Below are 143,741 nucleotides of genomic sequence, written 5' to 3'. Positions count from 1 at the left end.
AGGTGCAAAAATCCACTGAAGAAAAGAAATCCTAAAAAAGCAGAGCTGGCCACATGGAAAAAGATGTACAACAATTCAGCGAAAAGAGGAGCTCCTTAAAAACTAGAATTGGACAAATGGAAAAGGAGGTACAAAATCTCACTGGAGAAAATAATTCCTTAAAAATTAGAATTGAGCAAATAGAAGTTAATGACTTTATGAGACATCAAAAAACAATAGAACAAATTTAAAGAATGAAAAAATAGAAGAAAATGTGAATTATCTTGTTAGAAAAACATCTGACTTGGAAATTAGGTCCAGGAGAAAAGTTGACTTTTAAGTAGAAAACTCAAGAGAAGCACAAAAAGGTAAACAGGAAAGACAAAGGACTCAATAAAGTTAAATTATTTACATTCCTACATGGGAAGATGATACTTGTAACTTCTAAGAACATTATCATTATTAGGGCAGATAGAAGGAGTATACATAAAGAACATGGGTGTGAGTTGAATGTGATAGGATGGCACCCAAAAAATAAAATTAACAAGTGAGAAAATGCACTGGGAGAAGGGGGAAAAAAGAGGTAGAATGGGGTAAATTATCTTATGTAGAAGGGCCATGACAGAGCTTTTACAGTGGAGGGGAAGATGGGGAAAGTAAGGGGAAATGCTTGAACCTTGCTCTCATGGGAATCAGCTCAAAGAGGGAATAACAGACATTCTCAGTTGGGTATAAAAATATATCTTATCCTATAGGAAAATAGAAAGGGAATGAGATAAATGGAATGGGACTGATAGAAAGTGGGTTGGGGGAGGAAGTAGTCAGAAATAAAAGACTTTTGAGAATGGACCATGTCAAAGAAGACAGAGATAGTAGGATTAACAGTGGGAAAATAAGATGGAGAGAAATACACAGTAATCATAGCTGTGGAAAAAAAAACCTTTATAACAAGTTTCTCTTATGAAGGCCTCATTTCTCAAATATATAGAGAACTGAGTCAAAAGAATACAAATCATTTTCCAATTGCTAAATGAATACAGGATGTGAACAGGCAGTTTTCAGACAAAGTAATCAAAGCTATCTATAGTCATATGAAAAAATGCTCTAAATAATTATTGATTAGATAAATGCAAATTAAAACAACTCCAAGGAACCACACCTCACCTATCAGATTGGCTAATATGTCAGAAAAGGAAAATGACAAGTGTTAGAGGGGACATGGGAAAATTGAGACACTAACACATTGTTGGTGGAGTTGTGACCTGATCCAACCATTCTGGAAAACAATTTAAACTATGACCAAAAAACTATCTGTGTATACTCTGACACAGCAATACCACTACTAGGTCTGTATCCCAAAGAGATCAAAGAAAAAGGAAAAGGATGTATTTGTACAAAAATGTTTATAGCAGCTCTTTTAGTGGTGGCCAAAAATTGGAAATTGAGAGGATGCCCATCAATTGGGGAATGGCTGAACAAGTTGTGGTATATGATTGTGATGGAATACTTTATTGCTATAAGAAATGATGAGCTAGATGTTCTCAGATAAACCAAGGAAGATTTATAGGAACTGATGAAATGTGAAGTGAGCAGAAGAAGAATGAGAACATTGTACACAGTGACAGCAATATTGGATGATGGTCAGCTGAATGACTTAGCTATTTTCAGCAATGCAATGATTGAAGACAATTCTGAAGGATTTGTGATGAACAGTGCTATCTACCTCCAGAGAAAGAACTGATGGAGTCTGAATACAGATTGAAGCATAGTTTTAAAACTTTATTTCCCTTGGTTTTTTTTTTTGGCGGGGGGGGGGCAGGGGGCAGCCTGTACTTGCTTTCATGACATGACTAATATGGAAATACATTTTGTATGTCTGCATATGTATAACCCATATCAAATTGCTTGCCTTCTTAATGAGGAGGAAGGGAGTGAGAGAATTTGGTACTCAAAATTTAAAAAAATGAATGTCAAAATTGCTTTCACAGGTCATTGGTAAAAAATAAAATATTAAATTTTAATTTAATCTGGATCAGGTTGTCAAGGAAGATATCAATGATGATCTGAAATTTTTATAAATAACTCTCAATGAATATTTTCCTGGTATTTCCAATAAATTACATTGTGTTTGCAACCAGTTTGACAAGTTTTTTACATACTTTCTGATGAATTAGTGAAGAATGAAAAAAGAATTGAACTGATATATTAAAAGATTTTTGACTAAAGACATCATTCAAAAATGACAGCCTTATAAATGATTGGGTAAAAAATTTAATAATAATTTCATTCTCTTAGCAAGAGAGCTTGCAAAATTCTCCTACTATTTTCCACTACATTTTTTGGGAAGCCTTTTTATTTTATTTGTATTTTAGATCAAAATATAGAAATAAACTTGATGCAGAAGCAGATTCAACTGTCTGATATTGAGTCAAATACTGCAAACCTTTATTCAGATAAAAAGTACAATACTGAAATGACCTTTATGATTATTATATCATGTTAAACATTTCTAAGATGTTACTTATTTCATTAAAATGTTATTTATAGTCAACAAAATTTATAAAATAAATCACTATGAATTCTCATAAATAATAGTAAGCAGATAAATTTTTACTAGATTACTTCTTTTAGTCCTTAGAGAATGTTGGGGCAGCTAGTTGGCTCAGTGGATAGAGCCTTTGTATGAGGAGGATGTGAGTTCAAATCCAACCTCGGGCATTTGCCCTTACTAGCTGTGTGACCCTTGGCAAGCCACTTAACCTGATTGCCTCACCAAAAAAAAAAAATCCTTACAGAATTTTCCACATAAAATATCCATAATTGTTTTAGAATATTATATTTAGTTTTCATAATTATGGGTAGAATAATTTTTTGTATTTTATAATTATATATTGTAAATTTTAATTTGAATCTTTCAGGGGCAAAAGTTAATTATTGTAGTGATTGTAAGCATCAAGTCATCTAAAAGAATATTGTTACTAGTACATTAAACTACCCTGGAGGTTTACAACACATTTTTTGTCATCACTGAATGGAGTTTGCAGAGTGAAAATATTGAGAATGACTGATCTAGAATTATTAGGGACCTCAGAGAGTATCTAGTTCAGAGGTGTCAAACATGCCACCACAGCGCTCTCGAGTACAGCCTGAAACACATTAAAAAGTAGTTGGGAAATATTTAATAAAATCAGTTAAAAAAAACCAACATTGTTGTTTGGTTGTGTCTGATTCTTGTGACCCCATCAACCCTAAAGTCCATAGGATTTTTCTGGCAAAGATACTGGAGTGATTTGCCATTCCCTTCTCCAGTGCAAAAACTACAATAGAACCTAGATAATGTAAATCTGTGGTTTTCTAAGTCCATATGACACCATTGGTATCTTCATATACCATTTAGTGGCCCCATTTCTGTTTGAGTTTGACACCAGTCCAACTTCTTCATTTGACAAATGTGGAAACCGAGACCCCAGGCAGTGAAATGACTTACTTCAAATCCTAAGATCATAGCCTGACAACTGGGAGGACCTTCAGAAGAAATTTAGTCCAATTCCCCTAATTCTTCAGATGAAGAAACATAGGTCCAGAGGCTTGGTGACAGAGCCAGTAAGTGTTAGAAGCAGAATTTGAACCCAGGGCCTCTCACCCCAGATACAGTGCACTTTTCATTATACTGCACTGCCTGTCCAAGAACACCAGAAGAAAATCATAGCTTATGTCCCAACATTTATTGAATAAGATGAAGATATTGAGAAATTTTATGATAACCCTCTCAGGATTCTTTAAGCTAAGGTAACATGTACTTTGATTTCTACAGTGACTTCATTGAGATGTTGGGCACAGGGGAAGCTGGTAAAAAATATGTTAGAAAAGATGGTTGAGGTGTGAGAAGCAGAGGAGCTTGTGGATGACTCAGAAGTCTTGTTCCTATAGACAATGACTATTTTCTTCCAGGAGGGCAGTGAAAGGTGCTGAATTAATGTTCTAGGTAGAGAGAAAACATGAAAAGTAAAATGACTATGCTGAAATAGGAAGTGGCTGGTGACTGAAGTGGGAGTAATAAATGTTCAGTTAGAAGAAAGGTCAGAGTCAGAAGCAACATCTGATTAGAAGAATCAAGATGGAAGGACTGATCCATGCAGATTACACAGAGGAGTGATAGAAACTGCGTCACATGTTACAATAGATTGCAAATATTCAGCATCTACAAATGCATTGTTATAGAATGAATGGTTCCCTGCAATGAGCCAGCTATAACTGAATCCATAAAAAGGATAAAACATCATTTGTGATGCTATTTGAGAGGCTTAGGGACCCCCCAAAGGCAGGAATACTGGACAGGGTCATCTGGAATGAATTCATGGACTCAAGCAATCTTTAGGTCAAGTTGGCAAATGTGTATTATTACACTACCACAGCAGGCAGAGCTCCTTAAGGAACTTACAACCTAACGGGAATGATGCTAAAACTTATAAAGGAAAAGTGGTGGATTATCTGGTAGATACGCTAATTAGGTGATAACTTGCAATGTTGGTCACTAGTGTCATTCACTACTGGAAAGCAGGGGAAGGGATTTCTCAGGGCTGTATTTTTGGTCTGTTATGTCTTAGCAAGATAGCTTTAAGAGTTGATGTCTATAGGTTGGTCTCTGGATTGAATATGATAACTTTGGCAATCAATACATGATAATTCTGTAGTTACAAGACAGTCTTGTTTTTGCAAGAGAATTTCTCCAGAGGTCAGCTTGTCCTTGTGATGGGGAAAGATAGTTTATCTTACTGGGGCCCACTCATGAGTATTGCTAGGCATAGCGTTCTTAGGCTGGGGAGAAAACTGTCAGGGATGGTGTTTTGAGGCTAGGAAGAAATGTGATGCTGAAAACTGGGGTCCAAGCACCCCACCATTGAGATGGATATCACCAAACAGATAGTCATAACTTCCAAACTGAATAATGTGGTGATTAAAAAGGTTTGAGAGAATTTCTGGGTGATTTAATGATTTTATTAATAAGGCCAGCATATTTATTAATAAAAGGATGGTCATTTAGCCATATCTCTTAACCAAAGGCAAAGATGGCAGCTGGCTTTACAATTTATATGCCCTTGAAGAGTAATTGTTTAATGAGGGATCGAGAGTGATATCAAGTTCCCCAGGCACAGGGAAACTATTTCTTTACCCAGACCACCCCCAGCCTTACCCAATCTATTTAAAGAGTTTATGTCCCACCCGAGCCTGAGCAGAACACAATGGGCTACTCTACTTGGGTGGGGTCTTGAACAAAACAGTCTAATCTTGTTATTAGCAAAGTCCTTCAAGAGACTGCACCTTTAAAATTAAGGACTTTAGAAAAAGGAGGAAATTCTGGGTCTCCCCAAATCATTAGTTATTAATAATTATTTCTCTCAAAAGGATGAAAAGCTTTTGAAAGCTTTCAAGAATACAAAGACCTAGCAGAAGAAGAAATTAAAACCAGGTGGGGACAAAAGTAATTCCATATCAGGAAGTCAATCAGTCAACAGCATTTTTAAAAGGATTTACTCTGTGCCAGGCACTGTGCTATATGCTGACACTGCAAATACAAGCAAAAATAAAGATAATGCTGTATTGGGGATCCTTGAAGAGTTTGGCCTTTGTTTCCTTTGATTAATTCATTGTCTTTGATTGAGTCTTACTAGGTTCTAAGCCCCAGGCCCAACCCCTATCTCTTAGGTGCTAAGCCTATGTGGGTGCGAATTGGTAGCTAAGGTGGGACTCCAGGTGGTGCCAATGAAGGGAGGTGCTAACTCCAGAGTCAATAGTAAGAGCTTAAGTTCTTGTCACTCAGATGATATTTGATGATGGCCAAAGAGTGCACAAAAAGGGAAGGCAGAGCTATTTGCTTAAGGCTCTCACTCCTAGAGGCTTGGGACTCTGGGCAGCCGTTCTAAGGGCCTTCTGGCTGAACTCAGACGCTGATGTTTTTCTGGGCAACTATGAATTGTATTTGGTCTGTTGATGTTTGTAATTTGTTTGTATTTGCTCTGAAATTCAGGGTGATGGCTTTTTGCCCTGAACTAAGTGAGTGCTATTTGTATGCTGGATTAAAGTGAGATTGTTAACCCCTTAATGTTGCTTTCCTGAATAAAGCAGATGAAAAGAACATGGGCTTGCAGAATTCTGTGAGCTGGTTGTTGTTGGTTTTACACCCCCATGGCAGCTGCTAGCCAGATTGCTGAAACAAATGCCTGCCCTCAAAAAGCTTAGATTCTATTGGGAGAAGCCAACACACAAAATGGAGCTGACGTGCACGCGCGCTTGTGTGAGTGTGTGTGTGTGTGTGTGTGTGTGTGTGTGTGTGTGTGCAGGATGGGAAGGTATCAGCAAAGTAGGGTGATGCCCAAGCAAATCTAGGAAAGGAATGGATGGCTAGATGTCTGAGTAGGAGAGGGAGTGGGGCCATGTGAGCTGTCTTCTTGTATTTGAAATCCATCATGTGGAAGAAGAAGTAGTCTTGTCTTGCTTGTTCTAAGTTTATGGAAGTCAGTAACACAGGGAGGTTTCAGAGAGGAAAGTTTCAGCTTGGTAAAAGGGCAAACTTTCTAACAATTAGAGATGAATGAACTACCTTGGGATACAGTGGTTTCTCTCTCTCTCTCTTTTTTTCTTTCTCTTTCACTAAAGGTCTTCAAGTAAAATTTCCACCCTTGTTCTCCTCAAAATTGAAGTACTCTTTGTCCTTGGCCCCTTCCTCCTGCCAGAACATCCACTTTAAGGAAAATGCTTGAGCCTGGCATGTCTCCTTCCTCTCTAGCCTCCACTTCTGACTCCCCAGATTTTCCCTACCATGTTCTCACCCAGATACTTTCTCCACACCTCTCCCAAGTTGTAGCTCCTTTGTGTGTTGTCTTCCCCCAACAGAATGGAAGCTCCCTGAGGGCAGTGACTATCTTTCTGCTTGTATTTGTATTCCCAGAACTTAGCGCAGTGACTGGCACACAGGAACTGCTTAATAAATGCTTCTTGGCTTGAATCTGGAAGATTCATAGAGAGGACCATTAGTAAGGTGTACATTGGATGGGATGTTGTCTTCTGTGATTTTGTGCTTTGGAGAAAGCTTCCACAATTTAATAGAGAGATCTTTGAACTTGGCAGCAGGAGATCTGTGGGCTGCTGCTGGAACATAGGATGGAAGAAGTGTTGGTTCATTGAGGTGAAGGTGGAGAGGGAGCTAAGGGCAGCTCCCAACCAGGAGATCAGGAATCAGAGCAGTGGGCTCTGTTCAAGCACTAGTGAAGCAGGAAACTGCAGTGCCCCCTCCCCTTTCCCTGGGCTTCTGATCCTGATAAAAATTTGTTATAGATGTAATTGTAGATCTCAAGTTGTTGGGAAGCTGAGAGACCATCTATTCCAATCCTCTCATTTTACACATGAGGGAGAACCTCATTTCCCTCATCAGGGAGAACCAGGGAGATGATATAGGTAGTTAGTGGTAGAACTGGGATTCAAACCCAGTTTGTTTGGGTCTAAACCCAGCCCTCTTCCCATGATGCCATGCCATCCTTGGAGTTGAGAGTTTACCAAAATTCAAGGTGGACATATTCAATACATTCAACTAGAACACATCAAGACTTCTTGCTCCCTTAGAGATAGTGTCATATAGCAGATAGAGTAATGTCTCTGGAGTCAAAGGTTCTGGATTCAAATCCCACCTCTGAGGCTACTACTACTGTGACCTTGGACAATTCACTTCAATTTCCTGGGACCTGGGTTCCTAAACTGTGAATTGAGAGTGTTGGAGAGTATGTCTATGATCTATTCTCATGTCTGTGATCTTATGATCCTTGAAGGCTTTCTTCTCCCACCACTCAACAATTAACTTAAGCTACATTCTCTTGAACTGAAGAGATCTCAGGCATAGACACCCTGCTGGACTTCCTCACTTGTCTCCTCCCCTAGCCTGACTTCCACAGGCAGAGGGAGCCTGAGGTATAAGGGGAGAAGCCAGGTAAGCATTTGTGATGTCTGGGTTTGGGGCCAGCAATTCCAGTCAACACGCAAGTAGGAATAGTTTCAATACCCTATATGTGAACAGGAGGCAAGTGGTGGCATACCTGAGAGCTCTGAGAGAGTTTTGGGAAACGACACCATAGCAAAAAGTTCACCTGGTCAGATTTCCATCTGTCGCCTCCCCAACTGCATATTACACCTCCCCCTCCTACTGACAGTCCACATTCAGGTTTTTCCCTGAAAGGACCAGTCCTCATGAAAATTCCCTTTTGAGTCAAAGAAGGGAATGGAGCTGGGAATTTCCTGATACTCATTCTGCACCAAGCTAGAGAAGGGTTCCAATATGCTGTAGGTTACAACCAAGGATGAGACTCAGGGGTTGCTGTCCAAGGTGCCCAATAAGAGACACTGAGGGACAGAGGGGCCCAAGCTTCTGAGGAAGGACAGAACTAGGTTCTACTTCCATTTTCCCCCAGGTTTCCTGTATAAGTTTAGGCTAGGTGCTTCCCCTCAGCTTCTTCATTTGTCTTTATCTGTATTTCCTATAAACCTGTGTAGGTTTAGATTTCCTTTAAAATTCATATCTGTGTTGTTTTTCTGGGTAGAGTATAAGTTTCTTAGGGCAGGGACTATTTTAATTTTATCATTGTGCACCCGTCTCAACAATCCAGCTAGCAGCTTCTGTGGGGGTGTAAGATCCACCCACAGCCAGCACCCAGAAAGCTGCCAACAGCACAGGTTCTTTTGATTTGCTTAACTAAGGAAAGCAAGGTGAAGGGGTTGACAAGCTCACTTTAATTCAGCATACAAATATCAGTCACTTAGTTCAGGGGAGAAGGCCAGCACCCTGAACTTCAGAGCAACATACAAACAAATTATAAACATCAACAGACAGACCCAATACAGATTCATAGTTACCAACATCTAGGTTCAGCCTGGGAGCTCAGAACAAGGGCTGGCACAGAGTCACACATGCCACCACTGCTGTGGGTAAGAGAGCTCCAAGGAACAGGGAGCCAACCCCTGGTTTTTATATCTTTATCAGCATCAGGGATGAGTCACACATGCAACTCACATGACCTAGAATCTTCACAAAGAGGCGGACTTAAACCCACGTGGTCTAAAAGCCTCTGCTCTCCCAGACCTGTAAACTAGGCTCTCCCTGGAGTTAGCCCCACCTTGGGCCCCACCTTAGTTACCACTCCACACCCACTAAGGTTTTACACCTAATAGGGGTTTGGGCCTGGGGCTTAGCACCTAGTAAGGCTCAATGAATTACTCAAAGGGAACAAAAGCCAAACTATTCAAGGGCACTTGCTGAACTAAGTGCTAAGGGGCCCATTTTTGCTTACCAACACAGCACCCAAAGGCCATCACTGGGCCAAGGCACCAGAGACACCCTTAGGCTGTGTGTTTGGGGGAGAAGAGTGGGAGGGAGAGCCATTTGGGGAGGGGGCTGTCTATAAAATTTGATTAAAATGTACCACAAAATTCACAGGTCCATGTAAAGTATACTGATTTATTGATAAGGATTTAGAATAAATAACTTACAACAATCACCTTTTCATAAGAAGTCTTGTAACTTAAAACTTTGAACCATACTGAGCTGCAATGGCTGTCTACATCTGGATGACTGTTGTAACCCAGGTTACCAAGAGACTTACAGTTCCGTGCCTAGTCGGGCCCTTATCCCCACTCGGAAGGATTATCTGTCTCCCTGAAGCCAGGTCTTCCCCCTCTCATCCATGCAGCTGCTAAATTAACTGCTAAACCTGAAAGCTTCTGTGGTTCTCCATGGAGATCCCTCTGTTAGGCATTTGAAATCCCTCATGGTTTGATTCTAACCTGTCTTTCTAGGCTAATTAGACCTGACTCTTTCCTCATAGAGCAAATGCTTCAGCCACACTTGCTGTCCTCCACACAACTTTTCTGTGAGTGAAGACATCACCCCATGATGTCATTGGCCCTCTTGGGAAGGGAAGAACAATGTTTCTCTATACATACAGGCTGCCCTGTGTACCTGTAGTGTTCTTCCTCCTTCCCTCTGCCTTCAAGCAGAGATGTGTTGCAGCCAGCTCTACCTGGCTAGAAGAACTGATTGTTCAGGTTTCAGGGTGACCACTGATACCTTGGAGTTACACAAGAGGGCTTGGTTTATGACTTTGCTGATTGTCCAGCCTTAAGAAAATATTAACAATGCAAGTTAAACATAAGACTGTGTAGTCGCATTCCTCTCTCCCAGAGAGCTGGGCTGTTAAACATTTGCTAGCATCTGCCCTGCACTGCTCCATAAACAGTGTTTGAGCTTAGCAGGAGAGCCTGGAATTTGGAGGCTGCTATGGCTGCTGCTCCTCCTCCTTTTCTTCACACAGCTAGGAAGTGTCTGAGGTCAGATTTGAACTCATGAAGATGAGTCTTCCTGGCTTTAGGCCCCATACTCTGTCCACTGCGCCACCTAGATATCTCTACCACCACCACCACCACCATTACCACCACCACCACCACCACCACCACCACCACCACCACCACCACCACCACCACCACCACCACCACCATTACCATTACCATTAATGCTGCTACTACTACAACTATTACTACTACTAGCTGGCATTTATATAGTGCTTTAAGGCTTAAAAAGTGTTCTATGTCCACCATTTGACTCTTACACTATTCCTTCCTTCTTTAAAGCCTCAGTTCAAGTGGCCACCTCCATTGAGATTTTCCTGATCCCTTCACTTCAGTTGTCAGCTCCACTCCAAATCACCATGTATTTGTCTACTGTATTTACTCATCTGTAAACAGGTTGTGTCTGCCTAGTGAAATGTAAGTTTCTTGAGAACAAGGATTAACTCCGTTTTGTATGATCAGTGTCTCCTGCGCCTAACACAGGACTCGACAAACAGCAGGCTCAGTACATGCTTATTGATTAGGCAATGATACCATACAGATAGATTTGATCCCTGTCTTGATGGAGGTTATAGGTTGGAGCATGTACACAAATCACTGGAATGCTGGGAAAGGTTTTGATGAGAGGGAGGGTGAGACACAAAGAGCTCCACAAAGCTTCAGTGGGAGAGACTTAGAGCATGGCATATCAGGAATCAGCATCTGGGCTGAACCTGGAGGGAAAGGAAGGTTTTGGATGAGGGTGAGATGAAGAAGGAGGGCTTTCCAGCCTCAGTAGACAGACAATACAAATACACAGAGACCAGAGACAGCAGAAAAGCTTTGGGGGATAGTTCATCCTCCTTCCTGGGTGGAACATAATTGTATAAAACCAGATATGCACAGAAAATGCAACAGTACCAATATACAATTTCAAATAAAGTAAGAAATGAAATAATTCCATCAAAGAAACCATCCAAAAGGCAGCAAACATTAGGAGAGGCAATGTGACATAGTAAATAACTGCCCTTGGAACTAAGAAGATATGGGCTGCATGAACCTGGGCAAGTCAAAGGCTCTCAGTGGAGAGAACTCTCTGAAGTCTATATGTTGCAGAGGACAGGCAGACTTGCATTGATAGAGGGAATTTCCTTATCTTGGAGCTAGGTGATGTCAGAGTTCACAGAGAGCTGAGCCTGGAGTAGAGAAGACCTGAGTTCTGGCTGGATGACCCTGAGTAAGCTGCTTAACCTCTATTTGCCTCAGTTTCCTCAACTATAAAATGGGGATAATAACGGCACCTCCCTCACAGAGCTGTGAGGATCAAATGAGATAATGTTTGTAAAGTCTTTCAAATCTTAAAGTGCACATAAGTGCTAATTGTTGTTGATGGTGAGGTTGCTGGTGACGCCTCCATTGTGTACTTTGTCCCATCCCATGGCAGTTGGGTATGGAAGGAAAAGAAACATTCAGAGAAGAATGACATTGGAGTCATTCCTGCTCTTACCCACTTCCTCTTGATATCAGAGAAAATATAAGAGATGCCATTGGCTCAGTCATTTTCCTCAGCCACACAGGACGTTAAGGCAATCAGGCACTCCAGAGTGTCCTAGAATAGGGCTTGGTTGCAGAGCCAAGGCAGCCTCATGGAGGATGACTGACATGATTCAAGATAGCTTTCATGCCTCCCCCCATTAATTTCCATGCTTCACAAAACGTTTAGCACAAAATGATTACTTACTAAATGTTTGTTTCACTTTTTCAATTGAATCTTCCTCATTCTCTTGTCACTGCCCTCTCTGATTTCTCCTTTCCTGGAATGCCTGTGGCTTACCTATGCTCCTCATCCCCAAATTAATGAATAAAGATCTAAACTGTCCCCTGAAGTTGTCTGAGATTTTCTGTGGGTGTTGATCTTATTCCTTCCTCCCACTCTCCATTCCCTCATTCTACCCTCCTGAATGCTGTGTCTGCAAAAGCTGCAGGAAGAAGTGAAACTGGATGATTCAGGAGGTTAGAGGATCCTCAATTTACTTCTCCACAAGGCAATGTTTGTCTTTACCAGAAGTTTAGAATTCCTGTTTCTTAAAAGAGTCTTGGGGACTTTTCCCTGTCTCCCTCTCTTGACTCTCTCTTTTTATTTGATCTTTCCATAGACCATCTATGATTTGTAAGCTCATCACCAGGCCAATGAGGACAGGATTAAAGGGCTCCACCTCAGTGTGGATCACTGAACTTCAAAGTTGAGCAGACATATGCATGGATAAAATAACTTTAGCCATTGTTAAAGAGAGAGCCAGCCCTGATCCTGACTACTGACCCATACCCAAGGATGTGTTCCATGATTTTGTTCACAGACTTTCCCCAATCCTGCCCCAGAATGAGTCCTACTAACCATGGCCACAGGCTGAGCCTTAACCCTAGACACAGACTAACCTAATTTCCTTTTCTGGAACAGTTTTACCAGTGGTCAGAGGATGCTGTATGAATAGATTACCTTGAGTTAAGAAAAGCATTGGACAAAGTCTCCTATGGGGAGTTGTGGGCTAGATGTACAGTTAGGTGCATTCAGAATTGCTTACATGATTAGACTTAAAGAGTAGCCATTGATGGTTCCATGCCAGCTCAGGAGGAGTTGGAGTGCCCAAGGATCTGTGCTGTTTAACATATCTGTCAATGACTTGGATAAGAGCATATATGCTATGCTTTTCAACTTTGCAGATCACACAAAGCTGAGATGAATAGCCAAGGCACTGAATGATGGTCAGGATCCAAGAAGATACTGGGATGAATGGAAAAATATGATATTTAATTGAGATAAATATAAACTCTAATGTTTGTTGTTGTTGAATCATTTTAGTCATGCCTAACTCTTCATAACCCTCTTTTGGGATTTTCTTGGCAAAGATACTGAAGTAAACTGCCATTTCCTTCTCCAGTTCATTTTATAGATGAAGAAACTGAGGCAAAGGGGGTTAAGTGACTTGCCTAGGGTCACACAGATAGTGTCTGAAGCCAGATTTGAACTCAAGAAGATGAGTCTTCCTGACTGTGCCACCTAGCTGCCCTATCCAGGTCACATAGCAAGTATCGGAGGTCAGATTTGAATTCAGGTCTTCCTGTGCTCTATCTACTGCACCACCTAGCTGCCTACAACATGTCCACAGATGTCTGTGGCCCATTGGGTTGGGTGTTCTCAGCTTCTGAGAGAGAATTCATTCAGACATAGTACAGCCTAACCTGAGGTCTTTGGTTCCATTCTGTCTGGTCAGCATTGAGGACATTTGAGGATGGGATCCAAGCAAGGATCCTGGATCTGAGGTGGTGGCCAGAGCACAACTGAGCTCCCTCTGAGAGTCCTTTATGAGTGCCACTCACTCATGTGTCTGAAACTGTAATGGAAAATAGAATTCAGATCTCATGGCTTTCAAAATTCATTTCCTATTTACTGGCTTCCCTTGGGTCTCATTTGAGCTGGATTGATTGTGGCCACTTTGCTTTTAGTCTCTCTACTTTTTAGCCATATCCTTCATCCAGATGACAAACTGACATCTGTAAAACACTACTTGGACTGCATCACTCCCCTACTCAAAAAACTTTGGTGGCTCCGATTTGGAGGCTTTGATTACCTCTAAGATGAAATTTTAAACTCTCTAGCCTGGCACTTAAGGGCCATTACTACCTACCCTCACCCCTCTTTATTCACTTCTATTTCAGCCAGATGGGCCAACTTCCTGTTCTGTAGTCATGGCATTCCATCCTCTGACCCCATGCCTCCCTACTCACCTCTGCCTCAGAAACCCTGGGTCACTTTCTGGCTGCGATGTCCTGCTCTCATCCAGGTGCTGGTCTTCTCTTCCTCTTGAAATGACTCTGTATTATTTTGAATGGACTTAGTCTAGGCTCAGGTTGCACCCCTCCTCTGGAATGTAGGTTCCTTGAGGATGGGAATCAGCTTATCTTTGTCTATGTCTCACTCCAGCACCCAGGACAGTGCCCTGGATATAGCAGATAGCTCAAGAAATATTCATGGAAGTACTTTGGTTCACCAATTCAATCCCATTCAAGGACATATTTCAGATATTCCTGACATTTATCTATCCCTTCCTTGACAAGTTTGTAGTCTTGACTCATTTGGTTCAAGGGTCTTCCCAGAAACACCAGTGGAAAATTATGGCTCTTCCCAGAAACACCAGAGGAAAGTTATGGCTCTTCCCAGTGAGTTGATCTGTGTGGGGGAAGGGAGAAGAAGATGGGCAATAGCTATCACCAGAAGCACTAAGGAGGACACCAGCCTCTTTATCACTCTATCCTGCTAAACAGGCAGGAGATAAGGATAGGAGCAGACATGGGCTTTGGCTGATGGTGGGTTTCTCTCTTATCCTGTAGCTGGAGGATTGGATAGGAAGTAGAGCAGATGAGAGAGACTTTTGAATGGCAGAGTACATGTTGGGGGAATCCAGGTGTCTGAATGGCCTCTTCCGGGGGATTGTTTGTATCCCCAGGGAAGGTCTTGTGCTTTGAGCTGTGGTCTTAGGCACCCAGCAGACCAAAGAAGATTGTTTCAACAGTAGTGATGACTGCATGTTTGAGGGGCACCCTTTCCTATCCTCTCAGGCTTGCCTTTTTCAGAGATACTAAGACCTTGCTTACAATTAGAGGTGATGAGACTCTTGGAAATGGGACAACCCTTCACAGTGATCCTCACCCAGTGAGGTATGTGTGGAGATGGGCTGCAAGAGACCTGCTAGATTAGGGGGATTCCCCTCTCTGGGTTTCCCCTTGTTTCTCTTCCCCAGGCAGCCAGACATCAGCTAGCATGTGAAACCGGGATGGTTAGCTTAAGTTTCCAGTGTCTTTGTTTCTCCCCACCAGCAGCTTGAGCTCCCAACCTTAAAACCCTACTTTCTTTTTCCTCACTTGATTGTCAGAGGAATTGATTGGGACTGACCAAGCATATATAGTTGGCATATATAGATACCCAGACACACACTTGACATGCTCACTGATTTCCCACTTACTGGCTTAGAGACCGTGTGGGAGTTTCCTGGTAATAATCAGGGTATCAGAACAGAGTGAAGGTGTCCTCTGTAGATTCGTTAGAAGCCTGAGGAGGATGGATCAGGTTGAGCACACCCAGAAATAAGAAAAGAACAAGCCAAGCCCTTTTCTGAGGTTAAATGATATCTCACAGGCCCTTGAAAGTAAACATCTCACCATTCCTTTCTCCACCCTTCATTCACTCACTCCTATCTCTCTAAACTTTTAAAATTCACTAGTTTTCGTTCAGTAATTTATTAGCTCCAATTGATTCCAATAAGCATTTATTAAGTGTCCACTTAATAGGCTAGGAATACAAAGAGAAAATGAAAAAGAAGTTCCCACCTTCATGGAGCTACATCACAATGGGGATCTCACTTTTAATTAGCTAAATATACATACGATCATTTGAGTAGAGAGACCTAGCACTAATACTAAGGGTATCTGGGAAGGCTTCTTGTAGGAGATGTCTTATGAGTCGAGACCCCTTCCTAACCACTGGTGGTATGGTTAGCCCAGCACCTGGGCTAGGATGTGCGCTCCTGCTTCTCTTACCTGCCCTCACTCGTGATTCAGGCTGGCCTGTTCAGCTAAAAAGAGAAGCAAAAACATCTAGGTCAGGCTCCAGGGAAGCAGAGAGATCTGCACTTGTCCTGTGACCAGAGGGCCTTGTGACTTCCAGTTACAAAAGCAGGGTTGAGGAAGTTCCCTTATGACCAAATCTGTCTTCCCTTTTCCCCTCCTCCACCCTCATCAACTGTTGCATTGGGGAAAGGCAAGAGACATTGAGTTCAGGGTTCAGTTACCTGTGAGTCTGGGGGCTGCACTATACTTTATTGTCTAGCCTCACACAAAGCATCCAACACACAGGCCCTAATGCTAGTTCTGGGCTCTTTGTGAATCCTTCCAACTCCCAGACCGCAGCTCTGACCCTGACGCTGGTGGGGATGCCAGGAGGGGGATGGGGCTCAAAGAGCCTGCGCTGAGCTAAGAACGACATCAGCAATCTCTCCTCCTGGGTTTAGTGTGCATCTCTGCCCAGGTGTTTGAACCCGGGGCAGGAGGCCAGGTGAGAGGCACATGTTCAGTGTGGAGATTGGGAATCTCTGAGTGGAATCCAATTTAGGGCTTTCTTTTCTTTCTTTGTTTGTTTTCTTGAGGCTGGGCCAGTCCAGCATGGATTCAGGGATATTGATCAGACAGGAGCCAGCAATTAAGAGAAAGGTAGATTCCGGGACTCTGGAGCAATAACAAAAGTGAGAGTCCTTCACCCTGATATACCCAATAGAGCCTACAAAGCATTTTCATAAATGTTATAGTTGATCTTCACGACACCCCAGAGAGTGTCAGAGGGCAAGGATGCTGGCAAGCCACCTGCCCTGCATCACATAAATCTTAAAGGTAGCATTAGATGAGGTCCCAGGTCTCTCGTTTCCTGCCCACTGCTGGGAGTTATTACATGAGTAATATGGAGATAATAGTATGGGCAGAATATAATATGGTAGTGAAGTGGCGCAGTAGATAGAGTGCCGGACCTAGAGTCAGGAAGTTCAATCTGCCCTCAGACACTTACTAACTGTGTGACCCTGGACAAGTCACTTAACCCTCTTTATCATAGTTTCCTCATCTGTATAATGAGCTGGAGAAGGAAATGGCAAATCACTCCAGTATCCTTGCCAAGAAAACAAAGAGTCAGACACGTCTGAGAAACAACTGAACAACCACAGTATGGAGATGGCACCCAGAATCCTTTGGAAATGTGAATGACTCAGAAGTCTAAGAAATCCGTGTGATCTTGGGATATGCAAGGGTTGTCATGAACAAGGGGCAATAATTTCATAATTTATTTTGATTCTTCATTTTAATATTCAGATCGATGACCTCTTCTTAAATTAGAAGACCAAAACCTATATGAGACCACAAAAGAAAAAAATGGGGACAATGGACCCAAACAACAGAATCAGATCCCATTGCCCCAAGAGTCCTCCCAGCAAAGCTTCCCTCTGACCAGAATTCCATTTCCACTGAAGCAAGCATTGTCTGCCAAGGGAGGGCCCAAGGCCAAAACCATTCCTGAACTGTCCTCCCCCACAACAGGGCCTCAGCTGGAAAGAGGGCAGTGCTGGAAGAAGCCAGGAACACCCATTATTTGGATTGGTTTGTGGCGAGGAAGTAAAGAGGCTGAAGGACACTCTGTACTTGTATATCACAACCCAGTCAGGCATGGGAAAAGAGCCCAACTTGCCCGAGGCCTGTGCTTTTCTCTGACGCTTTTGATAGAAACCCTGGGACTTGGCAGAGGAGCTGATCTCAGGGCCAGGGGAAAGGTCCATCACATATGTCCCAAGGCCAAGCCTGGCCCCATTCCGTGATTGAGACACTCAGTTTAAAGGCCCACCCCACATTTTGGCATTGTTTCTGCCTCTGAATTGGTCAAAACAAATCTCCTAATCCAAGGGGGACACACCCCAAAAGCAAACTCACCAGCACCCCATGTGAGCGTAAGGACAGTGGGGTTTGCCCTGGACCAGTACTCAGATGAGCACATTTCCGAGTGTAAGACCAGAGAACAGTGTGGAAGCAGCTGGTCAAAGGTCTGTCACAGCCTACACTGAGAGTGAAATTCCCCCTTTTAACATGAAGAAAATTCAGGAGCAGGTTCTCTTTGCCCTCAACATCACTGAGAACAAGGATTTGTAAAGAATCATCTGAGGTCCCTCTGAAGAGGCCCGTCTCCACAGAGGAGAGTGGCCCATTCTCGCTGAGGCTGCTCCTCCTGGGAAGAGGAGACACAAGTGGTCACTTGGGGCAGGCGGGCAGCTGAGGGGCCTCCCTCCTTACATCCCTCCTGCCTTCGGTCCCCCATGAGAAAGGACACAAAGGCTTGACTCTGGCTCCACACAGTCCCTTCCCTTGCTCTTGGACCTTTGGACCACTGTGTTCAGTTCTGGGTCTCACGGTTCAGGAAGGACATTGATAAGCTAAAAGGTGACCAGAAGGGAGCAGCCAGAGGGCGAAGGGGCCTCAAGGTCATGATGCCCTAGATGGGGAGGTGGAAGCAACTGGGGAGGTTTAGTTAAGTCTTGGCCTTTATGGAGAACAGAAGTAGGAATAATGGGTAGAAGTGGCCAATTGGGCCAGAGGTCAGGAAAACAAATAAACAAACAAACAACTATCTCAGGATGTCCCAAAGTGGAAGATGCTGCTCTGGGAGGGTCTGGGTTTCCCCTCACTGGGGAAGTTGTATGACCTTGGGCAGCCATTTACCCTGCTGGGGCCTCAGTTTCCTAGCCCGTAAAAGGAGGGGGTTGGTGCCCTTGGTAGGTCTGTTGCAGTGTGGATTCTTGTGGGGGCTAGGCTGGACTAGGTGGCTTCTGGGGGCCTTTCTGACTGAAATTTTGTCACTCTGTCAGCCCTGTCCCCCTCTTTTGTTGTTCAGTCATTTTTTAGCGCTGCCTGACTTTTTGTGACCATCCCCATTTGGGGTTTTCTTGACAAAAATCCTGGAGCAGTTTGCCATTTTCTTCTCCAGCCCATTTTACAAACATGGAAATAGAGGCAAACAGGGTTCAATGACTTGCCCAAGGTCACACAGCTAGTAAGTGTCTGAGGCTGGATTTGAACTCATCTTCCTGACTCCATGCCAGTCATTCTATGAGTTCTTGTTGCCCTATCTCACTCTAACATCCCAAATTTTGGCTCAACAAGATGCTGTCCAAGGAATCCCCAGTAAAGGGCAGGGGCTTCCATTGTGGAGCTCTCTTGATGGGATTTGGATATGCCAAATCCTAGAGCATCCTATTAATGGATCATTACTGACCCTTCTTTCTTCTTTTGCTTTGACCTACCTGGTACAATAGGAAAGAACCCTGTTTCTAAAGTCATAGAGACTGGTCATAAATCCTACTCCTGGGCTTGTGATCTACGTGACCTTGGGCAAATCACTGACTTTCCCTCTGCCTCGGTTTCCTCATCTGTAAAATGAGAGGATTGAATTCAATGGCCTCTGGTGCTTCACGTCTCCTCTCTGTCTACGGAGGCTGAGTTGCATCCTTCCTACTTCAGTGATGGATGCCCAATGATAACCTTTGCAATGAACCTCTCTTCCTTTGACCCTGCTCCCCCATGCCACAGCCCCTTGATGCTTCATTTTGGATCGTGAGTCTTCCCTTCTATGAATTGACACTTCAAAATAATAAAACTTGGGCTTCAAGCATTAATGGCTGACCCAAAAGTACATAAAACATGAAATAAAGCTCAGAGTAAATTATGTTTGCTCACAAGTGACCTGAATGCCTTTTTAGATATGCATTTGTCACCCCATAAATATTTGGAGTTTTGAAAAGTAATTGATGGAGTGACACAGTGAATGGAACAGTGAGACGCTCTCTTCAAAGGTCCAGGAAAGTCGTCTTTAGTTAACTAGGAAATGACAAATTAGAGAATGAATTTTACATTTCAAAGGTATTAGTGTTTGTTTTAAAGATCATGGGCTTTATTACTAGAGTCCCAGCTTCTAGGAATAAGAAAGTGATACTGGTCTGCTCCGGTCAAAGCATATCTGCATGATTGGGTTCAGTTGTGGCCACCATAGTATAGGTAGGACATGGAGGAACTGGAGCGTATCCGGTGTGAGCAGAGAGGTGAAGGGCATTGAGCCCATGCCTTTAACAATGACTGGAAGGAACAGGAGATGGCTGGCCTAGAGAAGAGAAAACTCAGTGGGGATGTGAGAAGTGTCTTCTGGCGCTTGAAGCAGGTTTAGAATTGCTGTGTGACAAGGGTGGGTATTGCAAAGGGGCAGATGTAGGGTCGATGGCAAGGAAAGCTGTCCCCAAACAGAAGGGACTGCCTTGGGAAGACGTGGGATACCTGTCTTTGGAGGTCTCCCAGCAAAGACTGGAAGCTGGGACCATTTACAGAGTATATCATAACAGGAGATTTATTTTTTCCGGTATGGGTTGGATTAGATGGCCACTGAGCTCCCTTCCAAATTCTGAAATGCCTTGATTTGTGCAACTGAAATGCTGCAAAGGGGCTTATTTAGGGTTAAAGGTGCTTCTTCTGGAAGAGAATTTTAACTTAATTCATTGGACACCGAGAGTAAAGCCAGCTGCTTCCCAAGATTTTGCATTTCTTGAGTGCACATTTTGTAAATTATTAGGTAAAGTGTTAGCTCCTAGGAAACAGTATTTTGTTTTTCTCCTATGTAGTGGGCACTCAAATACCTGTTAAAATAAATCTCACATTAAGCCTTCTCTTCTTCCATTTTGTGAACTGTGGGGAATCAGTGTGGATGCACTAATGGGTGGTGTCAGGTGGACTTTCTCAGACTTCCTGGGTGGTGGTTCTGAGCCAGAGAAGTGAGAAGTACCCCAAGGGGAGGCTGGGTCCTCTATGCTGTACAAGCCCCTGACCCAAGGGCTAGCTAGCCACTGGTAACTAAGGTGAGAACCCTGCCTTCTTGGAGTTTATAATCTACAGCAATGACAAAAAGAGGCAGAGAAAAAAGTGCATAAAGGAAATATATTGAGTTGAAGGATGGATCAGTTTCCAATGGAAGGTTACTAGTATCTAATGCTAGCTTGCCTTGAGGGAAAGAACATTTATCTTAGAGGATTAGGACTTGCCAGTGTGGATAGAGTGCCCACCCTGGGCACTCAGGAAGACCTGCGTTCAAATCCAGCCTCAGACAATTCCTAGCCATGTGACCCTAGGCAAGTCACTGTTTGCTTCAGTTTCTTCATCTGTAAAATGAGCTGGAGAAGGAAATAGCAAACCACTCCAATATCTTTGCCAAGAAAATCTCAAATGGGGCCACAAAGAGGCAAACACAGCTAATTGACAAAACAAGAAACAACAAGAAAAGAAACAAAGTGAAGGGATCGAATAACCCCTGTGGGGCAGGGACCATTTCATTGTTGCTGTGCCCCAGCACCTGGCACAGTGCCTGCTGCCCTCTAGGAGGCATTTAATGAAGAATGTGTCCATTGACTGGTTGGTCTGAAGAGATGGAAGAGAATATAGACGTGTCAAAGGCTGGAGAATAGAAAAGTGTCTCCCAGAGAAGAAAGAAGGACTCTTGAATCCATGGTTGTTGTCCTTCTTTCTCAAAGAGGACCAAAATGACATCACTATGCTAGAGTCAAGTTTCAGTGTGTCTGACTGTGCTCATCAGGCCAATACAAGCTTGGAATGCTTTACCACATGTCAGGCACAAATAGTCAGTGTGAACATTTGGGGTGGACTCTCTAAATTTGCACCTCCTGCATCTCCTTTGATCTGTTTCAATTCTGCTTTGCTCATACAAAATTCTTGAGAGACCTTGAGAGTGTCTTTGTGTTGCTTCTTCTGACTACCATGTGAATGCTTATCCTGTGTGAGTTCTCCATCAAACAGTCTTTTTGACATGCATACATTTTGCATTCAAACAATTGCCAGCCCATCAAAATTGTGCTCTCTGAAGCAGAGTTTGAATGCTTGGCAGTTTAGTTATAGTAAGGACCTCAGTGTCTGGTACTTTTTCCTGCCAGGTGATCTTCAGAATCTTCCTAAAATAATTCAAATGGAAGCCATTCAGTTTCCTGGCATGGCGCTCGTAGACTGTCCAGTTTTCACAGGCACACAACAATGAGGTTGGTGCAACGGCTCTGCAGACCTTCAGTTTGGTAGTCAGTCTAATACTTCTTTCCCATACTTTCTTTTGGAGCTTCCCAAACACTGAGCTAGCTCTAGCAATGCATGTGTCAACCCCATTATCAGTGTGTACATCACTGAAAGTATACTACCAAGGTAAGTGAACTCATCCACAGCATTCAAAGCTTCTCCATTTGCTGTAACTGATGGTTCCATGTATAGATGGTGTGGTGGTGGCTGATGGAGCACCTGTGTTTTCTTGGTGTTAATTGTTGGGCCAAAATTAGCACAAGCAGCAGAGAATTGACCCGTACTTCATTTCATCTCAGCTTTAGAGCCTGCACTGAGTGCACAATCATCTGCAAACAGAAAATCATGCACCAACCCTCCCTCCACTTTGGTCTTGGCTTGTGGCCTTTTAAAGTTGAAGACTTTACCATCAGCTAACCTTGATGCCATGTTCATCCTCATTGAAAGCATTTGATAACATGGCTGAAAATATGCTGAAAAGCATGGGAGCAAGCCCACAGCCTTGTTTCACTCTCTTGGTGACTCAGAAAGCACAAGGGCATTGCCCATCCTCTAGAACCTGGGCAAGCACTCTGTCATATAATTGACATTCAATGCTGATGAACTTCTCTGGGCAACCAAATTTTGACATAATTTTCCATAAGCCCTTATGACTAACAGTATCAAAAACCTTGGTCAGATCTACAGATGTTGTATACAGACTTCTGTTCTGTTCCTGGCATTTCCCCTGGAGTTGTCGGGGAGCAAACACCATATTGACTATTCCTCAGCCTTTCTGAAGCCACACTGCCTCTCAGGTAGATGACCATCTTCCAAGTGAAGGATCAGTCTATTTAGGAGCACTGGGGCAAAAATCTTGCCAGCAATGACTAACAGAGAGACCTCCCCTGTGATTGTCACAGGACAATCTATTTCCTTTACCTTTATAGAGATGGACAATGGAGGCATCCTTGAACTCCTGGGGGATAGCCTCTTGCCATATAGCCTGGAAAATTTCAGTCAGCTTTTGTAAGAGCAACAGACCCCCTACCTCGTAAATCTCAGCTTGAATAGAATCAGCACCAGGTGCTTTGCCTCACAAAAGGAGCCTAATGGCATTCAGAACATCTTCTTCAGTTGGAGCTTCAGCTAGGAATGGACTGACTTCAACCTGGGGTAATGTCAATGGCTTCAGCATTGACTGATGATGTTCTGTTGAGAACATTATGGAAGTGTTTGGCCCATCTCTCTAGGATCATGTCCTTATCACTAATGAATGTGGCTCCATCAGCACTGAGTAGTTGAGATGCATCATAGGTCTCTGGCACATAAACAGCCTTCGGGCATCATAAAAGTGCTTTGGATTGTTACTATCAGCATAAAACTGAATTTCATCTGCCTTCTAAGTAAGCCTAGAATCCTGCACCTCTCTAAGCTTTGCTTGTCCTTTGCCTTTTTTTTTTTTTTTTGCTTTTCCTTTACTTATAATGGAATTTCATGCCACCTTCTTAGAGATGGATAAACTATCCTGCTGGTAAACCCTGTGGAGCTCTCATTTTTCACTTTACAGCTTCTGAATTTCCCATCATTTTCATCAAACCAGTCTTGGTGTTTAGGAGTGTTCTGACTGAGATGAGCAAATGCAGTGCTATACACAAAATGTCTGGAAGCTGCCCACTCCTTTTCTGCTCCACTGTTGCCAACTGTGTGTTGGCTCAACTTTCTCTCCCAGTTAACAACAAAGTGTTCCCACTCAGAGAAGAGTTCTATTCTGTTGACATTAATTCTTCTGGTAGTCATTTTGCCTTGAGGATGCCACTTTTGTTGAATGTGAATATTTAGCTTGGAGAAGATAAGTCTGTGATGGGTGAGCTCTCTGTGCCACACATTGCCTTTGTCACTCTCACATCCTGTCTGTTTCTTCTCTTTACAGTCACATCATTTATTAAATGTCAATATTTGCTTCAAGGGTGCATCCATGAAGTTTTACTGCATTTAGGTGAATGGAAGACAGTGTTGGTGATGAGAAGGTCATGAGATGCACAAGTCTTCAGTAGGAAGTGACCATTGCTGTTGCTGTTTCCAACTCTATTCCTCCCAACGACTCCCTGCCAAGTCTGGTAGTCTGAGCCTACTCTAGCATTAAAGTCACCAAGAATTATAAACTTGTCCTCTCTTGGCACATTGATGATAAGGCTCTCCAGGTCTTCATAACATTATTTTGACCTCATCCAGGTTTGTCATGGTGGGAGCATAGGCACTGATGATGGTGGCATGATATTTTCCTGCAAGTGGCAATCTAATTGTCATGAGCCTGTCGTTCACAACTTTTGGCAGGCATACAAGCTTGTTGACTAGATAAGTTTTAATTGAAAAACCTATACCAGCTTCCCAGTGCTCCCCTTCACTGCAGCCACTCCAGAAAAACATGTATTCAGCTCCAACTTCGGTAAACTGGCCTTCATTTACCAGTCTTGTTTCACTCAGGGCTGCTATTTAGATGTGATACCTGCTGAGTTCTCTCATGACAAGAGCTGTTCATCTTTCAGGTCTACTGGATTTTGTGTTGTCTATAAGTATGCACACCTTCCATGTGATGATGGTGAGTAGAATTGTCTTTGCAGACATTTTTTTTTTTTGCGTATGTGTGTTTCAATTCCTTGCCTGCTGTGGTAATCAGGCCAGGGCTGGGAAAGCAGACAACTTTTAGGACACCTTTCTAGTCCCTTCCTCACACCAGGAGGTGAGCAGTGTGATCCTTAAAAGGCTGCTTAGACACCCAGGGGGCTGCCGAATCCCACTGCTGCTTCCAATGAGAAATGACTTTATGGCCTGAGCCACCTGTGTGCAGGGTTGTGACTACAGCTCCCAGTGTATCCACACCTGCTGCTTCATCACTTGCCTGTTGCCACAGGACTTTGAAATAGGTATAATGGTAAAATGGTATGGGTTATGCCTTTTGATTCGTATGTATATTGGATTTAAGTGAGGCAGAGTTTGTGTTGGTAAGCAAAATGGGCTTTGTTTTCTTTGACTAACTCAGTGTATTTTATTAAGGCTTACTAGGTGCTAAGCCCCAGGCCCAAAGCCCTATTAGGTGTGGAACCTATGTGGGTGTGGATTGGTGACTGGGGTGGTGCCCAAGGTGGGGCTGGCTAAGAGGAGGTGTTAACTCCAGAGCCATGCCCTATTAGGTGTTAACCTAATCTATGTGGATGTAAACCTCCCAGGGTCCTAAGGGGAGGGGCTAACTCAAGAACCAATCACCAGAGCCTAAGCTCTGGTCATTCAGATGACGCTTGATGACTCAAAAACTCTATAAGAGGAGAGAAGACAGCTTGAAGATTGATTTTTGTTGGAGCCAGAGACAGATACAGCCAAAGCTGAAGATAAAGCCGAAGCAGGAGCTGCCGGTAGCAGAGCTGACCGAGGAGTGCTGAGCAAGGACTTGAGGCTAGTGGGTAATCTTCTTACCAGAGAGGGGAAGTATGAATATGATTTGGTTTAATGCCATCATGTTTTTCTGTGGCCTCCTGGTTACTCTTGTAAGGTGGACTAATTGGGCCTGGAAGCTTTTGATTGAAATATCAAAATGGGGACACTGGTTCGTGGGTCTGTTACTTTGGAGCTTGAATAAATGCTTTAATTCTTCTGCCTTCTACTTAGAGAATTCCTTATATCCTGTGGTCCTGAACCGTTCAGACATATATATGATTCTCTTTGAAATCATAAATTCTGCCTTCATAATACAGAGTTGCAGGAAGTCATCAGCCTCACTCTGTCCTCCAGAGTCATCACAGTCCAGTGGCAGAACAGAATCAAGATGATTGATGATGATTCATGGCTCTAAGTGCTCCATAGTCTCTGCTTCAGCTGCCTTCATGGCTGTTGGAACAAATTGTTCTTATCTGCCCATTCCACCAGGGCAAGTCTTCACATGCTTAGGGTAGACATCCTCCTAACTCACCAATGGTTTTAAGACTCCTCAGTTACCCTCAACCTGGTTTAGCCTGTCTGCCGAAATGGTTTACTGAGGTGTGGCCACTGTTCATGCTACAGCTTCTTGGAGCCACAGGTGAGAGTTGGGTGAAACAGGTGGACACCAAAGGTGGAAAGATGGAAAGCAGTCCTGAAAAGGGCTTGGCAGCCATCACACCAGAGGTACTAGTTTTCCCTGGACACACCCATGAACCCATGAAACTCATACCAATGGAGCCTTACAGATTTGAAGGGCAAGATATCTACTGACCCTTTGATAAAAGCCTGCATTTTGGCCTAAAAGTGTAGTCAAGTGGCCCCACTCACAACCCAATATGCTGACCTTGAGAAAAGAAGATACCAAAGAAGCACAGGGCAGAAAGAACCTTGTCCCAGCTTTAGAGAACTAGCTCCCAACTCCCCACAATTCCTAGCAAAATAAGTGACAAGAAATTCTTTTCTGAAGGACAGAGCCCCTACTTTGTACAGAGCCCCACTAATGCAAGGCCCCATGTAAGGCAAAAGCTGTCATAGTTTGTCTTGAAAGGAAGATCTCAGAGACGGTCTCCAAGAAATGCTGCTCAATGGTGTCGCTGCAGAATCCAGCAGCCCTTATGAGTCACTCACAGTGGTAATGCCTAAGAAAAATGGAAAGATATAGATAAGTGTTGGTTACTGAACTTTGAACAAAAGACCAGGACACCATGCCACAGGTATAAGACACCCTGGATTGTCTGCTAGGTAGCCAGTGATTATCAGTCTGGGGCTTGCCTAGTGGATATTATCAATCAGTAAATGAACATTTATTAAACACTTACTATGTACCAGACATTTGAAGGAGACAAGGAAAAGTCTGCTTTCATAGTCCAGGGACTTAGATGGCGGACCTCTTGTCTTTGTACACCTCCTCCTTGTTATTGTTGTTCAGTCCTGTCTGACTTCTTCATGACCCAATTTGGGGTTTTCTTGCCAGAGATACTGGGGTGGTTTGCCATATCCTTCTCCAGCTCATTTTACAGATGATGAAATTGAGGCTAACAGGGTGAAGTGACTTGCCCAGGGTCACACAGCTAGTGGGTGTCTGAGGCTGAATTTGAACTCGGGTCTTCCTGACTCCACGTCTGGCGCTCTAGTCACTTCACCACCTCCTGCCCTTATGCACATCCTCTCCGCCCCCCCCCCCCCAAAGAAGTGGGCACGTTTTAAAGTTTCTGATCATTACCAGCTTATTTCTGCTTTGCAAATTCATTCTTACTGAGTGCGAGTGCACCATTTGTCGGTTGTGGCCTAGACCAGGGCTGAGAAGTGCTTTTCATTTCTGGGAACTCTTTGTCTTGGCCCGCCTACTCATTTGCACAGCGTTTACTTTCATTTTCAGTGCCTTCAGTGACTTTGTCTTGAGAACAAAACAGGATGCAATTTTTTCTTTTAAACTGGAGACGGCCAGAAGGAGACACATAGAGATGGTGAACAGAGGCAGCTTGATGGTAGGAATGTGGGTCTGGGGGCAGCTGGACAGGGAGAGGGCAGCTGATCAGGACCTGTCTGCCCTCCGTCCCCCTATCCCGCCCCCTCCCCATCCCTCCCTCCCCCGCCCCACCCACTAAAGGAGAGTGGGGAGGGACAGTGTAGCCTCGACTCCAGAAGTCCAGAAGGGAGGATTCAAAGGAAGATTCGAGCCAGCTGCGGAGCCTCTCCCGGTTTTCCTCCCTAATTCCCCTTCCGACTGTCTCCCCAGCTTCCTCCTCCTCCCCTCACCCAGTCTTTCCCCTCCATTCCGCTCTTCCTCATTCCCTGGCACCCCGTGCCCCCTTCCCTCATTTCTCCCCATCCCCCAGTCCCCTCCCACCCTCTCCATGCCCCTAGACTGGACACAAAAGGATCCGAAGTCTAGGGTCCTTCCCCTTGAATTCAGTGATGGTCGGAGGGGGAGAAGAGTGGTGGGAATTGAAACCTCGCTAAGGAGAGCTATATACTGTGTGGTAGGGAGAGAATAGGAAGAGAATCGGGAATGGGAATAGGAAGAGATCTCCGAGACTGGGGAGGCCAGCCGCTTCCTGCAATTGTTGCTCAGTCATTTCCGACTCTCCATGACACCATTTGGGGGTTTCTAGGCAGAGATACTGGAGGGGTTTGCCATTCCTTCTCCAGATCATTTTATAGGTGAGGAAACTGAGGCAAACAGGGTGAAGTGACTTGCCTTGGGTCACAGAGCTAGTAAGTATGTGAGGCTGGATTTGAACTCAGGTCTTCCTTACTCTGGGCCTGGTGCTCTATGCACTGAACCACTTAGCATTTTACAGATGAGGAAACTGAGACCCAGAAAAGCCAAGTAAATTGAGGCCACTCAGGCAGTAAAAGCAGAAGAGGCAGAATGTGATTCCAAGGGGTGGTTGTCTCTTCCAACCCCCAGCCATCTCCCTGCTGCATTATGGCTCCTTCCCCTTTTCTCTCCCCCTTTGCTTTTTAGTTTGTTCTAAGGACTGGGTCACTAGGTACAGAAACAGAGAGGGATGGATGTGGAAGTGAAGATAAACTAACAAACTGGACATGGGATTGGGACTGGACTTGAGAGTTCATGGGTGCTGGGCGCTCTCCCAGAAGAGGGAAATCCCTCTACTGATATGTCTGCACCTTCTCTACAGTCTAGAACCTTAGACAGCTGCCAAGGGCACTGAGGGGTTGGGAGATTTGTCCAGAGTCACACTGTCAGGAAGCCTGTTTATCTGGCACCCAATGCCCTCCAGAGAAGCAGCACAGTGGGCAGAGAGCCAGGCTCAAACTCAGGAAGACTGCGGGTCAAGTCTTGGGATACATTGCCCCACATTGTGTGTGTGTGTGTGTGTGTGTGCGTGTGTGTATGTATATACATATATATTGATAGATTATAGATATAAGTATATATGTATGTATTGTATATATAGAAAGAGAGGAGACACAGAGACATAGAGAGGAGACAGAGAGAGAGAGAGAGAGATAAGAATATAATACGAAATGAAGATGATATAAAAATAAACAAAGTCAATAATATTTATTCTGTATTTGAACATATGAAAATTAGATATTGGATTAAACAGACCCTTGGGCCCCAGAGGCAGCTTGTCTGTGTTCTCTGCTTCACAAGCTGGGTTCTGGCCCCCTGGCCCCTGGGTCAGCGCCTTTTCTTTTTCTCAGCCATTTGGATTAGGCCATGTTGGGGGCCTGAGCCCTGTCCAATTTTGGAGGCCTCTGAGTCACATCAGAAAAATGTGTATTCTTGTAAGAGAAAGGTCAATGAGAAATGGAGTAATAAAGCTAGATATGTGTATGTGTCCTGCAGAAAATTGTTCACTTGAAAATATTTGTAAATTATGAAATATAGTTTTCTTTTTTCCCACTGTTTTTGTAATGAGTGTTTAGAGGCTAATTTGGAGGTGGACCCTTTTCCTTCTTGTAGTGCTTCCAAGAAGCTGACCCCAGGCTCTGAGCTCTGGTCTGATGAAGGCTGTACAGTAGGCAGAGTCACTTCACCTCTCTGACCTCAATGTCCCCATCTTTAAAACAGGAGAGGTGCATTAGGGGACCTCAGAGGTTTCTTGTAATTCTAGAACTAGGATGCTACCATCCCAGGAGGAAAGCCCTCTGTGGTTTCTGCTCTCTTTGGATTGTGGAGGAAGAGGGGCTGACTCTGATTCAGGCCCCAGCTTGTCTGACCTGACTCTGCTGGGCTTGGTCCCTGCAGCTTCCCCTCCGCACTGCCATGTACTTGTCAGCTAGATGGAACCAAAGGTAGCAGGTGATGCTTCTGGGCCTTGATTGACAGCACTGAGGTTCTCAGAAATGGAACCAGGGCAGCAGGAAGAACAGTAGTTTGGCAGGCAGAGGCCCCAGATGGAGAAGTCTGTCTCTGTTACTTCTTTTCTTCAGGACCTTGGACAGGTCATCTTGCCTCCCCTCTCCCACTTAGAGTGTGAGCCCTCTGAGAGCAGGGACCATCTTTGCCTTTCTTTCTGTCCCCAGGCCTCATCCCAATGCCTACCTGGCACTTTTGTTGTTGTTCAGTCATTTTCAGGCGTGTCCAACCCTCTGTTATCCCATTTGGGTTTTCTCGGCAAAGAGACTAGAGTGGTTTGCCATTTCCTTCTCCAGCTCATGTTGTAGATGAGGAAACTGAGACAATCAGGGTTAAGTGACTTGCCCAGGGTCACACAATTAGGAAGTATGTGAGAGCATCTTAGAACTCAGGTATTCTTGACTCCAGGCCTGGCCCTCTATTTCCTGGGCCACCTAGCTGCCTGCCTGACACACAGCAGGTGCTTAATATATGCTTGTTGGCTTTTCCTTACCTCTCTGAGAATGAGCTTTCTTATCCTCAAAATGAAGGGAGCAGATTAGAAATTAAAGGGTCGTAAGTCTTTTAGAGGTGGGGCAGGCATGGACTCCTTTGGTAGTTTGATGAGGTCTATCACTGCTTGCAAAAGCAAGTTTTTAAATGCATAGAATAAAAGAAGGAAACAAGCATTTATTAACTCCCTAGTATGTGTCAAGCACTGTGCCTTTTGACCGTTTACCTCAACCACTTGTTATCAGTTTTAGGTGGAGTGCATTTGATAAGCAGCTACTGGAGTCAGTAATTCTCTCCCAATAATTCCCTTCCAGAGCCCTCCAGCAAGACTTTTCCCTCCCTTGTACCCTCTCCATGGCCTCTCAAACTCTGATCAGGCTTGTGGGAGACAATCCTACAGCATCTCTTGGACAGGGGCAGAGTGGATGGAGTCGGGAAGAACTGAGTTTGAACCCTGTTGCCCACATTTACTAGGTTAACCTTCCAGCCTTGGTTTCCCTACCTGTAAAATGGGTACAGTAATAGCACCTACTTCACAGAGCTGTTGGGTCTGTCACGTTCTCTGGAAACCTTTAAAGTGCTACGTTAAGTGTGATTTAGTCATGATTAATTATCTGCATCCATGCCCCTCTCCCCTACACCTTCACCTCTTGGCCCCCAGCCTTCTCAGGTTTGAGCTTTTTAAAGTCACAGACTGGTCAGACTCCTCCTAGAGATTAAATCCCAGGATCCCAGGTCTAGAGCTGGAAGGAATCCTTGAGGCCTTCAAGTCCAGTCTCCTCGTTTTACAGATGACTTGTGCAGGGCAGCACAGTAAGTAAGTGCCTGAGGCAGGATTCTAACTCAAATCATCTGGCTCCCAGTCCTGGGCTTTCTCCAGCACACTGTGCTGTCTCTCAACCCCCTCACTTTATAGATGAGGGAACTGAGGCCCCAAGAGGGTAAGTGGCCTAGCCCAAGGTCATCTAGACAGTGAGTGATAAAGTCACAATTAGAACTCAGTTTTCCTGACAACTGGGACCACGCTCTCTCCCTTGCCCTCATTTGCCTCCTCCTTTCCTTTCCCAAGATGGTCAGCATTATTATGACTCGGCTCATCCCTTACAAGGAGGCGCTGGAGTGTATGGTGGGAGAGTATGAGGTGGATGGGCAGTGCTGCCCCATCTGCCATGCAGGTAAGTCAGAAAGTTTCTTTCTTTAGGACAAATCACTCTTTTCCTCTGGAAAATGTCTGCCTGTTCCAGGCTCTCTTCCTTTCTTCATGTATTCATTTGAATTCCAGAACCATAGAATTTCAGAGCTTAAAGGGATCACGGAGGGCACCTCAGAGCTTAGAGGGACCACAGAGGGCATCTCACAGATTAGAAGGACCACAGAGGGCACCTCAGAGCTTAGAGGGGCCACGGAGGGTATCTCAGAGCTTAGAGGGACCATAAATGGCATCTCAGAGCTTAAAGTGATCATGGAGGGCATCTCAGAGCTCAGAGGAACCATGGAGGGCATCTGGGCATCTCAGAGCTTAGAGGGACCATGGAGATATCTCAGAGCTTAGAGGGACCATTGGGGCATCACAGAGCTTAAAGGGACCACGGAGGCATCTCAGAGCTTAGAGTGATTGTGGAGGGCATGTCAGAGCTTAGAGGGACCATGGAGGCATCTCAGATCTTAGAGTGATTGTGGAGGGCATGTCAGAGCTTAGAGGGACCATGGAGTCTGTCTCAGAGCTTAGTGGAATGATGGAGAGGCATGTAGCCTGATCTTTTCCCCAACATAAGAATCCCTTCTTGAATGCTTTAGGGAATGGGAGGTTTACTACCTTATAAGGCAGCTATTCTTATTGATAGACTGAATGAATTTATTCAGACAGCAGGCTTTTATGGAATGCCTCTTTCATGCAGAGTCTAGAGTTAAGTTGTGGTTTAAGGCTATGAAGGGTTTTAGGCAGGACTGTCTGGCCTGGAAGGAGGACACCTGGGTGGTCATTGAGGTAAAAGAAGGAAAAGGGAGAATAGGGCACATCTCTCATTTCCTGTGCCTTCTCCATGGAATTCAGCAAATGCTGGTGCTGGAGAGACTTGTAACCTTTGTCTAGATCCTTGATTCTATTGAACTGGTCATAATTCCCTGTTCCTGGTTCTTGAACCCTGCATGCCATGCCCTCATCTCTGCATTTATCTGCATTAAGAGGGGGCCCTTATGTTTGGAATCCCCTCCTTACCTCAGCCCTGTGGGACTACTGAATGCCTCCAACAGACAGCTCAGATATCGCCTCTCCAGAAGATCTTCTCTGATTCTCTCTTTTTAAAAATAGTATTTATTTTTAACATTAATTTTTAAAACTTTGCTCAGCCCCTCCCCCACCCATTGAGAAGGGACACAATATGATATCAATTATACATGTGAAGCCACACGAAAGATATTTCGGTATTAGTCATGTTGTAGAAAAAGCAAGAAAAATAAAATGAAAAAATTATTCTTCATTTTGCACTCAGAATTCATCTGATTTTCTCTGTCTCTGTCTCTTCACCTTCCCTCTCTCTTTTGATCTCTCCTTGTCTCTGTCTTTATCTCCTCCCCCCTCTCCCCACCCCAGATCACTCTTTGTATTTAGTATGAATTTGTATTTATTCATCTTTTTGCATTTTACATCCCCCTGCTAGAATGTAATCTCCTCAGAGGCAGTGACCGTTTCTGGTTTTTTTTTTTTTTTTTTTTATCTTTTTATCCCCAAGCCAATCTGGTGCCCCGAAGATTTGTTGTAGTTCACTGTCTGACTCTTCATGTACCCATCTGGGACATATGGCAAAGGCACTTGAGGGCTTTGCCATTTTCTTTTCCAAATCATTTTAACAGATGAACAAACCGAGACAAATATGGTTAAGTAACTTGTCCAGGGTCACACAGCTAATAAGTGTCTGAGGCCAGATTAGAACTCAGGTCCTCCTGATTACAGGCTGGGCACTCTATCCACTGTGCCATCTAGCTGATCAGATTAAGCCTTGCTGATGGGGAATGCTTAAAAAGTTTCTGTTTTATTTCATTGTCTGCTGAGACCTTAGGAATGTTATTCTGGATAAACTCTAAAGCAAACAAACTTTAATTTGTCTCTTGTACCTCCACCTTCTCTCTCCATCAACCCACCCTCTTCCACCTTGTGTTTTCCCTGTTCCCCATGGCAGTGACCATGGAAGCCAGCCTAGATGGAGCCTCAGATTCCAGACCTGACTTGACCTAAATTTACTGCATGTCAGAGTGGGGTGGAATATTAAGGACCAGCTTGACTCCTGGATCTCCCCATCACTGCCTGTGTGACCTTGGGTTGGTCACTTAGTTTCCATATCTATAAAAGCAAAGCATAGGACTGGGTGACTTCTAACCATCTGTGTTCTGAAGTTGTCCTCCTAGCTCTGAATCCTATGTTCTGGTGTCCTTCCTAGATCTGACATTCTAGGTTCTAAAGACTCTCCCAGCTCTGACATTAAGGCTCATAACTGCTCTGACTGTCTATGTTATAAGATCCTTCCTACCTCCAACATTCTCTATTCTAAGAACCCTGCCACCTCTAACATTCTGTTTTCTAAGACTGTCCTTCCAACTCTGAATCCTATTCTGAGGTCCCTCCTATCTCTGACATTCTGTGTCCTAAAGTTCTTTTTGTTTCTGACATTCTAAGTGCTTGTCCTGAGGTCCCTTTCAGTTGGACATTCTGGGTTCTAAGGTTCTGTTGGGTATGGATGTGTGCCATCATAATTTTTATAGGAAACCACCCAAAGTTTCATGGTGGCCTTGGTAACCTCCTGGGTCAGATCCAGGGTATCATACGGCAGTGTCAGGGTGGTACTGGGTGGAGAGTGGGGCTGGAGGGGAGTGGCTTCTGCAGGGAGGTGTCTGTGCCTTGTTCTTGATGCTGACTCTTTGATACCATTAGGTTACAGGGTTCATGAAACATGTACTATAATGACAGGCACCACCTGTGTGCCATGTGATCCTGGGACCTACACAGCGCACCAGAGTGGCCTAAAGGAGTGTCTCCAATGTAAAGTTTGTGACCCTGGTAAGAAGCTCTTCAGGGGCCTTGGGGTCACCCAGGACCCTGTCTCTAACCCAAAGCCTGCCCTCTCCTGGGCTCTGACCTGAGTCCTCTAGTTCCCTGGGAAGGGGGAGCTGGGGTCAGAGAAAGTCATCAGTCTTGGACCTACCCAGACAAGATGGGGTGGGGGGGAGTCAACAACCCAGAGAGCAGGAGCTGGACCAGGTTAGGAGGAGAAGTAGTGAGAATGCTATGCTGGCAGGTGGGTGACCTGGGCTCCATTCCAGGGTTGTCTTTGTGTGACCTTGGACGAGTCGTGTCCATTCTTTGGAACTCAGTTTGTCTATCTATATCATGAGGGGCTTGGCTAGTTCCCAAGGTTCTAGGACATGGGAAACACAGGACTGTTTATTCACACTCTCACACAACGCTAGGATAGACTATCCATGCTGGAAGGGACCTCAGAAGAGGGAACTTAAAATGTGGAGGATTCTGAAGGAGATTATAAGCGGCAGAGCTGGTCCTCAGGAACTTGTGAAAGAGGCTGAGTTAGTCTCTAGGGCCCTACCAGCTCCTTAAATGTGCCCATCTACACCTTCCTGACCGCTAGCCATTGGAATAGGATGGTTGTCTCATGACCTGGTGTTTCCTCCTGACTGCCCCAAACCACTCCCTGTAACCTCCAGCTAGGCTTGTCCTCCCCAGCCATGCTCCAGCATTTCCAATTACTTCTCTATCCTTCTGCCCTCTTCTGATGATTCCCCTGCCCTCGGTTGCCTGCCAGGGAGGAGTTATGCTAAGCAATTAATTCACACTAGATTGTGGATGACTGCTGATGTTGCCCTTTCCCAGGGTTTTAAAATAGTAGGTTCTTATTCACTTAAAGGAATGAATTTCAAAAGGTGAATTTTCACCCACGGTGACAGGAGGATGCTTTCAAGAACAAAGCTCATCCCCTCCCCACAATCCTACCTCACTTCACACCTGAAGCCCAGTTGGATCAGGGCTATATCAGTCTGGAGAAGGGGCTGTGTATCCCTGTTAGTGGGGGTATGGTGGGGGGAGGTGAGGGGGGGTAGCTGAATTCTGGGGTTGGAGTTGACCCTGCTGCTGACCTCATCTACTCTGACTTTACTATTCTGGAACTTGGACTTTCCTATTTGAATAGGCTGTTTTGCATAACTGGGAAATCTGCTTAAGCATGTCAGATCTCTTAACAATGTAAAGTACTGGGGACTCTCCATGTCCTTCCTGATCCCCCCATTTCACTGTTTCTTCTCCCCCAGGGACTGTCCACCTGCCCCCTCAGGGCCTCTCTCCTCCCTAGCCCCTATGGAAGGGATCACAACATTATAGATCCAGAATTGGAAAGGACCATAGAGGTCACCTCATTGAGGACCCTCATTTTGCTGAAGAAAGTGACCCCAGAGAAGTTGTATCTGTGCAAAGTCACAAGGCAACAAATAACAGAGTCTGGATTTGAACTCAGATCCCCTGACTGCAAGTTAAGAACTTGCTCACAGCTTTTCATCTTTCCCTCCTCCAGTCTCACACACAGATCTTTTTAGAGTTTGAAAAGGTTTTTAGCTCCAATAGTGACACCAGGTGATGCACCAAAAAGAGTCCTAGATGAGAAGTAAGAGACCTGGGTTCAAGCCCCAGCTCTGCCATTTACTGTCTGTATGGTGTTGGGCAAGCCAGTCAAGAAATATTCATTAAGCCAGTACCATGTATGAGACATTGGGCTAAGTACTAGGGATACCAGGAAAGGCTTTTGAGAAGCTCTCAGTCTAATGGGGGAGAAGCCATAAAACAATCTGTAGAAACATGATGTAGGCAGGACAAAGTGGAGATAATGTCAGAGGGAAGGCACCAACATGAAGGGAAATCAGGGAAAGGTAACTAACCTTTCTGGACTGGCATTTGCTTATCTTTAAAATGAGAGGGTTACATGGAATAACAATCAGGTTCCTTCCAGCTCTAAACCTATTCTCCATGCATTTGGCTAAGAGATTTGGGCTCCGGTAGCCCAGTGGTGCAGTGGATAGAGTGTTGGGTCTGGAGTCAGGAAGATCTGAGTTCAAGTGTGACCTCAGACACTTCTGACTTTGTGACCTTGGGCATGGCTTACCCACAGTCTGCCTCAGTTTCCTCAACTGTAACATGGGGACAATAACAGCATCTACCTCTCAGGGTTGTTGTAAAGATCAGATGAGATAATGTTTGTAAAGCACTCAGCACAGGGCCTGGCACATGGTGGGGAGGCACCAAATCAATGCTTGTTCCCTTCCACCTTCTCCTTTCTTCTTGCCACCTCTCATTGACTCTGCATGACCTTAGGAAAATCCTTTTCCCAACCTGATCCTCAGTGACTGTATCTGTACAATGGGTACAGGTAACAACCCTTGCCCTCCTAGAGGGATTATCAGACTGGCCTGAGACTGTGATGAACCCAGGGCTAAGGTAAAACCTGGTGGTTTGGCATAGCCAGGCAAACACGTGGGCTGTGAGCATCCAACTCAGAAATTTGAGTCTGTAGAGGTAGAGTGAACCTCCAGCTCTTAGAAGGGTAGCTGGCCTCAATTTCCTCAGCCTGCAAATCTCTGTGGCTAGCCACAGCAGTTCCTTCCTTTTTCTGCCTCATAATACTCAATTTAATTGCACCTCTATTCTTCCAGAATGGCTCCTCCTGAACCCCTTGTGTTACCTCTGGAAGTCTTTAGGGGTTCAGATTTTGGAGAGGAAATCAGACTCCCACTGTGGTCCTCAGCCAGTTTGGGGCTGGGGTGGGGGTGGAGATACCCAGGACTGTCTTCAGTCTCAGCTACATCTCCCAGGAAGCCACCTGTCTCTGTCGGGGTTCCCCTCTTGCCTGGGGCAGGTCCTCAGGGGAAAAGCCTGCATTAATGTCCCTTATCATGATAGTGGAGGTACCAGAAACACTTTCTCTGCTCCCTCCCACCTGCCACTTCGGCTTTGTTAGACCAGTGATAGCAGCTTCCCGAACCCTTGAGGATGGCCTTGGGGAACGATTCACTGTTCCTACTTCTAGGTTCAGAACTCAGATCTGTGCAACTCAGAGACAGGCCTGGCTGGGGAGTGTCTCTCCCAAGCCCAGCTCTCCACACCATGCCTTTCCTACTCTTATTCCCCAGCACACAGAGTCAGCCAGGGAACCCTTGACTCTACTTCCCCAGGAAGGTCTGATTCATAGGATCATGGGATTTATAAGCTGAGAGGGTACTTGGAAGCCATCTTACCTTGGTCTTTTTCTGCTTCTGTGACTGTGGGAAATTTACTTTTCTGGGCTTCAATATCCTCAACTATAAAAGAAAGACATTGGACTTATTGGTATCCAAAGCTCTTTCTAGTCCTGCATCCTGTGATCTAGGTCAACTGCTTCCTTCTGCAGAGGAAATTAAGGCCAAGTCAGTCAGTCATCAACAAGCATTATTAAGGATCTGCTGTATGCCAGGCTCTAGACTGAGTGCTGAGAAGGAAGGAAGGATGGGTGGAAGGAAGGATGGGTGAAAGGAAGGAAGGAGAGAGGAACAGAAGGATAGAAGGAAAGAAAAAAAGAGGAGGGGATAAATAATTATTTATTAAGGGCCTGCTATGTGCCAGACACTGTACTACATGCCAGGGGTATGCAGAAAGGCGAAAGACATTATGTCTTCACTAAGGAAAAGTGATGTATGAGGCTGTGCAGGTAGAATGTTGGCTCCTTGAGGGCAGGAATGGTTCCATCTTTGTCCTTGTAGCCCATCCTCAGCATAGGGCTTTGTACTTTCTTCTTTTTCTTTTTAGAGGGTGATGGTGGGGTCTCCAGGCCTGTGATTTTACTTGCCTAGGGAAAAATATTCCTTCCATCAAGGCATGTGGGGACCTTGAATGCATCTCATAGTCTTGGAGGGGCCTATGGAGACCTGTCCAGCATCCCTCAGTCACAAAGGATCTGGGGCAGCATTTGAGCCCACAGCTGGGTGGTCTACCTTAGGGTGCTCCCCCACTGGACCTTTCTCAGCAGAGGCTAGGTGACTTTTGGTTGGGAGTGGTATGGAAGGGATTCTTGTTTACAAATTGGTCAAACCAGACAGCCTCCGGGATTTTTCTGCTGCCTTCCAGGATCTTCTGGTCTAGGTGGGGATTAAAGATGTACTTATGGTCCTGTGGAATGGGCTGTCATCAGAGCCATGGATTTCCCTCCCCAGTCCTCCTGGACTCCTCATTCTCTCTTACCATCCATATCCAATCCAGGGACAAGGCTCGTCTAATTCACCTTTTGCAGCATCTCCTGAATATGCACCTTCTCTCCTCTGACCCCGCATCCTTCTGCTACAGACCCTCTTCACCTCACACTTGGGTTATTCCAGTGCATGCTCCATCCTCACCTCCACTTCGTGGCTTCCCTGACTTCCTCCAAATTAGCTGAAATCCCCCTCCTCCAGGAAGCCAATCTCCTTAACCCTTAAGTCTAGTGTCTTTCCTCTCTTGATCATCTCCAGTTTATCCTGTATGGATCTCATTTGTACACACGTGTTTGCATGGCATTCCCATTAGACTCTGAGCTCCTTGGGAGCACGGACTGTTTTTTCCCTTTCTTTGTAACATGTGCCCAGAACATAGTAGGTCCTGAATAAATGTTGATTGACTGACCGACCTAATGTCTCCTTCTTCTCTTTGTTCTTTTAGAATTTGGCTTAGTAACAAGAAGGGAATGCTCATCTACATCCAACACTGTGTGTGACTGCTCTCCAGGCTACTTCTGCACTAACATGAAAAGTGATGACTGTGAGCTGTGTATGCGTCACCGAGTCTGCACCGCTGGCCAATACATGAAGTCTGGAGGTGAGCCTGACCCATCTCCATCCACCCAGGGACCCAGAACTACTGTTGCTTTAGGATGCTGGCCTGGAAACCTGAGACATTCCCAGCCCTCCCTCAGCTCTGCCTGCCTCCCTGGAGGCAGGTGTGGTACCGTGGGAAGATGGTTGGATCTGCTGTGAGAAGGCTTGGATCCGAAACTCAGCTTTGCCCTCACTGTCCATGTGATCCTGAGGAAGCATTACCTCTCTAGCCCTCAGTTTCCTTATCTATAAAATGAGGGGGTTAGGCAATATGACCTCTGAGGTCTCTTCCAGATGGAAATTTATGAGTACACGATCATGAAGTCTGGTTTCCGGTCCCCTGTCTTATCTACATGGACCTCAGACAGCCTGGGGGCAAATCTATAATTAGGGAGAGCTGGGAAAAGTCAACCAAGGCCTCCTCTTCCTCCAGGGTGCTTTGCTGACAAAGTGACTGAACCTTTGTTTTATCTTTTTAAATGAAATATTTTTTAATTGACAAAACCCTATTTTCTCTCCTTCTCACCTTTCCTCTTTGACTGGAACAGAAAAAGAAACCTTCCTAGCAAATTTTATGTGTAGTCAAACAAAGCACATTCATGTATTGGCCATTTTGAAATAGAATACATGTCTCCATTGGCGCCTTGAGCCCTTCACCTCTCCATCAGGAGCTGGGTAGCATGTTTAGATATGAGTCCTCTAGAATTGTAGTTCGTTATTGCATTCATTTGAGTTCTGGAGTCTTTCTAAGTTGTTTGTCTTTACAATGCTAGTGTTACTATATAAACTGTACCCCTGGTTCTGCTCACTTCACCCTACCTCAGTTCATACAAGTTTTCCCATGTTTCACTGAAATCATCCAGTTCATTACTTCTTATGGCACAATAGTATTCCCTCACATTCACATTCCATTATTTGTTCAGCTAGTAGTGGCATCAGTGGGGGTTAAAAGGGATTCAGGGCTTAATAGCTTTTGAGATGTATTTCCAAATTACTTTTCTAGACTGTCTAGACCAATCCACAGCTCCACCGACAGTACATATTTGGCATGTTCCTTTGTTGTCAGTTTTCTTCATCTGACAAGTATGAGATGGAACCTGAGAAGTGCTTTAATTTCTATTTCTCTAGTTATTAGAGATCTAGAGTATTGATAGCTTAGATTTGTTCCTTTGAGAATGGCTTATTCCTATCCTTTCACCATTTATCATTTGGAGAATGACTCTTATTCTTACACATCTGGATCAGTTCTGTGTATATCTTGGAAATGAGACTTTTATCAGAGAAACTTGCTGCAAAGATTTCCCATCTCCTCTACCCCAGTTACTGGCTTCCCTTCTAATTTTAGCTGCATTGGTTTTGTTTGTCTAAAATCTTTTAAATTTTATATATTTGAAATTGTCCAGTTTGTCTTCTGTGATCCTCCCTCTCCATTTTTGATCATCAACTCCTCCCCCATCCACACATCTGATTGGTAATTTTTTCATTGTTCCTCTTCTGATTTATGATGTATCCCTGGGTTCTTGCAGGTGATCCCCAAATAGTTCAAATTCTGGCAAATGCTATTGAGTTGGAAGTATGATTAATATTATTTCAAATAACTAAAATAATAAGTAAACAGACACTTATATAGCACCTACTATGTGCCAGACACTGTGCTAAGTGCTTTACAAAGGTCATTTCATTTGATCCTTACAATGACCCTAGGAGACAGGGGCTATCATTTCCCCCCTTTTGGTTTCCTGGAGAAGTTCATCAGTATTATATGCCAGTTTCATGATGGCATGTTTGCCTGGATTCTGTATGGTGGACAGTGCTCTTGTGCTTTCCCAGTCACCAGTGGAGTGAAGCAGGGCCTTGTGCTTACTCCCACACTTTTTAGTATGATGTTCTCAGCAACATTGTCAGAAAACTTCAACAAGGATGAAAAAGACATCGACTTCAGCTCTGGCACTGATAGTAAATTGTTTAACTTGAAAAGGCTAAGAGCCAAGACTAAAGTGGAGGAAGAGTTAGTGCCTGATTTTTTGTTTGCAGATGATTGTGCACTCAGTGCAGCCTCTGAAGCTGAGATGCAACAAAGTATGGATCTGTTCTCTGCTGCTTTTGCTAGTTTTGGCCCAACAATTAACAACAAGCAAACACAGGTTCTCCACCAGCCAGCACCACACCATTCATTTGTGAATAGCAAATGGAGAAGTTTTGATGCTGTGGATAAGTTCACTTACCTTGGCAACATACTTTCTAGGGATGTACACATTGATAATGAGGTTGACGCATGCATTGCCAGAGCTAGCTCAGTGTTTGGGAGGCTCTGAAGGAAAGTATGGGAGAGAAGAGGTATTAGACTGACTACCAAATTGAAGGTCTCCAGAGGCATGGTGTTGACCTCAATGCTGTATGCCTGTGAAGGCTGGACAGTATACCAGCGCCAGGCCAGGAAACTGAATATCTTCCATTTGAATTATGTTAGGAAGATTCTGAAGATCACCTGGCAAGATAAAATACCAGGCACTGAGGTCCTCTCTTGAGCTAAACATTTCAAGCATTTAAACTCTATTTCAGAGAACCCAACTCTCCAATGGGCTGGCTATGTTGTTCAAATGCCAAACATAAGTTTGCCTAAAAGACTATTTTACAGATAACTCACACAGGGCAAGAGCTGACATGGAGGTCAGAAGAAATGATACAAGGATACTCTCAAGGTCCCTCTGAAGAACTTTGGAATTGATTGTGTGACATGGCAGACACTGATAATGGACCACAAAGCATGGCGTGCTGCCATCAAAAGCACTGAGCTCCATGAACAAAGTCTTCCTGACTTCAGTCCCAGCACTCTATCTGCTGAGCCACCTAGCTGCTACACCTCATCCTCAATCTCCAGCTTCTTTGTAGAAGTGGGGGGCTATGGAGATGGAACACTACCCATAATGTTACCCTTTTTTGATATGTGGATTAGTTTGCTGAATGGCTTTTTTTCTTTCTTTTTCAACATTCTACATTATAAGAGATGGCTCTCTGGTAAGGAGAGACTCCTCTCCATGAGGAGTCAATCTGAAGAGCTCTCCCAAGAGCTGATTGTTAAATTTTCAGTGTGAGCATTGGCACTTCAGAAGCGGGGAAACAGTAAAAATCAGGGCTTAATTTATTGTTTTGTTAATTGCTTAGTTTTAAGGAAGTGACTGGGAAAATTTTAGTAATATTGGTTAATCATTAAAAAAACATAAAAATGTACGCCGTTTTCCTCCGTACCCCCCCACCCCAAAAGAGTTGGCTGTTAAACATTTACTAGTGAGGGGAAAGAATCATTGGGTAATGTAGGTGATGCTAGACATATATACATATATATATATATGTATATGTGTGTGTATATGAATGTATATGTATATATTCATACATACATATATACATATACACATACATACACACATATTTTATACATACATTATATATATATATATGTATATATACATATACACATACATACACATATTTCTTCCCACAGGCCTGGGAGTATTTCATAGAGTTGTTCATAATATTCTTTGCTCTGACACAGAGCTTCCAGGGAAGGGATCAGCCAGTCCAGGGACACTGTTATACAGCCATGTTGTTCTGATCCTATTTCTATGCTCAGCACCAAATGTCCCATGTCTCCTTCTCTTTCAGGCACACAGAGAAGCAACACCATCTGTGAAAAGTGCCAGGCAGGGACATTTTCCCCCAATGGGACCCTTGGCCATTGTCTGCCATGGACCAAGTAAGTATATTATGCTCTCATGGGGACTTGGTGGTTCATTCTTTTTGCTTGTTCATTAATAGTGTTTTAAATAAAAATTCTGATCTTAAGAAACACCAAATAAAACAAGTGTTTCTGGTGGGGGTGGAGCCAAGATGGTGGATTAAAAACAGTGACTTTCTCAAGTTCTCCCCCAAACCACTCCAAATACCTATAAAAATGACTCTAAATAAATTCTAGAGCAGGAAAACCCACAAAATGACTGAGTGAAACAAATTTCCAGTCCAAGACAACTTGGAAGGTGGACAGGAACAGTCTGTTGCACCAGTCTGAGAGAGGAGCGCAGTCTAGCTCAAAACATGCCAGCATAGACTAGGCCCCAGCAAACCGGGAGCAGGCCTCAGGACACTGAATCACTGGGAGCTGTGGTGGTTTCCAGACTTTTCAATCCACAAATTCCAAAGACAGCTTAGAAGGCCAGTAGGAAAGGTCTGTCTATCTTAGGTGAGAGAGGAGTGTGGTCCAGCCCCAGCCCCAGAGTAGTGGCTTGGTGGCATCGGCAGTGGCAGCATTTGCTTCCAGAGCTCAGCCCACAACTGGTGGGGGAATCAAGTAGCTGATCAGGGAGGGGATTTCAGGGATCTCTTGGCTGGCACTGAGGCAGGATTCTCTTGCTTTGCCCATGCTTGGATTTGGGTCACAGTCCTGGGGAGTGGTCCTGGGGTGAGAAGGACTTCTGGCTGGGTAGGACTCATGGCGGCAGTGGAGAGACAATCCTCCTCACACTACCAAGACAGAAAAGAGTGGTTGTGGTCACTCACAGACCAGAGTACAGACCAGAAGAGGAGTAAACACTTTTCCTTTGATCACACCACATTGGAAGAATTGAAAACTTATAGGTCCCTAGAAGTATCTCTGAAAACAGCTGAAAACAAATCCACCAAAGCTTGGGACAGTTCCCCATCCACACTGAAAGCAGAGTTAAAAAGTCAAGTAATTGGCTGGGAAAATGAACAAACAATGGGGAAAAAATGCCCTCAGATTGTAGGATCTTACTTTGGTGACAAAGAAGATCAAAACATACAACTAGTAGAAGATAACAAAGTCAAAGCTCCTATATCGAAAGCCTCCAAGAAAAATATGAATTGGTTGCCAGCCATGGAAGAGCTCAAAAAGGAGTTTGAAAATCAAGTAAGAGGAGTAGAAGAAAAACTGTGAAGAGAAATGAGAGTGATGCAATAAAATCATGAAAAACAAGTCAACAGCTTGCTAAAGGAGACCCCAAAAAAATAACCCCTTAAAAATAGACTAAACCAAATGGCAAAAGAGGTCCAAAAAGCCAGTGAGGAGAAGAATACCTTAAAAAGCAGAATTAGCCAACTGGAAAAGGAGATCCAAAAGTTCACTGAAGAAAATAATCCCTTAAAAATTAGAATGGAGCAAATGGAAGCTAATGACTTTATGAGAAATCAAGAAATTATAAAATAGAACCAAAAGAATGAAAAAAATAAGAAGACGATGTGAAATATCTCACTGGAAAAATCCCTGACTTGGAAAATAGATCCAGGAGAGATAATTTAAAAATTATTGGACTACCTGAAATCCATGATCAAAAAAAGAGCCTAGACATCATCTTTCAAGAAATTATGAAGGAAAACTGCCCTGATATTTTAGAACTAAAGGATAAAATAGAAGTTGAAAGAATCCACTGATCATCTCCTGAAAGAGATCCCAAGAAGAAAACTCCTAGGAATATTATAGCCAAATTCCAGAGTTCCCAGGTCAAGGAGAATATATTGCAAGGAGACAGAAATAAACAATTCCAGTATTGTGGAAACATAATTAGGTAACACACAATTTAGCGGCTTCTACATTAAGGGATCAGAGGGTTTGGAATATGATATTCCAGAGGTCAAAGGAGCTAGGGTCAAAACCAAGAATCCCCTACCCAGCAAAACTGAGTATAATTCTTCTATGGAAAAGATAGACATTCAATGAAATAGATGACTTTCAAGCATTGTCTTTGAAAAGACCAGAGCTGAATAGAAAATTTGACTATCATATACAAGACTCAAGAGAAGCATGAAAAGGTAATCAGGAAAGAGAAATCATGTGGGCCTTTAAAGTTGAACTGTTTACATTCATATGTGGAAAGATGATATTTGTAACTCATGAGATCTTTCTCAGTATTAGGGTACTTGAAGAGAATATGTGTATACACACACACACACACACACACACACACACACACATATATATATATATATATAGACCGATGTATATATACACACACACATATACACATACATATATATGTGTGTGTATGTATGTATATGCATAGACAGAGGGCACAGGATGAGTTGAATATGAAAGGATGATATAAAATTAAGGTGAGAGAGGAATGTACTGGGAGAAGGAGAATGGGAGAGGTAGAATGTGCTAAATTATCTCACATAAAAGAGGCCAGAAACAGCTTTTACAGTGGAGGAGAAGAGGTGGGAGGTGAGAGGGAATGAGTGAACCTAACTCTCTTTAGATTTCACTTAAGAAGGGAATAAGATACATACTCAAATGGGTATGGAAATCTATCTTACCCTACAGGAAAGTAGGGGGGAAGGGGATAAGAGGGGGGATGATAGAAGGGAGGGCAGATTGGGAGGAAGGGAGAGAATTTGGAACTCAAAGTTTTAAAAATGAATGTTAAAAATTGCTTTTACATGCAACTGGGAAATAAGATATACAGGCAATGGGGTATAGAAATGTATCTTGCCCTACAGGAAAATAGAAGGGAAGGGGATAAGAGAAGGGGGGAGCAGTGATAGAAGGAAGGGCTGATTAAGAGAAGGGAAAATCAGAATGCATATTGTAATGGGGTGGGGGAGGGGAGAGATGGGGAGAAAATTTGGAACTCAAAATCTTGTGGAAGTGAATATTGAAAACAAAAAAAATCAATAAAATGAAAGTCTTTAAAAAACCTCAAGTGTTTCCATATACAAAGCAGAACAGAAAAAAAAAAAAAAGAAAAGAAAAATGTCCATGAGGGTTCAGGTAAATGTTTAACAACTGGATCTCTGAAAAATAAATATATACAGAGCATACTTTTCAGCTTATTCTGCATTACCAACATTTTCTCTGTCATTTCTTAAGTCTAGACACTCAACAAAATAACAAATCATCTTACCCTCATTTGCAGTATTTGCCATTTTCTGAGGCATGAGTGCTCACCCTGAAAATTTAACAATTGGCTTATGGATCGAGCTGATTCCAGCACACCTCTGAATGTACATCAAACTATGACACTCTGTTCTATACAGTGCACATTTTCTTTTAGGCATAAAAGAAATTCAACATGTAGCTTTTGAAGCTGCTCTGCTTGTCTGTACCTCCTTCTGGTTTTCCTTCTCTTGGACAGCTCCCATGGGTATGATTTTCCCTTTAAACTGACCTATAATCTGCCTTTCTGTGTTTTCTCTCCATCACCCCAGGTTCTACTGTCTGGGGCCAAGCTGAGTGACTTTACTTCTCCTTAACATTGCTTCCAATACTTGAGACAATCTTTGGGCCTCTCCAAGCCATCCTTCCATAGCTCCTCACAGGTATATAGTTTGGAGCCCTGGTTGTCCCAGAACCCTGGAAAGAGCTTTGGAGTCAAGAGACTCTGGGTTCAGATGTCATGGGGGCTACCCCCCTCTCCTTGGGCCGGGGAGGTAATATTTAAAAGTGCCGTCCCACGCTGATGCTACATAAATGCTGGCTGCTGTTATCAGTCACTTGAACTCTCTGTGCCTGATTTTCCTCATCTATAAATGAGAGGTCCCCTGAATCCCTTCCAGCCCAGAATCTATGAGCCTCTAGCTCCCTCTTGTGGGAGCTCTCCAGCTAACTGAGGAGCTTCCTAAAATGGAGTCCTGAACACAATCCAGATGTGGCTGGCCAGGACAGTGTCCATGGGGCAGACTTTACAGTAGTTCCTTTATTCTAAACCCACCAATGTAGTCTAAGGCTGAATCACCATGGCTGGTTTTCCGATTGCACTGCTGACTTACAAGGAGTGTTCAGAGCATTCACACTCCAGGACCTTTTCCTGGATTGTAACCTAGTCCCATCTCGTTCCCAGGATGGTGGTACGGTAGAGCAGAAAGAAGGCTCTAGAGTCAAAGGACCTGGGTTCATTCAAATCTTGCCTCGGATGTTTGCTTCCTTTATGACCATGGATAAATCACTTTGATCCTTTGGACCTCAGTTTTCTCATCTTAATAATTAGAGGATTCAAGTGGGTGTCTTCTGATGTCTCTTTCAATAATAATAATAATAATAATGATAAATGGGCAGCTGAGTGACATAGTGGCTAGAGTGCTGGGCCTGGAGTCAGGAAGACTCATCTTCCCGAGTTCAAATCTGGCCTCAGCTGCTTACTAGCTGTATGACCCTGGGTAGGTTACTTCATCCTGTTTGCCTCAGTTTCCTCATCTTTAAAATGAGCTAGGGAAGGACATATAAACCTCTTCATTATCTTTTCCAAGAAAAGCCCAAATAAGGTCACAAAGAGTTGGACACGGCTGAATTAACTAAATAACAATAACAATTAATAAATTAATAATTAAACAAAATAATAATTATTGAAAGGGACATAGCGAGGGAGAGGTACTAGACTAGAATTATATTTATCTACTTCCTTAGGTGTTACTAAGTTTGGAGGACATGATTAGGATCAAACTAACTTCTGATCACTTTGTGATTTTCAGAGGGAAGGAGAACCCCACTACTAATGATATTAATGTAGTCTTAGAGACCTCAAGTGGAGAGAGAGAGAGAGGGAGAGGGAGAGAGAGACAGAAAGGGAGAGAGAGAGAGAGAAACCACTTCCTGGAGCTAAGGCCCACATGTGTTGTGGGCTGTCTTGTGGCTCAAAGGAGGAAGACTAGCCATCTCTAGCCTTTTTTTCCCACCTGCCCTTTTCCAAGGAAGATTTTAATTCCCGCCAGAGCAGCAGCAGGAAGTTGGGGCCAGAGGCCACCTTGTTCTTCTCAGTGAAAGGAGGTACTAGGCTAGAATTATAACGATCTGCTCCCTTAAACATTGTTAGTCTAGGGGACGTGACCAGGTTTAATCTAATTTGGGATTGCTTTGTCTGTTTTAGGAGGAAGAAGGGAAACCCCAAGTTCTCTATCTGAAGCTTGGCCCCCTTCCCACCTCAAACCAATTCCACAATGAACACACATCACTAAAAGCAAACATATCCACTCATGTAAATTATAGCAAAAGGGAGATCAGAGAAGATATACTTGGGAGAATATATACGAGATAATACAAAGTGAAGGAGCTTTCCCATCGGAAGAGAGAGAACTCAGCTCATCCAAGAGAGCATTCTAGATCTCTCCCAAAGGGAAACGCTCTCTTTCCCCAAGTCTCTAGTGTAGCAAGCTGGAGTGAGGACATGATGGAGGCTCCTGGCTCTTTCCTTCAGCAGCCTGAACTGGGGTTGGCTTCTTCCATTTTCCCTCTTTAATCTGGAAGCCAGAGGCAAAGTGATGCTTGAAGAGTCCTCCCAAAAGACTTGAAGCTAGAGGAGTCCTGGAAAGGATTGGTCAAGGCTGGAGTCCTCCCACCAACTCTGCCAGCCAACTCCTTCAGGGCAGGGCATTCCTCTCCACCAGTAAGGAGAGGGTCTCATACCCTGGGCATTGGGACAGGAGCTACAATAACAGCAGCAATAAAAGCTAGCATTTACACAGCACTTCCTGGGTGTCATCTCCTTTGATCCTCAGAACAACGCTAGGAAGTGGGTGCTATGATTAGTCTCATTTTACAGGTGAGGGAACTGAGGCAAACAAGGGTTAAGTGACTTGCTCAAGGTCACACAGCCAGGAAATGTCTAAACTAAGATGTGAACTCCATGTTCCGGACTCTAGGCTCAGCACGCTGCCCACTGGTGTCCACTGGACCACCTGTCTATCTCTGGCTCTGTGATCTTTTTGAGATGATTTTTTTTAGCATAAGTGTAAGACATTGATTCCATTCAGTCCTATTAATTCCAATCTTCCTTTTAGCTTATGCAATGGAGGATACAGGGCTTTCCTTGGAGTCAGGAAGCCTAGAGTTCTGTCTCTTGGACATAGTGAGCTTTGTCTCTTAGGGAGATCACACTCTCTCAGGGCCTGAGCCAACAGCCTAAGGCTCTCAATTCCTGATAATCTCTGCATCAAGGGAGGGCATTTCTCCACCAGGGACACACTGATGAAATTGCAGTTCTGGGCCCCTCAAAAACAAAACAAAATGAAACAGGCTTGTCTCATGGTTCTAATTTGTCCAAAATCTGTTTGTATCCTGCCTCTGGGGACACTAGCTTTCTAACCAGTCCAACATGTATGCCCTCCCTCCTAGCTTTTTGTGTTGTCTACAAATTGTAGTGGTGTGTACTTCTGCTTTACCTACTTCTCTCCCTCTAGTTGGGATAGTCTCCCTCTCTTTCTGTCAGCTTCTTTGGCTGCTGGGTTGCATGGCCGACTGCAACTGGGGAAGGAGTTGGATCACTTGGTTTTGCTGGGCTCATAGGAATGAGTTCATGTTCAATGACACATGTCCTTGTCTGTCTTCCTAGTTGTACTGCCCAGGGTTTGTTTGAAAAAAAGCCAGGCACCGACACCACAGATGCATTGTGTTCACCAGAGAGGAAGACTCAACTCACATCTATTGTTATTCCCATCATTGTGGTCATTATCTTAATTTTCATCACATTCATCATTTGGGTGGTATTTGTTAAAAGGAAAAAGAACCGAGAAAGAGGTAAGCAGAGACATAAAGAGAGTGGAGCCCTGGGAACTTTGCCCCAGGATATCAAATTTAGAGGGAGGGCTCTGACCAAAATTGGAGTTCTTTAGGGTTGTAGAAACAACAGCTCTAAGTACCTAAATCATACATTCATTCAATGAATCCAGGGAAATGCCATCTGGAAGGCAGGGGAGTGCTTTGCCTTGGCTCTGTCCTTCCTCCTTAGTGTCCACATCTTACCCACTAAACCGAGGGTGGGCTTGTCCCAGGTTCAGCTTGTGGTACTTGCCCCCAAGCACAAAAATTCCTAGTTATATTTCTGTTGCTAATCAATAACCTGTCTAATGGAGACAAAGCCAATTTAAATGAGATTTCTTATCACCACAACTTTGTGGAGTGAACTTGGAAAACATTTCTCCCTCCAAAAAGAGGTATTGATTCTAAGAGGAGACAGATATATAATAGATAATCTAAAGACGGGCAGATAGATGGATAGATAGATAGATAGATAGATAGATAGGTAGATGGTTGGCTGGGTAGAAAGATGGATAGATGGAAAGACTGAAAGATGCTGGATAGAAAGCAAGACAGATGGAAGAATGTGACCTAGAAATACTACCAAGGTGATAAGGGGAAATGAAAAAGAACCTCTATGTCCTAAAATATTCACAGCAGATCTTTTTGTGGTGGCAAAGAACTGGAAATTGAGGGGATGCCCATCAATTGGGGAATGGCCAAGTAAGTTGTGGTACATGATTGTGATGGAATTCTACCATGCTGTAAGAAAGGATGACCTGGTTGATTTTAGAAAAACATGGAAAGACTTGCATGAAATAATGAAAAGTAAAGTGAGTAGAACCAGAAGAAGGCTGTATATAGTACCAACAATATTGTTGGAAGAATAACTGTGAAGTACCTAGTTATTCTGAGTATTATAGATACTCAAATCAACTATAAAGAGCCTAGGAAGGAAGCTGCTATCCACCTCCAGAGAAAGAACTGATGAATACAAGTATGCATAGTATAGCTTTACATATATATATTACATATATAAATATGCGCCAAATGGTGTCCTTCTCTAGTGTAGGGTGGAGAAGAAAGAGGGAGACAGTTTCAAACTTAAAGTGTAAACAAAATAAATAAATGAAAATTAAATAAAAGAGAGATGGAAGGAAGGATGGATGGAGAGATGACAGAGAAAATGATGGTTGGAATGATGATTGAAAGGAGGGATGGGTGAATGGATAGCTAGGTGGATGGAAGGATAGATGATAGATGGAAAAGAGTTGGATAGACAGACAGATGGATAGGTGAATAGACAGGTTATAGATAAAGCATTTATTAAGCACTTACTAAACGCCAGGAACTGTGCACTTAAATCTATGCTACATGTACCAAGTCAAATCAAGTAGCATTTATGAAGCACCTAGTTAGTATGTGCCAGGCACTGTGCTAATCACATATATACACTGAAAGCAAGTCAATTCAGCTACTGAATTTATCTCAGGAACCATTTATCAGTCACCCACTATGTGCAGAGCATTGTGCTCCAGAAGCAAAGTGAATGCAGAATTCAGTCCTAAACAATATATATTAATTAAGCTCCTTCTCTGTACAGATGCTCTACAACAGTAAAACAATTGCCATTTTCAAAGAGCATACTGGCTGGTGGGGGTGGTGGACTTCATCATGGCCATAGAGAAGCAGATTGTATGTCCAAGACACATACAAGATGCTGTTTGTGCAGAAGGGAGGAAGGAGAACATGTCAGAATGGGAGTTCAAAGGGAAGGGCTCTCTCCCTTTGGTCTTGGTCTCTTGAACACCTAGCATGGTTCTTGGTATATAGTATGTGCTTAATAAATGTTTTTACATTGATTAATGCAGGCTTTACCCTCGTGGACCTAAAGAAACTTGAAAAGTTCCTTGTAGATATCAAAAAATCTTTAATTTGGTGATTTCAAGTTTAGAAACAGGGGTATGTATCCTTGACTGATGTGGGACTTTCAGATATGTCATACAAATAAGTTATGTAACACACTGGCCCTCTGCCGAGGCTGAGTTTAGATGTAACAGAGCCATGGGAACCCTGTCCTGGGGAGTTGTGCCTGAGTATTTAGGACCAGGGAGAGGGGGCATGGACTGGGGCAGAGGTGCTGTGGCCAGATCCATAGGACAGGGATCAGCAAATGATTGGTGAATAAACTGAGGGTCTTCCTGGCATGACCATCAGAGCCCTACTCAGGGTGGGGTGAGAGGTACAAGTGATGGTAAATCCCAGAAGTGAGCACATTATATGAGGGTCAGTGGCTGTGGGACCTCAGACAAGTAACTTCCTTTTCTAAAATTCATGGAATCTCAGTGTGGCTGTGGGCTCAAAGATTTAGGCCAGAAACAGCTGAGAGGCCTTTCAGTTAGATCTCTTCATTTTCCAGAGAGGGAACTTGAGGCCATGAGCCATTAGGTAGCACCTAGGTGGAACAGTGGAGAGAATGCCAGGCCTGGAGTCAGGAAGACCTGAGTTCAAATCCAGCCTCAGACATTTACTAGTTGTGTGACCCTGGACAAGTCACTTAACCCTGTTTGCCTCAGTTTCCTCATCTCTAAGATAAACTGAAAAAGGTAATGGCAAACCACTTGAGTATCTTTGCCGAGAAAACCTCAAATAGGGTCACAAAGAGTCAGACACAACTGAAAATAACTGAATGACAACAAAATATGTCAGGGAACATACTGAATTCAGGGATATGAAAACCCTTAGTCCTTGACCTCAAGGATCTCAGGTTCGAATGAGGAAGACAATGGGCAGACCACCATATATATACAAGATATTTATCAGGAAATGAGAGGTGCTCTAAGGGGAAGGCATTTGTATTAAGGGGGACTAGGAAAGACCTCTTTCAGAAGTTGGAATTTGAGCTGTCTTAAATGAAGGCAGGACAATGGGGGTGGGGTGAAGGGGAGTAGGAGAGCAGTGGCTAGGGAAAAGACACTCCTCATATCCTTGTTGGAATATAAGACCCTTGAGAGGAGAGATTGTTTTATTCTTTGTACTTGTGACCCTAGAACCTGGCATAGTACCTGGTACATAGTAGGCATTTAATATGTGCATGTTGATTGATTGGCTGCCCAAAGTCACTAGGCAGTGTCAGAGGCTTTATACGAACCCAGATCTTTTTGACTCTGAGTTCAGGGCTCTGTCCACTGCACCCCATCTTGATGTTTCTCTAATTCCATGTATCCTTTCATTATATGTGTGAAAAATGTATCCATCCTGCTCTCTGACACTCATCTTCTTTGCATTTCAGCTTATGACATGAAAGGAAGGGTGAGTAGCTTTTGCCAGACTTATGGATTGATCATTTTGGTTGAATGATCTAACATCTTTCTGCTAATGTTAGTGCCTGGAGGCCCCTAGCTCTTCTAGCTGAGAATATCACTTCCATACACCTTTGGTCTATGACAGGCCTGCACAACCTGTGGCCTCCTGAAGGATTTTGGGCAGCCTGCAAAAAATGTAAAAATGTTTTCCTCTACGTTTTACTGAGCCACAGGTTATACAGTTCTGTTCTATGACAACGAGCCTTGAATGTATCCACTTGGCCAACAATTTCTAAATCCATCTTTCCGATAAAGAGAAGACACATTTTCATAAAAAACAACAGGCATTCCAGACACCCCATTTTACTAAGGATGTTGATAAGAGAGGAAGGTAGCCCAAATGGGCCTTGAATTCTTACTGTATGAGTACTGAATGAAAGATGTGTGTGTGTGTGTGTGTGTGTGTGTGTGTGTGTGTGTGTGTGTGTTTGTGTGTGTTTAATCCGGAGCAGGGAGGGAGCCAAGCAGACACACCATAGGTGACTTCAGGTTGTTCCTTAGAAGATTTTCTTGCTTCAGAGGTTAGAACCAGCACCAATGGGTGGGAGTCACAAAGAGGATCATCTATTATTAGGCTGAAAGTCAGGAAAAGTTTCCTAAGCATCTGAGCTGTCATCAGGTAGAAGCTGCTATCTCATGAAGGAGCCAGTTCTTTCTGCATGTCTTCAAATGGAGGCTAGAGAACTGAGTTCTGGGGAGCTGAGAGAAAAGATTCTGGTGCAGGTTTAGCTGGGGTCATTGGCCCTTAAGGCCCCTTCCTGCTCTAAATCAATGATTGTATGACAGGTAAAAGCCATGGGAAGTCCTGGAAGTGAGGGGCTGTGTGTAAGGTTGTGGTTTGATCTTGGACAGATCACATTTTCTGGGTTTCAAAATTTTCCTGGGATATGTAAGGACGAGGTCAGTGATTACACAGTTATCCCTTTCCCATCAGGGGGTTTAGAGATATGGTGCCCCAGTGATCTGGAAAATCTGTGTAAAATTTTTGGCCCTCCCTTCATACCATAGAAGCAGTCTGAATTATTATTGTATTAAAATATAAAATATGCTGATATTAAATAGTATCATGCATATATTTTATGCATATCTGAGTTTCTAAACATTTCCTGTGTTGTTTGCTGAGCTTCTGTGTAGCCTTTGGCTTCTGCAAAACTCCCCAAAAATTCCCATTTAATTTCTTATGCCAACCTGCAATAAATTGAAACCACAGTGGAGAAACTTGAGATGGGGAAGGGCACACACACACACAAACAGAGAAATTTGCCTGAAAAAATTTGGAACAGCTTCAAACTAGCTAATTTTTCTTCTTCATCTATATTTTCCTGTGTTTCAGGCTGAAGCATTACATCCTGAAAAGAGACACGATTCCCTTGAGACAGATGGGTCAGGCACCAACTTGCCTGTGCAGGAGACTAGACAACAAGAAGAATCAGCTCCACTAAGAGAAAGAATGTCCAAGAGTCAGGACAGTGGAGAACCTTGATTTTGCTCTTGGGGGTACAGTGAAACACCAAGGCCAAGTCATACTCTCTATCATTGGGACAAAGATCATCCCCAGAAGTGGTGGCCATCTCCTGCTTACACCTCCTTCTAGCTTTGCAGGCAGAAGCATTCCAGGAGGCAAGCGATATCTAAGGCAGGCCAAAGGTTTCACCACCAACATCCAGTTCTGATGTCCTGTCCCAGAACGGAGTATGGCAGGCAAGGCAGCAGAGTCCCAGTTCTGAGAGGTAAGATGAGCTATGAGTACGTGTCTGGAATGAACAGACTCTGCTTTCCAAGGACGAACATGAAGAAGGTGGCTGGCCACCGGTGGTTTACATAAAACTTTTTTGTATTCATTATGGATATATTTATTTTTTGTTACTATTGTTTAATTGTTCAGTCATGTCCTATTCTTTGTGACTGCATTTGGGGATTTCTTGGCAAAGATACTGGAGAAAGGGGGAAAATACACAACAAATAATTATAGCTTAGAATGTCAATGGGATGAATTTACTTATAAAACGGAAATGGATAGCAAATTAAAAATTTGAATTCAACAATATGTTGCTTTCAGGAAACATTATAAAAATGAGAGATATACACAAACATAAAATAAAGGATGCCTATCAGATTGGCTAACACGACAGAAAAGAAAAATGATGGATTTTGAAAAAGATGTGGGAAAATTGGAACACTATTGCATTGTAAGTGGAATTATGAACTAATGTAACCATTCTGGAGACCAATTTGGAACTATGGCCAAATGGCAACCAAAATGTGCTTACCCTTAAATCTAGCAATGCCACTACTAGGTCTGTGTTCCAAAGAGATCATAAAAAAAGGAAAAGGACTCCAATGTACAAAAATATTTATGGCACCACTTTTTGTGGTGGCAAAGAAATGGAAATTGAGGGGATGCACATCAATTGGGGAACTGCTAAAGAAGTTGTGGCATAATGGAATGCTATTGTGCTATAAGAAATGATGAATAGGCAGATTTCAGAAAATCCTGGAAAGACTTATATGAACTGATGCTGAGTGAAGTGAGCAGAACCAGAAGAACATTGTCACAGTAAGAGCAACATTGTGGGATGATCAACTATGATTGACTTAGCTCTTCTGAGCAATGTAAGGATTTAAGACAAGTCTAAAAGACTCATGATGGAAACTGCTATCCACATACAGAGGAAGGTCTGATGGAGTCTGAATGCAAATCAAAGCACACTATTTTCACTTTATTTTTTGTGTCTTTTTCCCTTTTTGTCCTGTTTCTTTTTTCACAGCATGACCAGTATGAAAATGTATTTTATACGATTGCACACATATAATGTATATCAAATTGCTTACCATCTTATGAAGGGAAGAGGGGTAGGAGAGTGGGAGAAAATTTGGAACTCAAAATTTAGTTTAAAAAAATGAACTTTAAAATATGAAAATATAAAATAACATTTAAAAGAAAAAAGAGAAAAATCATATTAACCAATGTTTTATCTTTTTTTTTTTATAAAACCAACTCCTACTTTTATTCATTGATCCAGCCCTAGCCCTGGGGTGGCAGTGGTGTCTGTGGTGGCAGTGACTGCTTTTGGGCTTCTCAGCTCACAGACAGTGGGGAAATCAAGCAGCTGATCAGAGGGGAATTGCAGGGATCTCTTTGCTGGTGCTGAGGCAGGATTCTCTTGCTTTACCCATGCTTGTATCTGGGTCACAGTCCTAGGTGGTGGTCCTAGGGTGAGGAGGAGCACTAGCATGGTGGAGCTTATGGCAGTGGTGGAGACGAAATCCTCCTCACAGTTCTAGGGTGGAAAAGAGTGCTTGTAGTCACTCACAGATCAGAGCACAGGCCAGGAAAGGAATAAGCATCTCTCCTTTGATCATACCACCTTGGAAGAACTGAAAATTTACAGGTCCCTAGAAGTATCTCTGAAAATAGCTGCACAAAACCACTGAAACTTGGGACAGTACAACCTCCACACTGGAGGCAGAGTCCTACCTTAATGAAGAGTTTAAAAAATGAAGTAATTGGCTGAGAAAATGATCAAACAGTGTATTGGGGGTGGGGGAAGAAACTCACACTATAGAATCTTGCTTTGGTGACAAAGAAGATCAAAACAGACAAGAGAAGAAGACAACAAAGTCAAAGCTCCTACATCCAAAGCCTCCAAGAAAAGTATGAATTGGTTGCATGGAAGAGCTCAAAAAGGAGTTTTAAAATCAAGTAAGAGAAGTAGAGGAAAAACTGGGCAGATAAATGAGAGTGATACAAGAAAATCATCAAAAACAAATCAACAGCTTGCTCAAGAAGACCCAAAAAATACTGAAGAAAATAGTACCCTGAAAAAATAGACTAACCCAAATGGCAGAAGAGTTCAAAAAAGCCAATGAAAAAGAATACCTTACAAAGCAGGATGGGGCGGGGTGGGGTGGAGTCAAGATGGCACTGTGAAAGGAGGAAACTACTGGAGCTCTCTCACAAATTCTGTCAGATATGTCAAAAAAAAGTGAATCTGAGCATATTTGAGAGAGTTAGAAGCCACGAGTAGACTGAGAGGGGCAGGAGCGCTTGGCACGTGGAACAGCACCAGACCACACCAACTGGGAACAACAGAGGAACCCAGCAAGTGTGTCAATCTGGGAGAGTGTTGGGCAAGCTAAACTTGGGAACAGGAGCAGGCCCACGGTGGAAGTACTGGCTACAGCAGTGATTGAGTCCCAGGCCTTTCAGCCCAGGACAGAAGTCTGTCAGAGCTATTGGAGACACCAGCGTAGAGCCTATGGCTGTAGGACCAGCTACCCCGGCGGCCTCCAGTCCACAGCCTAAAGGTTTGAAATTTGCTTTCTTGAACTTCTGGAAGCCATGATGGCCAGGTAAATATTCTCTTCTTCCCCTCCTTACCCAGAGAATACTCCCTTGGGAGAAACAGAGGAACCAGAAGTGGGGCTTCAGTAGCCTTTCAGCAAGAGAAGTTGGGGAAAGGGCCCCTTTTGCGGTGGCAGAAGGAGATTAATGCAGGAAGAAAGATGTACCAGCAGGCCCCACCTCAGCAGAACAATGAGAGTTAATGAGCCCCAGGGGGGTGGAGCTAGCAAATGTGAACACCAGGACTCCAGATGTATCTTTGCACAGCCAGGGGAAGTAGCAGCCACCAGCAAAGACTAACAGCTGAGACCACCAATGCTGTAGAGCAATCTGGGGGAAGAGGAGACTTCCAACAGCCAGACCTCCCCACCTCCACACCTCATGAAACCAGAGGCCACAGTACACAAAGCCAGTGAGCAGGCCAACAGCCGTCAACACAAGAAGCTTGGGACAGAGCCCCCTGAGCCCCAGAAGCAGAGATCTACTTTAGAAGCCAGGAGGAAAAAAAACACTGTGAAAAAGCACACTAAAAAGCCAAAGACAATTGATTCCTATTATGGATACAGGGAAGATCAAAATACCAATTCAGAAGAGGACAGCATGGACACTATACCCACATCTCAAACCTTAGAACAGAATGCAAACTGGCCTCCAGCCCAAAAAGCATTCCTGAAAGAACTCAAGGAGGACTTTAAAAAACAAATTAGAGAGGTAAAAGAAAAAATGGAAAAAAAAAATCACTGGTGAAAACAAATCTTTAAAAAGTAAAATTGGTAAAATGATTAAGGAGATTCAGAATATAAATGGAGAAAATGTCTCATTGGAAATAAAATTAACCAGACAGAATAGGAGATAGAGAAGCTAAACAAAGAAAACAATACATCAAAAATTGATTTGGGCAAGTAGAAGGTATTGACTCTATGAGACATGAAGAATCAGTCAAACAAAATCTAAAGACTGAAAAAATGAAAGACAATGTGAAATATTTGATTGGAAAAACAACTGACCTGAAAAATGGATCCAGGAGAGACAATCTAAGGATTATTGGTCTCCCAGAAAAAAAAGAGCCTGGACAGAATCTTCCAAGAGATCATCAAAGATATCTGCCCTGAGGTCCTAGAACCAGAGGGTAAAATAGTCATAGAAAGAACCCACCAATCACCCCTTGAAAGAGATCCCAAATTGAAAACTCCAAGAAATATTATAGTCAAATTTGAGAATTATCAGGTCAAGGAGAAAATACTGCAGGCAGCCAGAAAGAAACAATTAAAATATTGCAGAACTACAGTCAGGATCACACAGGATCTTTCAGCTTCTACATTAAATGACAGGAGACATTGAAATATGATATCCTGAAAGGCAAAGGAACTTTAACTACAACCAAAGATCAACTACTCAGCAAAACTGAGCATAATTTTTCAGGCAAGGAGACAGATATTCAATGAAATAAGGGAATTTCAGATCTTCCTGATGAAAAGGCCAGGGCACAATGGAAAATTAGATCTTCAAATACAAAACTCAAATGAGACATAAAAAGGTAAACAGGCAAAAAAACCCTTGTGAATCAATAAGGCAAATTATTTACATCCTTATATAGGATTATATTGTTTTATATATAATGTCAATCTTGAGAATAGTACAGTTATATGACAATTGAAAGGGATATACATAGACTGTGGGTGTCAGTATAAAATAATTGATGTAATGATAAAAACATAATTAATAGATGTAAAGGGTTGGTTCTGGGAGAAGAGGTAAGGAGGTAGTAGAAAAGAATAAGTTACATCACATGAAGAGGCACAAAAACATATAATACTAGAAGGAGAGAATGGAGGGAGAAGAGCAGCATTTGAGCTTTACTCTCATCAGATTTAGTTCAAGAAGGGAATAACACACTCTAATTAGTATAGAAATCAAACTTGTCCTACAGGAAATCGGAGGGGAAAGGGGAAAGAAGAGGGAGGGAGTGGTTAGAAAGGAGGGAAGAACTAGCAAGAGGCAAACAGTAGGGTAAGGGAGGAGAATCAAGGGGGTGGGTAAACTGAGGAAGGTGGTGGTCAAAAGCAAATTTCTTTTGAGGAGTGGAAGGTAGAAGGGAGAAATAAAAGCATCAACGGGGGGAAATAGGATGGAAAAAAAGACACAGAGAGTAATCATAACTCTGAATGTGAATGAGATGAATTCTCCCATAAAATGGAAGCAGATAGGAGAATGGATTAAAAACCATAATCCTACAATAAGTTGTTTATGAGAAACACATTTGAAACAGGAAGATATACACAGGGTAAAGGTAAAAGGCTGGAGTAGAATATATTGTGCTTCAGCTAAAGTAATAAAGCAGGGGTAGCAATCCTAATGCCAGACAAAGCAGAAGCAAAGATAGATCTAATTAAAAGAGGTAAAGAAGGACACTATATCTTGCTAAAAGGCACCAAAGACAATGAAGCAATATCATTATTTAACATAGACACACCAAGTGGTAGAACATGCACATTCTTACAGGAGAAGTGAAAGGAGTTACAGGAAGAAATAGACAGCAAAACTATACTAGTGGGGGACCTCAACCTCCCCCTCTCTGAACCTGATAAATCTAATCTCAAAATAAACAAGAAAGAAGTTAAGGAGGTGAATAGAATTTTAGAATAGGCAGATTTGATAGAACTCTGGAGAAAAATGAATGGGGATGAAAAGGAATATACATTTTCCTTAGTGGTACATGGCACATACTCAAAAATTGACCATGTACTAGGTCATAAAAACCTCACAATCCAGTGCATAAGGGCAGAAGTAGTCAATGCATCCTTTTAGATCATGATGCAATAAATAGTATTTATAATAAAGGACCATGGAAAAATAAACTAAAAAATAATTGGAAACCAAATAATCTAGTCCTAAAGAATGAGTGGGGCCAAGAACAAATTATAGAAACAAATAACTTAATTCAAGAGAATGACAGTAATGAGACAACATACCAAAACTTATGGGATGCAGCAAAAGCAGTTCTTAGGGGAAGTTTTATATCTCTAAATGCTTACAGGAATAAAATAGAGAAAAAAGAGATCAATGAATTGGGCATGCAACTGAAAAAGCTAGAAAAAAAACAAATTGGAAATCCCCAATTAAATATGAAATTAGAAATACTGAAAATCAAAGGAGAGATTAATAAAATTGAAATAAAGAAAACTATTAAGTTAATAAATAAAACTAAGAGCTGGTTTTATGAAAAAATGAATAAAATTGATAAAACTTTGGTCAATTTGATTAAAAAAGAAAGAAGAAAACTGAATTACCAATATCAAAAATGAAAAGGTAGAATTCACCTCCAAATGAAGAGGAAATTAAAACAATAATTAGGAATTATTTTGCCCAATTGTATGCCCATAAATTTGACAACCTTAGGGAAATGGATGAATATTAACAAAGGTATAAATTGCCCAGGTTAACAGAAGAGGAAGTAAAATACCTAAATAGCCCCATCTCAGAAAAAGAAATTGAACAAGCCATCAATGAACTCCCTAGGAGAAAAATCTCCAGAACCACATGGTTTACATGCGAATTCTATCAAACATTTAAAGAACAATTAATTCATATACATTATAGACTATTTGGGAACATAGGTGACGGAGTCATACCAAATTCTTTTTATGACACAAATATGATACTAATACCCAAACCAGGAAGAGTCAAAACAGAGAAAGAAAATTATAGATCAATTTGCTTAATGAATATTGATGCAAAAAAAATTTAAACAAAATATTAGCAAAAAGATTTCAACAACTTATCACAAGAATAATACACTATGACCAGGTAGGATTTATTCCAGGAATGCAAGGCTGGTTCAATATTAGGAAAACTATCAGCATAATTGATTACATCAACAACAAAACTAGCAGAAACCATATGATAATCTCAATAGATGCAGAAAAAGCCTTTCACAAAATACAGCCCCCATTCCTGTTAAAAACACTAGAAAGCATAGGAATAAGTGGATTCTTCCTTCAAATAATAAGTAGCATCTACCATCAGCAAGCATTATATGTAATGGGGATAAGCTAGATGCATTCCCAATAAGATCAGGGATGATAAAAGGATGTCCATTATCACCCCTATTATTCAATTTAGTACTAGAAATGTTAGCTGTAGCAATAAGAAAAGAAAAAGAAATTGAAGGAATTCGGATAGACAAAGAAGAAATTAAATTATCACTTTTTGCAGACTATATGATGATTTACTTAGAGAATCCTAGAGAATCAAGTAAAAAACTACTCAAAATAATAAACAACTTTAGCAAAGTTGCCGGATATCAAATAAACCTACATAAATCCTTGGCATTCCTATATATTACTAAGAAAGCCCAACAGCAAGAGATGGAAAGAGAAATTCCTTTTAAAGTTCCTGTAGGCACTGTAAAATATTTGGAAATCTACCTGCCAAGAAAAACCGAGGGCCTATATGAACATAATTGAGAAACACTTTTCAGGCAAGAAAAGTCATATGTAAATAAATGGAAAAACATCAGTTGCTCATGGTTAGGCTGAGCTAATATAATAAAAATGACAATTTTACCTAAATTAATTTACTTATTCAGTGCCATACCAATCAAACTACCAAAAATTATTTTACAGAGCTCGATAAAATAATAACAGAATTCATCTGGAAGAACAAGAGGTCCAGAATATCTAGGGAATTAATGAAAAGAATTGCTAGGGAAGGTGGCCTGGCCATACCAGATATTAAATTATACTATAGAGCAGCAGTCATCGAAACTATTTGGGACTAGCTAAGAAACAGAGTGGTGGATCAGTGGAATAGGTTAGGTACACAAGACACAGTAGTCAATGACTATAGCAATCATTGATAAACACAAAGAATACAGCTCTGGACTAAGAATTCACTATTTCACAAAGACTGCTGGGAAAATTGGGAAATGGTAGGGCAGAAACTGGGCATAGACCAATATCTTACACCATATACCAAAATAAAGTCAAAATGAGTTCATGATTTAGGAATAAAGGCCGATACTGTAAGCAAATTGGGAGAGCAAGGAATAGTTTACCTATAAGACTTATGGGAAAGGAAAGAACTCATGACACGACAAGAGATAGAGAGCATTACAAAATACAAAATGGTTAATTTTGATTATGTTAAATTGAAAAGTTTTTTATAAAAAAGCCAATGCAACAAAGATTAGGAGGAAAGCAGAAAATTGGGAGAAAATCTTAACAACTAGTGTCTCTGATAAGGGCCTCATCTCTAAAATATACAGGGAACTGAGCCAAATTTATAGGAATACAAGTCATTCCCCAGTTGAGAAATGGTCAAAGGATATGACCTTAGAGGGTAAGGGACAAAGAGGAAAAACATGAAATTAAGACTTTTGGATTATATCAGTGTCTAAGCTATAATACTGAAGAGGAATTTTCAAGCCAAAGCAAAATAGTTTGATAGAAGACATGTGGGAGAAAAGAATAACAAATCTCCCAAATAAGTAGAGCAGGTAGGCATAAGATGAGCAAATTTTTAGTTACCAAGTCAGTGTGAACTGTGGGGGAATTTTCTTTTCTTAGTCCTATAGAGTATTGACTTTGATGGAGCTACAATATCATTGGTTGGGGGACTCCTGCTACCAATGTCTATCATTACTCATTCATAAATTTTCCCAAACAAAAGTCCACCTCATTATAGCAGAGAGACTAAGTTCTTAAAAATTCACCAATAGAATGCATTCTCTGGCAGACACTACAAAAGCTTTGATTACCGGCCTTTCAATAGACTGTGTATCTGTTGGCCAAGGGTCAGGTAACCAAGGGAGTAGAGTTTCATCACTGGAGGTGAGTCTGTTTGGATACAAAACCTCTTGAAAACAATCACTAAAGTTTGGAAGAGCTGTGATTTGTCTTAGTAGAGGGAGCATCTAGATGGAAGTCTAGGTAATAAGAATAAGAATAATAAGTTGAAAATTATGAAAATTATTCATATGTTCAGCTAATAATACCTGACAGTTATATAGCCTTTTATGTTTGCAAAATGCTTTACATACATTATGTACATTTTTTAGCTTCACAATAGTGTATGTAGAAATGATGGGGGGAAGGCAGAATCTTGCTACATGTTAAAATGGAAATAGGCCAATGTTAAGTTCAACAGAAACAAGAATGGAGTATCATTTTTACCAAGCTGCCAGTGTACTGTATGTTTTTGAAATTTACCATTTTCAACTTCCTTATTTATTTCTGGATGGTGACATTTTATTTTAAATAAACAGCAGCTACTAGTATGGCAAAAAAAGACTGTCTTCCTTATCCTCTCCCCTTACCTGCCCTTTCCTTATTCTACCCACCCCTCCAAGAGTCCCTCCTTTATTCTACCCCATTGTCCTATTTTTCTCTTATAAATTTGGAAGACTTTTATGCCCTTTTAGATGTATATGTTGTTCCCTCTTTAACTCAGATCAGATGAGAGTAAAGTGCCAGAACCACCACTCCTCCACCCCCATCTGCTTCCTCTGTATCACTTCTTCTTTCACACCTCATTTATATGAGATAATTGTTCCTTTTTACTTTTTCCACCCAATTTTTTTAGAGTCCTCCCCCCCCCCCCATTATACTCATCTCAGTCCCAACCTTTCTTCCAAACTACCCAAGTAATGATAGTCTTAAGAATACTGGTAACACTTTAACATATAAGAAGAAAACAATTTGACCTTGTTGAGTCCCTTGTAATTGGTCTTCAATGTTTACCTTATATTTCCCCTGTATCTTATATGTCAGATTTTCCATTGAGTTCTGCTCTTTTTGTCACAAATACCTGAGAGTCTTTCAGTTCATTAAATGTCCTTTTCTCCCCCTGTTCAGGATTATACTCAATTTTGCTAGTAAGACATTTTTGGTTGCAATCCCAGGTCTTTTGCTCTTCAAAATATAGTGTTCTAAAACATATGGGCTTTTAGTGTAAAAGCTGTCTTGTGTGATCCTGATTGTAAATCCAAGGTATTTAAATTGTTTTTTTTCTTGTCACTTTTAATATTTTCTCCTTCACTTGGGAGCTTTGAAATTTGGCTATGATATTTCTGTTAAGTTTTCATCTCAGGATCTCTTTCAGGTAATGATCAGTGGATTTTTTCTATTTCTACTTTACCCTCTCATTCTAAAACTTCAGGGCAATGTTCCTTAATAATTTCTTGTAATATTGTATCCAGATTCTTTTTATGATCCCAACTTTCAGATAGCCCAATGATTCTTACATCACCTCTCCTCATTTTGTTCTTTTTATTGGTTGTTTTCCTGATGAGATGTTTCACGTTCTCTTCTATTTTTTCATACTTTTGATTTTTCTTTTTTATTTTGTGGTATCTTTATAATGTCATAAGCTTCCCCTTACCCAATTCTAGTTTTCAAGGAGTTATTTTCTTCCTTAAGTTTTTGGACCTCTTTTTCCAATTGATTGAGATTATTTTTCATAATTTTCTCAATTTTCTTGGATTGCTCTTACTTTTTCCTCCATCTCTTTTCTTGTTTTTTGAAATCTTTCTCAAGTTCTTCCAAGAACTCTTTTGGGGCTTGTAACCATTAGATGTTGCTCTTTGAGTTGGGACTGGCTTTTATTTACTTCTCTGTTCCTCTGAATACAAACCCAGATCTTTTCTATCTCCATCTTAGTTGTCTATGGTTGAGTTCTTTCTCCTTTGCTTGGTGATTTTTATGTTTATTTTGTTTTACTTCATTTTTAGCAGCTTATTTTTGTAATTGGCCAAGGATGTGGGGAAGGACAGCTTTGCCAACTTTCCTTTACTTTTGCTCTTCTGTTTTCACTTCGTGGTGATGCTCTGTCTGGTTTTTGGAGGAAATTTGGAAAGGTTGGATTTTTGTGACATACTCTGCCATCTTCCCAGAATCCTCCCCACTCAGTCAGTTTAAAGTTATAATTAATTTGAAAAGCTGTGATCTACCATACCTTCAGCTCCTAAGAAAATACTGAGACATCTACTGTTATCTTTTAAGCCCCAAAGCTCAGCTGTCAGAGGTATATTGTCTGTCCTTGGCTGTCCTTGTAAATCAAGGAGGGTCTTATCTCCCTCCTAGGAGCCAGTGAGTCCACTGTCCCTGGTTTACTTTCTATGTTCTCAGGATGAAGATGGGTCTCCTAAATCAATCAATCATTCCTTAATGACAGAGAGGGGTGCTTTTTAGCCCCATGTAGGTGCTAGCCTTTCTTCTTTGATGTAACCAATAATGTTGTCCCTTCCCCTATGGTGCTGTCTACCCTGTAACTAATCATATTGTCTTCCCCACCTACTCAACTTTGTTCTCCCCCAATCTATATTAAGGCCAATCAGCCCGATCTTTGGGTCTTTGGTCACTGAGAAAGAGCATTGACCCAATATGTTGGTTACTGCTGGTCTAATTGCAGCAGCTAAGTGGCACAGTGGACAGAGTGCTGGGCTTGGCATCAGGAAGACTTATCTTCTTGAGTTCAAATCTGGCCTCAGACACTAATCAGTTGTGTGATCTTGGGTAAGTCACTTAATCCTGTTTGCCTCAGTTTTCTCATCTCTAAAATGAGCTGCAGAAGGCAAACCACTCCAGTATCTTTGCCAAGAAAACCCCAAAGAGGATCACAGAGAGTCAGACAGAACTGAAAAAATGACTGAACCAGTTGTGGTATATAATTGTGATGAAATACTATTGTGCTATAAGAAATAACAAGCACGGTGATTTCAGAAAAACCTGGGAATTTATATGAACTTATGTAAAGTGAAGTGAATAGGACTGTTGCAGTTTCAGGATGTGTTGTGGTGGAACCATCTCAAAGAATTCACAGTCAGAGCACCTATAATGCAAGTATAGGCATTTATTGAGATTGATGCCTCTCATGAAGCGGGCTAAGTTCCAAGAGGAACCAGCAACTTCAGAGAAAGCAAGATAGATTTTTATAGGGTAAAAATGCAATTACATAACAGAAATTATAAACATTAAAAAGGAGTTTATTAGGGGATTAGGTAATAGGGGAGGGGTCCCAGCCACAGTGGAACTTTGCATGAATTTACCCACAATGTATACAGAAAAACCCATTGTGGGGGGCATGAATGTATTATAATGAAATTATAATAAGCCTGTATGTCACAAGTTCACCTAAAGGACAGCTTTTGTTATTACTGCCCAGGTGCCTACTTAGGCACCTTCTGTTGTTTTGGGATCCCACTCCTACTTGGGCATCCTGGTGGTGCTGCTTTCTGATTGGTTGAGTACTGTGGTTCTGTCTGAGACTAGATGGATGTGGTTGTGGTTGAGTGCATGGACACACCTGCTGTTTCAGTGGGAAATATGAGGAATGGGTCTGGGAGCAGTGGCTAGCTAGGTGCAGCAGCTGGGATCCCATCACATGGACACACCTGCTGTTTCTATGAGAAATATGAGTTCATGGACACCTGTTGTTCTAATGAGTAGTGAAGCAAATATGAAGAAGTTAGGATATTGGGGGGGTGGGCAGTGTGAGTGGCTAGGTAGGGCAGTGGGCCTGCTATTTAGTGGAGCCTATAAGGAAGTTAGAATACTGGGGACGGGGGCAGCTTTATCAGAATTCCATCAGAACCAGGAGAACATTGTACATAGTAGTAGTAATATTGTATGATGATCGACTATTAAAGACTTAGCTATTCTCAGCAATACAATGATCCATGAGAATTCCAAAGGATTCATGATGAAAAATGGTGCCCACCTCCAGAGAAAGAACTGATGGAGTCTGAATACAGTTTTAAGCAACGTTCTCTTTAAACGTTCTTTATTTCCCTTTTTTATTTCAGTTTTCTTATACGTGACTAATATAGAAATACATTTTGTATCACTGTTTATGTATAAGATTTATCAAATTGCTTGCCTTCTCAATGATGGAGGGAGAGAAAGGAGGGTGGAAAGAAATTAGAAACTTAAGATCATAAAAAAAAAGATTAAAAATGGTTTCTAAATGTAATTGGGAAAAATATGAAAATTATTTTTTAAAAGATGAAAGCAAATTTGCTCTATGGAGCAGGTATTCCAGAGACCACAGTGTAAGGGGTAAAAAGCTTTAGAGTGGGACATGGTTGGGGGGAGTTGGGCTGAAAAGAACAAGATTAAGAGAATGAGCTGTGGATGGAAGACGGCGGAATAGTGAGTCAGGTTTTCAGAATCATTGGGATGGGTATGATTGGGTAGAAGTTTGTTCATCATTAAGGAATGAATTCAGGGAGTTTTTCAATTTCTTTAAGGGTTTGGTCACATGGTGGAGACCTCTTGGGGTCTTAGGTAGCTTAGGTGAGGAGATCTGTGAAGGAAGCTGGTAAATGACATTTCTTTTCTGCCCTGCAGGCAGATCAGGAACCTTGTGGAGGGAGCTGTGGGAGTAGAAAAATGTTTCAGATGATAAGTTAGCATTACTTACAATGAGGGAATAATAGAAACTTTCCCAATTGATGCAGAATTAAAGCAACAGCATCCTATTTTCTGCTATTGTTTAACATAGTTATAGAAAGCATTTTTTGCAAAAATTAGGTTTAGCCTAATATAACAGTCATTCAGATAAGTCTTCCTCGAGACCTTTGGGCTTTCTCCACCAATGACTACAAGGAAGTTGTCCTGGAGTAGAGATGGAAGACCACAAATAAGGTCACATCCCCAACCAGTCCCAGTAGATAGAGACAACTGTGGTCTAGGGCAATAAGTTCCATCTACTTCCAGGAAGGGAGAGAAGGAAAAGGCTCCTCAGTCAAATAACTTATGATACAATGCCACCTGCTGGTCTTTCTAATATCTTACATAGTATACCACAATAATCTAAAAATAGATTCACGACCTTATCGTAAAAGGTCCTACCATTTTTTTAAAAATGGAAAAGAATGAGATCAGATGCTTTTCCCAACTATGGCTCCAGGAAGACTTCTTAAACAAATAAGGATTGGAAGACATCACAAAAGACAAAATAGATCATTTCAATTTCATGTCAGAAAGGTTTTTGCATGAGTAAAAGTAATGCGCAGGTCACCATATCTGAGAGTTGAAAGGGACTTCAGCAGCCAGCTAGTCTAGCATATAAATGAAAGGAATCCCCACTAGACATATTGGATAAGTGTTTGCCCAGTCTCGGCCTAAAGATGTCCAAGGAGGGGTAACTCCATCTCTTGAGGAAGCTCATTTGCTTTTGGACAGACCTAGTTGTTAGAAAGTTTTTCCTGACATCAAGCCTAGCTTTGCTTCTTTGGTCTTTCTGCCCATTGAACCCAGTTCTATCTTTTGGGGGCAAACAGAGCAATCTCACCCCTCTTCCATATGACAGCCTATCAAATGATTGAAGACAAATACTTTTCCTTCTTTCCTTCTCCAGACACAAACGCTCCCCAATTCTGACATGGACTCTAGGACTTTTACTCACTTGGTTCCCCTCCTCTAGGTGGTCCCCAGTTTATTGATTTCCTTTATGACACAGGCTAACTGGAACTGAACAAAATAATACAGAATAATACCAGAGTGGGAAACAGGAAGGAAGGAGCTCTTTCATTATTATTATTATTCTTTATCTAAGCTTTTAAAATACAAGGAAACCATATGGCATAGCAGAGAGATAACTGATGTCCTCGTTGTGCCATATACCAACTCTGTTGCTATAAGTTGCTTGGCCTCTTTAGGTCTCAGTGTCTTCATCTCTGAAATGGGATTTATAAAAAATACTTATACATGGCAGAGTTGCTGTAGGAATAAAAGGTATGCCATTTGAAGGCAGTCCTTGACAGAGTGGACCAGATTAAACTGGGGGGCCTCTCTCTATAATGGTCACTATGGATCATTCCCTTCTTCCCCGTGGTTTCCTCTCAAAACCTTGTATAGTGAGTTTGATTTTTTTGTCCCAATTTTTGCTTACGTAATCTATTCCACGGCCTGGAGAAGTTCATCAACGCTATATGTAAACGTTTGCTTGGGTTCTACATAGTGCTCTCATGCCTTCCCAGTTAGTAATGGAGTGAAACAAGGCTGTATGCTTGTTCCCATGCTTTTTAGCATGATGTTTTCAGGATATTGTCAAATGCTTTCAATGAGGATGAACATGGCAAAAAGGTCAGCTACTACACTGATGGTAAATTCTTCAACTTGAAAAGGCTACATGCCAAGAGGAAAGTGGAGGGAGTGTTGGTGCATGATTTTCTGTTTGCAGATGATTGCGCACTCAATGCAGCCTCTGAAGCTGAGATAAAATGAAGTATGGATCATTTCTCTGCTGCTTGTGTTAATTTTGGCCTAACAATGCCAAGAAAACACAGGTGCTCCATCAGCTACCAGCACACCATCCATATGTGGAACCATTGGTTACAGCAAATGGAGAAGTTTTGAATGTTGTGGATAAGTTCATTTACCTTGGTAGTGTACTTTCCAGGGATGTACACAGTGATAATGAGGTCGATGCACACATTACCAGAGCTAGCTCAATGTTTGGGAAGCTCCAAAGGAAAGTATGGGAGAGAAGAGGTATTAGACTGACTACCATACTGAATGTCTATAGAGCTGTTGTGCTGACCTCATTGTTGTGTGCCTGTGACACCTGGACAGTCTACCAGCACCATGCCAGGAAACCGAATCGCTTCTATTTGAATTGTCTTAGGAAGATTCTGAAGATCACCTAGCAAGATAAGGTACCAGACTTCAGTTCCTTATTTGAATTAAACTGCCAAGCATTCAAACTGTACTTCAGAGATTATAGCTCTGATGGGCTGGCCAAGGTGTTGGAATGCAAGACATATGCTTGCCAAAAAGACTATTGTATGGAGAACTCACATAGGGCAAGCATTCACATGGTGGTGAGAAGAAGCAATACAAGTTCACTCTCAAGACTTCTCTCAAGAACTTTGGATTAATTGTGTGACTTGGGAGACATTGGCATAGGACCAACCAGCATGGTATTCCCACATCAGAGAAGGTGCTGTACTCTTTGAGCAAACTGGAATTGAAACAGTTCAAAGGAAATGTAGGATATGCAAATTTAGATTATCCACCCCAAATGTTCACATGCACTATTTGTGCCTGACCTGTGGTAGAGCATTCTGAGCTTGTATTGGCCTGATCAATCACAGTTGGACACACTGAACCTTGACTAAAGCATGGTGATGTCATTTTGGTCCTCTTCAAGAATGAAAGACAACAACCAACCAACCAACCAACTACTACATTAGCACCTGGCTATGTTTCCTAAAATGTCTCTCTAGCTTGTAGCTCCATCAGTGGTTTTCCATGGGAATGTAGGAAATTGATTTGTGTATCTGAGGGTTCTCATCTCCCCTGTTAGCACTCAGGCTTTCAAGATCTTGAGTGTAAGGCAGATTTTATTTCACTCATCTCAGAAAATATATCATGGTGGTATCAAACAACCTTCCCCTCTGGTAAGACTTCCACTTTTCACTCTGGATTTGGTAGTGGTGGTGTTTGTCTGTCCTTCATTCTTGAAGAGGACCATGACATAATGGAAAAGATGACAAGACTTGCAGTTGACTTTGATTTGAGTGAGGGAGGGCTGTGCAAGGTCACCAGCCTCACTTTCTCCTCCAGAGCCATCTAGGTCCAGTGGCCTGATATTCACCAGGATGACTGGTGCATTGGGAGATCCTGGCCCTTTTAGGTTAAGATTTTTTCAGGTTCTCACTTTGAGTGAGGTAAGGTCCATTCAGTCAATAGGCCTCTTTAAGAAGTTAATCAAGGGATGGCCCCTTTAATCAAAAACTGAAAAAAAATTGGGAGTGGGGGGGACCCTCAGGGTTCCTGGCCAAAAGAGAAACAGTTACTGTTTAGTATTACATTCACTCTGTGCTAGGAGGGCAGGGACCTATTGTCCAATCTATGGGGTCCAGAGTGATTTGGGTTTAAGGCAGAATCCATATGACTCACAGTACAGGAAAAGAGAGAGGTCCAAGTTGTTTCCTGATATATGTGATTCCTGGGTCTTTCCCTCTGGAGTCATAAAAATGGTTAAATCCTTTGCGTTTCTCTCAAAATCCTAGTGTGAATGGACATCTCTATCCCCTTTCCTACTATTTCTCATCAAATCTGAATCTCTCAGACTGAAGCTACATCCATCTAACCTTTCATATTTCTGTCATCTGCTTCTTAAAGGTTATTTGGGTCCATATAGAAACTGCGGATGAAAATATAGTCAATGTGCAGCCTGGTGTCTTTTCTACTTTCCTCTCTGAGTTTACTTTTTTATTCCTTTTATAAAAAATTAAATTTATTTTTTAATTAATAAGAATCCATCTTCTCTTACACCTCTTCTCTCCCACATCTCCCCCCTGCCACCACTAATTGAAAAGGAAAGAAAAACAAAACTTTCCATGTATATTGGCACACACTTATAATCTCTGCTATTGGGCAAGGTAGATTGCTTGAGCTCAGGAGTTCTGAGGCTAAAGGTAGTTGGGTGTCCATACTAAGTCCAGCATCAATATTGTGAGCCCTAAATTCATGGGGCCACCAAGCTACTTAAAAAAGTACAAATCAGCCCATATCAAAAAGCCAAGAAGGTCAAAGCTCCCAGGCTTAATAATAATGATAACTTAATAATATCTTGGTAATAAGATTTTTGTTCATTTGTTTCAGTGGTGGACAACTCTTTGTAACCCTGTTTGAGGTTTTCTTGGCAAAAATACTGGAATGGCTTGCTGTTTCTTTCTCCAGGTCATTTTACAGCTGAGGAAACTGAGGCACAGGGTTAAATGACTTGTCCAGGGTTACACAGCTAGTAAGTGTCTGAGGATGGATCTGAACTCACAAAGATGAGTGTTCCTGCCTACATACCCAGCACTCTATCCACTGTGCCACTCAGTTGCCCTGGTAGTGGGATAACCACTGCATTTCCAGCCTGGTCAAGATAGGAAGACCCAGTCTCAAAAAAACAAAAACAAACAAGCAAACAATGACAAAATCCAAACTCTTTCAACAAATAACCATGGCCAACTAAAAAAAATCCACATTAGTCATGTCTAATACATACATATATATATGTATATATGTATATGCCTCAATATGCATGCTGAGTCCAACTTCCTTCTATTAAGAGGTAATAGTCTTTTTTTTTCACATGGAGGTCAGAAGAAGCAATATAAGGACACTTTCAAGGTTTCTCTTAAGAACTTTGGAATTGATTGTGTGACATGGGAGACACTGGCACAGAACCAACCAGCATGGCATTCCTACATCAGAGAAGGCGCTGTGCTCTATGAGCAAAGCAGAATTGAAAGAGCTCAAAGGAAACAGGATGTGCAAATTTAGAGAATCCACCCCAAATGTTCACAGAGGTTATTTGTGCCCAGCCTGTGGTAGAGCATTCCCGAGCTCATACTGAATCAGCCACAGTTGAACACACTGAATGACTCTAACATACTGATGTCATTTTGGTCCTCTTTGAGGTGCAAGGACAACAGCCTACCAACCAATTAAGAGATAGGTAGCATGTTCCAACTTAAATCCCATGGCACTATGGTCTGGCACTGCATTGATCAGAGTTCCTAAGTCTTTCAAAGTTGTCTTTACAATGTTACTTTATAAATCATTCTTCCAATTTTCCTTACTTCAGTCTGCATCAGTCAGTCAAACATTTAGTAAGCTCTTACTATGTGCCAGGCATTGGGCTAAGTGCTGGGGATACAGAAAGATACAAAAGACAGTCCCTGCCCTCAAGGAAACTGCAATTTAATGGAGGAGACAAGAAGCAAACAACTATTTACAAGCAAGCTATATACAGGATAAATAGGAAATAATTAGGAGAAGGAAGGCATTGTAATTAAGAGGGGTTGAGAAAGGCTTGCTATAGAATAAGGGATTTTAGTTTAGGTTAAAAGAAGTCAAAGAAGCCAAGAGGAAGACATAAGGAGGGAGTGTGTTCCAGGCATGGGGGACAGCCAGGGAAAATGCCTGGAGCTGAGACATGGAACTTCTTTTTTGTGGAACACCATGGAGGCAAGTGTCATTGGATTGGCTGGGAGTAAAGTATAAGTGGCTGGAAAGGAGGGGGTGGTGGGAGGGGCTAGATTATGAAGGACTGAACATCAAATAGAGGATTTTGTATTTGATCCTTGAGGTGATTGGGAACCAACAGAGTTTACTGAGTAGAGGCTGATGTGGTCAGACCCACCCTTTAGGAAAATCATTTTGGTGGATGATGGAGGCTGGATTGGAGTGGGGAGAGACTTGAGGTAGGCAACCTCCCCCTCTCCCCCATAGCTATTGCAGTAATCTAGGAATGAGGTGATGAGGACCTGGATATTGGAGAGATGCTGTAGAAGTGAAACCGACAGATCTTGGTAACAGATTGGATATGGGGGAGGTGAGAAATAGTGAGGAGTTGAGGATGACACCTAGGTTTCGAGCCTGAGGACCTGAGAGGATGGCATTATCCTCTACAATAGGCAATGTAAGAGGGGAAAGAGGTTTGGGAGGTGGGAAATAATGTTTAGTTGTGGAGTTGAGTTTAAGCTGTCTATTGGAAATCCAGTTCCAAATGTCTTTAAGGCAGTTGGAAATATGAGATTGGCGGTTGGCAGAGAGCTTGGGACAGCATGAGCAGATCTGAGAATCAAAGGTCAGATGCATGTACTATTATCATTACTAGGTTATCAGCTTGGTGATTATTATAGTTGAACGATTATGACCTTGAAATCTTGAACCTGAGTCAGTGGGGCAAAAAGGACCCTGGGTAATCCTGGGGAGATGGTTCGTTGTTGGGGAGGGGCATATCCTACTCTCACCTTACAGGATGTTACAGGATGAATGGAAACTTCAGTCAACACAGAAATAGAAGCTGTTATCTGATGTTGCACTGATGCTGGAGGTGACCCCTCCCACCCCCCAGTCCCTGAGGGTGTTAGTGGAACACAGAGCTGTAGATATTTTGAATATGGGCCTGCCTGACAATGGACTGTGTGTTTTTTCTCTGAGGACCAGACTGGCTAAATACAGAGACACTCATCTCAAGAGGGCTAGCCACTGGGTGATGAATTCTTTGGCCCTGGAAACTCATTAGTATTACAGTGTAAGCCTGCTGAGTTTAAGGAGAGGGCTTTCAGGACAATATCTTGCAAGGAAAACAGACATCAATGAATACAGCAAATCAGATTCCCTGGAAAAGAAAAAATGCCAGAGAAGCAGGGAACTCAGAGATCATTTGAGTCAATTCTATTCCACACCCTCTCCTCTCTCCTGTGACCCCATAGAGCCTCTTTCAACTGGGTTAGAGGCTAAGAATTTGAAACTTGAAATCCTGACTAATTCTTGGTATTTCTTCTGTGTTATGTTTGTAGGGCAAGGAAGGACAAAGGAAAGAGAAGACAGACTCTCTTAGAGATAAATTCACACAAAAGCTGAACACTACCACAGAAGCTCCTCTGGGGAAGGACCCTCAGGGCTCTTTGAGAAGTGAAAAGCCTGTCTCCCTCCTCCTTCCTTCCTTCCTTCCTTCCTTCCTTCCTTCCTTCCTTCCTTCCTTCCTTCCTTCCTTCCTTCCTTCCTTTCCTTCCTTCCTTCCTTCCTTTCTTCCTTCCTTCCCTCCTTTCTTCCTTCCTTCCCCACCCATACTTTCTTTAATGATAAGATTATTGAATCTTAGCAACAGAAGGGGCTTTTGAGATCTTCTGCCTAAGTCCCTCATTTATTTTTGCCTAGTTTAAGTTTTTTAAAAATTGACATTTTGCAGCCAGAAAGAAACAATTTGAGTATTGTGGAAACACAATCAGAATAATCCAAGATCTCTCAGCTTCTACATTAAGAGACCGAAGGGCTTGGAATATGATATTCTGGAGGGCAATGGAGCTAGGATTAAAACCAAGAATCACCTACCCAGCAAAACTGAGTATCATGCTCCAAGGCAAAATATAGACTTTCAATAAAATAGAGGATTTTCAAGCTTTCTCAGTGAAAAGACCAGAGCTGAATAGAAAATTTGACTTTCAAACACAAGAATCAAGAGAAGCATGAAAAGGTAAACAAGAAAAAGAACAAGAAAAAGAAATTGCGAGGGACTTACTAAAGTTGAACTGTTTTGTTTACATTCCTACATGGAAAGATGATATGTATGATTCGTGAGAACTCAGTATTAGGGTAGTTGAAGGGAATATGCATATATATATATAGGTATATATATATATATGTTTATGTATATATATGTGTATGTGAGTGTGTATGTATGTATATATGTAGGTGTGTATATATATATATAGAGAGAGAGAGAGCAGGCACAGGGTGAATTGAAGATGAAGGGAAGATATCTAAAAGAAATAAAATCAAATTAAGGAATGAGAGAGGAATATATTAACAGAGGGAGATAGGGAGAGATAGAATGGGGTAAATTATCTTGCATAAAAGTGGCAAGAAAAAGCAGTTCTGTAGGAAGGGAAGAGGGGGCAGGTGAGGGGGGAATGAGTGAACCTTGCTCTCATCAGATTTGACCTGAGGAGGGAATACCATACATACTCAATTGGGTATCTTACCCCACAGGAAAAAAGGAGGAAGAAGATAAAAAAAGGGGGGATGATAGGAGGGAGAGCAGATGGGGGTGGAGGTAATCAAAAACAAACACTTTTGAAAAGGGACAAGAGGGTCAAGGTAGAAAATTCAATAATGGGGGATAGGTTAGGAAGGAGCAAAATATAGTTAGTCTTTCACAACATGAGTATTGTGGAAGGGTTATACATAATGATATGCATGTGGCTTATGCTGAATTGCTCGACTTCTTAGGGAGGGGGGGTGGGAAGGGAAGAGGGGAGAGAATTTGGAACTCAAAGTTTTAAAAACAGATGTTCAAAAACAAAAAAAAAAACTTTATGCGTGCAACTAGAAAATAAAATACACAGGCAATGGGGCGTAGAAATTTATCTTGCCCTACAAGAAAGGAAGGGAAAAGGGGATGGGAGGGGAGTGGGGTGACAGAAGGGAGGGCTGACTGGGGAACAGGGCAACCAGAATATACACCATCGGAGTGGGGGGGGAGGTTAGAAATGGGGAGAAAATTTGTAATTCAAACTCTTGTGAAAATCAATGCTGAAAACTAAATATATTAAATTAAAAAAAATAGAAGGCTAAAAAATAACTGACATTTTAAATTATTAACAACAAAAATAGCAAGTGTTTATACATAGCTTTAAAGTTTGCAAAAACACTTTACAAGTATTACCTTATTTCAAAAAAAAATTGACATTTTAATTTTTACCTCACCTTCATTTTCACATTGGAAATGCAGACGATATAAAAACAAAAGATGATAATATGGCTCCCTACCAGTGAACCATTCCTTGGGCTGCAGTCCTCTGGCCAACCTGTAGGACATACCTGCAGTTTAATAGAGTAACATTTAATTTAACTTAATAAAGGTTAACAGAGGAAAAAATGAAGTTCAGCAAAAGTAACCATATTAACCGAGTCTGATGACATATGCAGGGTCTCACACCCGAAGGGACAAAAGTTTATATTCTCCTCTCTTCTGCAGAGCCAAGGATGGCCACTGATTAAAGTATAGAGTCTCTGATTTTTAAAGCCTTTCGTAAGATGAGCTCCGCCTAACTTCCCAGGCTCCCTGCTGGTGGTCCTGGATCCAGTGACAATGGCCTCCTGCGGTTTCTCATTCAGCCCCTCCCCCCTCCCCTCCCCCATCTCCTGGCTCGGACAGGTGCCAGGCTGTCCCCCAGGCCGAGAATGCTTTGGCTCCTCGTCTCTGCCTCCTCCCACCTTCCGCAGCCAGAAGCCTTTCCACAACCCTCTTTATTCTAGAGTCTTCAGGGCTGTCTTTTGTGTTGTTGTTTCGGTGGTCTCGGTGTTTCGGTTGTGATTCTAATTTCACTACGTCACTTTCAGCCTTGGTCCCTCCCCCTTTCTCCACTGCAGGATCTTTGCACTCGCTCTCCTACCTCGGGTTTGCTTTCTCTCCCCATCCACCCTCCTCAGCACTTCGCCCCCGCCCCCCCCCCCCCCCCCCGCACACAATGCGCACGCAAACAGCCTCGCCTTCGGCTAGGCGAGCTATTTGATTGGCTGGTGTCTCATGCATATGCATATCGGGTGGTTGGCTAGGTCCAAGTCCTAGTCGGTGGAGCAGCCCATCTGTGGGGGCGACCCTTCCTCCCTCCCACCCCATTCAGCGTCCTTGTGCTGGGCCAGTGGACTGAGCTTGTGGAGGCACCCTAGGGCCTGCAATGAGTGCCCTGGACCTGGCCCGGGTGGGCGCTTGTGTCCTCAAGAACGTAGCGACAGGGGAGGTAAGGCAAAGGGGGAGGAGAGAGGAGCAGCTCCTGCGCCGGAGGGTGGGGGTCCCTGTTTCACGTCCCGCTTGGAGTGTGTTCCCTGTTGCTTGTCTCCGAGAAGCTTGGGCCCCTCTTGCGTGTTTAGCAGTGGAATACTCATAAATACATCACGGAGGCCGTTTCACAGTTGCAAACCTCATGGGGGGGGGTGGGGGGTCCTACTTGCGCTCTTGGAAAGGAGAGTCCCCATAGCCCTCTGTCCCTGAGGGCAGAGTCCTCATTCCACAAGTAGGGAGAGGTGGCAGAGCACCTGTAACACACCTTTGGCTTTGGGGTGGGGTCTCATTTAAACGCTTAGACCTGAGTGGGTACTTATTGCACATTTTAAAAAGGAGGTCCCAATAGGATGCCTCCAGAGGTGGTGTCCCTATTGCATGCTGGGGGCGGAGGTACTCTTTGCACTTCTCAGAGACAGGAGTTCCCATAGCTCGCCTGCAGGGGTTTCAGTTGCACTCCTGAGACTGGAGATGGGGTACTCCTCGCACGTCTCAGAGAGGAGATTCCCCATAGACTGCCTCTAAAAACCTCAGTTGTCTTCCTGCGGAGGGATATGGGGTATTCCTTGCACACCTTGAAGGGAGTCCGCCTAGCACATCTGCGGGGATGGGTCTCTTACGAAGGGGCAGCCTGCTGCACTTTCTCCTTGCCGGCCCCTACAGCTCCCTTGGGGCTCAGGAGGCTTGCCCTTGGCCCTGGAGCGGGTGGACCCTCACTGGCTTTGGCCATCTTTGTTGGGTCTGACACAGGCCGTGGAGCTAAGGAGCCTGTGGCAGGAGCATACTTGCGTGGTTCTGGGGCTTCGGCGCTTCGGTTGCATGGTGTGTCGCTGGATCGCCCAGGATCTCAGCAGCATCAAGGACCTCCTGGATCAGCACGAGGTGCGCCTGGTGGGCATCGCCCCGGAGACCCTGGGCCTGCAGGAATTTCAGGAGGGGAACTACTTTAAAGGAGGTGAGTATGGACAGGCAGCCCCCACTGGTGAGAGCCCAGGCTTCCAAACCAGGGGTCCCATCCCAATCTTAGCTCAGCCATTTCTCAGTTATGGGACCTTGGACAGGTCATTTCCCCACTTTGGGCCTCATTTCCACTCTCTTCCCCGCCCCCCCCCCCAAAAGACCTGGGCAGCGTCCATTCAGAAAGGCAGCAAGCTAGTGAATGGAGCATGGACCCAGCCTCTCTCATCTGGGAAAGAATCTTAATACCAGACCTGCCTACCCAAAATCTAGATCTGGAATAAATAACACCACCACCAATAACATTAATAACAATAATAACAGCAGCATTTTTATAAGGCTGTTATCTCACTTGGTCCTCACAAGGACTCTGGGAGGTAGGGGCTCTTTTTATCTCCATTTTTCAGATGAGGAAACTGAGGCTGAGAGAGGTTTAAATGTTTTGCCCAGGATAAGGCAGCTAGTGAGTTCCTGAAGCTAGATTTGAACTTCCTTGTGGCTACTCAAGGGATCTCAGAAGCCATTTGGTCCAAACCTCGAAGGAGGAGATTGAAACCTAGGAAAGTTGGGTGACTTGTCCAAGTCACATGTTGCAGAACAGCTGACCTAGGGCTCGAGCCGCTATACCACACAGTCAGGCTTATTGTGAGACTCTTAATGTAGGAGTTCTTAACTTGGAAGCCAAGACCTTCCTTTAAAGAAAAAACAACAACATTTTGGTAACCTTTTAAATATAATTGGTTTCCTTTGTAATTCTCTGTATTTTGTTTTATGCATTGAGTTTTTTTTTTTTTTTGAGGCAATCAGGGTGAAGTGACTTGCCCAGGGTTACACAGCTAGTAAGTGTCTGAGTTCAAATTTGAACTCAGTTTTCCTGTCTCCAGGGCCAGTGCTCTATCCACTGCAGCGCCACCTAGCAGCCCCTATTGTATGCATTTAGAGACATTTTTCTGATTAGAGGTCCATAAGCTTCACCACACTGCCCAAGAGGGCCAGGATCCAGAAAAGGTTCATTCAGTCATTTGAGCATTTATTAAACACTTACTATGTGCCCAGCATAGGTTAAGAACTTAGGTTCTTAACTGTAATGAGATCATGGATCATAAGGTCTTTGCAGTCTTATAAATGTCAGTTATTATATAGGACTTAGATTAAATGATCTCTAAGCTCCCCTCCAGATTTAAATCCTATGGTCCTAGATAAGGAGAGGAGAAGGTGAAGGCAAGCTGGTGGAAGGAAACTGGCTCTGCTTCTGACTGGCTGGGTCACCGTGGGCAAGTCAATCCTTAACCTTCTCTGGGCCTCTTGGGGCCCTTATTTAATAATTAGAGGATCCCACATCTGGAGCTTGAAGGTACCTTTACTGGCTATATAAGCTGACCCCTTCACATTACAGGTGAGGAGGTGAGCCCAGGGAGGTGAATGATTTGCTTGGGCTTGCAAGTTAGCAAGTGTTCAGAGTCTTTGTGACTCCAAGGCTGGCTGTGTGTCCTCTATGCCTGCTGCCTCTCTAGTAATGCCCGACCTTCCTTTCATTCTTTAATTTTTACAAAATGTTTTTCGTACACAATCTCACTCAAGCCTTGAAACAACTCTGGGAGATTGATGCTATGATTATCCCCATTTTATGGTTGGGGAAACGGAGGCTGAGAGCAGCTAAGGGATTTGCCTGTAGGTATAAACTGGGTGCACTTAGCACCATTCTGTGCTGCCAGGGTGTTTCCCTTAGTAGATAGAAGGCTTTAATTCACCAGCAAAGGCATCAGTAAACCTCAGAGATGACTAGGCTTCTTTGATATAGTTTTTGGCCTAGAGATCTTGGATGCATCATTGCTGTGACAATTTTTTAAGTGTAAAGGCTACATAAATGTTTAAATATTTTGTCCTGGCTGGGGAGTTACATGTGAACTCTGAGGCCTACTCACATTGGTTCTAGAAGAACACTGGCCCTGGAGACAGGGGACCCAAGTTCAAATCTCAGCTTTTTCTGCCTGTTTGGGTTGAGATAGATAGAGCACTGGACTTGGAGTCAGAATGACCTGAGTTCAAATCCAGCCTCAGACATTGACAGGCTGTGTGACCCTGGGCTCTGACATGTGTCTTCGACACTGCCCAGTGGTCTAGCCTCCTGGGGTCAGTACCTGATAATAACAGAGACTTTGAGGACGTTTCTGTAGCCTTTACACTTAAAAAATTGTTGTAGCAATGGTGCCTCCAAGATCTCTGAGCCAAAAACTGTCTTAAAGAAGCCTGGTCATTTCTGAGGTTTATTGATGTCTTTGTTGGTGAATAGCCTGGCCCCTCAGACCCCATGTTCCTTCTCTGAAGGTGACTCCTCATTTGTCTGCATAGCCCATGCTGGGAGAGAAGGATGTGGCTGGGGGCCTGGGTGGAGAGGGGATGGGGAAATATGGGATATTCTCCCCTCACCCCTGTCATTGTTTTTTAAAGTGTCATCAATAACTTTCACTTTTACACTATAATTTTTGGAAGCAACCCATCTCCCCTTCGCACCACCCTCACCATTGAACAACAGGTACAGCCACTGTTTGAAAATGTCGACTTATAATAGCTAATTTCTGTAAGTGTTTTAAGGTTTTCAAAAGGCTGAACATACTCATTAAAGCAACTTTGAGATTCTGCCTCACATTCTTCATATTGGCCAAGATGACTGAGGAGAAAAATGACAAACGCTGGAGGGGCTGTGGGCAAACAAGTACAATCATACATTGTTGGTGGAGCTGTGAATTGATCTGGTCATTCTGGAAAGCAGTTTAGAACTATGCCCCCAAAGTCAGTAAGTGGTATATACCCTTTAACTCAGCAATACCACTCCTAGGCCTATACCCTCAAGAAATCAAAGCAAGAGGAAAAGGATCTATATGTAAAAGAAATCTGTAATACAAAATATTTTCATGGTAGCAAAAAATTGTAAAGTAAAAAAGTATCCTTCCATTGAGGAATGAGTAAACAAATTGTGGTATATGAATAAAATGGGATTTATTTTTTATTTAGAATAATATTTTATTTTCCCCAATCACATGCAAAATAGTTTTTAACATTCATTTTTTAAAATTTGGAGTTCTAAATTCTCTCTTAACCTTCCTCCCTTTCCCGTTCCTGAGATGGTAAACAACTTGATAGGTTATACACGTGAAATCATGTAAAACATTTCTGTATTAGCCGTGCTGTGAAAGAAAACACAGAAAAAATAAGAATAGAAACAAAGTTTTTTTTAAAAAGTCTGCTTTGATCTGCATTCAGACTCCATCAATTCTTTCTCTGGAGGTGGATGGCATTTTTCATCATGAATCCTTTGGAATTGTTTTGACTAATTGTACCCTGGACAGTAGCTCAGTCACTCCCAGTTGATTATCATACAATGTTACTGTGTACATTGTTCTCCTGGTTCTGCTCATTTCACTTTGTATCAGTTCATATAAGCCTTTCCAGGTTAGCGGGATATTATTGTGCCAGAAGAGATGTTGAAATGGACAATTTCAGAGGAAGTTGGGAAGACTTTTATGAAGAGTGCCTTGAGCAGAAGTAGGAGAAAAATATACTGGTTACAACATTATAGAGAAAAAACAACTTTAAAAGACTTTAGAATTCTAATCAACAGAATGATAAACTGGGAGTTTATGAATGAAGATCAAAATAATAATAATAATATAAATAAAATAATAATAAAAATGAAATAAAGATGAAGATCTATAAAACACCACTGTCTCCTGACAGAGAGGTGACAAACTTAAAATGCAGAAAGAGACATGTTTTCAGACGTGGCTAGTGTGGGAATTGTTTTTACTGGACTGTGAAGATTTGTATTGGGGAATTTGCTCTTTTTAATTTACCTAATAGATGGTGGTGGTGGGAGGGTATAGTGGGAAGGACCAATTTTTTTTTTAATGCTTGCTACTTGAAAAGTTTTTAAAATATTAAAAAATTAAATTTTAAAATACCTTACATATATTATCTCATAGTTATCTACATGTTATCTGTTGATCCTCAATAACCCTGAAAAGTAGATACCATTATTATCCCCATTTCACAGATGAGAAAATTGAGGCTTGCAGGTTTATTGACTTGCCCAGGGTCACACAGCTAGTGTCTAAGGCAGGATTCAAATGGATTCCTTCCTGACTCCAAGCCCAACCTTTACGTTCTATACACCTTTTGTCCTCTAAATCTCAGCTGTCTGGAGGCAGGTTTTTTTTCATTATCTCTTTTCTGGGACTATTCCTTATTAATTGGTTTGTCTGTGACTAGGTCTTTGGTTTCCTTTGGTTACTGGTCTTCAAGGTCGCCATTCATTCTCTCTTATCTGTTACTGCCTTGCTTCATTGTATCATTCATACAAATCTTCCCAAGTTTCTCTGAATCTGTCCTCTTTCCTCATTTTTCAGAGCTTTATCTTGATGAAAGTAAGCAGAGTTACAAGGAACTAGGATTTAAGAGGTGGGTGAGATACGGGGGCCCTACAGCTAAGGGCACAAACGTTCTCTGGGGGCAAGACTGGGAGGAGGTGGAGGGATGTGGTTTGGGGAGTGGGGGCGGGGCACAGGCAGGATTCCTCCCTACTCAGCATTCCATTCCCCACCCAGTCTTCCCTTGATCAGATGTCTGCAGCTCCTTGCCGGGGCCTCTGGCCAACTGCCTGGTGTCTCCAGGCTCCTCCCTCTCCAGTCCCTCTGTCACTCACCTGCTAATCCTAAAATGCAGTTTTGACCATGGCACCCCACTCTTCACCCCTTCTCAAAGTTGTGGGATGTCTCCCTGTTTTCTCAAGGATTAAGTAAAAACTTCTGAGAGCCTGACCTGCAAAGTCTTGTACAGTCTGGCTCCCTTGTGCCTCTCAAGGATAGTCCCAGTAAAATGCTTTAGGTACCTTCCAGGGCAACATAAATACTAGCTGTTAATTACTGTTTCAACGGCAGCTGATGGTACTGTGTACAGAACCCTGGGAAGTCAGGAAGTCTTGAATTAAAATATGGCCTCAGACACTGTGTGACCCTGGGCAATTCATTCATTGTCTCTGCTTCTGTTGCCTGATATGTAAAGTGGGGATGTTAGCCCTTCCTTGAAGGGTTGTTGTGAGGATTAAATAAGATAATATTTCTAAGACACTTAAGGTTGTATTTCTTCCCTTCTTGCTCCCTTCTCTCTCTCCTACCTTTCCCTTTTCCTTCTCCCCTTCTCTTTCTCCTTCCTCTCCCCTTCTCCCCTCCCTTCTCCATTCTCCCTCTCCCTTTGTCTCTTCCTTTCTCCCTTTCCCTTCTCCCTCTTCTCTCTCCCTTCTTTCTTTCTCCTTCTTCCCTCTTCCTTTTTTCTTCTCCTTCTCCCTTTCTCACTCTCCTTTACTCTCTTTACTTCTCCCTCTCTCTCCTTTCCTTCTCTCTCTCCCTCTTCTTTTCTCCCTGTCCCCTTTCTTCATTTCTCCTTCTCTTTCTCTCTTCCCTCTCCCCTTTTCCTTCTTCCCTTCTCCCTCTCCTTTCTGATTTCCTTCTTTCTCCCTCTTCTCTCCGTTACCCCTTTTCTTTCTTCTCTTCTTCCTCTCCTCTCTCTCGTCCTCTCTCCTTTTCTCCCTATTCCTCTCTCCCTCTCCACCATTCCCTCTCCTTCTTTCCTTCTTCTTCTTCCTCTCCTCCTCACAGGTACAACAGCTTGAGCATCATCCCTGCTGCTTTAGGGAAGCCAGTCCGGGATGTTGCCGCCAAGGTCAGTGAATGAGGTTGTCTAGCACTCAGCTTTATCCTTTGTTTCCCCTGGATTGGTGGTACCCTAGTGACCCAGACTTTGCTTCTCCCACATAGGCAAAGGCCATTGGCATCCATGGTAACTTGTCCGGTGACCTGCTGCAAAGTGGAGGGATGCTAATTGTCAGCAAAGGTGAGTGATTCGGCAAGAGGCCTGCATGGGTGCTGGCATCATCTTCCAAGAAGGGCAGGGTTAGACCCAGTAATATGCTCTTCCCTGAAGCAAATGAGGGCCCAGAATGTTTCCCCAAAGAGTCAGCTCATCTTCTCTAGCATCTTGGCCTAGCAAATGGAGGGTTGGCTTTGCAATCCAGGAAGACCTGGGTTCAAATCCTGCCTCTGACATGTACCAGCTGTGTGACCTTGGGCAAGTCACTTAACTTTTCTGTCAGTTTCATTAACCATAAAATGTGAAAAATAACACCTAGAGGACTGACCTCATAGACTTCTCATGATGATCAAAGCAGATGATATGTGTAAAATGCATTTTTATAGCAGTCTAAGACTGGCACCGTGTTTTGTGTACACTTTCTCAGCAGCTCTCTTGGGCAGGTCGGTGCCACCATCACCCCCATTTTATAGATGCATAAACAAAGCATCAGTGGTTTGTCCATTGTCACACACCTAGTATGTATACAAGGCAGGTTTCGAACTCAGGTCTTTCTGACTCCAATCTGGCACCCTGATGAGAATGATGATAACACCAGTAATAGTATTTTGTCCCAATAATTTTATTTAGTTATAAAAAGCAGTTATTTTGTATACCTGTGCGATAGTCTGTTGAACATTGACTATAAATTAATAATAGAAGGATTGCAGCTTATCTTAGGACCACCCGTCTGACTTGGAGTCAGGAAGCCCTGAATTCGAATTCCCCCCTCATACTTAGGAGGCTTGAACTCCCTGCTTCCCATTCTCCTGTGGAGGTGTCTGAACAACAGCAAAGCACTTGACACAGTGCCTGGCACATAGTAGGTGCTATATAAATGTATATTCTTTCCCCTGCCCACCCAAACAGGGCTCTTTTTGCTCATTGGATACAGTACGAGTTTGCTGGAATTCCCCGGGAGGGGCTTGAGCCCAGCTCTCTGAGACAGATGCTCCTGTGAAGAGGGACGCCGTTGCTCCCCTATGGGGCGAGGCTGCTGCTTGGTGGAGGATGGGCTCAGGGCAGTCAGCTCCTGTCCTGTGTCCGGCCCCATGGGAGTCCTGAGTGTTGCCAATCTGCTTTCCCTCAGGTGGTGACAAGGTGCTGCTGCATTTCATCCAGAGCTCGCCTGGGGATTACGTTCCCCTGGAAACCGTCCTCCAGACATTGGGCATCTCTGCAGATGCCCGCTCCAGCGAGAAGCCTCAGGTGAGCTGCCATCAGAGCTGGGTAAGGGTAGAGATCATTTGGGCATCCCCAGGGCCACCCTGCTGGGGTCTGCCCTCCTGCTCCAGCACTGGGGCTATGGGGAACGGGCACCTGTGCTGCACCTACTGTGTGCCAGGCACTCTGCTAAGTGCTTTGTTGTTGTACAGAAACCTCCAGAGGAGAATGGGAAGCAGAGAGTTGAAGCCTTATAAGTATGGGGTGGGAGGATTAGGTCCTTGGAGCCCTGGCCTCTGGGACCTATTTCTCCAACCTCAGAATAATATTTATAGCTCATCTTTACAGAGCACATTTTAACATTTGCTAATCACTCGAAAGGCAATCAACACAGATTAATTAAATTCCCACTATGTCAGAGAGTCAGTCAACAAGCATTTACCAAGTGCCTACTATGTGCCAGGCCCTGTGCTAAGCCTTGGCAATACAAAGCCAAAGGAAAGTCCTTGTTCTCAGGTAGCTGATGGAGCAGACGATATGCAAACAATATGAACAAACTAAATATAGGCAGGATAGATGGGAGATGATCAGTAAAGGGAAAGCCTTGTACCAGGCACTGGGAGTACAGAGACAAAAGTGAAAACTCCCTTACCCTTAGGAAGCACACATTCTCATTGTCTCTTCATAATAGTAGGTGCCTGGAATCAGGAGGACCCGAGTTCAGATCTGGCCTCAGATACATACTAAACATGTGACCTTGGGCAAGTCATAAAGAGTCATAAAGAGTTGGACAACAACAAAAAAAATGGCTGAACAACAATGTAATGCTCTCTATTTATTTTAGTCATTTAAAAACCTGATTTGGGGAAAGGGTCTCTAAGCATCACCAGGCTGCCAGTGGGGCCCAGAACACAAAGAACATTTAAACTCTTGTCTCAGAGAGTTACCTAGAGCATTACCTAGGGCCCCACAGTCTATATGAGTCAGAGGTGAAACTCGAACCCAGATTTTCTTCATTCCTAGGCTAGAATTTTATCTATTACAACAGTCTAACGCTTAATGCTGTCATCATATCATATGTGTTATGTGAGAAACGTTTTGTGACTTTCTAGGCATCTTGGTGCCGCAGTGGATAGAGCACTGGGCCTGGAATTAGGAAGATCTGAGTTCAAATCCAGCCTCAGACATTCTTTACCCGTGTGACCCCGGGCAAGTCATTTAACCTCTGCTCTCTCAGTTTCCCCAACTGTAAGATGGGGATAATAGTAGCACCTCCTTCCCAGGGTTGTTATGAGGATCACAGGAGATAATATTTGTAAAGTGCTTAACACAGTTCCTGACACACAGTAGGTGCTTAATAAATGCTTGTTTCTCACCTTCCTCCCCCTCCCTGATTTCCCCCAGCCACTAGTGCCTTCTACCTCCCCAAACAATAACCTGTTATTTACTTAGCATATGCTTATATGTGTACACGTGGCCTCCCTCATTAGAATATAAATTCCCCACGGGCAGGGTCTTTGCATCCTCCCTCATGCCTCCTACTCTCTCCCTTGATGATATGTTATACGTGTCCTGGTCTTTATGCATTTCAGAGTGGAGCACAGCTTTCCTAATACAAGCCTACCCTTCCAGCATCCAATTGTCTCTCTCTTTTTCCCTTTCAGTGCACTGAGGATGTGTGCACGAGATGACGGGCACTAGGCCCGGAAACTCCTGTAGACTGTCTCCTCCTCCTGAGTTTCTTCCACGAGAGGGTCAGACTGAAGAGCCCCTTCACAGGAGGCAGGGGTAGAGCCAAGATCTGCCTGTGAGCCATCCATGACCCATGAATGCTATTAATTAAAATTGGGTTATCAAATGAAGTCTCTGGTTGAGTTGAGTCTTTGTGCTTGGAAGCCAGCATCTCTCAGGTCTGCAGCCCTGCTGAGGATGGCAGTTTTTTTTTTTCCCTTCTGGCAAATGATGTGCCAGGCCCTAATTTTGTCAGAGGGGGAGCTTTCGACATGGGTGGTCTAGGCTCCTCCTTACTGGAGGGCTTCCAGGAGAGGCTTGTCCGGGATTCTTTTTGGGATGTGGAGTCAAGAAGGGCCTTCTAGCTTTGAAATTCTATGATTCTGTAATTCCAGCCATCTCCAAATGGAATGGGACAAAGAAGGTTCCTGCTCATTGGAGGTTGTGACAATATGGTAAACAGAGTGCTGGCCTTCGATTTAGAAAGTCCCATGTTCTAATGTTACCTCAGGTTTCTTATAGCATCTACTTCGCAGGGTTGAGAAAAATGTATGTATATAATAATAATAATATTAACAATAATAGTTAGCATTATATAGTGACATAATGTTTGCAAAGTGCTTTGCAAATAGCGCATTTGACCCTCACAAGAACCCTCAGAAATAGAATGCTTTGTAAACTGAACCCGGTACCAAAAGGTTCTGGGATGCTATGTATAAATACATTGAGTGATCAAGTTTGAAACAGTGAATGACAAGTAAGTTGCCACAAGTTACTCTCCTCTAAGGAAACTGATTAAAGCAAAATTCTTTCCTTCAGACAAAGCCAAAGATGTTTCTGATCTAGTCTTCATAATTAAAAGAATATAGCTTGGTCTCATATACTGCCGAATTAATACCCAGTCATTCTCACATATGTTGAAATATTTAAGGACCTTATTTTATACACATATATATGTACATATATACACACATATATACATACATACAGTTACATGTATATATACATATATGTGTGTGTGTGTATATATATCTATCTAGTAACAGCAGATGACAAAACTAAATAGTTGTTTGGAATATAAGAAAGGATTAAAATTCTAGGCCAAATAGCCCAAATCTTATATCTGCATCTCATTGTAGTGACTCAGATGTAGTTCAGCATTAACCTAAAAGATAAAGATCTAATATTATGTTCACACTGATCACACGACCTTATAGAAATTTTTCATAAAAGAAGAGGGACATAGTTACACATTAAGGGAATGATGCGTCCCTAACTTCATGTCAGCTCCAGGCAAAAGTTATATAGATAGGCAATTGCATTGAGCCAGGCCTAAAGTCAGTCATGTGGGGTGTTTTCCATTCAAGAGGAAATGTCATTCTGGGGAAATTGAGTCAGGAGACTCCTACCTCAGCCTATGCCAAGTGTTGTTCTCCTAACCTTTCCTATGAGAACTCCACCTGCAGTTCATGGATGTAAATTCTATAGGGTTACTGGTATCATTGATTCATTGGCTCAATAGCATCCCTTGATGGTTATACCTAGAGTCAGACTCAGAATTAATCAGTTACAGTCCCATGAGGTCTTAAAAATCAAGTTCCACTTGACACATTTATTAGCTGTGTGACCTTGGGCAAGTCACTTAACCCCAATTACCCTGCCTACCCCTTTCCCCCCAAAAAAAAATCAAATTCCAATAATCAGAACTTAAGGTAGATTTAGCTTTCAAGCTTTCATATATCCTAAATAACAGGTATTGACTATAATCTCCCATTGATAACAGTAATAGATTCATCATAGAAAAACTACAACTTATCTTGATATAACTAGTATTCATTGCTAAGTAGATACACTTTCATCCCCACGTTCAACATTACAGGAATGATTTTGCTTTAAGATGCTTAATAACAAACCACAAAAGAGTTGGGATGGGACACGTAAATATAATAATACCAAACTGCATACAGAGAAAATTTATCTACAGTAAACCATGTTCAGCTATGAACCCTGTTCAAATGCACATAAACTGACTACTGCTCTCAGAATCCCTTTAAACAATAGGAACATCTTTAAGATGACTCTTAACTTAAAATGCATGCATTTCAGGGCACGCTCTATACACAGATTCTAATCCCAGATTCGATAACAAACATAAGTAAAATCAGATTTTCTATAAGATAGTTCAAAAGTTACTACTCTCCACTAACATAACCTACTGTACTGAAATCCTATTCCTTAAAATAAAAACAAAAGAGATTCCTGACTTTAACCTCACAACTTAATAGATTTCTATTTTGTTTCACAGGCTTCCCTATCTTTATCTCATTATACTCACATTCTGAAAGAGTGAGATACTTGAGGAACTGAATCTCATACATATGACAAATTGAAGCACTAATTTAACTCTTGCTTAGGCCATAGAATGACTAAAAATTCAGATCAAAACAGAAAGTCTTCCCCACTTTCAGCTTTCTACAGTAACTCAGATGCCTTAGTATTAAGCTAATAACCAGTATATGGAACCAAGTAAACAGATTTCTTGCATGGGAAAATGAATTAAGAAGAGTCTTAGCCTTCTCAAAGTAACCTCCTTACCTTATTTCCAGGGACAGATATTCACTAGTCTTAGATCTCAGATATCACTCCCATTGAGCAGCTAACTCCTGATGTTTTTTCTTTTTTTTTAAAAAAAACCAAATGTTATTTATGTCTTTTTTTAAAAATTAATTTGAGGAAAATTAATTGAGGAACATTCAGTTCCTCAAGTTTTTGAGTTTCAAATTTTCTACTCCTCCCTCTCCTTCCCCCTCCCCATCCAAGATGGCAAGCAATCTGATATAGGGTCTACATATACCTTCATAATGAACATATTTTTACAATAGTCGAGTTGTAAAGAAGAATTATAACCAATGGAACGAACCACAATAAAGAAGAAACAAAACAGAAACAAAAAACAAAACAAAAAAATCTGCTTTCAGACTCCATAATTCTTTCTCTGGATGTGAATTGCTTTTTCCATCATGAGTCTTTTGGAGTTGTCTTAGAACCTTGCATTGCTGAGAAAAGCCAAGTCTATCAAAGTTAGTCATCACAGATCAATGTGTCTGTAATCGTGTATAATGTTCTCCTGGTTCTGCTCCCCTCACTCAGCATCAATTCATATAAGTCTTTCCAGATTTTTCTGATGTCTGTGCTCGTCATTTCTTATAGCACAATAGTATTTCATTACTTCATATGCCACAAGTTGTTCAGCCATTCCCCAATTGATGGGCATCCCCTTGATTTCCAATTCTTTGCCACCACAAAAAGAGCTGCTCTAAATATTTTTGTACACATGGGTCCATTTCCCACTTGCATGATCTCTTTGGGATACAGCCCTAGAAGTGGTATTGCTGGATCAAAGGGTATGCACATTTTTGTAGTTACAAATTGCTCTCCAGAGTGGTTGGATCAGTTCACAGCTCCACCAACAATGCATTAGTGTTCCAATTTTCCCACATCTTCTCCAGCATTTATAATTTTCCTGTTTTGTCATGTTAGCCAATCTGATAGGTGAGATGTGGTACCTAAGAGTTGTTTTGATTTGCATTTCTCTAATCAATAGTAATTTAGAGCATTTTTTCGTATGCCTAATCTTTAATTTCTTCCTCTGAGAAGTGCCTGTTCATATCCTTTGACCATTTCTCAATTGGGGAATAAATTGTGTTCCTATAAATTTGGCTCAGTTCCCTGTATATTTTAGAGATGAGGCCTTTATCAGAGACTCTGGTTGTAAAGATTTTCTCCTAATTTTCTGCTTCCCTCCTAATCTTTGTTGCATTGGCTTTGTTTATACAAAACATTTAAATTTAACATAATCAAAATTATCCATTTTGCATTTTGTAATGGTCTCCATCTCTTGTTGTGTCATGAATTCTTTTCTTTTCCATAAATCTGATAGGCAAACTATTCCTTGCTCTCCCAAATTGCTTATGGTATCAGCCTTTATTCCTAAATCATGAATCTGTTTTGACTTTATTTTGATATATGGTGTAAGATATTGGTCTATGCCCAGTTTCTACCCTACTATTTTCCAATATTCCCAGCAATTTTTGTGAAATATTGAATTCTTAGCCCAGAAACTGGGCTCTTTGGGTTTATCAAAGAGTAGATTGCTATAGTTGTTGTCTTGTGTACCTATCCTATTCCACTGATCCATGACTCTTTCTTAGCCAGTACCAGGTAGTTTTGATGACTGCTGCTTTATAGTACAGTTTAATATCTGGTATGGCTAGGCCACTTTCCCTAGCATTTCTTTTCATTAATACCCTAGATATTGTAGACCTCTTGTTCTTCCAGATGAATTTTGTTATTATTTTATCCAGCTCTGTAAAATAATTTTTGGTAGTTTGATTGGTATGGCACTGAATAGATAAATTAATTTAGGTAAAATTGTAATTTTTATTATATTAGCTCAGCCTAACCATGAGCAACTGATATTTTTCCATTTATTTAGATCTGACTATTTACGTGAAAAGTGTTTCATAATTATGTTCACATAGGCCCTAGGTTTGTCTTGGCATATAGACTCCCAAATATTTTATAGTGTCTACAGTGACTTTGAATGGAATTTCTCTTTCTATCTCTTGCTGTTGGGCTTTGTTAGTAAGGTATAGGAATGCCGAGGATTTATGTGGGTTTATTTTAAATCCTGCAACTTTGCTTAAGTTATTTATTATTTTAAGAAGTTTTTAACTTGATTCGGTAGGATTCTCTAAGTATATTGGAGCTTCTTTGTCTATTCTAATTCCTTCAATTTCTTCTCTTATTGCTAAAGCTAACATTTCTAGTACCATATTGAATAACAGTGCTGATAATGGACATCCTTTTTTCACCCCCAATCTTATTGGAGCTTCTAGCTTTATGTATAATGCTTGCTGATGGTTTTAGGTAAATGCTATTTATCATTTTAAGGAAAGTTCCATTTATTCCTTTGCTTTCTAATGTTTTAATAGGAATGGGTATTGTATGTTTTCAAAAGCTTTTTCTGCATCTATTAAGATAATCAGATGGTTTGTGCTACTTTTGTTGGTGATATGATCAATTATGCTGATAGTTTCCCTAATACTGAACCAGCTTTGCATTCCTGGAATAAATCCTACCTGGTCATAGTGTATTATTCTCATGATAAGTTGCTGTAATCTTTTTGCTGATATTTTATTTTAAATTTTTGCCTCAGTATTCATTAGGGAAATTGGTCTATAATTTTCTTTCTGTTTTGACTCTTCCTGGTTTAGATATTAGTACCATATTTGTATCATAGAAAGAATTTGGTAGGACTCCTTCTTCACCTATTTTCCCAAATAGTCTATAAAGTATGGGAATTAATTGTTCTTTAAATGTTTGATAGAATTGGCTTGTAACTCCTAGGGAGTTCATTGATAGCTTGCTCAATTTCTTATTCTGAGATGGGGTTATTTGAATATTTTGCTTCCTCTTCTGTTAACCTGGGCAATTTATATTTTTGTAAATATTCATACAGTTCCCTAAGGTTGTCAAATTTATGGGCATACAATTGGGTAAAATAATTCCTAATTATTGTTTTAATTTCTTGTTCATTGGAGGTGAGTTCACCCTGTTCATTTTTGATACTGGTAATTTGGTTTTCTTCTTTCTTTTTTTAAATCAAATTGACCAAAGGTTTATCAATTTTATTGTTTTTTTTTCCTCATAAAACAAGCTCTTAGCTTTATTTATTAGTTTAACAGTTTTCTTGATTTCTATTTTATTAATGTCTCCTTGGGTTTTCATTATTTCTGATTTGGTATTTAGTTGTGGATTTTCAATTTGTTATTTTTCTAGCTTTTTCAGTTGCATGTCCAATTGATTGATCTCCTTTTTCTCTATTTTATTCCTGTAGGCATTTAGAGATATAAAACTTCCCCTAAGAACTGCTTTTGCTGCATCCCATAAGTCTTGGTATGTTGTCTCATTATTGTCATTCTCTTGAATGAAGTTATTAATTGTTTCTATGATTTGTTCTTTGACCCAGTCATTCTTTAGGATTAGATTATTTAGTTTCCAATTAACTTTTAGTTTATCTTTCCATGGTCCTTTATTACAAATACTTTTATTGCATCATGACCTGAAAAGGATGCATTGACTATTTCTACCTTTCTGCACTGGATTGTGAGGCTTTATGCCTTAGTACATGGTCACTTTTTTAGTATGTGCCATGTTCCACTGAGAAGAAAGTATATTCTTTTTGGTCCCCATTCATTTTTCTCCAGAGGTCTATCATATCTGCCTTTTCTAAAATTCTATTCACCTCCTTAACTTCTTTTTTGTTTATTTTGAGGCTAGATTTATCAAGTTCAGAGAGGGGGAGGTTGAGGTGCCCCACCAGAATAGTTTTGCTGTCTATTTTTCCTGTAACTCCCTTAACTTTTCCTCTAAGAATTTGGACGCTATACCACTTGGTGCATATATGTTAAGTAATGATATTACTTCATTGTCTATGGTGCTTTTTAGCAGGATATAGTTTCCTTCCTTATCTCTTTTAATTAGATCTATCTTTGTTTTTGCTTTGTCTGAGATTAGGATTGTTACACCTGCTTTTTTTACTTTAGCTGAAGCATAATATATTCTACTCCAGCCTTTTGTGTATCCCCTGTGTGTATCCCCCTGTTTCAAATGTGTTTCTTGTAAACAACATATTGTAGGATTATGGTTTTTAATCCATTCTGCTATCTGCCTCTGTTTTATGGGAGAGTTCATCCCACTCATATTCACAGTTATGATTATTATCTGTCTTTTTCCCCATTCTATTCCCCCCTCCATTTATGCTTTTATTTCTCCCTTCTCCCTTCCCCCTCCCAAAAGAGTTTTGCTTTTGACCACTGCCTTCCTCAGTTTTCTCTTCCAATTAGTCCTCCTTCCTTATCTTACCCTTTTCCCTTACTACTTCTTCCCTCCCTTATAACCACCACCCTCCTGTTCTTTCCCCTTTCCCCTCCTACTGCCTGTAGGACAAGTTAGATTTCTATGCTTAACAGAGTATGTTATTCCCTCCTTGAATCAAATCCAATGAATAAAGTTGAAATAATGTTCATCTCCCTCCCTTCTTTCCCTCTACTATAATATGTTTTTGTGCCTTTTCATGTGATGTAACTTACCCTTTTCTGCCTCCTCTTTTCCTCTTCTCTCATTACAATCCCTTTGTACCCCTTAGTTAGGTTTTTTATCGTCACATCAGTTAATTTATAACTACACCCTCTATCCATGCATGATCCCTTTAAATGTTGTAATAAAAATACAGTTCTCAAGATTAACAAATATCATCTTCCCATATAGGAATGTAAACAGTTTGGCCTTATTGAATAACAAGGTTCTTCTATTTCTATTTTTTTCCTGTTTTTTTTTTTTATGTCTCTCTTGAGTCCTGTATTTGAAGATCAAATTTTCCATTGAGAGCTTTTCTTTTCATCAGGAAGGTCTGGAAATCCCTTATTTCACTGAATGTCCATCTCCTTCCCTGAAAGATTATGCTCAATTTTGCTGGGTAATTGATCCTTGGTTGTAGTCCAAGCTCCTTTAACTTTGGGAATATCATATTCCTATCCCTCTGATCTTTTAATGTAGAAGCTACAAAATTCTGTGTGACCCTGACTGTAGTTCCTCAATATATAAATTGTTTTTTATTGGCTGCTTGTTGTGTTTTCTCCTTGACCTGATAATTCTGGAATTTGGCTACAATATTCCTTGGAGTCTTCAATTTGAGATCTCTTTCAGGAGATGATCGGTGGATTGTTTTGATGACTATTTTGCCCGCTGGTTCTAGGATCTCAGGGTAGTTTTCCTTGAGGATTTCTTGGAAGATACTGTCCAGGCTCTTTTTTCATCATGGCTTTCTGGTAGACCAATAATTCTTAGACTATCCTGGATCTATTTTCCAGGTAAGTTGTTTTTCCAATGTGATATTTTACATTTTCTTCAATTTTTTCATTCTTTAGATTTTTTTGACTGAGTCTTGGTATCTCATAGAGTCATTAGCTTCTACTTGCCCAGTTCTAATTTTTAACTAATTATTCTCTTCAGTTAGCTTTTGTACCTCCTTTTCCATTCGGTCAATTTTCCCTTTTAAGGAGTTATTTTCTCCAGATAGGCTTTGTACCTCCTTATCCATTTGGCCAATTTTATTTTTTAGGAAGTTCTCTTCTGTGAATTTTTTTTTATTTTGTCATTTGTATTTTTAAAATCATTGGTCAATTTTTCTTCTACCTCTCTAGTTTGGCTTTTAAATTCCTTCTTGAGCTCTTGCAAGAATTCTTTTTTGGGCTTGAGACCACTTCATATTCCCTTTTGAGGGTTCAGCTGTGGATATAGTGTCAATGCTGTCCTCTTCTGAATTCACATTTTGATCTTCCCTGTCCCCATAGCAAGATTCTGTGGTCTTTACTTTTCTAGCTTGCTTCTTATTCATGGTGGTTGCCTTTTCCCTGGCTTTTAAAGTGGATCTCTGCTTCTGGGTCACAGGGGCTCAGTCCCACACCTCTTGTGGTGGGGGCTAGGGTCCTACTTACTGGCTTTGTGTGCTGTAGCCTCTGGTTCCATCAGCTAGAAGCTATATAATGTTGCACCTCACCTGTTACTGAGCTGGAGCTGGCTGGTGTGTGCCATTTCCAGGTGTTTCTGAGTTTCCTGGGGTTACACTGATGCTTGCAGCATGAGGTATGGGGGAAGGGTAGACTGGCCACTGGAGGTCACCTCCTCCCCTGGCTGGGTAGGCTTAGCCACTAGTGGACACCCACTGGTGTCTACCAATTCTCCTGGATGTGTAGAGGCATGCCAAGGGTCCTGTTGTTGACACTTGCTGACTCCACCCCCTGGAGCTCAGGATCTGATGCTGGTCTGCTGAGGTGGGGCTTGCTAGAAGAACTCTTGTCCTGCCCTGGACCTGCCCTTGAGCCCTTTAGCCTCTGCAGGAGGGACACTTCCCTTTGATCTCCCTAATCTCCTGAGCTAAAAGATTACTCTACCCTTAGGATCCAGTATTTCAAAATTTTTCCTGGGGCAATATTCTCTAGGTTTTTCAAGGTCAACAAGGGGGGAATGAGAGCACTTACTGGTTACTCTGCCATCAGGGCTCCTAGAAATTCAAGTATGTGACTTGTCTATGGGCTGACATCCCCAGGGGTAGGTACTGCCTCTTCTGCAAGTCCTGTGCTTCTGTCTCACCCAGTTTCAAGAGACCCCAGTCCTGCACTGAGAGGTTTGGGGATCACTACTGCTACCAGCAATTGAGTTCGCCAGGGCTCCTGATATTTTTCTTAAAGTATCCATGTAAGATGGGTGCAAAGACACAATAAACATAAGAATGAAACTCAAAAAAGAATATTCAGGTTCTCAAAAAAGCTTTCTCTTCAAACAACAAAGTATCGCTAATCACAGTAGGACTGGACACAATTGTTATCAATACCATCAAATTATTACAATAAATTAGCTTACAAATAAAATTTATCAGGCCTTCTAAAAATAACAGAAAAGTTTTTCTTTACTTAAACATTCTTTCCTAAAAGTATTTCTCTTTATTTAAAAAAAATATAGCTTAAAGTTTATTATGATATTAAAAAGATAATCACTAAACTTTCATGAAGAAAATTGGTTGGAAACTGACAGATGTTTCTCTCTCATTCAACCTTAAAGTAAAAAGAAGTCTAAAAATTGGAATTTATCAAAACTAAGTTGGCATAAAATGTCTTTAAGCATAATAAATAAATCCCTGAAGTGCCATAACAAAATAAATTCCCAATTAGGACAAATTCTTAATTACCACCTCCCTATAGTCAAAAAGTATTTACAATGGAAAGAATAAGGGAGTTAGAAGGCTGGGATAGGCCCACTATTCCCCTAGAGGTTGGAAGGGTAGCATTAAAACAAAAGTCAGTATGGCCTATTACAAAAGGTGGGACCTCATTAGCAACCTGGGAAAGAAAGTGGTCCACCCCCACCTCCCCCGTATAAAGCCCTTTATTAGAGGATATCTCCACGTTAGTGGAGAAGAAAAAATAATTTTTAAGTGGGGAATGGTATAGAGTAAATTTGGTTTGAAAATACCAAGAATTCAGGGGACTTGTTTTAGCCAAAGTATTAATTTTGATTACTCTGCCCTTAGAAAGTTACTATGGGACTATTAGCTTGGAACGTAATTGATGGAATATAGGCTCTGGGAGCCGTCTTGAACTCTCCTTGAATCTTCCCACTTGATGAAGGGTTTGCCTGAGGCCATAAGCCTTTCATTACCAGTAGACCCAAATCTCTGTTACTTTTAACCTAGCCTAGCCCTCCATTGCCCAGCCACTTCCCACCCTTAATCCTATAAAAATATCTAAGACCAAATCTGTTACCCTTAAGCTAGCCTATCCCTCCATTGTCTGTTACCTCTGGATTGCCTTTGGCAACTTCCCACCCTTGATCCTGGTGTCTGATCTAGCTTTCTAGGGATGTACACATTGATAATGAGGTTGAAGCAGGCATTGCCAGAGCTAGCTCAGTGTTTAGGAGGCTCTGAAGGAAAGTATGGGAGAGAAGTGGCATTAGGCTGACTACCAAACTGAAGGTCTGCAGAGCCCTTGTGCTGACCTCACTGTTGTGTGCCTGTGAAACCTGGACGGTCTAACAGCATCATGCCAGGAAACTGAATCCCTTACATTTGAATTGTCTTAGGAAGATTCAGAAGATCACCTGGCAGGATAAAGTAACAGACACTGAGATCCTTACTCAAACTAAACTGCCAAATATTCAAATTATGCTTCAGAGAGCTCAACTCTGCTGGGCTGGGCATGTTGTTTGAATACAAAATGTACGTTGCCAAAAAGACTATTTTATGGAGAACTCACACAGGACAAGCATTCACATGGTGGTGAGAAGAAGCTATATAAGGACACTCTCAAGGTCTCTCTCAAGAACTTGGGAATTGATTGTGTGACATGGGAGACATTGGCACAGGACCTCTCAGAAGGTGTTCCCACGTCAGAGAAGGTGCTGTGCTCTATGAGCAAAGCAGAATTGAAATAGCTTAAAGAAAATGCAGGACAATCAAGTTTGGAGCATCCACCCCAAATGTTCACATGGACTATTTGTACCTGATCTGTGGTAAGGCATTCTGAGCTCACAATGGCCTGATCAACCACAATTGGACACATTGAATCTTGACTCAAGCATAATGATGTTATTCTGGTCTTCTTCGAGAACAAAGGACAGCAACCACCACCTCAGCTATTGTTTGCTCCCATCAAGACCCTCCCTAAATCCCTCCTCCCATCACCCCAGGACCACCCTAGATCCCTCCCACAATCTTTCTGTATATAAGTCTCATCTTTCCTCCATGAAGTTGCTCAGCAGATTGAATCTGGCCTGCTTGCGAATGCAAGTGTCACAGATACTCAGGCTTCTTAAGACTCTACCTCATATGGAGAGCCTTTAATAAATTTTGTTTTTCTTTGGTTGTAAGAAGGCTTGAGTCGAATTCATTTGAGCAGGACATGTTGTGTCAGTATATTGGGGTCCTCTAAACCCCAGACCTCAACATATGGCTCCCTGACCTCAGCAAAATGACATTATAAAGACACCAAAAAATAATAAAGTCAAAAAATTAAAATAAAAAGAAGAGAATGTAAGATGTCTCATTAGGAAAACAACATATAAAGAACAGATTTAGGAGAGGTAATATAAGAACTGTTGGACTACCTGAGAGTTACAATCAGAAAAAAGAATCTGTACACAATGTTACAAAAAAATTATTAAGGAAAATTGCCCTGAAGTTTTAGAATAAGAAGATAAAGTAAAAATAGAAAAAAATTCACCGATTATTACCTGAAAGAGATTACAGGATGAAAGCTTATGGAAATATCATAGCCAAGTTTCAAAGCTCCCAGGTTAACAAGAAAATATTATAAGTAACAAGAAAAAAGAACAACTTAAACACTTTGGAGCTACAATTAGGATCACAGAAGATCTAGCTGCTTCTAAAGTAAAAGCCCATATGTCTCAGAACACTATATTTTGAAGAGCAAAAGAGCCAGGATCACAGCCAAAGATAACTTACCCAGAGAATTTGAGTATAATTCTCAATGGGTGGGGGGTGGGGAAAGGATATTTAATGAACTAAAAGACTTTCAGGTATTTGTGACAAAAACACCAGAACTCAACAGAAAATTTGACATATAAGATCCAGGAGAAATATAAGGTAAACATTAAAGACCAACTACAAGGGGCTCAATAAGGTCAAATTATTTGCTTCTTGTATGTGAAAGTGTTGTCAGCGTTCTTAAGACTATCATCATTTCTTGAGTAGTTTGAAATAAAGGTTAGGACTGAGATGAGTGTGATGAGGGGAGTCTAAAAAACAAAATTGGGTGGAAAAAGGGAAAAAAAAGGGGGCAATTATCTCATATAAATGAGGTGAAAAGAGGAAGTGATACAGAAGTAGATGGGGGTGGAGGGCTGGTAGTTCTGGAACCTTATTCTCATCAGATCTAGGTTAAAGAGGGAACAACATATACATCTAGAAGGGTATACAAGTCTTCTAAATTTATAAGGGAAAAATAGGGCAAGTGGGCACAATAAAGGAGGGACTTTGAGAGGGAGGGTAGAATAAGGAAAGAGCAGATAAAAGGATAGGATAAGGAAGAGATTCTTTAAAAAGGTGTGGATTAGGGAGGTAGTAGTTAGCAAACCAAATAGGGATAGAGCAAAAAGAGAGATTGAGAATGACAATAGTGAGGAAAAATAGAATGGAAGGAAATACGGGAATAGTAAATATAACTTTGATGTGAATGAGAAGAACTCTCCCATAAAAGGGAAATAGAAAGCAGAATGGGTTAAAAACAGTCTGACAATATGTGGTTTATGAGACAAATATTTAAAAATGAGAGATACACAAAGAGTTAAAATAAAGGGCCAGAGTAGAGTTTCTTATGCTTTAGTTGATGAAAAAAAAAGGCAGGGGTAGCAATCATATTCTCAAAGTTAAAGTTAAAACAGATTTAATTAAAAGAGATAAACAGAGAAACTACATTATAATAAAAAATGCCAAGGACAATAAAGCAATATCAATACTAAACCTATATGCACCAAATACTGTAGTGTCTAAATTTTTGAAAGAAAAGTTAAATGAATTATAGGTGGAAACAGATAGTACTATAATAAAGTACTATAATAGTGGAGAACTTTAATCTTCCCATCTTAGAACCAGATAAATCTAAGCAAAAAAAAAAATAAAGAGGTCAAGGAAATGAATAAAATTTTAAGTAAGCCAGATGTGATTGAAATTCAGAGAGAATTGAATGGGAATAGAAAAGAATACACCTTTTTCTCAGTGAAATACTGTACCTTTACAAAAGCTGATCATATATTAGGGCATAACATTTTATAGTTAAAAGCAAAACCCAGAAATATTAAATGCATCCTTTTCAGATTCCAATACCTATATATATATACATATTTAATAAGGGATCATTGAAACATAGAATAAAATTTAATTGAGGACTATACAACCTAATCTTAAAGAATGAGTGAATTAAAGAGCAAATTAAAGAAATAATTAACATTCTATTAAAAAGAATGACAGTAATGAGACAACATTTCAAAGCCTATGGATGTAACAACAATGCTGCTTGTGACTACTGTGGCTGTGTAAGACCAACAACACCAGCACACAAAAGGGCTGCCAACACAGCTTCTTTGATCTGCTTTACTAAGGAAAGCAACTTTAAGAGGTTAACAATCTTACTTTAATTAAACATACATATATCATTCACTTAGTTCAGGGGGAAAAGCCAGCACCCTGAACTTCAGAGAGAATACGAATACAAATTGCAAGCAGAAATTATATAAACAGAGCAAACACACACAGAAATGGACAGGCCTCTAGATGTCTGAACAGAGATTTACATAGTTACCAGAGAGAGGGGTACCAACATCTGGGTTTTCAAAGCTGAGGGGGTTCCAACAGCTACCCAGAGTCTTGTCTGGCCAAATCACCAACACTCTTCCAAAGAGTGTGCCCCCAAAACAAAACTCCACCCTCAGATCTCAGATCACAGAGCTCTGGAGCACTTGATTACCTCAGTGCTGAGAAGCACTCAAACAAAAAACAGCAAAACGTTCCATTTTGCTTGCCATAACATTTGAAAGGCAAGATTCACCAAAGGTACTTGATTGCCTTAGCATTCCAAAAGACCACACAGTAAAAAAAGTCCCACCCTAACTACCATAATAAGGGGACATAGCAAAGGCAGTAATAAGAGGAAAATTTATATCTTTAAATGCTTATATAAATGAAATAAAAAGCAAATCAATGAATTGGGTCTGCAATTAAAAAAAACACTAGAAAAAGAACAAATTAAAATTTTCCAATTAAACACTAAATTGGAAATTCTAAAAATTAAAGGTAAGATTAATAAAGTCGAGTTTATGAAAATCATTAAATTAAATAAAACTAGGGGTTGGTTTTGTGAAAAAAATAGATAAAGCATTGGTTAATATGATTTTTCTCTTTTTTATTCTAAATGGTATTTTATTTTTTTATGTAAAGACAATTTTTAACATTTTTTTATATAAAATTTTGAGTTCTGAATTTTCTCCCACTCTCCTTCCCCTCCTCCCTCCCTAAGATGGTAAACAATTTGGTATAGATTATATGTATGCAATCATATAAAACATTTCCACATTGGTCATGCTGTGAAAGAAGAAACAGGGCAAAATAGGGAAAAAACACACAAAAAATAAAGAAAGCAAGAATAGTAGGCTTTGATTTGCATTCAGACTCCACCAGACCTTTCTCAGGATGTGGATAGCAGTTTCCATCATGAGTCTTTTGGACTTGCCTTTGGTCATTGTATTGCTGCATAGAGCTATTTCATCATAGCTGATCATCACACAATGTTGCTCTTTCTGTGGACAATATTTTCCTGGTTTTGCTCACTTTATTTTGCATCAGTTCATGTAAGTCTTTCCAGGTTTTTCTGAAATCCACCTGCTCATCATGTCTTATAGCAAAATAGCATTCCGTTACATTCCTATTGATGGGCATCAGTTCAATTTCTAAATCTTAACTACCACAAAAAGAGCTGCTATGAATATTTTTGCACACAAGGGTCCTCTTCCCTTTTTTTATTATCTCTTTGGAATGCAGACCTAGTATTGCTATTGCTGGATCAAAGGGCATGCACAGATATAGGTATAGGATATAGTTCTTTGGTTATAGTTCCAAATTGCTCTCCAGAATAGTTGGATTAGTTCACAATTCCACTTACAATGCATCAGTGTTTCAATTTTCCCACATCTTCTTCAACATTCATCATTTTCCTTTTCTGTCATATTAGCCAATCTGATAGGTTCCCTTTATGTGTATCTCTCATTTTTATGTTTCCTAAAAGCAACATATTGTTAAATTCAATTTTAATCTGCTATTCATTTCTATTTTATGTGTAAATTTGTCCCATTCATATTCTGAGCTACAATTACTTATTGTGGATTTTACTCCTTCTTCTAGTATCTTTGCCAAGAAAACCCCAAATGGGGTGACCATGAGTCAGACACAACTTAACAATTATAATAAATAAATACATACAAAATAAATATTATGTAACCCACAAGGTGGCCAGCCACCTTCTTCATACTGGTCCTTGGAAAGCAGACTGTTCATTTCAGGTGCATACTCATGGATCATCCAACCTCTCAGAACCTGGGCACTGTTGCCTAGCCTACCATCCTCTGTTCCGGGATAGGACATCAGAACTGGATGTTGCTGGTGAAACTTTTGGCCTGCCTTAGATAGCACTTGCCATCTGGAATGCTTCTGGCTGCAAAGGTAGGAGGAGGTGCAAGCAGGAGATGGTCACCATTGCTGAGGATGAGCTTTGTCCCAAGGACAGGCAGAGAGTATGACTTGACCTTGATGTCTCACTGTACCCCAAGAGCATAATCAAGGTTCCCCACTGTCCTGACTCTTGTATATTCTTTCCCTTAGTGGAACTGATTCTTCTTGTTGTCTAGTCTCCTGCACAGGCAAATTGATAACTGACCCATCAGTCTCAAGAGGATTAGAGATCTTTTCGGTGTGTGATGCTTCACCCTGAAAGATAGGAAAGTATAAATGAAGAAGCAAAAAGTAGCCAGTTTGAGGCTTGTTTCAAATTTTTCAGGCCTATTTCTCTCTCTCTCTCTCTCTCTCTCTCTCTCTCTCTCTCTCTCTCTCTCTCTCTCTCTCTCTCTCTTTCTCTAACTATAATCATTGATCCAGCCCTTACATTTCACAGGAGAATTCTGAGACTTAGAAAAAAAGGAAAGTGATTTATCCAATATCACACAATACATACAACTCCTCACTTCAGGGACTTCCCATGGCTTTTCCCTATCTCACAATCATAGATTTTGAGCAGGAAGGGGCCTCAGAGGGCAATGACACCACCTAAATCTGAGCCAGAATCTTCTCTCTGAGTTCCTCAGAACTGGATTCTCCTGCCTCCATTTGGAGACATCCCATCAAGAAGAACCAGCTCCCTCCTGAGACAATAGCTTCTAATTGATAACAGCTCAAATACTTAGGAATCTTTTCCTGACCTACAGCCTAATCACAGATGACCCTCTTTTGACTCCCACCCATTGATGCTAGTTCTAACCTCTGGGGCCAAACAGAAAAAGAAAATCTTCTATGGAACAGCCTGCAGTCACCTATCATGCATCTCCTTTGCTTCTTCCCCTCTCCAGACTAAACATGCCCAGATCTTTCATTCAGTTCTCGTATGGTGGGAATTTGAGGCCCATCACTATCTGGGCCACCTTCTTTTCTTATCAGTGTCCTTCCTAACATGGAGGGTCTGGAATCCTTGTTTTTTTATGAAAAGGTCTTACCTATTAGAAACCACCAGTCAAGTTGATACATTCAGAGCTTGTTGTCATAGACTAAAGATATATGGAAGAGATGTTCTCAGCTAAAAGAGCTAGGGACCCCCAGGCAGCACCATTAGCTGAAAAATTTTAGATTGGTCAACCCAACTGATCAAACCATAAGTCTGGCAAAAGTTACTCACCCTTCTTCTTATGTCATAAGCTGAAATGCAAAGAAGATGAGTGTCAGGAAGCAGGATGGATACATTTTTCAGACATAACAAAAGGATAAATAGAATTACAGAAACGTTGATATGAGGTGTAGTGGACAGAGCCCTGGGCTCAGAGGCAAAAAGACCTGGGTTCTTAGAATGCTTCTAACCCCACCTAGTGACTTTGAGCAGTCGACCAATCAACATGCACTTATTAAGTGCATATTATGTACCTACTATGTACATACTATGTACCAGGCACTGTGTGAGGCTCTAGGGTGACAAATACAAAGAATAAAACAATCTGTCCTCTCAAGGATCTTACATTCCAACAGGGAACACAAGGAGTGTCTTTCATGAAACTTGAAATCACCAAAGTAATGACGTTTGATATCTACAAGGCATTTTTCCAGTTTCTGTGGGCTCCACGAGGGCAGAGACTGCATCAATCAATGTAAAAACATTTATTAAGCACCTACTCTATACCAGGAACCATACTAGGTGCTAGAGATACCAAGACAAAAGGGACAGAGCCCATCCCTTTGGGGAACTCTCATTCTGACGTGTTTTCCTTCCTTCCTCCTGACAAAACAGGATCTTGTACATGTCTTGTACATATAGTCTGCTTTTCTATGTCCATGTGTATCAGTAATTAAGGCCCAACAAGACCAGTAACAAGAGCTGCCAGTACAGGTTCTTTTGATCTGCTTTACTAAGGAAAGTAACTTTAAGGGGTTAACAATCTCACTTTAATCATTCACACACACACATACACACACACACACACATGCATACACACACACAGACACATATATATTATATATATATTATATATTATATATATAAATATAACTCACTTATTTCAGGAGGAAAAGCCAGCACCTTGAATTTCACCGCAAATACAAATAAATTACAAACAGTGACAATATAAACAGACCAAATCACAATTCATAGTTACCAAAGAACAAATGGGTTAGCAAAGCTGGGTTGGGGGGAAGTTACAATGGCTTGCCCAGAGTCACAGCCCACTCTTCTAGTGAGTGAGAGCCCAAAAGGAAAAACACTAACCTCTGAGTTTATATATCCTGTTCAGGGTCAAAGGGCATCACAACATGAGACTCAAACCCACATGGCCTAAAAGCTTCTGGCATCACAAACACGTGACTCAAACCCACGTAAACTAAGCTTTCCCTTGAGGTAAGAAGGTCATCAAAGACTCCCAATTTAATCAAAGAAACAAAGGCCAGACTAATCAAGGACATTTGATTAAATAAGTGCTCCAAAAGAGAAAACAGTAAAAAAGTGCCACCTTGCTTACTGATACACCATGTTGAATTCTACCACCCCCAGCACCCAGTAGGCTCTTAGAAAATGGCAACTGTTTTACTGTCGTATAGCATACGTACAGAGGAGGAGCTTAATAATGTTTATTGAATTGACTTGAACTCGGCATTCACCTTGGCTCCTGAGCACACTGCCCTGCACATAACAACTCATTAATAAATGGTTCCTGAGATAAATTCAATAGCTGAATTGACTTGCTTTGTGTGTATATGTGTGACTAGCCCAGCACGCAGTCGATACTTAATAAATGCTACTGGACTTGATATATGTAGCACATATTTAAGTGCATTGCTGTATTGCTCCTGGTATACAGTAAGTGCTTAATAAATGCTTTATCTATTTAAAACCTATCTATTCATCTATCATCTATCCATCATCTATATTTCCATCTATCATCTACCCTTCCATTATCCATCTATCTATCCATACATCCATCCCTCCTTTCATTCAACCATGCTTCCATCCATCATTTTCTCTGTCATCTCTCTACCCACTGTTCCATCTATCTTTTTTATTTAATTGTACTGATTTTTTGGGTTACATTTTAAGTTCCAACTAGTCTCTCTCCCTCCTCCTCACCCTGCATTAGAGAAGGCCCTTGTTTGATGTAGATTTATAAATATATGTAAAACCACAGTATGTGTACTTTTTTTTATTTCTGGAGGTGGATAGCATTTTCCTTCACAGGTCCTTTATAGTTGATTTGAAGATTTATAATACTCAGAATAACTAAGTTGTTCACAGTTATTCTTCCAACTATTGCTGTTACAGTATACAACATTCTCTTGCTTCTGCTCACTTCACTTTGCAACAGTTCATGTAAGTCTTCCCATGTTTTTCTAAAATCAACAGGTTCATCAATTCTTACGGCACTGTAGTATTCATTACAATCATGTTCCACAACTTGTTCAGCCATTCCCCAATTGATGGACGTCCCCTCAATTTCTAATTCTTTCCCACCACAAAGAGATCTGCTATAAATATTTGAAAACACATGGATTCTTTTTCTTTCCTTCTGATGACCTGGGAAACAGACCTAAGAGTTGTGTTTCTGGGTCACCATTCTTCTACCTATCTAGCCATCTATCCAGAATCTTTCATTCTTTCAATCCAGGCATTCATCTTTCTATCCAGCCAACAATCAGCCATCTCTCTCTCTCTCTCTCTCTCTCTCTCTCTCTCTCTCTCTCTCTCTCTCTCTCTCTTTCTCTCTTTCTACCTCCCTCCCTCCCTCCCTCTTTATCTATTATATATCTATCTCTGCTGACAATCATTACCTCCCTTTGGAGAAAGGAATGTTTTCCAAGTTTACTTCACACAGTTGTGGTGATAAGAAATCTCGGTTAGACTGTTTTAGTGTGAATTTAACAGGTTAGTGATTAGCCGCAGAAATATAACTAGGAATCTCTGTGCCTGGGGGCAAGTACCACAAACTGAACCTGGGTCAAGCCCACCCTCAGTTAAGTGGGGAATGGGGTGGGAGAAGAATGAGGAAGGATGAGGACAAGGGGAAGCACTCCCCTGCCTTCCAGCTGGCCTTTCTCTAGATTCACTAGATGAATGTATGATTTAGGTACTGAGAGCTGTTGTTTTTAGAGCTCTACAGGACTCCAATTTTGGTCAGAGCCCTCCCTCTAAATTCAATATCCTGGGGCAAAGTCCCCACCACTCCAGCCTTTTTAGGCCTCTGCTTACCTGCTTGGCTCTTTTCCATTCTAACTAACTTCACCACCAAAATGATGACAGCGATGACAATGATGGCAACTAATGGAATGATGATAAATGTGAGTTGGGAGTTGCTATATGGAGAGCACAATGCATCCTTGGTGTCCGTGCCTGGCTCTTCTTCAGATAAACCCTGGGCAGTACAACTAGGAAGATGGAGGAAGACACGTCATTGAACATGAGCTCACTCCCATCAGCCCAGCAAAACCAAGTGATCCACCTCCTCCCCCAGCTGCAGTCAGCCATGCAACCCAGCAGCCAAAGGAGCTGACAGAAAGAGAGGCAGAGTAGCCCAAAAAGAGGAAGAGAAGTAAGTGAAGCAAAAGTGTACACCTCTCCAATTTCTAGACAATACACAAAACCGGTAGGGAGGGCATGCATCTTGGATTGGCTAGAAAGCCAGTATTCCCAGGATCCAAAAAAATTTCGACAGAATAGAGCCATGAGACAAGACTGTTTTTTTTTCCCTCTTGTAAGAAATGGGGAGGGGGGAGGGGAGAGCAATTTTTTTCCCACAGAGTTAAAACACAGAGTTAAAAGCATTCCTCTTCCTCCCCCTACCACCCCCCCCCCCCCCCCGTCTTTAACAGAGGGTAAGTCAGGTGACTGGTTAGAATTACTTCTAATCAAAACTCTGGGGTGAAAGGTTAGAGGCTTGTATGCATGCTTAAATGAGCCATTTCAGGACGACATGACCAAGGCAGTCAGGGGGTTGCATCTGGCAAATGAAGAGCCTGGTGGGAGAATTGAAGGAAGAGCCAATAAAAGGACTGGCTTCCATCTGAGTCCTTTGTACTCTCCTGTACTCTGTTCAGGGGACATGCCCATTTACTCAGACCAAATAAATGTAAAACATAATTAAAGTGCCCTTGCTTGGGTGGCATCCTTTCTTATGAGAAAGCAATAAAATTCCTTCTTGCCTTCTCTCAAAAGTGGTGTCTGTTTATTTTTAATGTGAATAGTGGTCTCAGACCCACACACTCTTGTTTTTGAGGGGCCCAGAACTGTAATCAGTTTGGGGAATTCCCTGGTGGAGAAATGCTTTCCCCAATACAAGAACCATCAGGATTGAGAGCTAGGGCACTGAGAGGGTGTCGCCTGCCTGTGAAGCAAAGCTTACTTGTTGTATTTGTCCTTCATTTTCAAAGAGGACCATGACGTTGGGGAGATGATGACATGACTTTCAGTTGACTTTGATATGAGTGAGGGAGGGCTGTGCAAGTTCACTGGACTCACTTTCTCCTCCCCAGTCATCTGGGTCTAGTGGTCAGATATTCAAGAGATGGCCCAGGAGGCAAGGGGAGACCCTGGCCCTTTTAAGCTTACTATGCCTAAGAGACAGAACCAGTGGTGGGATTCAGCCTATTCTCATCGGTTCAGTAGAACCGATACCCAGTTTTATGTTGAATTCAGTGAAATGGTTGTTAAAATGGCTCTTGCAATCAGGGTTCTCTCTAAGGTGGGTACCTGGGCAGCCTCCCAATGTAGAAATCACAAATTTACATTCCTTACTCTTTTTTAATGTTCATCTGCCCAACAGCTTTTTCTAAGTGCCTGTAGTAATGTTCATTCTGTGCATAGGTGAAAAAAATTGACAGAACCAGGCTTATAACATTCATTCATTCATGTCTTAAAACTCATTATATCTTTGATGAAATGCTACATTTTAATTCCCTCATTTTTGTTACTTCAGTAAACAAACATGATGTAAAGACGAAAAGTGCCAAACAACCATGGGGTGACAAGTTGTCATTTATTTCCACTTTGTGTTATGCCCCCCAATTCCCCCTGAGATAGTATGACTGTGCTGGTATTCCCTGAATGGTGAAACCAATAGGAAGTTGGGACATAATGAACCAAAAGAAATATAGATTTTAAGGGTTATGTTATTGTCCATTTCGGAAGCCATGGAAGTAGAATAGGTAGGATGAGTTTTGGTTCTGCATATTTTCCAACATTGGCTGCTGTGGTCACATGGCTGTTTTTGCTCCATAAGAATACTTTTTTTGCCAGGTATTATTTAATATTTTTTCATTATTATTTTAAAACTCTTTCTTATAACAATCTAGTTTTGTGTACCTCTTTTATTATTCTTATTTGAGTATTAAATGCATGAAATATTAAACTACATTTCAGTATATCTTTTTCTATACTTAAAATGGTCATTAGGGCAGAGAACCAGTTGTTAATTTATTTGAATCCCACCACTGGACAGAACTCTAGGCTTCCCAACTCCAAGGCAAGCCCTGTATTCCCTATCACCTATGCTAACAGTAAGAAGGAAAATAATAGAATTGAATGAAATCAATGCCTTACAATTAGGCTAAAAAAATCATCTCAAAAAGATCATAGAGCCAGAGATAGCTAGGTGGTCCAGTGGACATCAGTGGACATAGCCCTAGAGTCTGGAACATGGGAATTCACATCTTAGTTTAGCCATTTCCTGGCTGTGTGACCTTGAGCAAATCACTTAACCTCTGTTTGCTTCACTTCCTAGTGTTGTTCTGAGGAGCAACGGAGACAAGGCCTAGAAAGTGCTATGTAAATGCTGCCTATTATTATTGTTACCCTAACTGCTGTCCCAGTGCCCATGGGTATGAGACCCTGTCCTTTTTTGGTCGAGAGGAATGCCCTGCCCAGCAGGAGTTGGCTGACAGAGTTGGTAGGAGGACTCCAGCCTTCATCAATCCTTTCCAGGACCCCTCAAGCTTCAAGATTTTTGGGGGGAGACTCTTCAAGCATCAATGTGCCTCTGGCTTCTGGATTGAAGAGGGAAGATGGAAGAGGCCAACCCCAATTCAGATTGCTGAAGGAAAGATGCCAGAAACATGAGTGGTGCCAGCAGCCTCCATCATGTCCTCACCCCAGCTTGCTACACTAGAGAGTTGGGGAATTTTCCCTTTGGGTGAGACCTAGGACTCTCTCTTGGTCCAGCTGAGTTATCTTGCTCCTGGTGGAAAAGCGCCTTTACTCCACATTATTTGACAATATTTTCTATGTATATCTTTTCTGGTCTCCTTTTTGTTACAATTTAGATAAGTGGGTATCTTTGCTTTTTGTGATGTGTGTTCATTGTGGAGTTTGTATTAGGTGAGAAAGGAGTCAATCTTTGAATAGAGAGTTTGGAATTTCCCTTCCTCCTCCAAAAACAGACAAAGCAATCATAAATGAGATTAAACCTGGTCATATCCCCTAAATTAACAATATTTAAGGGAGCAGATAGTTATGATTCTAGCTTAGTACCTCCTTTCTCTGAAAAGAACAAAGTGGCCTTGGGCCCCAACTTCCTGCTTCTGTTCTGGCAGGAATTAAAATCTTCCTTGGAAAAGGGCAGTTGGGAGAAAAGGCTAGAGATGTCTAGGCTTCCTGTCTTTGAGCCACATGACAGACCACACCGCAAGTGGGTCTTACCTGATGTAGATGTTTCTTAATCTCTCTCTCTCTCTCTCTCTCTCTCTCTCTCTCTCTCCCTCTCTCTCATCTCTAACCCTACATTAATATTATTATTACTGGAGTTCCTCTTCCCCCCCCAAAATGATAAAGTGGTCAAAAGTTGGATTAAACCTAATCATATTCCCTAAACTAATAATATTTAAGGGAGCAGATAGATATGGTTCTATCCTGGTAATGCCCCCCCTCCTTGTCCATTTAAATTATTATTTTAATATTAATTTATTAATATTATTGTTGTTTAGCCATTTCAATCATGTCTGACTCTTCATGATCCCATTCAGGGCTTTCTTGGCAAAGATTCCGGAGGGGTTTGCCATTTCCTTCTCCAGCTCATGTTACAGATGAGGAAACTGAGGTCAATAGGGTGAAGTGACTTGCCCAGGGTCACACATCTAGTAAATGTCTGAGGCCAGATTTGAGTTAAGGAAGGTGAGTCTTCCTCACTCCAAGCCTGGCACTCTATCTACCGTGCCACCTAGATGCCAATTATTATTACTGTTGTTGTTGTTGTTGAAACAGACATCAGAAGACTCCCTCTCCGATCCTGTAATTGTAAAGATGAGGAAGCAGGTTCAAAGATTAGTGGTAAACATTTATCCATGGTAAACATCTGAGGCACTATCTGAACCCAGGTCCTTTGGCTCCAGATTCAGTGCCCTTTCCATTCTACTATGGCACCATCCTGGGAAGGAGATGGGATTAGATAATAATCCATCTGATTGCCACAATCCTATGCCAATAGATGTAAATGAGGCCAACATCTCTGATTCTATGTCAGAGTCAAATGCTGGTGCAATTATCAAGAAAATATTTCTCTTTGCATCCCCTGCAAGCACCTCCAATTTGTCTAGTAGCAACAAAGTTTTGGAAGAAGAGGACCTGCTGAGTCATCTCATCTTGGACCGTCTTGATGCCCACATCTTGGAGCTAAACAGAGAGAGTGAAAGGACTGAGACAACTCAGAAATCTAATCCTAAATCTAATCCAATCACAGTGTCAGGGTCCTCCAAATACAATGACTCTGAAGGGTGAACATCCTCTCTGTTAGCAGAGCTTCCCAAAATGTGAACAAAGAGTGAAGATGATAGGCTCTGACTGCCCCAGTGAGAGCAGTGGTGAAGAACAGACCCTTTTCCTGAAGAGGACGATCCCTTCCTTGGGGCTGATGATCAAATGTGTGCTTTCTGCCTGGGGGACTTCTGATAGCATCTGCTTACCAGGCTAGACTTCTTTGCTAGTCTTTTCTGTCAAGTGCATATTTATTGTCACAGATATTGTGATGGGGTTATGGTGTTGATTTAAATGTGAATATGTCTGTATGATAATTTAAAATAAAAATTTTATAATGTATATTCTAAAAAAGGGGGGTGCAGCTAGGTGGTACAATGGAGAGAGCAGCAACCCTAGAGTTGGGAGGACCTGAGTTCAAATCCAGCCTCAGACACTTACTAAGTATGTAACCCTGGAGAAGTCACTTATTCTTGATTGTGAAAGAAAGAAAGAAAGGAAGGAAGGAAGGAAGGAGGAAAGGAAGAAAGAAAGAAAGGAAGGAAGGAAGAAAGAAGGAAAAAGAAAGAAAGAAGGAAGGAAAAAGAAAGAGAAAAAGAAAGAAAGCAACAAAGAAAGAAAGAAAAAAGAAAGAAAGAAAGAAGGAAGGAAGGAAAGAAGGAAGGAAGGAAGGAAGAAGGAAAGAAAAAGTATAGAATACAAGTGCCCTGAACACTCCCTGTGAATGAGCAACAAAATTGGAAAACCAGCCATGGAGGTTCAGCCTTAGACTATATTGGCAAGTTTAGAATAAAGGAACTTCTATAAAGCCTGTCCCATGGACACTGTCCTGGTCAGCCACATCTGGAGAGTTGTGTTCAGGACTCCATTTTAGGAAGCTCCTCAGTTAGCTGGAGAGCTCCCACAGGAGGGCGCTAAAGGGTAATAGATTCTGGGCTGGAAGGGCCTTCAGGGGGTCCCTTATTTATAGATGAGGAAAACCAGGCACAGAGAGTTCAAGTGACTGATAATAGCAGCCAGCATTTATGTAGCATCTCCCATGGACCAGTCCTTTTAAATATTATCTCACCAGCCCAAGGAGAGGTGGTTAGCCCCCGTGGCATCTGAACTCAAATTCTCTTGACTCCAAAGCCCTTCCCATGGTTCTGGGGTAACCAGGGCTCCAAACTATATACCTGTGAGGAGCTATGGAAGGATGGCTTGGAAAGGCCCAAAGGTTGCTTCAAGTATTGGAAGTGATGTTAAGGAGAAGAGAAGTAAAGTCACTCAGCTTGGCCCCAGAGGGTAGAACCTGGAGTGATGAAGAGAAGACACAGAAAGGCAGATTGTAGTTCAGTTTAAGGGAACAATCATAACAATGGGAGCTGTCCAACAGAAGGAAGACCAGAAGGAAGGGCAGACAAGCAGAACAGCTTTGAAACCTACATGTTGAATTTCTTTTATGCCTAAAAGGAAATGTGTGTTGTATAGAATAGGGTTTTATAGTCTGCTGTACATCCAGAGGTGGTAGAATCAGCTGTATCAGTAAGCCAATTGTTAAATTTTTAGGGTGAGCATTCATGCCTCAGAAATTAGCAAATATTACAAATTAGAGCTTGATTTGTTATTTTGTTGAGTGCCTAGACTTAAGAAAATGATAGTGAAAATGCTGATGATGCAGAATAAACTGAAAAGTGTATCCTGTGTATGTTTATTTTTCAGAGATCCAGTTGTTGAACACTTACCTGCACCCTCACCACACCCCACTTGGTCATTTCTTTCTTCTTTTTTCTGTTCTGCTTTGTATATGGAAACACTTGTTTTATTTGGTGTTTGTTAAGGTCAGATTTTTTTTAAAAACAGTATAAAGTAACAAGCAAAAAGAATGAACCATCAAGTCCCAGACAGTGTGATATACCTACTTGGTCCACAGCAGACACTGGCCAAGGGTCCCATTGGGGGAAAATGTGCCTGCCCGGCACTTCTCACAGATGGTGTTATTCATTTCTGTGCCTAAAAGAGGAGACATGGGAGATTTGGTGCTGAGCATAGCAATAGGATCAGAACAAAACACAGCTGCTAAATTGGATTGGTTGGTTCTTCCCTGGAAACTCTGTGTCAGAGCAGTGCAGAGCAAAAAGTATTATGAACTACTCTATGAAATACTCCCAGGCCAGTGGGAAGAAAATTATATATATATATATATATATAGATAGATAGATAGATAGATATGAATGGGACGGATAATTCTGAAGACTTCACAGGGTATGTCTAATGGAGAGGTTTTGGGATTTGGCCTTGTAATTTTGGAAGGCATGAACAAATTATGGAACATGAATGTAAGGGAATACTACTGTGCAATAAGAAATGACGAAATGGATGATTGCAGTGAAACATGGGAAAACTTGCATGAACTGATGTAGAGTGAAGTGAGCAGAACCAGGGGAACAAATTTGTATAGTAACAATAACGGTGTGAAGATAAACAATTCAGAAAATATCCAGAACTCAGATCGATGGAGTAACCAACTATAATTCCAGAGGACTGTTCTGGGTCCCAGCGGGGATGGAGATGGGGCAGGCTCACCTCTAGACTTCATGTATTGGCCAGCGGTGCAGACTTGGTGAGGCTCACACAGCTCACAGTCATCTTTCATGATGACACAGAAATGGCCTGGAAAGCAGCCACACACAGTGTTGGATGTAGATGAGCATTCCCTTCTTGTCACCAAGCCAAATTCTGAAAGAACAAAGAGAAGGAGACATTAGGTCAGTTAGTCAATCAGCATTCATTCAGGACCTACTGTGTTCTGGGCACATGTTACAAATAAAGGCAAAAGACAGTCCCTGTTTTAAAGGAGCTCACAGTCTAATGGGAATGACAGCATGCAAACATGTATGTACAAATGAGATCCATACAGGATAAACTGGAGATGATCAAGGGAGGAAAGACACTAGACTTAAGGGTTAAGGGGACTGGCTTCCTGGAGGAGGGGGGACTTCAGCTCGGATTTGGAGGAAGCCAGGGAAGCCACAGGTGGATGGGAGGATGGACCATCTATTGGAATAACCCAAACATGAGGTGAAGAGGGTCTGCAGCAGGAGGAGAGAAGGGGCATAATCAGGAGATGCTGAAAAAGGTGAATTTGATGAGCCTTCTACATAGATTGGTTATGGAGGGTAAGAGAGAGTGAGGAGCCCAGGAGGATGGGGGAGGGGAAATCCATGTCCTTTGATGACAGCCCATTCCACAGGACCATAAGTACATCTTTAATCCCCACCTAGACTAGACGATCCTGGAGGGCAGCAGTAAAATACCAGAGGCCATCTAGTTTGATTCATTTGTAAACAAAAATCCCCTCCATACCACTCCCAACCGATAGTCATGGTGAGGGAGGGAAGCCTCTCCTGGGAAAGGTCCAGGGAGGGAGCACCCTGAGGCAGGCCATCCAGCTTTGAGCTCAAATACTGCCCAAGATCCTTTGTGGCTGAGGGATGCTGGATAGGTCACTCTAGGCTGCTCTATAACTATGAGATGTAGACAAAGCTCCCGCATGTCTGGATAGAAGGTGTATTCTTCCCTAAACAAGTAAAATCACAAACCTGGAGCACCCCCCCCCCCATAACCCCCTAAAAAGATAAAAAGAAGAAAGTACAAAGCACTGTGCTGAGGATGGGCTACAAAGACAGAATCACTCCTGCCCCACAAGGAGACAACACTCTACCCACGCTTTCCTTAGTGGAGACAGAGTGTCTTTTGCCTTTCTGTGTATCCCCTGCATTTAGCACAGTGCCTGCCACATATTAAGACCTTATTAAATAATCATTTCATGCCTCCTCTTACTTCTTTCCTTCCTTCCCTCCCTCCTTTTCTTTCTTCTTTCCTTCCTTCTCTCCTTTTCTTCCCTCCCTCACTCCTTCCTTCCTTCCTTCTTTCCTTCCTTCCTTCTTTTTTTCCTCCCTCCCTTCCTCCATCCCTTCCTTCCTTTTTTCTTTTTTCCCTCCCTCCCTGACCAACCCTCGACAATCCCTCCATCCCTTCCTTCCCTCTTTCCTTCCTTCCTTCCTTCCTTCCTTCCTTCCTTCCTTCCTTCCTTCCTTCTTTTCTTCCATCCATCCTTCCTTCCTTCTCAGCACTTATTCTCATGCCTGGCATACAGTAGATCCTTAATAATGCTTGTTGGCTTGGCCTTAATTTCCTCTGCAGAAAGAAGCAGTTGACCTAGATCATAGGATGCAGGACAAGAAAGAGCTTTGGATACCAGTAAGTCCATCCTCTATCGTTTATATTTGAGGACACTGAAGCCTGGGGAAGTAACTTGCCCACAGTCACAAAAGTAGAAAAAAAGTAAGATGGCCTCCAAGTGCCCTCTCACTTTATAAATCCCATGATCCTATGAATCCAACATTCTTGGGGAAACAGAATCAAGGGATCCCTGGCTAAGTGTGTGTGCTGGGGACTAAGGGTAGGAAAGGTGTGGTGTGGAGAGCTGGGCTTGGGAGAGACACTCCCCAGCCAGGCCTGTCTCTGAGTTGCACAGAGTTGAGTTCTGAACCAAAAGTAGGAACATGGATGGTTCCCCAAGGCCATCCTCAAGGTTTAGAGAAGCTGCTGTCCCTGATCTAACAAAGCCAGAAGAAGCAGAAGTGGCAGGTGGGTGGGGGAGGGGGAGAAAAAGTGTTCCTAGTACCTCCACTGTAATGATAAGGGACATTAAGGCAGACTCTGTCCCTCCTATTCCCTGATGATCTGCCCTAGGTAAGAGAGGAACCCTGACGGAGACAGGTGGCTTCCTAGGAGACGTAGCTGAGACTGAAGACAGTCCTGGGTTTCTCCACTCCCAGTCCTAGCCCAAGCCCCAACTAGCTGAGGATCCCAGGGGGGGTCTGATTTCCTCTCCAAAGTCTGAACCCCTAAGGACTTTCAGAGATAACTCCAGGGGGTCAGAAGGAACTGGTCAGTAAGAATAGAGGTGCAATTAAATTGAGTATTATGAGGCAGAAGAAGGAAGGAACTACTGTGGCTAGCTACAGAGATATGCAGGTTGAGGAAACTGGGGCCTGTCATTTACCCTTCCGTGAATGGGAGGCTCACTTCCCCTCCACAGACTCAACTTTCTTAGTTGGATGCTCACAGCATATGTGTTTGCCTGGCTGTGCCAAACCACCAATTTTGGCTTAGCCCTGGGTTCATCACAATCTCAGGCCAGTCTAACAACCCCTCCAGGAGGGCAAGGGTTGTTACCTGCACCCATTGTACAGATACAGTCCCTGAGGATCAGGTTGGGAAAAGGATTTTCCTAAAGTCATGCAGAGTCAGTGAGAGGTGGCAAGAAGAAAAAGGGAAGGTTGAAGGGAACGAGCATTGATTTAGTGCCTCCCCACCATGTGCCAGGCTCTGTGCTAAGTGCTTTACAAACATTATTTCATTTGATCTTTACAACAACCCTGAGAGGTAGATGCTGTTATTGTCCCCGTGTTACAGTTGAGGAAACTGAGGCAGACTGCGGGTAAGCCATGCCCAAGGTCACAAAGTCAGAAGTGTCTGAGGTCACACTTGAACTCAGATCTTCCTGACTCCAGACCCAGCACTCTATCCACTGCACCAGTGGGCTACCAGAGCCCAAGTCTCTTAGCCAAATGCATAGAATGTAGGTTTAGAGCTGGAAGGAACCTGATTGTTATTGCATCTAACCCTGTCATTTTAAAGATAAGCAAATGGCAGCCCAGAAAGGTTAGTTACCTTTCCCTGATTTCCCCTCATGCTGGTGCCTTCCCTCTGACATTATCTCCACTTTGTCCTGCCTACATCATGTTTCTACAGATTGTTTCATGGCATCTCCCCCATTAGACTGTGAGCTTCTCAAGGGCCTTTCTTGGTATCCTCAGCACTTAGCCCAGTGTCTGACACATAGTAAGTGCTTAATGAATATTTCTTGACTGGCTTACCCAACATCATACAGACAGTGAATGGCAGAGCTGGGACTTGAACCCAGGTCTCTTACTTCTCATCTAGGACTCTTCTTGGCGCATCACCTGGTGTCACTATTGGAGCTAAAAACTTTTTCAAACTCTAAAATGATCTGTGTCTGAGACTGGAGGAGGGAAAGATGAAAAGCTGTGAGCAAGTTCTTAACTTGCAGTCAGGGGATCTGAGTTCAAATCCAGACTCTGCTATTTGCTGCCTTGTGACTTTGGACAGATACAACTTGTCTGGGGTCAGTTTCTTCAGTAAAATGAGGGTCCTGGATGAGATGACCACTATGGTCCTTTCCAACTCTGGATCTGTTATCAAGTGATCCCTTCCACAGGGGCTAGGGAGGGGAGAGGCCCTGACTGGGCAGGTGGACAGTCTCTGGGGGAGAAGAAAAGGGGAAATGGGGGGATCAGGAAGAACATGGAGAATCCCCAGTACTTTACACTGTCAAGAGATCTGACATGCTTAAGAAGATTTCTCAGTTATGCAAAACAGCCTATTCAAATAGAGAAGTCCAAGTTCCAGAATACTAAGTCATAGTAGACGAGGTCAGCAGCAGGGCCAGCTCCACCGCCAGCATTCATCTGCCTCCCCTCTTTCCGCTCCCCCACCAAAAGGGACACCCTCCCCCTTCTTAACCTTGATGTAGCCCTGACCCAGCTTGGCTTCAAGTGTAAAGTGGGTTAGGACTGTGGGGAGGGGATGAGCTTTGTTCTTGAAAACATCCTCCTATCACTGTGGGTGAAAATTCACCTTTAGAAATTCATTCCTTTAAGTGAATAAGAACCTACTTTTTAAATACCCTGGGAAACGCCAACATCAGCAGTCATCCACAATCTAGTATGAATTAATTGCTTAGCATAACTCCTCCCTGGCAGGCAACTGAGGGCAGGGGAACCATCAGAAGAGAGCAGAAGGTTGGAGAGGTAATTGGAAATGCTGGAGCATGGCTGGGGAGGATGAGCCTAGCTAGGGGTTACAGGGAGAGGTTTGGGGCAGTCAGGAGGAAACACCAGGTCATGAGACAACCATCTTATTCCAATGGCTAGAGGTCAGGAAGGCGTAGATGGCACATTTAAGGAGCTGGTAGAGCACTTGGGACTAACCGAGCCTCTTTCACAAGTTCCTGAGGACCAGCTCTGCTGATTGTCCCCTTCAGAATCCTCCACATTTTACTTTCTCTCTTCTGAGGTCCCCTCCAGCATGGATAGTCTGTTCTAGGGTTGTGTGAGAGTGTGAATAAACAATCCTGTGTTTCCCATGTCCTAGAACCTTAGGAACTAGCCAATCCCCTCATGGTATAGATAGACAAACTGAGGTCCAAACTTGGCCATGATTGTCCAAAGTCTCACGGAAATGCCTGAAATGGAGCCCAGGTGTCCCACCTGCCAGCACAGCACTCTCACTGCCTCTCCTCCTAATATGGCCCAGCTCTTGATCTCTGGGCTATTGACTTCGCCCCACCCCATCTTGTCTGGCTAGATCCAAGACTGATGACTTCCTCTGGACCCAGGTGCCCCTTCCCAGGGAACTAGAGGAATCAGTTCAGAGCCCAGGAGAGGGCAAGCTTTGGTTAGACCCAGGGCCCTAGGTTACCCCAAGGCCTCTGAAGAGCTTCTTACCAGGGTCACAGACTTTACACTGGAGACACTCCTTCAGGCCACTCTGGTGTTCTGTGTAGGTCCCGGGATCACAAGCTACACATGTGGTGCCTGTCATTACAGTGCACGTCTCATTTACCCTATAACCTAATGGTATCAAAGAGTCAGCATCAAGAACAAGGCACAGACACTTTCCTGCAGAAGGCAGTCCCCTCCAGCCCCACTCTCCCCCTAGAATCACCCTCACACTGGTATATGACAACCTAGACCAGACCTAGGAGGCTACCAAGGTGACCTATGAAACTTAGGGTGATTTAGTATGGTTTACTACAAAAGTTACAATGGTACACATCCATACCCAACACAATCTTAGCACCCAGACTGTCAAAACTGAAAGAGTCTTCAGAAGAACTTATAATGTCGCAGTTAAAAAAAAACTCTAAGACATAGGTCAGAGATAGGAGGAAGCTCGGAACACAGGATTCAGAGTTGGAAGGGCAATCTTAGAACAGAGAATGTCAGAGGTGGGGAGGATCTCGCAACATAGACTGTCAGAGTGGGGATGAGCCTTAATGTCAGAGCTGGAACCCAGCATATCAGAGCTAGGAGGGACCTCAGAGCATAGAATGTCAGACCTGGGAATGACCTCAGAAAATAGAATTCAGGGTCAGGAAAGCAATCTTCGGTCACAGAAGGTTAGAAGTCACCTAGTCTTATGTCCTTGTTTTGTAGATGTGGAGAGTAAGTAACTGGCCCAAGGTCACACAGATAGTGAGAGGGAGCTCCAGGATTTAAGGTGGTCCCTAATATTCCATCCCACTCTGATGTGCAGTGAATTTAGGACAAGGCAGGTCCGGAATCTTAGGATCCATCTAGGCTGGCTACGATGGTCACTGCCATGGGGGAACAGGGACAACAGAAGGTGGGGGAGTGAGTGAGTGGGGATTGAAGGTAGAAGCCTCTTTGTGACCATTTTAGGTCACATGGGCGAGTCTCATGTGTGACTCACCCCCACCCTGAAAAAGATATAAAAGCAGGGGTTTTTTTCACCTTTTTTGGAGCAGTGGTGGCATGAGTGACTCTGGGCCAGCCCATGTTATGAGCTCCTGGGATGAACCTAGATGTTGGTAGCTATGAATCTGTATTCGGTCTGTCTGTTGATGTTTGTAATTTGTTTAGGGCTCTCACTTGTGTTGGTGTGCTGATGCGCTGATACGGAGACTCAGAGCAGCTGTAGCTAAGGGCCCTCCAGCTTGTAACCTGGATGCTGGGATTTTGTTAAACTCTGGTAACTATGTATTGGTATTTGAATCAGACAAGGTCTGTCTGTCGATGTTTGTACTTTGTGTGTATTTTGCTCTGAAGTTCAGGGTGCTGGCTTTTTACCCTGAACTAAGTGAGATGATATTTGTATGCTGGATTAAAGTGAGGTTGTCAACCCCTCAATGTTGCTTTCCTTACTAAAGCAGATCAAAAGAACCTGTGCTTTTGCAGCATTTTGGCAGCTTTCTGGGTGCTGCTTGTTGATGGATCTTACACCCCCACAGAAGCTGCTAGCTGGATTGTTGAAACACCTCTATGGTCCCTCTGAGCTCTGAGATTCTATGGTTCTGGAATTCAAATGGATTCATGAAGAAAGGAAGAGAGACTGGAACAGGCAGACATTTTCCAGAGGGAGAGAGTGATTTGTCCTAAAGAAAGAAACTTTCTGACTTACCTGCCTGGCAGGTGGGGCAGCACTGCCCATCCACCTCATACTCTCCCACCATACATTCCAGCGCCTCCTTGAAGGGGATGAGCTGAGCCATCATGAGCATGATGAACATCTTGGGAAGTGAAAGAAGGAGGCAACGAGGGTGAGGGAGACAGCATGGTCCAGGGTGTCAGGAAAACTGGGTTCTAATCCTGACCTTGTCACTCCCTGGCTAGATGACCTTGGGCTAGCCACTTACCCTCTTGGGGTCTCAGTTTCCCCATCTGTAAAATGAGGGGTTGAGAGACAACATGATGTGCTGGAGAAAGCCCGGGACTGGGAGCCAGAAGATCTGAGTTAGAATCCTGCCTCAGTTACTTACTTACTGTGCTGCCCTGCACAAGTCATTTAACCTTTCTTGGTCTCAGTTTCCTCATCTGTAAAATGAGACTGGACTTGAAGGCCTCCAAGATCCCTTCCAGCTCTAGTCATGGGATCCTGTGATTTAATCTGTAAGAGAAGGAGTCTGACCAGTGTCTAACTCTAAAAAGCACCAACTGGAAAGGCTGGGGGGAGAGGGGCATGGATGCCGGTATGATGTAATTTTAATCATGACTAATTCCCACCTAATGTAGCTCTTTAAAGGTTTCCAGAGAGCTTCACACACTTTCCATTTGAGTCTTATAACAACTCTGTGAAGGAGGTGCTATTATTATACCCCTTTGACAGGTAGGGAAACCAAGGCTGGAAAGTTAACCTAGTAAATGTGGGAGGCAGGATTCAAACTCAGGTCTTCTTGTCTCCATCCACTCTGCCTCTGTCCAAGGGATGCTGGAGGATTGTCTCCCACAAGGCTGATCAGAGCCCGAGAGGCCATGGAGAGGGTGCAAGGAAGGGGGAAGTCCTCCTAGAGGGCCATGGAGGAGAATTATTGCCTCATTTGGCCTGGCTGCTTTTCAAACCTGCTCCACCTACAGCAGCTAGCAGGTGTTTATCTCCGAGGTGGGGGGGAAGAGTGACCAAAGGGCAGCAACGAAGAAGAAATGAGATAAAGTGCTTAGAGGCACAGTGCTGGGCACCGACTAGGGAGTTAACAAATGCTTCTTTCTTTCTTTTTTTGTTTTATACATTTAAAAACATGTCTTTTGAAGCAGTCATAGACCCCGCAGAACTGCCAAAGGAATCCCTCCCTGCCACCCACCCCCAATTTCTCATCTGCCCCCTTTACTTTGGGGATAAGAAAAGTCATTCTCAGAGAGGTAAGGAAAAGCCAACAAGCATTTATTAGGCACCTACTGTGTGTCAGGCAGGCAGCTACGTGGCACAGTAAATAGAGGGCCGGGCCTGGAGGCAAGAAAACCCGAGTTGAAAGATGGTCTCAGATACTTCCTAGCTGTGTGACCCTGCACATGCCACTTAACCCTGGTTGCCTTAGTTTGCTCATCTGTTGCATGAGCTGGAGAAGTAAAGGGCAAACCACTATAGTCTTTTTCCCAAGAAAAACCCAAATGGGGTCACAAAGAATTGGACATGTCTGAAAATGACTGAATGGCAACTGCAGGAAGTGGTTGGCCTCCTGAGCTCAGAGATCCCTCCCTATTCTCTCCCTACCACAGAGTATTTAACTCTCCTTAGCTAGGTTTCTAATTTCTCCACCGACCCTCTAGTCTTCTCCCCCTCCCCATCACTAAATTCAAGAGGGAGGAATCTGTCCTTTGGATCCTTTTATGTCCAGGCTAGAGGTGGGAAGAGGGTGGGAGGGGACTGGGGAGGAAGCCATGAGGGAAGGGGGCACGTGGTGTCAGGGAATTAGGAAGAGGGGAACAGAAGGGAAAGACTGAGTGAGGGGATGAGGAGTGGGGAGCTGAGAAGAGAGGCAGAATGGGAACTAGGGAGAAAAATGGCGAGAGACTCCCCAATGGGCTTGGTATCTTCCTCTGAATCCTCCCCCCCCCCCGCCTTCTGGAGCCGAGGCTATAGCAGTCACTCCTCCTTTTCCTTTGGGGGGTGGTGGTGGGCCTGGGTAGGGAGACAGAGGGCAGGCAGTCCCTGTCCAGCTGTCCCCAGACACAGATTCTTACCTTCAGGCAGCCTCGGTTTACCATCTCTGTGGAATTCAGTCTGGCTGTCTCTAGCTGTAAAGAACACATCACATCCTGTTTTGTGATTGGACTAAGGTCTTTGAATGTATTGAAAGTGAAAATAAAAGCCAGTACTTACCTTATTTCAGTTTGTAGGTCAAAAAACAATATTCTTTCAACAATAGAAAGCCCTTCTCAGCCTAGGTCGTGGCCATAACTGACAAATGTGAGCATGATAAGGATGAATTTGTAAAGGAGGAAACAAGCTGGCGATGATCAGAAATTTCAAAGTACACCCAACTTCCTTAGTCCGGGGGAGGATGTGCATGAGAGCAGGAAGTGGTGCAGTACATAGAGTGCCAGGCCCAGAGTCCGGAAGACCTGGGTTCCAATGCAGCCTCAGACACTTCCTAGCTGCGTGATCCTAGCCAAGTCACATCACAGTGTTTGCCTCTGTTTCCCCATCTGTAAAATCTGGAGAAGGAAATGTGACAAACCACTGCAGTATCTCTGCCAAGAAAACCCCAAATGGGATCATGACAAGTCAGACAGAATTAGACAACAATAACAACCACAAGGAGGACATGTACAAAGACAAGGAGAGGTCTTGGCAGATCCAGCAAGGAGGCTGGGGGTGAGGAGGAGGGGGAGGGGCGGGAGAAGGGGAGTGGGGGAGACTGACCAGATGGAAAGTCTGATGATGGTAACTCTTCATCGTACATTGGTGGCTTTTCTTGGCTTCCACTCCAAAGAACACCATGCTCCTTGGAGGCAGGGACTGCCTTTCTTTCGTATCAAGACAGAGATATAGATAGATAGAGATATAGAAATACCTACACACATGCATGTGTATGTGTCTATATATGTAAAAATGCATACAGAATACATATACAGATATATGTGCGTCTATACCTATACACATACATGCAAATACACACATCTGCACATACATATACATACACCTCCCCATATCTCAACAAATGAATCAAAAGTTGTGGCCGATCAACGAAGCAAAACTAGCCCACTTCACTAATGTCACTAGGCCCCTACAGAGTTCACAGCTGCACTACAAACACTGGCCTGTACGACAATTAACAAACATTGGCATGGCATGCATATAGCACAAAACATAATCAGATGAACACAGTAGCAAATAAAAACTAGTCTCAACAAATAGTCATTCACACGTACAGCAATGAACATATGTAATCACATTCTTGGGCACTTTTCACATGAGATTACCTTGCATTGTTACCCAGAGACAGGTAGAACTCTGCCTTCAGGTTTACCTACACCATCATAACTCCATCTAGTGCCTGCTCTAAGCTGCCTGGTTCTCCTGTCATTGCCTGACCTCTCTAGTCATGTACCCGCCCTAGCAGTTGGTGTGGGCTGGCCATCAGGATCATTCCAGACCTGTGTCTACACCTGGGCTGACACACCAGTCCAAGTTGGCTGTCAGTCTATTCAGGTTCTGTGGGTAGCATCTACACCCTACGAGTTTCTGTGGCAGTTTGAGGAATGAAAGGAGCTGACTCCAGATTTAATTCTCCTGCCCTGCAATGACACATAGAGTCTCCTTATCTGGGCCACAAAGTCTTTCCTGGTCTCCTTTTCTCAGCCTTTTTCCAGGTGAGTGACTATCAGCTCTCTCCACCTGCTCATTGGAAAGTCCAACTAACTCTGCTATGGGCATGAGATGGTTGTGATAAATAGCCCTTCTAAGACCTCCTCCATTCCCTGGGGCTCTTTCGTAAACCGGCAAGTTGCCTGGTCTCTTAATAACCCTGTATGAGTTAGCTAAAAGAACCTAAGCATAAAGAATGAGCAGGTTAAAGAAAAAATCATAGAAACAATAAATACTTTTATTAAAGAGAAAAAATAATGACATAGCATTTCCAAGCCTACGGGATACAGCAAAAGCAGAAATCAGGGGAAAATTTAATTCTCCCAATGATTCCAACCATAAAATAGAGGAAGGCCAATGAATTGGGTATGCAATTAAAGAAAAACTAGAAAAAGAACAAATTAAAAGTCCCCAATTCAACACTAAATTGGAGATTCTAAAAATTAAAGGTGAGATTAATAAAATTGAATATAAGAAAAACATTGCATTAATAAATAAAATTAGGAGTTTGTTTTATGAAAAAAAAGCAATCAAATAGATAAAGTTTTGGTTAGTAATGATTTCTTTTTTCTTTGAAATTACATTTTTATGTAAAGGCAATTTTTAATATTCATTTTTATGCAAAATTTTGAGTTTCAAATTTTCTCACCCCTGCCTCTTCTCTTCTTTCCCACAACAGTGAGCAATTTGATATAGGCTGTATGTGTGCATATGTCTCTAATAGTTATGTTGTGAAAAAAGAAACAGAAGGAAAAAAAACATGAAAAAATATAAAGAAAGTGACAATATTATGCTTTGATTTGCATTCAGCCTCCATCAGTTCTTTCTGTGAATGCGGATAGTATTTTTCCATCTCGAGTCTTTTGGGGTTGTCTTGGGTCATTGTGTTGCTGAGCAGAGCTAAGTCAATCATAGTTGATCATCACGCAATGTTGCTGTTACTGTGAATAATGTTCTCCTGGTTCTCCTCACTTCACTTTGCATCAGTGCATGTAAGTCTTTCTAGGTTTTTCTGAAATCTGCCTCATAGCATAATAATATTGCATTACATTCATACACCACAACTTGTTTAACAGTTCCCCAATTGTTTGGCATTCCTTCCATTTCCAATTCTTTGTCACCATAAAAAAAGAGCTGTTGTAGATATTTTTGTACATTATTTTGGGTACATGTTTCCCTAATTTCCCTTTTTGGGATACAGACCTAGTAGTGGTATTCAGGCTCAAAGGATAGGCACAGTTTGATTGCCCTTTGGGCATAGTTCCAAATTGTTCTCCAGAATGGTTGTATTAGTTCACAACTCCACTTACAATGCATTAGTGTCCCTATTTTCTCACATACTCTTCAACATTCATGATTTTCCTTGTGTGTCATATTAGCCAATTTGACTGACAGGTGTGAGGGGGTAGCTCAGAATTGTTTTAATTCGCATTTCTCTAATCAGTAGTGATTTAGAGCACTTTTTCCATATGACTATAGATAATTTTGATTTCATCTTCTGAAAACTGCCTGTTCATATACTTTGACCATTTTTCAATTAGGGAGGATTAATATGATTTTTTTTAAAAAGAGAGAAAAAAACCAAATCACTTATTTTGGTAATTTTTTTAATGGTAAACTTAAATACAAAATGAGAAAAAGAAATCATTTCCATGTACATAGCAGACAGTAAGAGAGGATTCAATATAAAACAGTAACTTTCCATTTCAAGAAAACCTATATAGGCCCAGTTATATGCCAATAAATTTAATAATTCAACTGAAATGGAAGAATATTTATAAAAATATAAAGCACCTAGGTTAGCAGAAAAGGAAATAGAATATCAAAACAGACCATAAATGAATAGGCCATAAGTGAGCTTCCTAAGAAAAAAGCACCAGGACCAGATGGATTTACAAAGAAATTCTATCAAATATTTAAAGACCAACTAATTTCAACATTAAATAACTTAATTGGAATAATAGGTGAAGAGGGGGTTCTACCAAAGTCTTATGAAACAAATATGGTACTGATACCTAAACCAGGAAGAATAAAAACAGAGAAAGAAAATTGTAGACCAATTTCGTTAATGACTATGACTTCAAGAATCCTAAATAAAATACCAACTAGGAGATGACACAATATATTACAAAGATTGTATATTGTCCCCAAATGGGATTTATTTATTACAGAAATGCAGGGGTAGTTTCAAATAAGGAAAATTATTAACATAATTGATTAATTCAATAATAAAAGTAACAAAATATATGATTATACCAATAGAAGCAGAAAAAGCTTTTGAGGGGCAGCTAGGTGGCTCAGTGAATAGAGCACTGGCCCTGGAGTCAGGAGGACCTGAGTTCATATCTGGTCTCAGACACTTGACACTTACTAGTTTGTGACCTTGGGCAAGTCACTTAACCCCAATTGCTTTGCTTTTCCCCACTCCATAAAAGAGAAAGCTTTTGGTAAAGTACAACACTCATTTTTATTAGAAACACTTAAAGTATAAATGGATTTTTTTCTTAAATTGATAGGAAACAATTACCTAAAACCATCAGCAAGCATTATTTGTAATGAAGATAAGTTAGAAGCCTTCCTGGTAAGACCAGGGGTGAAACAAGGATGCTCACTGTCACCAGTATTATTCAATATTGTATTGGAAATTCTAGAAAGAGCAATAGGAGAAGAAAAAGAAATAAAAGGAATCAGAATGGGCAATGAGGTAATAAAACTATCTCTTTTCGAAGATGATATGATGATAGGCGTTGGAATATCTTAAAGACTCAACTAAAAAGTTAGTTGAAACAATTAATGATTTTAGCAAAGTAGCTGAATATGAAGTAACCACACATAAATCATCAACATTCTTATATATGACAAATAAAACCCTACAAGAAGAGATAGTACAAGACATCCCATTTAAAATAACTCTAAAGAGTATAAAATACCTAGAAGTCCAGCTGCCAAAATAAACCCAAGAACAAAATTATAAAAACAAACTTTTTGTACAAATCAAATCAGATTTAAATAATTAGAGAAATATGAATTGTTCAGGAGTAATAAAGATGACCAATGTCATAAAAATGACCATTGTAACTAAATTATCTATCTTTTCAATGCATCCCAATTAAATTACCAAGAATAATTTTACTAAGTTAGAAAAATAATAACAAAATTCATTTGGAAAAGCTCAAGGATATCAAAGGAACTACTGAAAAAATGTAAAGAGAGGAAGTTCAGCAGTACCAGATCTTAAATGATATAGTGAGACAATAATTGTCAAAACTATCTGGTTCTGGCTGAGAAACAGAAAGGTAGATCAGTGGAACAGAGTAGACAGAAATTTACAACAGCAAATGATTATAGGAATCTCATGCTTGATAAGTAAGACTTAACTTTTGGGGACAAGAATTTGTGAGTTGGCTAAAGAAAAAGTTGTTGGGAGCCTTCCTCCCACTGCCTGCCAGAGCTTATTTATGTCAACTGACCAAAGTCCATGAATCCTCTGCTTTGGGGCCCATTGGCACTCTCCCCACCCCAGCTGTTTCCCTTTTGAAATCACTAAAAATAATGTCCTTACATCAATTTTTACTAGAGCCATTCACCTGCCATGCTTGGAACAGAGGCCATTCTCAGATAGTTCTTAGTCCTAATCATCATGAAGTCCACATTTACAGGAAGAATGGAACAAGAACATGAACTCAAAGAACATAATGGACATATCCCAGGTATCGATTTGGCTCCCAAGACTGAATGAATTGGAACTTGCTGTGCAGATCATAATGCTGCAACGTTGCCTGGCAGAAATTGGGCATAGACCAGACAGTTTCTCAGATAAAGGTCTCATGTCTCAAATATATAAAGAACTTTGTCAAATATATGAGAATGTAAGTCATTTCCCAACAGATAGTTAAAAGATATGAATAAGCAGCTTTCCAATCAAGAAATTAGAGCAATTTTTAATCACATGAAAAAATGCTCTAAAACATTATTGATTAGAAAAAATGCAAATAAAAACACCCTTGATGCATCGTTTTACCCCATCAGATTGACTAAAATAATAAAAGTAGAAAGTGACAAATGTTGGGAGGGATGTGGAACAATTGGGACATCAACTCACGACTGGTAGAACTGTGAACTAATCTAACCATTTTGGAAAACAATCTGGAATTATGCCCAAAGACTTATGAAAACTGTCCCCTAAGACACTTACTATGGAGGGGACCCTGGGCAAATCACTTAAACCCATTTTTCTCATCTGTCAAAACAGCTGGAGAAGGAAATGGCAAACTACTCCAGCATCTTTGTCAAGAAGACTTTAAGTGGGGTCACAAAGAGCAGGATATGACTAAACAATTAAACAAGAACAAAACATAAATTATATATAATAAATTTAAAAACATAATCTTTATGTAAAACACCAGGTGGCCAGCCACCTTTTTCACATTGGTCGTTGGCAAGCAGAGTCTGTTCATTCCAGACACATAATCATAGCTCATTCAACCTCTCAGAACTCGGGCACTGTTGCCCAGGTTGCCATGCTCTGCTCTGGGACAGGACACAAGAACTGGATGTTGGTGGTGAAACTTTTGGCATGCCTTAGATATCACTGGCCATGTGGAATGCTTCTGGCTCCAAAGCTAGGAGGAGGTTCAAGCAAGAGGTGGCCACCATTGCTGGGGATGAGCTTTGTCCTACTGACAGACAGAGAGTAAGACTTGGCCTTGGCGTTTCACTGTACTCCCAAGAGCATAATCAAGGTTCCCAACCGTCCTGACTCTGGGATGTTATTTCACTTATTAGAGCTGATTCTACCTGTTGTCTAGTTTCCTGCACAGGCAAGTTGGTGGCTGAACCATTGGCCTCAAGAGGGTCAAAGATATTTCCACCATGTGATGCTTTGGCCTGAAACATAGAAAAATATAGATGAAAAAGCAAAAAGTAGCCAGCTTGAGGTTGTTCCAAATTTTTAGGCCTATTTCTGTATGTGTGTGTGTGTGTGTGTGTGTGTAACTACAGTTATCTCCCTTCCACATCGCAACTTTCTCCATTGCAGTTTTGATTTATTACAGGTTGGCAAAAGCAATTAAATGGGGATTGTGGGAGTTTTGCAGAAGCCCCAGGCTACAAGCTCAGGCCAGCAGCCAACACAGCAATGTTTAGAAACTCAGAAATGCGTAAATATATGTATAATAGTGTATAATGTCAGCATATTTTATCTTTTAATAACATAATTTTTATGGATTTTCAACATAATTCGGAATTCTGTGATATGAAGTGGGGGGGGGTGCAAAAATTTTTTTATGGATTTTACAGATCTCTGGGGAGCCGTACTCCTAACCCTGCAATGTAGAAGGATTAACTGTATAATCACTGATACTGCCCTTACATATTACAGGAAAGTTCTGAAACTCCAAAAAGAAAGTGACCTATCCAAGATCAAACAACAACCTTACATACAAACTCACTTCCAGGACTTCTCATGGATTTTCCCTGTCAAAGGATCATAAATTTAGAGCAGGAACCAGCCTCAGAGGCCAATGACCCCAACTCAGACCTGAGCAAGAGTCCTCTTTCTCAGTTCCTCAGAAATAGGTTCTCCAGTTTCCAAATGAAGACATCCAGGAAGAAGAACCAGCTCCCTCCTGAGGCTGCACCTTCTACTTGACAACAACTGGAATGCTTAGGAAACTTTTCCTGACTTTAAGCCTAGTCAAAGCCTAATCATAGATGACCCTCTTTGTGATTCTCACCCACTGGTGCTGGTTCTATCCTCTGGGGCCAAACAAAACAAGAAAATCTTCCAAGGAAAAACCTTGAGTCACCTATGGTGTGTCCTCTTTGCTCCCTCTCTCCTGACTAAACACACCCAGATCTTTCATTCAGTTCTCTCTCATATGGTAGGAAAGATAGATTTAGAAGTCATCAGCCAAGTTGATACATTCAAGCCTCATTGTCATAGAACAAAGGCAAATGGAAGCACTATTCTCACCTAGAAGAGCTAGAAACCCCCAGGCAGCAACATTAGCAGAAAGAGGTCAGATCAGTCAAACCAATTGGTTGATACATAAGTTAGGCAAAAGCTGCTCACCCTTCCTTTTATGTCATAAACTAAGATGCAAAGAAGATGAGTGTCAGGAAGCACGATGGATAAATTTTTCAGACATATAATGAATAAATAGAGAAACCTCAATATGGGATGCAGTGGACAGATCCCTGGGCACAGAGTCAAGAAGACCTGGGTTCAAATAAAGCCTCTGACACCACCTAGTGACTTTGGGCAGCCAATCAATCAACTTGCCCTTATTAAATGCCTACTATGTGCCAGGCATTGTGCGAGGTTCTAGAGTAACAAGCATAAAGAAGAAAACAATCTCTCTTCTCAATGATCTTATATTCCAACAGGAGACATGAGGAGTGCCTTCTCCCTAGCTGCTGCCCATGCCTAGAAAGGTGACCCCCTCCCCAGTATTCATTTAAGATGGCTCAAATGCCACCTTCTGTAAGAGGTCTTTCCTGGCCCCCCTTAATGCAAATGCCTTCCCTCTGAGAGAAACACTTGTTTACCACTAAATAATCTTGTATATACATGGTGATCTGCCCATTGTCTGCCTCATTAGAAGGATGATCTCTTTGAGGGCACGGACTGAGGATTCTTTTATCTTAAAATTCAATATGTTCATTGGCATATTTTTATTGTTGTTCAGGTTTTAGCTGTGTTTGACTTTTTGTGACCCTATTTGTGACCCAGAGAATGAGACCCCTGGTCCTATTTTAGAAATCTCTAACTCAGCAGTATTTGTCAGAATTTGAAGTCTTCGCGGATCACCTTCAAGAGCCCAGGGGCACATCAGACCGACAAAAAGGAGCTATGAAGAAATTGCCAATCAGCTCTGTGTACAGCGGAACAGTTTATGACCAAACAAAGGAGAGGGATGACCACAGAAGATTAAAATAGACAGTTTCAATTACACAAAACTTAAAAGATTTTGCACAAACAAAACCAAAACAGTTAAAATTAGAAGGGAAGCAGGTAACTGAGGAAGGGGGTGGGAGGACATCTTTGCAGCAAGTTTCTCTGAAAAAAGTCTCATTTCCAGATAGATACAGAATTAATTCAAGTGTATAAAAGCTAGAACCATTTTCCAAATGACAAATGATTAAAGGATAGAAGTGAGAAGATTTCAAAGGAAGAAATCCAAGCTATCAATATCCATACTGAAAAATATACTCTACATTTCTAATAATTGGAGGAATATAAATGAAAGCAACTGTGAGGTTTCCCCTCATACCCAGCAGATTATCAAGAATGACAAAAAAGGAAAATGGCAAATGTTGGAAGGACTGTGGGAAAACAGGCATACTGATGTACTGTTGGTGGAGCCACTGTGACTTGGTCCACATATTGTGAAAAGTAATTTGGAAGTACACCCCGAAAGTTATTATGCTATGCATTCCTTTGGCCCACTGATACCACTTCTGATCCTCTATCCACAAAGAGATCAAAGGAAGAAGAAAAGGACCTATATATGCCACAATATTTATAGCTTACACTTTTCTGTAGAAAAGGACTTGGAAACTAAGGCTGTGTCCACTAATTGGGGAATGACTGAACAAATTATGGTACATGAATGTAAGGGAATATTATGGTGCCATAGGAAATGATGAAATGGATGGTTTCAGTGAAACATGGGAAAACTTTGTATGAACTGATGTAGAGCAAAGTGAGCAGAACCAGGGAACAGCTTATACAGTAGCAATAATATTGTGAAGACAAACAACTGAGAAAGACTCCAGACCTCAGATCAATGGAATAACCAACTACACTTCCAGAGGACTCATGTTTAAACATGCTACCCATGTCCTGATGGAGAGGTGATGGACTCAAGGTGTTGAAGGAGACATATGTTCTCTTTGGACATGGCTAATGCATGGATGCGCTCTGTTTGACCACACATATAATTTGCTATTAAGGTTTGTGCTTTTGTTTTTCTTCTCCCATGAGGGAGGAAAGGTGAGAAGGAGAGAAAATAGATTTTTGCCAACTAAAAAATTAGTTCATTTAAAAAGACAAAAGAAACAAAGATTCAGAGTCACTTTGTGCCACCAAAGCACATTGGAGGAGGACACCAGTGAGGAGGGAGGCCTTGGTGGACTTTTCCCAGCTCTGCGTAATTCCAGGTTTGCCCCAGGCTGTCTGAAGTCCATGTAGATGATACAGGAGACCTGAAACCAGACTTCATGATCATGGACTCATAAATTTCCATCTGGAAGAGGTCTAAGAGGTCATGTCATTCAATCCTCTCATTTTACAGATGAGGTACCTGAGGGCCAGAGAGGTTGTGTAACCTCAGGATCACATGGACAGTGAGGGCAAAGCTGAGTTTTGGACCCAAGCCCTCTCAGACCAGATCCAACCATCTTTCCATGGTACCACAGCTACCTCCAGGGAGGTAGGCAAAGCTGAGGGAGGGCTGGGCACTTCTCAGCTTTCCAGAGCTGCAGCCCAAAGCAACAATAGTTCTGGGTCCCTGGGTGGATGGAGACCAGGCAGACTCACCTGCAGACATCACATATTGGACAGCGGTGTAGACTTGGTGACGCACACACAGCTCACAGTCATCATCTTTCATGTCAGCACAGAAATGGTCTGGGGAGCAGTCACAGATGGTGTTGGATGTAGGTGAACATTCCTTTGTGGTCATGAAGCCAAATTCTGAAAGAACAAATGCATCTGCTGATAAAGGTCCAGGGAGGGAGCATCCTGAGGTAGCCCATCTAGCTGTGGGCTCAAATGCTGCCCCACATCCTTTGTGACTGAGGGAAGCTGGACAGGTTGCTCTAGGCCACTCTGACACTATGAACTGCTTGAGACAGGGCACCCATGTGCCTTGCTAGAAGGAATATTCTTCTCTGGGTAAAAAAATCACAGGCCTGGTGCCCCAACCATCACCTTCTAAAAAGAAAAAGAAGAGGGAAAGTACAAAGCATTGTGCTGAAGATGGGCGACAAGGACAAAGACAGAACCATTTCTGCCCTCAAGAAGCCAACATTCTACCTGCACAGCATCATCCACCACTTTTCCTTAGTGAAGAGGAAGTGTCTTTTGTCTTTCTGCATATTCCCGGTACTTAGTGCAGTGCTTGGCACACACTAGGCTCTTCATAAATGATTGTTTACTCCCTCGTCTTTTTCTTTCCTTCTTTCTTTCCTTCTCTTCCTCCTCTCTTCCTTTTTTCCTTCCTTCGTTCCTCTCTTCTTTTTTTCCTTCCTTCCTTCCCTCCTTCTTTCCTTCCTTCCTTTGTTCTTCCCTTCCTTCCTTCCTTCTTTCTTTCCTTCCTTCCTTCCTTCTTTCCTTCCTTCCTTTCTTAATCCTTCCTGTCTTTTCAGCATTTGGTTTAGTGCTTGCAAACAGTAGATCTTTAATAAATGACTGACTGACTTGGCCTTAATTTCCTATACAGAGAAAAGCAGTCGACCTAGATCATAGGATGCAGGACTAGAAGGAGCTTTGGATACCAATAAGTAATCTGTTTCTTTTATAATTAAAGACACTAAAGCCCAGGGAAGTAACTGGCCCACAGTCATAGAAGCAGAAAAAAAAATCAAGGTAAGATGACCTGCAAGTGCTCTCTCACTTTACAAATCCCATGGTCCTATGAATCCAACCTTCTTGGGGAAGCAGAGTCAAGGGATTCCTGGCTGAGTGTGTGTGCTGGGGACTAAAGTTAGGAAAGGCATGGTGTGGAGAGCTGGGCTTGGGAGAGACACTCCCCAGCCAGGCCTGTCTCTGAGTTGCACAGAACTGAATTTTGAATCTAGAAGTAGGAACAGTGAATGGTTGCTCAAGGCCATCCTCAAGGGTTGGGGAAGTTGTTAACCCTGGTCTAATAAAGCCAGCAGAAGCAGAAGTAGCAGGTGGCAGGGTGGGGTGGCAGAGCAGAGAAAGTGTTCTTGGTACCTCCACTGTCATGATAAGGGACATTAAGGCAGGCTTTGCCCCTCCTATTCCCTGATGACCTGCCCTAGGTAAGAGGAGAGTCCTGACAGAGACAGGTGGCTTCCTGGGAGATGCAGCTGAGAGTGAAGACAGTCCTGGATATTTCCACCTGCAGCCCCAGGTGAAGCCCCAGCTAGCTAAGGACCCCAGTGGGAGTCTGATTTCCTCTCCAATGTCTGAACCCCTAACACCAGGGTGTTCGAAGGACCTGGTGAGGAAGAATGGAGGGGTGAAGAAATTGAGTATTACAGGGCTGAAAAAGGAAGGAACTGCTGTGGTTAGCTACAGAGATATGCGGACTGAGGAAACTGGGGCCTATCATTTACCCTTCTGTGGCCGGAAGGCTCACTCCACCTCTACAGACTCAAGTTTCTGAGTTAGAGGCTCACAGCCTCCATGTTTGCCTTGTTATGCCAAACAACCAGATTTTACCTTAGCCCTGGGTTCATCACAGTCTCAGGCCAGTCTAACAACCCCTCCAGCAGGTCAAGGGTTGTTACCTGCACCCATTGTACAGATACTGTCACTGAGGACTAAGTTGGGAACAGGCCTTTCTTAATTTCATGCGGAGGCAGTGAGAGGTGGCAAGGAAAAAGAAGGGGGGAAGGAACAAGCATTGATTTAGTACCTTCCCACCATGTGCCAGGCCCTGTGCTGAGTGCTTTACAAACATCATCTCATCTGATCTTTACAACAACCCTGAGAGGTAGATGCTGTTATTGTCCTCATGTTACAGTTGAGGAAACTGAGGCAGACTGTGGGTAAGCCATGCCCAAGGTCACAAAGTCAGAAGTGTCTGAGGTCACACTTGAACTCAGATCTTCCTGACTCTAGACCCAACACTCAATCCACTGCACCAGTGGGCTACCAGAGCCCAAGTCTCCTAGCCAAATGGATAGAGAATAGATTTAGAGCTGGAAGGAACCTTATTTCTTATTGCATCTAATCCTCTCATTTTAAAGATAGGCAAATGGCAGCCCAGAAAGGTTAGTTACCTTTCCCTGATTTCCCCTCATGTTGGTACCTTCCCTCTGACATTATCTCCACTTTACCCTGCCTATATCATGTTTGTTTCATGGCATCTCCCCTATTAGACTGTGAGATTCTCAAGGGCCTTTACTGGTATCCCCAGTACTTAGCCCAGTGTCTAACACATAGTAGGGGCTCAATGAATATTTCTTCACTGGCTTGCCCTATATCATACAGACAGTAAATGACAGACCTGGGATTTGAACCCAGGCTCTCTGACTTCTCATCTGGGACTCTTCCTGGGGCATCACCTGGGGTCACGATTGGAGCTAAAAACCTTTCCAGTCTCTAAAAAGGGATGTGTCTGAGACTTGAGGATTGGACGATGAAAAGCTGTAAGCAAGTTCTTAACTTGCCGTCATGGGACCTGAGTTCAAATCCAGACTCTGCTATTTGCTGCCTTATGACTTTGGACAGCTACAACTTCTCTGGGGCTAGTTTCTTCAGTAAAATGAGGGTCCTGGATGGGATGACCTCTATGGTCCTTTCCGATTCTGGAGCAACGTGTTATCTTGTGATGCCTTCCTAGGGGTTAGGGAGGGGAGTTGCCATGAAGGGGAATGTAGAAAGTTCTTGGGGGAGAAGAAAAGGGGAAATGGGGGGGCATCAGGAAGGACATAGAGAATCTCCAGCACTTTACAGTGTCAAGAGATCTGACATACTTAAGAAGACTTCCCAGTTATGCGAAACAGTTTTTTCAAATAGGGAAGTCAAATTTCCAGAATACTAAAGTCAAAGTAGATAAGGTTGGCAGCAGGGCCAGCTCTACCCCCAGCATTCACCTGCCTCCCCTTTCTGCCATCCCGTCACTAACAGGAATACATGGCCCCTTCTCCAGCTTGATGTAGCCCTGACACAGCTTGGCTTCAGGTGTAAAGTGGGGTAGGATTGTGGGGAGGGGTTGTGCTTTGTTCTTGAAAACATCCTCCTGTCACTGTGGGTGAAAATGCAGCTTTAGAAATTCATTCCTCTGAGTGAATAAGAACCTACTTTTTAAATACCCTGGGAAATGCCAACATCAGCAGTCATCCACAATCTAGTATGAATTAATTGCTTAGCATAACTCCTCCCTGGCAGGAAACTGAGGGCAAGGGAACCATCGGAAGAGAGCAGAAGGATAGAGAGGTAATTGGTAATGCTGGAGTGTGGCTGGGGAGGACAAGGCTAGCTGGGGGTTACAGGGAGAGGTTTGGGGCAGTCAGGAGGAAACACCAGGTCATGAGACAACCATCCTATTCCAATGGCTAGAAGTCAGAAAGGTGTAGACTGGCACATTTAAGGAGCTGGTAGGGCCCTTGGGACTAACTGAGCCTCTTTCACAAGTTCCTGAGGACCAGCTCTGCTGCTTATAATCTCCTTCAGAATTTTCCACATTTTAAGTTCTCTCTTCTGAGGTCCCTTCCAGCATGGATAGTCTGTTCTAGGGTTGTGTGAGAGTGTGAATAAAGAATCCTGTGTTTCCCATGTCCTAGAACCTTAGGAACTAGCCAATCCCCTCATGGTATAGATAGACAAACTGAGGTCCAAACTTAGTGATGATTACCCGAGGTCATACAGAAATGCCTAGAATGGAGCCCAGGTCTCCCACCTGCCAGCACAGCACTCTCACTGCCTCTCCTCCTAACATGGCCCAGCTCCTGATCTCTGGACTGTTGACTTCCCCCCACCCCATCCTGTCTGGCTACATCCAAGACTGATGACTTCCTCTGGCCCCAGCTCCCCATTCCCAGGGAAGTAGAGTACTCAGTTCAGAGCCCAGGAGAGGACAGTCTTTGGGTTAGACCCAGGGTCCTAGGTTATCCCAAGGCCTCTGAAGAGCTTCTTACCAGGGTCACAGACTTTACACTGGAGACACTCCTTCAGGCCACTCTGGTGTGCTGTGTAGGTCCCGGGATCACAAGCCACACATGTCGTGCCTGTCATCATAGTGCATGTCTCATTTACCCTGTAACCTAAGGGTATCAAAGAGTCAGCATCAAGAACAAGGTACAGATTCCTCCCTGCAGAAGCCACTCTCCTCCAGCCCCACTCTCCCCCCAGTACTACCCTGACACTGCCATATGACAGCCTAGACCTGACCCAGGAGGCTACCAAGGCTACGTATGAAACTAAGGTTGGTTTCGAATGGTTACTACAAAAGTTACAATGGCACACATCCATACCCAACAGAATCTTAGCACCCAGACTGTCAAAACTGAAAGGGTCTTCAGAAGAAGAACTTATAATGTCACAATTAAAAAAAAAACTCGAAGAAACAGAATGTCAGTGATAGGAGGAAGCTCGGAACTCAGGATTCAGAGTTGGAAGGGCAATCTTAGAACAGAGAATGTCAGAGGTGGGAAGGATCTCACAACATAGACTGTGAGAGTCGGGATGAGCCTTAATGTTAGAGCTGGAACCTAGCATATCAGAGCTAGGAGGGACCTCAGAGCGTAGAATGTCAGATCTAGGAATGACCTCAGAAAATAGAATTCAGGGTCAGGAAAGCAATCTTAGGACACAGAAGGTTAGAAGTCACTTAGTCTTATGTCCTTGTTTTGTAGATGTGGAGACGAAGTGACTGGCCCAAGGTCACACAGGTAGTGAGGGAGAGCTCCAGGAGTTAAGCTGGTCCCTAATATTCCATCCCACTCTGATGTGCAGTAAATTTAGGACAAGGCAGGTCAGGAATCTTAGGATCCATCTAGGCTGGCTGTGATGGTCACTGCGTTGGGGGAACAGGGACAACAGAAGGTGGGGGAGTGAGTGACTGGGGAGTGAGGTTAGAAGTACAAGAGACAGAATCAAAGTTTGTTTGCTTTAGAGTTATCCAGAATAACATTCCTAAGACCTCAGCAGGCAATGAAATACAACAGAAACTTCTTAAGCTTTCTCTATCTGCAAGGCTTCACCTAAGGAGCTCGGTGGTGTTATAATGGATAGAGATTCAGGCCTGGAGTCAGGAAGATCTGAATTCAATATGACCTTAGACACTTATGAACTGTGTGACTGCGGGCAAATCTTTTAACACTGTTTGTCTCAGTTTCTTCATCTGTTCAAATGAGATGGAGAAAAATATGGCAAATCCCTCCTGTATCTTTGCCATGAAAACCGCAGATGGAAGAGTCAGACACTCAACCACAACCAATCACCAGACTGGTCTTGGGGATTAAATGACAAAAAACTAGAAAAATCTTCTGCCCTCAAGGGGACTGCATTCTATCAGGGGAATGTAATATTCACTGAGATAAATAAATACAAATTCACCTGAAATACATAGAGTGATTTGGGGTGGGGGAGAGAAGAGGGGAGAGGAGAAACAGAGACAAGGAGAGACAGAAACAGAGAAAGAGAGGAGACGGAGAGAGAGAGAGGGCAAAGTAGAAGAGACACGGAGACACAGAAACAGAAAGAGAAAAAATCAGATGAATTCTGAGTGCAAAATGACCTATACTTTTTCATTTGCTTTTTCTTGCTTTTTTGCAACATGACTAATACAGAAATATGATTTCTGTGTCTTCACATGTATAATTGAAATCATGTTGTTTCCCTTCTCAATGGGTGGGGTAGGCACTGAGGGAAGGAGACAATTTGGAACTCAAATAAAAAAATAATGTTAAAAATAAATAATAATCTTTTTAACAAAGGAATCAGAAAAGATCTTCTGAAGAGGTTGATATCTGTCTGTTGGAGGCATTCAGTAGTCCCACAGGGCTGAGGTAAGGAGGGGATTCCAAACATAAGGGCCCCCTCTTAATGCAGATAAATGCACAGAGGAGGGCATGGGATGCGGGTACCAGGGGCCAGGAATAGGGAATTATGAGTTCAATGGAATTGAGGATCTAGACAAAGGTGCCAAGTCTTTCCAGCACCAGCATTTGCTGAATAAGTGTTCTATGTCTCATCTGGCTCTGAACTCCATGGAGAAGGAAGAGGAAATCAGAGCTGTGCCTTGGGGGACTTCTCCCTTTTCCCTCTTTTACCACAATGTCCACCCAATTGTCCTCCTTCCAGCCCAGACAGTCCTGCCTTAAACCCTTTATAGCCTTGGACAACCTAACTCTAGACTCTGCATGTAAGTGGCATTGCATAAAAGCCTGCTGGTTGACTAAATTCATCCACTCCATCATTACGAATAGCTGCCTTATAGGTAGTAAGCACCCCATTCCCTAAAGTATTAAAGGAGAGATTCTTGTGCTGGGAAAAGATCTTAAAAGAGGTTAGATTCCCCTCCATCATTCCAGTAATCTTGGGGATGCCCTCCGTGGTCCCTCTGAGCTCTGAGATGCCCTCCATGGTCCGTCTGAGCTCCAAGATACCCTCCATGGTCCCTCTGAGCTCCGAGATACCCTCCACGGTCCCTCTGAGCTCTGAGATGACCCCAATGTTCCCTCTAAGCTCTGAGTTGCCCTCTCTGATCCCTTTAAGTTCTGAGATTCTATGGTTCTGGAATTCAAATGGATTCATGAAGAAAGGAAGAGAGCCTGGAACAGGTAGACATTTTCCAGAGGAAGAGAGTGATTTGTCCTAAAGAAAGAAACTTTCTGACTTACCTGCCTGGCAGGTGGGGCAGCACTTCCCATCCACCTCATACTCTCCCACCATACATTCCAGCGCCTCCTTGAAGGGGATAAGCTGAGCCATCATAAAGATGCTGAAGATCTTGGGAAATGAAAGAAGGAGGCAACAAGGGTGAGGGAGACAGCATGGTCCATGGTGTCAGGAAAACTGGGTTCTAATCCTGACCTTGTCACTTCCTGGTTAGATGATCTTGGGCTAACCACTTACCCTCTTGGGGTCTCAGTTTCCCCATCTGTAAAATGAGGGGTTGAGAGAAAACATGATGTGCTGGAGAAAGCCCGGGACTGGGAGCCAGAAGATCTGAGTTAGAATCCTGCCTCAGTTACTTACTTACTGTGCTGCCCTGCACAAGTCATTTAACCTTTCTTGGTCTCAGTTTCCTCATCTGTAAAATGAGACTGGACTTGAAGGCCTCCAAGATCCCTTCCAGCTCTAGTCATGGGATCCTGTGATTTAATCTGTAAGAGAAGGAGTCTGACCAGTGTCTAACTCTAAAAAGCACCAACTGGAAAGGCTGGGGGGAGAGGGGCATGGATGCCGGTATGATGTAATTTTAATCATGACTCATTCACACTTAATGCAGCTCTTTAAAGGCTTCCAGAGAGCTTCACACACTTTCCATTTGAGTCTTACAACAACTCTGTGAAGGAGGTGCTATTATTATACCCCTTTGACAGGTAGGGAAACCAAGGCTGGAAGGTTAACCTAGTAAATGTGGGAGGCAGGGTTCAAACTCAGGTCTTCTTGTCTCCATCCACCCTGCCCCTGTCCAAGGGATGCTGGAGGATTGTCTCCCACAAGGCTGATCAGAGCCCGAGAGGCCATGGAGAGGGTGCAAGGGAGGGGGAAGTCCTCCTAGAGGGCCATGGAGGAGAATTATTGCCTCATTTGGCCTGGCTGCTTTTCAAACCTGCTCCACCTACAGCAGCTAGCAGGTGTTTATCTCCGAGGTGGGGGGGAAGAGTGACCAAAGGGCAGCAACGAAGAAGAAATGAGATAAAGTGCTTAGAGGCACAGAGCTGGGCACCGACTAGGGAGTTAATAAATGCTTCTTTCTTTCTTTTTTAATTTTATACATTTAAAAACATGTCATAGACCCCACAGAACTGCCAAAGGAATCCCTCCCTGCCACCCACCCCCAATTTCTCATCTGCCCCCTTTACTTTGGGGATAAGAAAGCTCATTCTCAGAGAGGTAAGGAAAAGCCAACAAGCATTTATTAGGCACCTACTGTGTGTCAGGCAGGCAGATACGTGGCACAATAAATAGAGGGCCAGGCCTGGAGTCAAGAAAACCTGAGTTCTAAGACGGTTTCAGATACTTCCTAGCTGTGTGACCCTGGGCAAGTCACTTAACCCTGGTTGCCTTATTTTCCTCCTCTGTTGCATGAGCTGGAGAAGTGAAGGGCAAACCACTGTAGTCTTTTTTCCAAGAAAAATCCTAATGGGGTCACAAAGAATTGGATATGTCTGAAAATGACTGAACAGCAACTGCAGGAAGTGGTTGGCTTTCTGATCCCTTCCTGTTCTCTCCCTACCACACAGTATCTTTCCTCAGCTAAGTTTCTAATCTCTCCACCACCCCTCTAGTCTTCTCGCCCTCCCCATCACTAAATTCAAGAGGGAGGAATCTGGACTTTGGATTCCTTTTGTATCCAGTCTAGAGGCAGGAAGAGGGTGGGAGGGGACTGGATGGGGGAAGGCATGAGGGAAGGGGGCAAAGGGTGTCAGGGAATTAGGAAGAGGGAAACAGAAGGGAAAGACTGAGTGAGGGGACGAGGAGTGGGGAACTGAGAAGAGAGGCAGAATGGGAATTAGGGAGGAAAACGGGGAGAGACTCCTCAGCTGGCTTGGTGTCTTCCTCTGAATCCTCCCCATCTGCCTTCTGGAGCGGAGGCTATAGCAGTCACTCCTCCCTTTCCTTTGGGGGGTGGTGGTAGGCCTGGGTAGGGAGACAGAGGGCAGGCAGTCCCTGTCCAGCTGTCCCCCACATCCAGATTCTTACCTTTAGGCAGCCCCTGTTTACCATCTCTGTGGAATTCAGTCTGGCTGTCTCTACCTCTAAAGAATGCATCATATCCTGTTTTGTGATTGGACTAAGGAAGTGAATGTATTGAATGTATTGAAAGTGAAAATAAAAGCTGGCAGTTACCTTATTTCAGTTTGTAGGTCGAAAAACAATATTCTTTCTAAAACAAATAGCACTTCTCAGCCTAGGTCGTGGACATAACTGAAAAATGTGCACATGATAAGGATGAATTTGTAAAGGAGGAAACAAGCTGGTGATGATCAGAAACTTCAAAGTACACCCAACTTCTTTAGCCTGGGGGAGGATGTACATGAGAGCAGGAAGTGGTGCAGCAGATAGAGTGCCAGGCCCAGAGTCAGGAAGACCTGGGTTCCAATGCAGACACTTCTTAGCAGTGTGATCCTAGCCAAGTCACATCACTGTGTTTGCCTCCGTTTCCTCATCTGTAAAATTTGGAGAAGGAAATGTGGCAAACCACTCCAGTATCTCTGCCAAGAAAACCCCAAATGGGGTTACGACAAGTCAGACAGAATTGACCAACAATAACAACAAGGAGAACGTGTACAAAGACAAGGAGAGGTCTTGGCACATCCACCAAGGGGGGCTGGGGGTGAGGAGGAGGGAGAGGAGCAGGAGAAGAGGAGTGGGGGAGACTGACCAGATGGAAACTCTGATGATGGTAACTCTTCATTGTTCATCAGTGGCTTTTTTGGCTTCCACTCCAAAGAACACCATGCTCCTTGGAGGCAGGGACTGCCTTTCTTTCATACAGAGACAGAGATATAGACAGATATAGATATAGAAATATATACACATATACATGTATACACACATACAGAACACATATACAGATATATGTGCATGTCCATACCTATACACAAACATGCATACACACACATCTACACATACATATACATACACCTCCCCATATCTCAAGCAATGAACCAAAAGCTATGGCTGATCAAAAAAGCAAAACTAGCCCAATGCATGAATGTCACTAGGCCCATACATAGCTCACAGCTGAACCATGAGCACCGGCCTGTACAACAATTAACAAACATTGGCATGGCATGCATA

General features: G+C 42.4%; 4 protein-coding genes and 1 long non-coding RNA gene across 8 annotated transcripts; 2 read left to right on the top strand and 3 right to left on the bottom strand.

Annotated features, from left to right (window-relative positions):
• Positions 1-27,404: 27,404 nt before the first annotated feature.
• Positions 27,405-55,017, top strand: LOC118839083 (tumor necrosis factor receptor superfamily member 14-like). The gene is made up of 8 exons (XM_036746505.1): positions 27,405-27,497; positions 31,404-31,509; positions 34,263-34,388; positions 39,057-39,212; positions 42,875-42,965; positions 49,546-49,730; positions 53,023-53,042; positions 54,429-55,017. Exons 1-8 carry the CDS (start codon positions 27,474-27,476, stop codon positions 54,576-54,578), a joined length of 858 nt encoding a protein of 285 aa, XP_036602400.1. The 5' UTR covers positions 27,405-27,473; the 3' UTR covers positions 54,579-55,017.
• A 12,382-nt stretch (positions 55,018-67,399) lies between these two features.
• LOC118838650 lies at positions 67,400-77,036 on the bottom strand. The gene is made up of 3 exons (XR_005009597.1): positions 76,862-77,036; positions 76,661-76,774; positions 67,400-67,812 (listed from the first exon to the last, which is right to left on the bottom strand). It is a non-coding gene; the product is annotated as an uncharacterized LOC118838650 (long non-coding RNA).
• A 451-nt stretch (positions 77,037-77,487) lies between these two features.
• Positions 77,488-87,625, top strand: PRXL2B (peroxiredoxin like 2B). Its single transcript, XM_036745464.1, has 7 exons — positions 77,488-77,697; positions 78,489-78,693; positions 83,102-83,153; positions 84,350-84,413; positions 84,509-84,584; positions 85,690-85,808; positions 87,428-87,625. The coding sequence occupies exons 1-7, from the start codon at positions 77,635-77,637 to the stop codon at positions 87,452-87,454; spliced, it is 606 nt and encodes a 201-aa protein (XP_036601359.1). The 5' UTR covers positions 77,488-77,634; the 3' UTR covers positions 87,455-87,625.
• A 14,833-nt stretch (positions 87,626-102,458) lies between these two features.
• On the bottom strand, positions 102,459-123,704 carry LOC118835743 (tumor necrosis factor receptor superfamily member 14-like). 4 transcript variants are annotated; one of them, XM_036742987.1, is made up of 10 exons: positions 123,578-123,704; positions 123,439-123,492; positions 121,382-121,490; positions 119,686-119,811; positions 114,674-114,826; positions 114,010-114,100; positions 107,618-107,793; positions 105,436-105,460; positions 104,570-104,589; positions 103,549-103,611 (listed from the first exon to the last, which is right to left on the bottom strand). In XM_036742987.1, the coding sequence occupies exons 2-8, from the start codon at positions 123,460-123,462 to the stop codon at positions 105,441-105,443; spliced, it is 699 nt and encodes a 232-aa protein (XP_036598882.1). In that variant the 5' UTR covers positions 123,463-123,492; positions 123,578-123,704; the 3' UTR covers positions 103,549-103,611; positions 104,570-104,589; positions 105,436-105,440. The 4 variants fall into 4 exon arrangements, with proteins under 4 accessions (XP_036598879.1, XP_036598881.1, XP_036598880.1 ...); XM_036742984.1 differs by lacking the exon at positions 105,436-105,460 and having other exon boundaries at positions 102,459-103,611; XM_036742986.1 differs by lacking the exons at positions 105,436-105,460; positions 119,686-119,811 and having other exon boundaries at positions 102,459-103,611.
• Positions 123,705-132,724: 9,020 nt separating this feature from the next.
• LOC118840408 (tumor necrosis factor receptor superfamily member 14-like) lies at positions 132,725-142,698 on the bottom strand. Its single transcript, XM_036747901.1, has 5 exons — positions 142,641-142,698; positions 140,609-140,717; positions 137,903-138,028; positions 133,608-133,763; positions 132,725-133,314 (listed from the first exon to the last, which is right to left on the bottom strand). The coding sequence occupies exons 1-5, from the start codon at positions 142,662-142,664 to the stop codon at positions 133,301-133,303; spliced, it is 429 nt and encodes a 142-aa protein (XP_036603796.1). The 5' UTR covers positions 142,665-142,698; the 3' UTR covers positions 132,725-133,300.
• Between the last annotated feature and the right edge of the window lie 1,043 nt (positions 142,699-143,741).

Source organism: Trichosurus vulpecula, chromosome 2, assembly GCF_011100635.1.
Source record: "Trichosurus vulpecula isolate mTriVul1 chromosome 2, mTriVul1.pri, whole genome shotgun sequence".
NCBI classification, from domain to species: Eukaryota; Metazoa; Chordata; class Mammalia; order Diprotodontia; family Phalangeridae; genus Trichosurus; species Trichosurus vulpecula.
Note: the sequence above shows the minus strand (reverse complement) of the source record. Positions and strands in the feature narration are given on the sequence as shown.

Coding starts and splice junctions, on each gene's coding strand:
- LOC118835743 (XM_036742984.1), bottom strand. CDS start 123,462: ATGGTAAACCGAGGCTGCCTGAAG. Junction 121,491..123,438: donor TAAACCGAGGCTGCCTGAAG/GTAAGAATCTGT, acceptor TCACTTCCCAAG/ATGTTCATCATGCTCATGAT. Junction 114,101..114,673: donor CCAATACATGAAGTCTAGAG/GTGAGCCTGCCC, acceptor CTCCTCTTTTAG/GCACAGAAATGAATAACACC.
- LOC118840408 (XM_036747901.1), bottom strand. CDS start 142,664: ATGGTAAACAGGGGCTGCCTAAAG. Junction 140,718..142,640: donor TAAACAGGGGCTGCCTAAAG/GTAAGAATCTGG, acceptor TCATTTCCCAAG/ATCTTCAGCATCTTTATGAT. Junction 138,029..140,608: donor CTGCCCCACCTGCCAGGCAG/GTAAGTCAGAAA, acceptor TGATACCCTTAG/GTTACAGGGTAAATGAGACA.
- PRXL2B (XM_036745464.1), top strand. CDS start 77,635: ATGAGTGCCCTGGACCTGGCCCGGGTGGGCGCTTGTGTCCTCAAGAAC. Junction 77,698..78,488: donor AGAACGTAGCGACAGGGGAG/GTAAGGCAAAGG, acceptor GGTCTGACACAG/GCCGTGGAGCTAAGGAGCCT. Junction 85,809..87,427: donor GCTCCAGCGAGAAGCCTCAG/GTGAGCTGCCAT, acceptor TTTCCCTTTCAG/TGCACTGAGGATGTGTGCAC.
- LOC118839083 (XM_036746505.1), top strand. CDS start 27,474: ATGGTGAACAGAGGCAGCTTGATG. Junction 27,498..31,403: donor TGAACAGAGGCAGCTTGATG/GTAGGAATGTGG, acceptor TCCTTTCCCAAG/ATGGTCAGCATTATTATGAC. Junction 42,966..49,545: donor CATTGTCTGCCATGGACCAA/GTAAGTATATTA, acceptor CTGTCTTCCTAG/TTGTACTGCCCAGGGTTTGT.